At 35.0% G+C, this 134918-nt stretch overlaps 10 protein-coding genes, 1 long non-coding RNA gene and 1 pseudogene across 47 annotated transcripts; 7 read left to right on the plus strand and 5 right to left on the minus strand.

Annotated features, from left to right (window-relative positions):
• Positions 1 to 28121: 28121 nt before the first annotated feature.
• LOC137743699 (methyl-CpG-binding domain-containing protein 5) lies at positions 28122 to 31433 on the plus strand. The gene is made up of 3 exons (XM_068483631.2): positions 28122 to 28580; positions 30580 to 30696; positions 30793 to 31433. Exons 1-3 carry the CDS (start codon positions 28215 to 28217, stop codon positions 31009 to 31011), a joined length of 702 nt encoding a protein of 233 aa, XP_068339732.2. The 5' UTR covers positions 28122 to 28214; the 3' UTR covers positions 31012 to 31433.
• A 4375-nt stretch (positions 31434 to 35808) lies between these two features.
• LOC137743344 (Glycosyl hydrolase superfamily protein) lies at positions 35809 to 37992 on the plus strand. Its single transcript, XM_068483222.2, has 3 exons — positions 35809 to 37017; positions 37230 to 37590; positions 37703 to 37992. Exons 1-3 carry the CDS (start codon positions 35971 to 35973, stop codon positions 37834 to 37836), a joined length of 1542 nt encoding a protein of 513 aa, XP_068339323.2. The 5' UTR covers positions 35809 to 35970; the 3' UTR covers positions 37837 to 37992.
• A 9082-nt stretch (positions 37993 to 47074) lies between these two features.
• Positions 47075 to 48994, plus strand: LOC137742044 (CAX-interacting protein 4). 2 transcript variants are annotated; one of them, XM_068481782.2, is made up of 2 exons: positions 47075 to 47232; positions 47630 to 48994. In XM_068481782.2, exon 2 carries the CDS (start codon positions 47652 to 47654, stop codon positions 48615 to 48617), a length of 966 nt encoding a protein of 321 aa, XP_068337883.2. In that variant the 5' UTR covers positions 47075 to 47232; positions 47630 to 47651; the 3' UTR covers positions 48618 to 48994. The 2 variants fall into 2 exon arrangements, with proteins under 2 accessions (XP_068337883.2, XP_088536074.1); XM_088679948.1 differs by having other exon boundaries at positions 47163 to 47232; positions 47617 to 48994.
• Positions 48995 to 49156: 162 nt separating this feature from the next.
• Positions 49157 to 51805, minus strand: LOC137742045 (mitochondrial import inner membrane translocase subunit Tim9). Its single transcript, XM_068481783.2, has 2 exons — positions 51560 to 51805; positions 49157 to 49693 (listed from the first exon to the last, which is right to left on the minus strand). The coding sequence occupies exons 1-2, from the start codon at positions 51652 to 51654 to the stop codon at positions 49507 to 49509; spliced, it is 282 nt and encodes a 93-aa protein (XP_068337884.1). The 5' UTR covers positions 51655 to 51805; the 3' UTR covers positions 49157 to 49506.
• A 2290-nt stretch (positions 51806 to 54095) lies between these two features.
• Positions 54096 to 56012, plus strand: LOC137742774 (outer envelope pore protein 16, chloroplastic). Its single transcript, XM_068482722.2, has 6 exons — positions 54096 to 54317; positions 54483 to 54534; positions 54745 to 54776; positions 55205 to 55238; positions 55377 to 55444; positions 55704 to 56012. The coding sequence occupies exons 1-6, from the start codon at positions 54204 to 54206 to the stop codon at positions 55842 to 55844; spliced, it is 441 nt and encodes a 146-aa protein (XP_068338823.2). The 5' UTR covers positions 54096 to 54203; the 3' UTR covers positions 55845 to 56012.
• A 9912-nt stretch (positions 56013 to 65924) lies between these two features.
• On the plus strand, positions 65925 to 67975 carry LOC148692815 (uncharacterized). Its single transcript, XR_015953106.1, has 2 exons — positions 65925 to 67355; positions 67529 to 67975. It is a non-coding gene; the product is annotated as an uncharacterized LOC148692815 (long non-coding RNA).
• A 5884-nt stretch (positions 67976 to 73859) lies between these two features.
• LOC137738051 (uncharacterized) lies at positions 73860 to 87394 on the minus strand. Of its 36 annotated transcripts, none has more exons than XR_015953254.1 (12): positions 87200 to 87394; positions 85572 to 85687; positions 85060 to 85171; positions 84150 to 84275; positions 83959 to 83996; positions 83264 to 83753; positions 81769 to 81909; positions 81628 to 81657; positions 77916 to 77962; positions 76908 to 76994; positions 75522 to 75634; positions 73860 to 74354 (listed from the first exon to the last, which is right to left on the minus strand). XR_015953254.1 is itself a non-coding variant. In XM_088679495.1 (11 exons), the coding sequence occupies exons 6-10, from the start codon at positions 83700 to 83702 to the stop codon at positions 76926 to 76928; spliced, it is 726 nt and encodes a 241-aa protein (XP_088535621.1). In that variant the 5' UTR covers positions 83703 to 83753; positions 83959 to 83996; positions 84150 to 84275; positions 85060 to 85171; positions 85572 to 85687; positions 87200 to 87394; the 3' UTR covers positions 75385 to 75634; positions 76908 to 76925. The 36 variants fall into 36 exon arrangements, 7 of the variants coding, with proteins under 7 accessions (XP_088535621.1, XP_068333756.2, XP_088535623.1 ...); XR_015953258.1 differs by having other exon boundaries at positions 76908 to 76990; positions 77913 to 77962; XR_015953255.1 differs by lacking the exon at positions 76908 to 76994 and having other exon boundaries at positions 75522 to 75643.
• Positions 87395 to 87518: 124 nt separating this feature from the next.
• On the plus strand, positions 87519 to 89759 carry LOC148692816 (uncharacterized; annotated as a pseudogene).
• A 7395-nt stretch (positions 89760 to 97154) lies between these two features.
• LOC137742773 (outer envelope pore protein 16, chloroplastic) lies at positions 97155 to 100932 on the plus strand. The gene is made up of 7 exons (XM_068482721.2): positions 97155 to 98297; positions 98370 to 99245; positions 99421 to 99472; positions 99658 to 99689; positions 100055 to 100088; positions 100227 to 100294; positions 100621 to 100932. Exons 2-7 carry the CDS (start codon positions 98883 to 98885, stop codon positions 100759 to 100761), a joined length of 690 nt encoding a protein of 229 aa, XP_068338822.2. The 5' UTR covers positions 97155 to 98297; positions 98370 to 98882; the 3' UTR covers positions 100762 to 100932.
• A 15310-nt stretch (positions 100933 to 116242) lies between these two features.
• LOC137743116 (Tetratricopeptide repeat (TPR)-like superfamily protein) lies at positions 116243 to 118334 on the minus strand. The gene is made up of 2 exons (XM_068483021.2): positions 117967 to 118334; positions 116243 to 117646 (listed from the first exon to the last, which is right to left on the minus strand). The coding sequence occupies exons 1-2, from the start codon at positions 118300 to 118302 to the stop codon at positions 116396 to 116398; spliced, it is 1587 nt and encodes a 528-aa protein (XP_068339122.2). The 5' UTR covers positions 118303 to 118334; the 3' UTR covers positions 116243 to 116395.
• A 5424-nt stretch (positions 118335 to 123758) lies between these two features.
• LOC137743568 (metallothionein-like protein 1) lies at positions 123759 to 124560 on the minus strand. Its single transcript, XM_068483487.2, has 3 exons — positions 124398 to 124560; positions 124184 to 124261; positions 123759 to 124086 (listed from the first exon to the last, which is right to left on the minus strand). Exons 1-3 carry the CDS (start codon positions 124460 to 124462, stop codon positions 123993 to 123995), a joined length of 237 nt encoding a protein of 78 aa, XP_068339588.2. The 5' UTR covers positions 124463 to 124560; the 3' UTR covers positions 123759 to 123992.
• Positions 124561 to 129910: 5350 nt separating this feature from the next.
• LOC137741560 (metallothionein-like protein type 2) lies at positions 129911 to 130856 on the minus strand. The gene is made up of 3 exons (XM_068481256.2): positions 130719 to 130856; positions 130504 to 130584; positions 129911 to 130319 (listed from the first exon to the last, which is right to left on the minus strand). The coding sequence occupies exons 1-3, from the start codon at positions 130769 to 130771 to the stop codon at positions 130226 to 130228; spliced, it is 228 nt and encodes a 75-aa protein (XP_068337357.1). The 5' UTR covers positions 130772 to 130856; the 3' UTR covers positions 129911 to 130225.
• Between the last annotated feature and the right edge of the window lie 4062 nt (positions 130857 to 134918).

The raw sequence follows: 134918 nt of genomic DNA on the forward strand, positions 1-134918 counted from the left end.
GCGAACAAACAAACACATTAAATTAAGGTTTGGGCAGGCTTGATGTGATTCATCATGATTTCGTTGTGGAGGAAATTAAAAAGAAATCTCTTTTTAATATTTGGGTTATAGTTTACAGTAATCTACTAAAAAAAAAAATGATTTTCCCCAGTTCTATATAATGTATGATGGTCTTTATGATATTTATATACGAAAGATAATTAAACATGGGTGATTTAAGAAAACAAGGGGCGCCACTTCAAATATGGTTTTCGAGGTTTTTGGTAAATCTATTATGGTACAGATTTTTTTCCAGCATGACTTTTTTCGGCCGTTACTTAACACTTTGGGATTTAACTCTTTCTTGTCTGATGTCGGTTTCCTCCACCAATAGCTACTTTTGATATTATCTATCACTGTGTGCTTTTTTCTTATTTTTATACAATGACAATGTCATTTTTGGCTTCTTTGTTGTGGATACTAATTTCATCCAAATGCCTTATAAAGTTTTTCTTAATGCTCACAGAAATATTTATGAAAATAATATATTTTTAATTTTAACAAACAAATAGATGTTCGAGAGAATGAGGCGAAACCGAGTTTATGGAAAACGAGACAAGCTCCGTGCACGTAAAACGAAGCAGCTTCGTAAACAGAAGACGGGTCGGGCTTCTGGCATGCAAACAATGCAGGCTTGCCACACAAAAAAAAAAGGTGGGCTCTACACATGAAAATGAGGCGGGATCTGTCGTGCAACCCGAGGCCGACCCCAATGCATGAAAAATGACACGATTTTCGCACACAGAAAACAAGGCGGGCTTCTGGCACAAAAAATAAGGTTGGCTCTGCGCATGCAAAATAAGGCATGTAAAACGAGGCAAAATCATTCGAAAACAAGGATATAAATATAAATCTAAAGGTATTTTAATCTAAATAAAATAAGGTAGGCAGAAAAAAATTCAATAGAAAAAGGAAAAAAAAATGAAAATGATATGATCAGTTATTCACTAGTCCACGAACACCGTCCCTAACAAGGTAGCAACTTCACCTCATACAAGTCTTTGCATCGTATTGATCCCCCTTTTCAAATTTTTTTTGTTTTGTTTTTTTAAATTCTTGTTCATTTTTCTTTTATTTCTCTTATCATAACAATAAACTATCATATTCATGTTTTTCAAAATATATTTTTACGTGCAAAATTTATTATAATTCAAGCTTAAAAAGTTGTAGTCAACGATTTAAAACCTAAATTTAAAGATATTTGAATTTAATAGTGGTTACTCAAATAAAGTAAATAAATTGGAATAGGGAAAGATTGGTACCACGCTACCAATTCTCACCCAGTCATACTTAAATCATTGTTCAATCTATTTATTTTCACCTTCGCCGCACCATGAAGTTTTGAAAATTAAGGTAAGACTTTCCGGTGAGATTCTTAAGGGTAGAGCCCTATTTGACAATGTTTTGGACCTCACTACTATATTTTTCACTTGTCTTTTTTAGTTTCGGCTTAAATATTCTACTAAATATACATTTGTTGCTCAATAAATCATAAAACTGCTTCCAAATGCCTTACAAAGTTTTCCTTAATGCTCACGGGAAATATTTCACAAAAAATAAAAAATTTGCATTTTTCACAAAAAACGTGGGTAACTCACGGTTTTTAGTCGGTTTTAAAAATTCGTACTTAAACCATTGATCAATATATTATTTTCTCCTTCGCCTCACCGTGAAGTTTTGAAAATTAATGTAAGACTTTCCATTGATATTCTTGAGTGTGGAACCCCATTTTGACATTGTTTTAGGCCTTACTACTATATTTTTTGACTTATTTTATTTAGTTTTCGGCTTAAATATTCTACTATAAATATTTATTGCTCAATAAACCATAAAATCGCTTCCAAATGTTCTCCTTAATGCTCATGGAAAATATTCGAGAAAACAAAAAAATTTCATTTTTCTCAAAAACCGTGGGTTAACATTCAAGGTTTTAATCGGTTTTGTAAATTCGTATATAAATCATCGTTCAATCTATTTATTTTCACATTCGCGTCACCGTGAAGTTTTAAAAATTAAAGTGAGACTTTCCGTTGATAGTCTTGAGGGTGGAACCATATTTTAACAATGTTGTGGGCCTCACTACTATATTTTTCACTTATTTTTTTTTTTAGTTTTCAGCTTCAATACACTACTAAATATACATTTAGGGGGCGTTTGTTGCGCCGGACTATCTCGGACTGGACTAGTTTTAAGGAGTAAGCTGGAATAACTTAGTAAAGCGTTTGATGCAGTGTTGGACTAAGAAGCTGGATAATAACTAATTCTAATATTATATTATTTAATATATAAATTATTAATATTTTATTATGATCTTATCTTTTTCTCCATCTTTTCCTACCATTTGCATCCCACTATCTCCCTTTTCTCTCAATTCTTCGTCCCACCTTCTCTCTCTTTTTTTCCTCCCAGACCTCTCGATTCCTATCTCTCTCTCATTCCCGGTCAAACTCCTTATCGATTCCAGTCTCTATTTCTCTGTCCTCACTCCCTCTCTAGCTATGCGCTATTTGAACGGAACCTCACGGCTCCATTTTTTCCGACGAGTTGCAGGTTTCCTGATGTGTTTTCCGGCCAACCCTCGTTGAATTGGATGAAGTTAGCACCGCCAAAAAAATTCCTCATCATCCCTGGACCGAGATCTTAGCTTTGCATGATCGAATCTGTCATGGATTCGAAGAAGCCCAAATAGGCCTAGGCTTCTAGGCCATTTTCCAACTATATTCGACCACCTTTTGGCCTCGATTCAGGTAGAATCGTAATCTTGTCACTCCAAGCTTCAATTTGGTATATTGTATATGAAAGTTGGTTGTGAAATGAATCTGAAAAAGAGTCGGAAAGTTAATGATTGACCTAGATGACCGGAGATGACGAGGAGTCTGTCGAGAATGGTCGTTGAGCATGACGAGGACGAGAAAGAGAAGATAGTCTTAGCTAGTCCCATGGTTATTAGGGGGTCTCGCTAAGACCTCTTAGTGAAGGGTTTTGTCCATGTGAGTTCCCTTTAGTCTTATTAATGTTAGTCCCAGTATGGAACAAACACGGTATTGGACTAACAGCTAATCCAGTCCAATCCAGTCCGACTTAGTGAGGGCAAACAAACGCCCCCTTATTGCTTAGTAAACCGTAAAACCGCTTCCAAATGCCTTAAAAAGTTTTCCTTAATGCATATGAAAAACGAGGCGGCTCTGTGCATGCAAAACAAAGCGGGGTTGCAAACAGAAGATGGGGCAAGCTTTCGACAAGCAAAACGAGGCAAGCTCCCTACACAAAAAACGGGGTGGGATCTGCACATGAAAAACAAGGCGTCGAAAACAAGGCAAGATTCGTTGCGCAACTCGAGGCCAGCCCCGACGCACGACAAACAAGGTAATTTCTAAGCATAAAAACAGGGCGGACTTCTAGCATGCAAACAAGGCTGGTTGGATGTATGAAAAATAAGGCACACACAACGAGGAAAAAATACTCGAAAACAAGGATATAAATATAAATCTAAAGGTAATTGAATCTAAATAAAGTAAAGCAGGAAGAGAAAAAATAGAAAATGATACGATCGGTATTTCATTACTGATTATGCACATAAACCGTTGCTACCTAGCTAGAGACATTAAGTCGTATAAGTCGCTACCATCATACTGAACCTTCTTTTTAAATTTTTATTTTTATTTGTTTGGTTAATTTTTCTTTTATTTCTTTTACTATAACAACAAACTATCATATTCATGTTCTTCAAAATATATTTTTCTATGCCAAATCTATTATATTTGATATTTAAACAATTGTAATCAACGATTTAAAACCTAATATAAAATATTTGAATTTAATAGTGGTTACTCAAATAAGGTAAATAAATTGGAATAGGGAAATATCAGTACCACGCTACCGATCATCGTCCAGTTGTACTTAAATCATTGTTCAATCTATTTATTTCCACCTTCGGCTCACCGTGAAATTTTGAAAATTAGGGTAAGACTTGTCGTTGAGATTCCTCAAGGTAGAACCCCATTTGACAATGTTTTGGGCCACTACTATATTTTTCAATTATTTTTATTTATTTATTTATTTATTTTTGCAATTTTCAGCTTAAATATTTTACTAAATATACATTTGTTGCTCAATAAATTGTAAAACCACTTCCAAATGCCTTATTATTGTAGATATTATATTAAAGTGTGATTACACAATCCTATATAGATTTGATTACTAGTTATAATTTCCATACTAGGGTTGTATTTCCTTGGAGGACAAGGATTCTCCTTCTTCTTATTACTATAAATAAAGGCACTATGTAAGGGGACTAACACACCCTCAGAATATCACATATTTCTCCACTCACTTTCTGCCATGCCCCCTCGACAACACATACTTATAAAGTTTTCCTTAATACTCACGGAAAATATTTCGCAAAACTAAAAAAGTTGCATTTTTTCACCAGAAACGTGAGCTAACCTCTGGCATTGAATGAGATTCAACTCATTCATTTCTTTCGAAATGTGATCAGTCAAAACAACCATCTCTCCTCGCATTTTCTTCTGAAACCATGAGGATTAGTGTTACTAAGGGTAATTAAGACATTTTACTTGAGGTTTTTGTTAGAATTATCAGAAGTTTGAAAGTTTGGCTAAAGATCAATCTATGCCTCTAAAATTTACTATTTTTCAACATTTCCTCAATTACAAAGCTAATCCTTTTAACAACATTATAACAACGTACATAACAACCTATCTTATCTATTGACAAATGTCAAATAATTGGGCCATTGATTTATTCTTCACTTGGATATTGATCTTCTTCACTTGGACTCTTGACTTCATCATTTTTAAACAAACAAACAACTCACTGATAGAGCTAGCCATACAAAAACCAACCATGGTTGGATCTTTTTTTATTTTATTTTGATCAATCATTATTATCTATACTAAGGGGAATGGGTTAATCTTAGCCTCATAATGGGCTAGCAATAATGTGGTTCAAATTCTCATTTGGCGAGAATCGAACCTAAAACCTCTCACTTACCAGTGAAGAGGAATATCACTAGACGGTAGTATTAAGCACTAGTTTGGGTTTGTTGTGCTGTGAAAAAAAAAGTGTTGTTTTCAGAAGTAGGGGTATAGCTGTTTCTGCTATTTTGGATCCATAATTTTGACAAAAAGCACTTTATTTTTTCATTTACCAAACACAATTTTAGCCATCAGTTTTTTTTTAAAAGCTGCTTTTAAAATAATTTCAGCAATACCAAACCATTTCTACATAGCTGGTTAGATCTATTTTAAAGACAAGAATAATTTATCCGTAACTTTTACTTTATTTTATTCGAATTTTAAATTTTGAAAACAGAAATGCGCTCTGCGCACTTTGATATTTTTCTTCTTTTCTTTACTACCACCAATCAACACAAGACCCGTTCGCTCACCTATATAACTCCACTCCTCCCACTCCAGAAGTTAGACCAACTCCAATAGTGGGCTAAAAGCCAAATTACCCCCCAAACCCAATCCAACCCAAGGGGAAAATTTGGGCTAAATCCTAAATGCTAATCCAAGGCCAAATTCCCCCCAAAATTTAGCCCAGAAATCGAAGTGGACTTCCAATATTTATCGGAATTTAAATTTTTTTAGATTAAAATGTTCATAAAATTAATTTACTATAATCTACATTTTAAAAAAAAAATTTAATTTAACAAAAAAAAAAGCCTAAGTTCATTCTTCAATAATGACAGGCTAAAATTTTAGGCTAGAACGATTGGAGCAAAAAAGCTATTTCTGAACTAAAAGCTAAATTTTTCGGGCTAAAATATTTAGCTTTTAGCCTAACCATTGGAGATGGTCTTAGAGAATTTTAGTCTCGCAAACATGCCACGAAACAGAGTTTTTCGTCTTGCAAACAAAAACATATTTTAGCCTAAATGAAGACCTGATATTGGTGATTTAAGATACTGCATCGCCTACAATAATCTACAAAAAAAAAAAAAAAAAATTGATTTTCCCCAGTTCTATATAATGTATGATGGTCTTTATGATATCATAACAATAAACTATCATATTCATGTTTTTCAAAATATATTTTTACGTGCAAAATTTATTATAATTCAAGCTCAAAAAGTTGTAGTCAACAATTTAAAACCTAAATTTAAAGATATTTGAATTTAATAGTGGTTACTCAAATAAAGTAAATAAATTGGAATAGGGAAAGATTGGTACCACGCTACCAATTCTCACCCAGTCATACTTAAATCATCGTTCAATCAATTTATTTTCACCTTCTCCGCACCATGAAGTTTCAAAAATTAAGGTAAGACTTTCCGGTGAGATTCTTAAGGGTAGAGCCCTATTTGACAATGTTTTGGACCTCACTACTATATTTTTCACTTGTTTTTTTTAGTTTCGGCTTAAATATTCTACTAAATATGCATTTGTTACTCAATAAATCATAAAACTGCTTCCAAATGCCTTACAAACTTTTCCTTAATGCTCACGGGAAATATTTCACGAAAATAAAAAATTTGCATTTTTCACAAAAAACGTTGGTAACTCACGGTTTTTAGTCGGTTTAAAAAATTCGTACTTAAACCATTGATCAATATATTATTTTCTCCTTCGCCTCACCGTGAAGTTTTGAAAATTAATGTAAGACTTTCCATTGATATTCTTGAGTGTGGAATCCCATTTTGACATTGTTTTAGGCCTTACTACTATATTTTTTGACTTATTTTATTTAGTTTTCGGCTTAAATATTCTACTATAAATATTTATTGCTCAATAAACCATAAAATCGCTTCCAAATGTTCTCCTTAATGCTCATGGAAAATATTTGAGAAAACAAAAAAATTTCATTTTTCTCAAAAAACGTGGGTTAACATTCAAGGTTTCAATCGGTTTTGCAAATTCGTACATAAATCATCCTTCAATCTATTTATTTTCACATTCGCGGTGAAGTTTTAAAAATTAAAGTGAGACTATTCGTTGATAGTCTTGAGGGTGGAACCATATTTTAACAATGTTGTGGGCCTCACTACTATATTTTTCACTTATTTTTTTTTTAGTTTTCAGCTTAAATACACTACTAAATATACATTTAGGGGGCGTTTGTTGCGCCGGACTATCTCAGACTGGACTAGTTATAAGGACTAAGCTGGACTAACTTAGTGAAACGTTTGATGCAGTGTTGGACTAAGAAGCTAGATAATAACAAATTCTAATATTATATTATTTAATATATAAATTATTAATATTTTATTATGATCTTATCTTTTTCTCCATCTTTTCCTACCATTTTCATCCCACTATCTCCATTTTCTGTCAATTCTTCGTCCCACCTTCTCCCTCTTTTTTTCCTCCCAGACCTCTCGATTCCTATCTCTCTCTCATTCCCGCTCAAACTCCTTATCGATTCCAGTCTCTATTTCTCTGTCCTCACTCCCTCTCTAGCTATGCGCTATTTGAACGGAACCTCACGGCTCCATTTTTTCCGACGAGTTGCAGGTTTCCCGATGTGTTTTCCTGCCAAACCTCGTTGAATTGGATGAAGTTAGCACCGCCAAAAAATTCCTCACCATCCCTGGACCGAGATCTTAGATTTGCATGATCGAATCTGTCATGGATTCGAAGAAGCCCAAACAGGCCGAGGCTTCCAGGCCATTTTCCAACCATATTCGACCACCTTTTGGCCTCGATTCAGGTAGAATCGTAATCTTGTCACTCCGAGCTTCAATTTGGTATATTGTATATGAAAGTTGGTTGTGAAATGGATCTGAAAGAGAGTCGGAAAGTTAATGATTGATCTAGATGACCGAAGATGACGAGGAGTATGTCGGGAGTGGTCGTTGAGCATGACGAAGACGAAAAAGAGAGGATAGTCTTAGCTAGTCCCATGGTTATTGGGGGGTCTCACTAAGACCTCTTAGTGAAGGGTTTTGTCCATGCGAGTCCCCTTTAGTCTTATTAATGTTAGTCCCAGTATGGAACAAACACTGTATTGGACTAACAGCTAATCCAGTCCAATCCAGTCCGACTTAGTGAGGGCAAACAAACGCCCCCTTATTGCTTAGTAAACCGTAAAACCGCTTCCAAATGCCTTAAAAAGTTTTCCTTAATGCATATGAAAAACGAGGCGGCTCTGTGCATGCAAAACAAAGCGGGTTTGCAAACAGAAGATGGGGCAAGCTTTCGATAAGCAAAACGAGGCAAGCTCCTTGCACAAAAAACAGGGTGGGATCTGCACATGAAAAACAAGGCGTGGAAAACAGGGCAAGATTCGTAGCGTAACCCAAGGCCAACCTCGACGCATGAAATACAAGGTAATTTATAAGCACAAAAACAGGGCGGACTTCTAGCATGCAAACAAGGCTGGTTGGATGTATGAAAAATAAGGGAAAAATACTCGAAAACAAGGATATAAATATAAATCTAAAGGTAATTGAATCTAAATAAAGTAAAGCAGGAAGAGAAAAAATAGAAAATGATACGATCGGTATTTCAGTACTGATTATGCACATAAACCGTTGCTACCTAGCTAGCGACATTAAGTCGTATAAGTCGCTACCATCATACCGAACCCTCTTTTTAAATTTTTTTTTTATTTGTTTGGTTAATTTTTCTTTTATTTCTTTTACTATAACAACAAACTATCATATTCATGTTCTTCAAAATATATTTTTCTATGCCAAATCTATTATATTTGATATTTAAACAATTGTAATCAACGATTTAAAACCTAATATAAAATATTGGAATTTAATAGTGGTTACTCAAATAAGGTAAATAAATTGGAATAGGGAAATATCAGTACCACGCTACCGATCATCGTCCAGTTGTACTTAAATCATTGTTCAATCTATTTATTTCCACCTTCGGCTCACCGTGAAATTTTGAAAATTAGGGTAAGACTTTTCGTTGAGATTCCTCAAGGTAGAACCCCATTTGACAATGTTTTGGGCCACTACTATATTTTTCAATTATTTTTATTTATTTATTTATTTATTTTTGCAGTTTTTAGCTTAAATATTTTACTAAACATACATTTTTTGCTCAATAAATCGTAAAACCACTTCCAAATGCCTTATTATTGTGGATATTATATTAAAGTGTGATTACACAATCCTATATAGATTTGATTACTAGTTATTCTTTCCATACTAGAGTTGTATTTCCTTGGAGGACAAGGATTCTCCTTCTTCTTATTACTATAAATAAAGGCACTATGTAAGGGGACTAACACACCCTCAGAATATCACATATTTCTCCACTCACTTTCTGCCATGCCCCCTCGACAACACATACTTATAAAGTTTTCCTTAATACTCACGGAAAATATTTCGCAAAACTAAAAAAGTTGCATTTTTTCACCAGAAACGTGAGCTAACCTCTGGCATTGAATGAGATTCAACTCATTCATTTCTTTTGAAATGTGATCAGTCAAAACAACCATCTCTCCTCGCATTTTCTTCTGAAAGCATGAGGATTAGTGTTACTAAGGGTAATTAAGACATTTTACTGGAGGTTTTTGTTAGAATTATCAGAAGTTTGAAAGTTTGGCTAAAGATCAATCTATGCCTCTAAAATTTACTATTTTTCAACATTTCCCCAATTACAAAGCTAATCCTTTTAACAACATTATAACAACGTACATAACAACCTATCTTATCTATTGACAAGTGTCAAATAATGGGGGCATTGCTTTATTCTTCACTTGGATATTGATCTTCTTCACTTGGACTCTTGACTTCATCATTTTTAAACAAACAAACAACTCACTAATAGAGCTAGCCATACAAAAACCAACCACGGTTGGATCTTTTTTTATTTTATTTTGATCAATCATTATTATCTATAGTAAGGGGAAGGGGTTAATCTTAGCCTCATAATGGGCTAGCAATAATGTGGTTCAAATTCTCCTTTGGCGAGAATCGAACCTAAAACCTTTCACTTACCAGTGAAGAGGAATATCACTAGACGGTAGTATTAAGCACTAGTTTGGGTTTGTTGTGCTGTGAAAAAAAAAAAGTGTTGTTTTCAGAAGTAGGGGTATAGCTGTTTCTGCTATTTTGGATCCAAAATTTTGACAAAAAGCACTTTATTTTTTCATTTACCAAACACAATTTTAGCCCTCAATTTTTTTTTAAAAGCTGCTTTTAAAATAATTTCAGCAATACCAAACCATTTCTACATAGCTGGTTAGATCTATTTTAAAGACAAGAATAATTTATCTGTAACTTTTACTTTATTTTATTCGAATTTTAAATTTTGAAAACAGAAATGCGCTCTGCGCACTTTGATATTTTTCTTCTTTTCTTTACTACCACCAATCAACACAAGACCCGTTCGCTCACCTATATAACTCCACTCCTCCCACTCCAGAAGTTAGACCAACTCCAATAGTGGGCAAAAAGCCAAATTACCCCCCAAACCCAATCCAACCCAAGGGGAAAATTTGGGCTAAATCCTAAATGCTAAACCAAGGCCAAATTCCCCCCAAAATTTAGCCCAGAAATCGGAGTGGACTTCCAATATTTATCGGAATTTAAAAAATTTAATTTACGATAATCTACATTTTAAAAAAAAATTTAATTTAACAAAAAAAATAGCCTAAGTTCATTCTTCAATAATGCCAGGCTAAAATTTTTGGCTAGAACGATTGGAGCAAAAAAGCTATATCTGAACTAAAAGCTAAATTTTTTGGGCTAAAATATTTAGCTTTTAGCCTAACCATTGGAGATGGTCTTAGAGAATTTTAGTCTCGCAAACATGCCACGAAACAGAGTTTTTCGTCTTGCAAACAAAAACATATTTTAGCCTAAATGAAGACCTGATATTGGTGATTTAAGATACTGCATCGCCTACAATAATCTACAAAAAAAAAAAAAAAATTGATTTTCCCCAGTTCTATATAATGTATGATGGTCTTTATGATATCATAACAATAAACTATCATATTCATGTTTTTCAAAATATATTTTTACGTGCAAAATTTATTATAATTCAAGCTCAAAAAGTTGTTGTCAACAATTTAAAACCTAAATTTAAAGATATTTGAATTTAATAGTGGTTACTCAAATAAAGTAAATAAATTGGAATAGGGAAAGATTGGTACCACGCTACCAATTCTCACCCAGTCATACTTAAATCATCGTTCAATCTATTTATTTTCACATTCGCCGCACCATGAAGTTTCGAAAATTAAGGTAAGACTTTCCGGTGAGATTCTTAAGGGTAGAGCCCTATTTGACAATGTTTTGGACCTCACTACTATATTTTTCACTTGTTTTTTTTAGTTTCGGCTTAAATATTCTACTAAATATGCATTTGTTGCACAATAAATCATAAAACTGCTTCCAAATGCCTTACAAAGTTTTCCTTAATGCTTACGGGAAATATTTCACGAAAATAAAAAATTTGCATTTTTCACAAAAAACGTGGGTAACTCACGGTTTTTAGTCGGTTTTAAAAATTCGTACTTAAACCATTGATCAATATATTATTTTCTCCTTCGCCTCACCGTGAAGTTTTGAAAATTAATGTAAGACTTTCCATTGATATTCTTGAGTGTGGAATCCCATTTTGACATTGTTTTAGGCCTTACTACTATATTTTTTGACTTATTTTATTTAGTTTTCGGCTTAAATATTCTACTATAAATATTTATTGCTCAATAAACCATAACATCGCTTCCAAATGTTCTCCTTAATGCTCATAGGTTAACATTCAAGGTTTCAATCGGTTTTGCAAATTCGTACATAAATCATCGTTCATTCTATTTATTTTCACATTCGCGTCACCGTGAAGTTTTAAAAATTAAAGTGAGACTTTTCGTTGATAGTCTTGAGGGTGGAACCATATTTTAATAATGTTGTGGGCCTCACTACTATATTTTTCACTTATTTTTTTTTAAGTTTTCAGCTTAAATACACTACTAAATATACATTTAGGGGGGCGTTTGTTGCGCCGGACTATCTCGGACTGGACTAGTTTTAAGGACTAAGCTGGACTAACTTAGTGAAGCGTTTGATGCAGTGTTGGACTAAGAAGCTGGATAATAACAAATTCTAATATTATATTATTTAATATATAAATTATTAATATTTTATTATGATCTTATCTTTTTCTCCATCTTTTCCTACCATTTTCGTCCCACTATCTCCATTTTCTCTCAATTCTTCGTCCCACCTTCTCCCTCTTTTTTTCCTCCCAGACCTCTCGATTCCTATCTCTCTCTCATTCCCGCTCAAACTCCTGATCGATTCTAGTCTCTATTTCTCTGTCCTCACTCCCTCTCTAGCTATGCGCTATTTGAACGGAACCTCACAGCTCCATTTTTTCCGACGAGTTGCAGGTTTCCCAATGTGTTTTCCTGCCAACCCTCGTTGAATTGGATGAAGTTAGCACCGCCAAAAAATTCCTCACCATCCCTGGACCGAGATCTTAGCTTTGCATGATCGAATCTGTCATGGATTCGAAGAAGCCCAAACAGGCCGAGCCTTCCAGGCCATTTTTCAACCATATTCGACCACCTTTTGGCCTCGATTCAGGTAGAATCGTAATCTTGTCACTCCGAGCTTCAATTTGGTATATTGTATATGAAAGTTGGTTGTGAAATGGATTTGAAAGAGAGTCGGAAAGTTAATGATTGATCTAGATGACCGGAGATGACGAGGAGTATGTCGGGAGTGGTCGTTGAGCATGACGAGGACGAGAAAGAGAGGATAGTCTTAGCTAGTCCCATGGTTATTGGGGGGTCTCGCTAAGACCTCTTAGTGAAGGGTTTTGTCCATGCGAGTCCCCTTTAGTCTTATTAATGTTAGTCCCAGTATGGAACAAACACGGTATTGAACTAACAGCTAATCCAGTCCAATCTAGTCCGACTTAGTGAGGGCAAACAAACGCCCCCTTATTGCTTAGTAAACCGTAAAACCGCTTCCAAATGCCTTAAAAAGTTTTCCTTAATGCATATGAAAAACGAGGCGGCTCTGTGCATGCAAAACAAAGCGGGTTTGCAAACAGAAGATTGGGGAAGCTTTCGACAAGCAAAACGAGGCAAGCTCCTTGCACAAAAAATGGGGTGGGATCTGCACATGAAAAACAAGGCGTGGAAAACAGGGCAAGATTCGTTGCGTAACCCGAGGCCAGCCTCGACGCACGAAAAACAAGGTAATTTATAAGCACAAAAACGGGCAGACTTCTAGCATGCAAACAAGGCTGGTTGGATGTATGAAAAATAAGGGAAAAATACTCGAAAACAAGGATATAAATATAAATCTAAGGGTAATTGAATCTAAATAAAGTAAAGCAGGAAGAGAAAAAATAGAAAATGATACGATCGGTATTTCATTACTGATTATGCAGACGAACCGTTGCTACGAAGCTAGCGATCGTAACCATTAACAGTCGCTAATATCATACCGAACCCTCTTCTTAATTTTTTTTTAAATTTTTTGTTTAATTTTTCTTTTATTTCTCTTACTATAACAACAAACTATCATATTCATATTCTTCAAAATATAATTTTCTCTGCCAAATCTATTATATTTGATATTTAAACAATTGTAATCAATGATTTAAAACCTAATATAAAATATTTGAATTTAATAGTGGTTACTCAAATAAGGTAAATAAATTGGAATAGGGAAAGATCGGTACCACGCTACCGATCATCGTCCAGTTGTACTTAAATCATTGTTCAATCTATTTATTTTCACCTTCGCCTCACCGTGAAATTTTGAAAATTAGGGTAAGACTTTTCGTTGAGATTCTTCAAGGTAGAACCCCATTTGACAATGTTTTGGGCCACTACTATATTTTTCAATTATTTTTATTTATTTATTTTTGCAGTTTTCAGCTTAAATATTTTACTAAATATACATTTGTTGCTCAATAAATCGTAAAACCACTTCCAAATGCCTTATTATTGTAGATATTATATTAAAGTGTGATTACACAATCCTATATAGATTTGATTACTAGTTATTCTTTCGATACTAGGGTTGTATTTCCTTGGAGGACAAGGATTCTCCTTCTTCTTATTACTATAAATAAATGCACTATGTAGGGGGACTAACACACCCTCAGAATATCACATATTTCTCCACTCACTTTCTGCCATGCCCCCTCGACAACACATACTTATAAAGTTTTCCTTAATACTCACGGAAAATATTCACGGAAAATATTTCGCAAAACTAAAAAAGTTGCATTTTTTCACCAAAAACGTGAGCTAACCTCTGGCATTGAATGAGATTCAACTCATTCATTTCTTTTGAAATGTGATCAGTCAAAACAACCATCTCTCCTCGCATTTTCTTCTGAAACCATGAGGATTAGTGTTACTAAGGGTAATTAAGACATTTTACTTGAGGTTTTTGTTAGAATTATCAGAAGTTTGAAAGTTTGGCTAAAGATCAATCTATGCCTCTAAAATTTACTATTTTTCAACATTTCCCCAATTACAAAGCTAATCCTTTTAACAACATTATAACAACGTACATAACAACCTACTTATTTATTGACAAGTGTCAAATAATTGGGCCATTGATTTATTCTTCACTTGGATATTGATCTTCTTCACTTGGACTCTTGACTTCATCATTTTTAAACAAACAAACAACTCACTGATAGAGCTAGCCATACAAAAACCAACCATGGTTGGATCTTTTTTTATTTTATTTTGATCAATCGTTATTATCTATACTAAGGGGAAGGGGTTAATCTTAGCCTCATAATGGGCTAGCAATAATGTGGTTCAAATTCTCCTTTGGCGAGAATCGAACCTAAAACCTCTCACTTACCAGTGAAGAGGAATATCACTAGATGGTAGTACTAAGCACTAGTTTGGGTTTGTTGTGCTGGGAAAAAAAAAGTGTTGTTTTCAGAAGTAGGGGTATATCTGTTTCTGCTATTTTGGATCCATAATTTTGACAAAAAGCACTTTGTTTTTTCATTTACCAAACAAAATTTTAGCCCTCAAATTTTTTTTTAAAGTTGCTTTTAAAATAATTTCAGCAATGCCAAACCAGTTCTACATAGCTGGTTAGATCTATTTTAAAGACAAGAATAATTTATCCGTAACTTTTACTTTATTTTATTCGAATTTTAAATTTTGAAAATAGAAACACGCTCTGCGCAGTATGATATTTTTCTTCTTTTCTTTACTACCACCAATCAACACAAGACCCGTTTGCTCACCTATATAACTCCACTCCTCCCACCCCAGAAGTTAGATGAACTCCAATAGTTGGCTAAAAGCCAAATTACCCCCCAAACCCAATCCAACCCAAGGAAAAAATTTGGGCTAAATGCTAAATGCTAAACCAAGGCCAAATTCCCCCCAAAATTTAGCCCAGAAATCGGAGTGGACTTCCAATATTTATTGGAATTTAAATTTTTTTGGATTAAAATGTTCATAAAATTAATTTACGATAATCTACATATTTTTTTTTTAAATTTAATTTAACAAAAAAAAAAAACCTAAGTTCATTCTTTAATAATGTTAGGCTAAAACGGTTGAAGCAAAAAAGCTATTTCTGAACTAAAAGCTAAATATTTCAGGCTAAAATATTTAACTTTTAGACCGACCATTAGAGATGGTCTTAGAGAATTTTAGTCTCGCAAACATGCCACGAAATTGAGTTTTTCGTCTTCCAAACAAAAATATATTCCTCACATACCACCAGTGTTCTCTTTCGAAGGAAGAAGCACTTTCCCAACTTAAATCCCTATTCACAACGCGACCACCCTCATACATACGAGTGTCCTCTGAACTGCACGAGGATGGCCAACCTTATCTCCGCTATCTACTTCAATTTCCCTACCGTTTCGAAACACAAGATCAAAGATTCTTCGACTTGGTGTCCAGAACCAGGTCAACACACTTCCATCAATACATCTCCAAACACAATTTTAGCCTCAACTTTTTAAAAAAGCTGCTTTTAAAATAATTTTGGCAATACCAAACTAGTCCTAAGTAGCTGGTTGGATCTATTTTAAAGACAAAAAAAATTTTGTCCGTATACTTTTACTTCATTTAAATTTTAAATTTTGAAAACAAAAACGCGCTCCGTGCACTTTGATATTTTCTTCTTTTCTTTACTACCACCAATCAACGTATACTTTTACTTTATCTGAATTTTAAATTTTGAAAACACAAACGGGCTTCGCACACTTTGATATTTTCATTCACCAAACACACTTTGATATTTTTATTTTGACAAAAAACACTTTTTCTTTTCATTACCAAACACAATTTTAGCCTCAGTTTTTTTTTAAAAACTGATTTTAAAATAATTTCAGTAATACCAAACCAGTCCTAAGGAGCTGGTTGGATCTATTTTAAAGACAAGAATTATTTATCTGTATATTTTTACTTTATTTGAAATTTTGAAAACAAAAACGTACTCGGCGCACTTTGATATTTTTCTTTTTTTTTCTTTACTATCGACAATCAACGGATACTGTCACATCCCGACCCGGGGCAGATCACTTCCCGGGCCCGCTCCACCACCGTAGCACGATATTGTCCGCTTTGGGCTTACCATTCCCTCACAGTTTTGTTTTTGGGAACTCACGAGCAACTTCCCAGTGGGTCACCCATCATGGGATTGCTCAAGCCTCATTCTCGCTTAACTTCGGAGTTCCTACGGAACCCAAAGCCAGTGAGCTCCCAAAAGGCCTCGTGCTAGGTAAGGATAGGAATATACATTTAAGGATCGCTCCCCTGGGCGATGTGGGATGTCACAATCCACCCCCCTTAGGGGTCCGACGTCCTCGTCAGCACACCACGACCAGGGTTAGGCTCTGATACCAATTTGTCACATCCCGGCCCGAGTGGCACCACTTCCCGGGCCCACTCCACCACCGTAGCACGATATTGTCCGCTTTGGGCTTAACATTCCCTCACGGTTTTGTTTTTGGGAACTCACGAGCAACTTCCCAGTGGGTCACCCATCATAGGATTGCTCAAGCCTCATTCTCGCTTAACTTCGGAGTTCCTACGGAACCCAAAGCCAGTGAGCTCCCAAAAGGCCTCGTGCTAGGTAAGGATGAGAATATACATTTAAGGATCGCTCCCCTGGGCGATGTGGGATGTCACAGATACTTTTACTTTATTCGAATTTTAATTTTTGAACACAGAAATGCGCTTCACACACTTTGATATTTTCATTTACCAAACACACCCTGATATTTAATTTTGACAAAAAGCACTTTTTCTTTTCATTTACTAAACACAATTTTAGCCTCAGAGAAGAAATCAAAACTCAGAGAATGGACATTAGTGAATGCGGAGTTCTTCTTACAAGACACCATTTACTAAAAATTGAGTGTTTTTTACCTGCTATTTCTCCTCATCTATTATATTACTCTTATAGAGCTCCGGTGTTTCCACAGGCTTCATCTTGGTATTGGACGGATCGAGAAACACTGTGGTGGCGGTTGTACAGTTGATTTTTTTTATTTTTGTTGTTTTGTTTTTTGGGCCTCAACTATTGGTAGGCCCCTTTTATGGTTTGTTTGTTTTGGCCCATTTTTGCTTGTTTATATGTTAGGTTTGGGCTTTTGGTTTGTTTGTATGTTTTTCGTTTGTAACAAAAAATAACTTTTTATCCAAAAAGAAAAACGGTAAATATCGTAAAAATTTAGTGACAAATCCCTAGAGTACCATATTTAATCAATTTCCTCTTGTGTGTTTTTCTTTTCATTTCTTACCATATATTATGTTTATCCTTTTATATTAATCCTGTTATGTTAATTTTGTTTTTAACATGGTAAATGCAAAGAAGCAAATCACATACACTTTATTTTGCTTCAATTTCTTTCATATTTTTGCATAAAAAAAATCCTTATACATCAGATTTGTTTCTTAAATTTATATTATTCCATATAATTAGCAAAACAGAAAAAATTGCCATTTTTATCAAGTGTATGGAGTATGGACCATTATGTGAATTGATGTATTTTCTAAGGCTATATTGAGTTTTTTTTTTTTTTTTTTTGAACAAACAACATTATCTATACTAAGGGGAACGGGGAGGTGGGTCAAGCCTAACATTGGACATCCATAATAATGTTGTTCAAATTCGTCTTTGGTGAGAATCTCAAATTCGCCTTTGGTGCATAAAACCTCTCACTTATAAGTAAAGAGAAATATCACTAGTTCATATTATTAAGTGACAAAGTTATATTGGGTTATCGTAATGAAGGAAAAATGAAAATTGGGCAAGGCTTTTTAGAAAGAAAAAAAAAAAAATCATATTCAGAATATTAAAAAGAAATGTTATATTCTTTGTTAATTCATAACCATAGTTGCCGATGCCTAACTCATGGTAATCCATCCCACAATTTTAAGGGCTTAATTATGAGAAAATAGTACAAAAACACATAAGTTTGTCACAGCATATATATTTAATTTCCTCTGTGCTCGATCGGCGCTGAGACGCTAGTGAATTTGGGCTTCCTTGGTCTTTTTTTTAACTCACATTTTGTTGTACACCCACCATTATGCTTAAATAATGAACTTTTATTATTACTAATTTCAATCATGTTTAACATATAATAAAATTTGAAAGGGGCAATTACTACTAAGGTTTAATAGTATTCATGTTCACTTGTAAGTGAGATGTTTTAGGTTTGATTTTCGTCAAATGCGAATTTGAACTATATTATTTTGCTAGGCCATTTGGTAACCTGCCACCACATATGTAGAAAAAGAGGGGGCAGGGAAGGAGGAACAACCGTTTGACTTTGGCACATGTTGTGAGGCTTACCCCATCCTCTTCCCCTTAATGTAGATAATATCATTTATTCAAAATATAAATAAAAAAATTTGAAAGGTACTTAAGGTACACTTGTTCATTTTTGTTGTAACCGACCATTATGCTTGCCCTTAACGAACTGCTTGACAGACTTTCTGGATGAATGCGGTGTTCCGAGCTAGTCTTTGACAGACTTTTCGGACCGATACGTTGTTCCTTCCGGCCTTTTATAATACTACACAAAAACATGAAGAAATGAGTTAGTTTTTACAAAAAAGTAGTTATATATTCAATAATTGCATATGTGAACAATATAACATCCAATAAAATGTATAATCGAAAAAGTAATTGTTGGCACAAAATTGACTCACTTTGTAATATTGATTGGAAAAACCTACAATTTTTATACGTAACTTATTTGTATTAAAGAGATTCCTATCTCTCTCTCATTCCCTCTTTTTTTCCTCCCAGACCTCTCGATTCCTATCTCTCTCTCATTCCCGGTCAAACTCCTTATCGATTCCAGTCTCTATTTCTTTGTCCTCACTCCCTCTCTAGCTATGCGCTATTTGAACGGAACCTCACGGCTCCATTTTTTCCTACGAGTTGCAGGTTTCCCGATGTGTTTTCCGGCCAACCCTCGTTGAATTGGATGAAGTTAGCACCGCCAAAAAATTCCTCACCATCCTTGGACCGAGATCTTAGCTTTGCATGATCGAATCTGTCATGGATTCGAAGAAGCCCAAACAGGCCGAGGCTTCCAGGCCATTTTCCAACCATATTCGACCACCTTTTGGCTCGATTGAGGTAGAATCGTAATCTTGTCACTCCGAGCTTCAATTTGGTATATTGTATATGAAAGTTGGTTGTCAAATGGATCTGAAAGAGAGTTGGAAAGTTAATGATTGATCTAGATGACCGAAGATGACGAGGAGTATGTCGGGAGTGGTCATTGAGCATGACGAGGACGAGAAAGAGAGGATAGTCTTAGCTAGTCCTATGGTTATTAGGGGGTCTCGCTAAGACCTCTTAGTGAAGGTTTTGTCCATGCGAGTCCCCTTTAGTCTTATTAATGTTAGTCCCAGTATGGAACAACACACGGTATTGGACTAACAGCTAATCCAGTCCAATCCAGTCCGACTTAGTGAGGGCAAACAAACGCCCCCTTATTGCTTAGTAAACCGTAAAACCGCTTCCAAATGCCTTAAAAAGTTTTCCTTAATGCATACGAAAAACGAGGCGGCTCTGTGCATGCAAAACAAAGCGGGTTTGCAAATAGAATATAGGGCAAGCTTTCGACAAGCAAAACGAGGCAAGCTCCCTGCACAAAAAACGGGGTGGGATCTGCACATGAAAAACAAGGCGTGGAAAACAGGGCAAGATTCGTTGCGCAACCCGAGGCCAGCCTCGACGCACGAAAGACAAGGTAATTTCTAAGCACAAAAACGGGGTGGACTTCTAGCATGCAAACAAGGCTGGTTGGATGTATGAAAAATAAGGAAAAAATACTTGAAAACAAGGATATAAATATAAATATAAAGGTAATTGAATCTAGATAAAGTAAAGTAGGAAGAGAAAAAATAGAAAATGATATGATCGGTATTTAATTACTGATTATGAAGAAGAACCGTTGCTACCGAGCTAGCGACATTAACTCAAACCAGTCGCTATCATCATACCGAACCCTCTTCTTAAATTTTTTTCTTTATTTTTTTGGTTAACTTTTCTTTTATTTCTCTTACTATAACAATAAACTATCATATTCATGTTCTTCAAAACATATTTTTCTATGCCAAATCTATTATATTTGATATTTAAACAATTGTAATCAACAATTTAAAACCTAATATAAAATATTTGAATTTAATAGTGGTTACTCAAATAAGGTAAATAAATTGGAATAGGGAAAGATCGGTAGCACGCTACCGATCGTCGTCCAGTTGTACTTAAATCATTGTTCAATCTATTTATTTTCACCTTCGCCTCACCGTGAAATTTTGAAAATTAGGGTAAGACTTTTCGTTGAGATTCTTCAAGGTAGAACCCCATTTGACAATGTTTTGGGCCACTACTATATTTTTCAATTATTTTTATTTATTTATTTTTGCAGTTTTCAACTTAAATATTTTACTAAATATACATTTGTTACTCAATAAATCGTAAAACCACTTCCAAATGCCTTATTATTGTAGATATTAATTATATTAAAGTGTGATTACACAATCCTATATAGATTTGATTACTAGTTATTCTTTCCATACTAGGGTTGTATTTCCTTGGAGGACAAGGATTCTCCTTCTTCGTATTACTATAAATAAAGGCACTATGTAGGTAGACAAATAAATGAAGTGTGCGTTACTAATTCTTATGAGGCTACATACAACGTTTGTAATGTGGCAATTATTTATTCAAAAATAAATATTGGAACGACAAAAGAATAAAAACAACATAAGAATTATTTTAGTTCTGAAAAATACACATAAAATTTCGACAGAAAAAAAAAATTACCTTCGTTTGAAAGTAGGATTGATGATAGATTCCCAAATTAATTTCCCTTTTGTACCAGTTTACTGTGTACAGACCGAATTATGATCGAAAATTAAAAAAATAAATAAAAACTTTATTCTTGACTACAATGTTTAGAATAATTTAGAGGTTAGGTAAACTAGATTTGCAAAAGTATTGTGATTATAAAATCAACACCACGAGCATTTGGTAAATGTTTATGTAAAGAGGTTGTGAATGTGTATAATGACCAAACAAGACATGGTTCTAATTAAGATACAAAGTTTGGGTTGTTACTAATTATACCTCTGGTAAATCAACGATTCGATGATTAGTTTGAACAATAAGTTATGCATTTCAGTTGTAGAATCATCTTATTCTTCATCGGGGTTTTCAGAAGCCTTTCGTGCCTTCACCATACTCTTTCTTTACGAAAGCCAAAACTTTATCAGTAGAAACAACATGTTTGTGCACATAGCAACTCATGAGTATTTGGGTGTTTATATAGATGAGGTTGAGGATTCTTTAAAGGATGGGTTTGAAATTTGATACTATGGTAAAGGTAGAATTTCAAAATCCGCAGCATGCCATTTTTTGCAAGCTTGACTTTGTTTATTTCCTGATTTTTTTCCTACCATATTAGATTACATACATGTTTTTTTTTTTTTTTTTTTTTTTTTATATATTTATCCTACTGATCTTAGAAAATTTTGAATATCGTAAATGCAAATAAGCAAAATCTTATATACTTTAGTTTTTTTGCTTCAATTTCTTTCATATTTATGCAGAAAATTTCCTCTATATCAGATTTGTATTCATAATTTTATAACTATGCAAAGAAAACCACAAACATGGTAAGACTAGAATTGCAAAATCCCTAGTATTGCATTTTTGTGCAATTTCTTTTTGTGAATTTTCCATTTTTCATTTCCTAGCATATCAAGTTTTATATTATTTTATAATCTTATTATTATGTTAGTGAATTTCAAATATGGTAAAAGCAAAGAAGAAAAATCTCTTATGCTTTATTTTTTGCTTCAATATCTTTATGTCCGTGCAGAAATGTTCCTTATATATCAGATTGGTTTCTTAAATTTACAATTGTGTATATAATTACCAAAACATAAAAATTGCTATGTTTATCAAATGTATGAGGTAAAGTATGGACCATTACGTGCATTGATGTATATTCTAAGGCATAATGTTCAAAGTAACAACACTCACATATTTTAAATAGCTCTGTAACTTGTAGAATAACAAGCTAGTTAAGATGTAGTCTCTTGAGCTTTTTAAAGCACAAAGGTCATTGCACATACTTTAAACGGTAGTATCAAGTCGCACAACAACCAATTTGCTTAAATGATTACAAATATCTATTTTTTTTTTATTACATATTACAAATTGATGCTGTTATAGACAGGTGTACCGAAGGCCATTAGAGAGAAAAAAAACCCACAAATATTGTAAACATTTAACTGCAAAATCCCTAGTATACCACATTTGAGAAATTTCCTTTTCTGTATTTTCCTTTATTCGATTCTTACCAAATATTTTATATATCTTTTTATACCAATCCTGTTATGTTAATTTTTTTATTATTATGATAAATGCAAAGAAGCAAAATCTCATATAATTTATTTTTTGCTTCAGTTTCTTTCATATTTATGGATAAAGAATCCTTCTATATCAGATTTGTTTCTTGAATTTACAATTATTCCATGTAATTACCAAAACAAAACAATTGCTATGTTTATAAAATGTATGGAGTATGGACCATTATGTATGTTGATGTATTATTCTAAGGTTGTATACAATGTACGAAGAAAAACATTCCCATGTATTCCTAAATACTTCATTGAGTTATCGAAATAAAGGAAAAAAGAACATTGGTATGAGGCTTTTAAGAAAAGAAAAAAAATATCATATTCAGAAAATTAAAAAGAAATGTTATTATTCAAGAAAATTAAAAAGAAATATTACATTTTTTGTTCCTTCATAGCCATAGTTGCCGATGCCTAACTCATGGTAGTCCATCCCACAATTTTAAAGGGCTTAATTATGAGAACATTATATGCAAGCACATAAGTTTGTCACAAACAAATTTCAAGGTACTTCAAGGTACCATTGTTCATTTTTGTTGTAACTGATCAATGTTCTTGCCCTTAACGTGCCTCTTCACAGACTTTCTAGAATTATACGGCATTCCAAGGTATTCTTTGACAGACTTTTCGGAACGATACATATTTTCTTCCGGGCTTATATAATACTGCACAAAAATGTTAAGGCATAAATTAGTTTTTACGAAAAAGCAATTACACATATTCAACAATTTCCTATGTGAATTGACAAAATTGACATGCTCTCTTTATTATTGTAGAGGTGTACAATTGTATACGGGTCTCACTTGTATTAGAGAGTTATGAACAACTGTCACTGTTTGTGCTCACAAAACATATATATTTACTAGTACACTTTAAAATAAAGGAGGACCTACTGTTGCATATAAGCTCTATTTGTATTAGAGAGTGAGTCATTTTTATGTGTCAAATAGCTTGACCAATACAATAAAAGTGTATTAGTACTTGTTTTATACCTTGTCAACACGACCAAATGTCTTTCTATCTGGGTTGCTGCGGGTTACTGTGTAGTAAACCCACGTGGAAAGCAACCAATTTGGTCGTGTATCTTCCACCACGGACGGTTGCATCATGTTCGGTATTTGATTATTTTTGTCGTCATAGACAATCTCAACATGCGATTTGGATGATTCAACTGGCAATGTATTCAGGTCAAAGGCATCGTTGGGTGATATGTCAATTAAAACTGTTATGCAAAAAGTGAAAACACATCAGAGTCAATAAGGATCATTAAAGTGCTCTTACAATGACTATGAACATTAATTTTGTCATTATACGTGAGAGAAAGTGCTAAATTTTTAATTAAGATTGCTAGGTGTGATTCATGTGACGTAAAATGGTTCGCTTTCATGAGTTTTGTACCTTCTACGTAGACCATTATGCTTTGTTGGCACAACTAAATGTCAGTGTACGGTACTCATTCTTACCAGGCTACAGACAGTGTGTGTAATGTAGCAGTTACTTATTCATATATAAATATTGAAAGAACAAAAAACAAATAAAAGAATAAAAACAACATAGAAAACTGTTTCAGTTCTAAAAGTTAAACATAAATTTAGGAAAGTATTCTCCATTAATATTATTGTTTTTTTCTTATTTCTTTACGAAAAATGAAATTACCTTCGTTTTATACTTTCTTTTCCAGTTTCATTATTAACTCTTTGATTAATCTAAACTACCTATTAGCACCCTCTTTGTCAATTAAAAAAAAGGGTGAAAGAGCTCAATTAGCCTTACCAACAAAACTAAAAAGATAACCAAAATAAAAGTTATGGGTAATATAATAAATTAAAAACAATAAAATTTACTTTTTTTTTTCTTTCAAAGCCTCACAACTAGATAACCATGTAAGTTGCCCCATTTTCTCTTCTACGTTTTTCTCTCAAATAAAATAAGCTTTTAGTGAATAAATAGTTATCCAGAAAGAGTAGTTAAAGATATGAACAGCATATTCAGTGACAAAAAATAATTTGAAAGTTGTCATTAAAAAATTTTAGCGACCATTTTATATTTTCTCTCTTTGTAAATTTTATTTTTAAAATTATGATAAGCACATTTATAATGTGTATGATTGTTCGTAATAATAATAATCGTAATTCATATTCGTAGAAAAGAGAAATTGCTACGCTTTAGGAAACAAAAAATAAATATAATATATATATATATCATAAAATTTTAAAACAAACAAAAAAAATATTAAGATTAGATTTGGATATCTCTTCGATTTAGAAAAGATGCAAAGAAAGCAAGCTCGAAACGATTGATCATGTTTCAACATGGACGAAGTTAAAACAAAACCTCTGAATTAAATTAGATATATGAGCTCGAAATTAAGTAATCAAAAGAACGATTAAAAGATGATTAAATGTTAGGGTTATAGTTCATTATACCTCTGTTCAAATTTTGGCGTCCAGATGTGATGGATGATGGTGTCATTCTCTTCAACAAAATCAAAGACCTAATTAGTGATTCGAAATACTGTATAACCTATAGTAATCTGCAAAAGAATGATTTTTCCTAGTTCTACGTACATATATGATTGTCTTCAAGTTATTTATATACGATATTATTAATTAATAATGGGCGATTTATAAAAGAAAAAAAAAAAAACAAGGGGCGGTACTCCGAATCTGGTTTTGGAGGCTTTTGGTAAATCTATTATGGTACAGATTTTTTTCCAGCCTTTTGACCATTACTTGTCACTTTGGACATTGACTTTCATCTGATGTCGGTTTCTTCCAGCAAGAGCTACTTTCGACATTACCTACAAATATGTGGTTTTTTCTTCTTCATATATAAAGATTATTGATCATGATTTAAAACTTTTAAGTGTAATTAATTTTGAAATTATAATTTTGAACCAAATATTTACGTAAATGTAGGGAGGCTGACCACCTACTCGAAAGTGGCCTTATGGGTGCCAATGGTATCTCTGGCGTCGGGTCACTTTGACCCAAACCAGAGACAAGATGGCGATCACTGGTGATCAATCACGATGACATATGTAGAAAAAAACACAATAATTTCTAAAATTCCTTCAAATTCTAATGTATAGAATTCCTACAAATTTCCCTCATTTTCTAAACAATAATTAATAAACCAAGAAAAAGTAATTAAATTTCTTAAGTGTTATACGTACAAAATAAATATATATACAATTGAACTTGATGGGATACGCATTCTACAAAGCTAATTTCAACGATCCAATTGTCAAGCTTGTTTGTATATACGTCGAGATCGCATATGCCAAAAATTGCCCGGGACAAACTTTTTCAACGGTTATAAACGAAAAATCACGATTTAACTATAGTTTTAACTCCGATTTTGATGATTTTTTTTATAGCTACACTCCTTGACCGTATATGAATACAATGAATGAATTCGATCTCCAATTTAAAATATTTACACTAGTGGATATCACAAAATCTTTCTGTTATACTTAATGAAAGTATAAATAAATTTGAAGTGTTAGTGAATCTATCATTTTGATGGGATACGTATTTCACGAAGCTAATTTCAACGATCCAACCATCAAATTTGTTTGTATATACGTCGAGATTGCATACGCCAAAAATCGCAAAAAAAAAAAAAAAAAAAAAAAAACATTCAGAGATCAACTAACGGGACAAACATTTTCGACGGTTATAAACGAAAAGGCACGATTTAATGGTTATTTTAACTCCGATTTTGATGAATTTTTTTACAGCTACACTTCTTGACCCTATATGAATGCAATGAACTAATTCGATCTTCAATTTAAAATATTTACACTAGTGGATACCACCAAATCTTTATGTTATACTTAATGAAAGTATAAATAAGTTCTAAGTGTTAGTGAATCTATCGTTTTGATGGGATACGCATTCTACGAAACTAATTTCAACGATCCAACCATCAAATTTGTTTGTATATATGTCAAGATTGTATACGCCAAAAATCGTATAAAACAAACATTCAGAGATCAAGTAACAGGATAAACCTTTTCGACGGTTATAAACGAAAAATCATGATTTAACGGTTATTTTAAGTCCGATTTTGATGATTTTTTACAGCTACACTCCTTGACCCTATATGAATACAATGAACCAATTCGATCTTCAATTTAAAATATTTACACTAGTGAATATTGCAAAAGAATGCAATTAAAACTTAGCATACTTACACTATACTACTACACGGAAGAGAAATAATGGACAATACCACTATCAGTATGATAAATAATAATATGTAGATCATAATCTGAACAACGGAAATATGTGACAACATAGAAGCTTAACCGACTGATCACGTGCTTTTGGTTTCATGGCCCGGTTTGTCTTAGCTAAGAAGTTTGTTTGAAAAAGGGCTTTTAAACTAATACACTTCTAACTATCTTTGACAAAAAAAAGTTAAAATGAATTCGAAAATAACACTTCCAGCGCTTTATAAAAGACATGCTATGTGCTTCTAATAGAAACATACTTCCAGAAAGGGCTTTTGAAAAATGCATTTTAAAGGCTTCCCAAATGCCCATAGTATTGCTTCTCCCTTTTTTGGCTTGGCCCCTAAATGCGCCCAAAAAAAAAGAAGTAATATCCTGTATAATACTAGTAAAACACCACTTTAATAAAGAAAAATTATATGAACAGGAAAATATAAATGTCACAAGAGTTGTTTTTGCAAAATCTCTACCAGCATATTGTGCAATATCCTATATAAATGTCGTTGACTTTGTGCGACGAAGACTGGCGTCACACAAAACTATTTTGTACTCGCTTTTAGGCTTTATGGTAAATTTTAGGTGGGTTTTTCATTTGACAATATTCACTCTAGACGTTACCACTTTTGATCAATTTTTATGGACTCGAATTTTCTTTGAATCTTTTAGTCTGCATCCAACGGACCAATTGGTTTTGGCCTTTGATATAGGTCGTGTGGCCAAATATTTTTTATTTTTTAACTTTAACTCTTTCTTTCCCTTTCACCCCATCTTCATTCCATCTTGTTGCCCGCTCTCTCCGACAGATGAAAAACTGAAGCAACAGAAAAATTGGTACGACTATACCAGGAGACCAGGTGAAGACTGGTTGCGGGCTACGCTCAAGTTCGGTGTCGAACTAGAAACACAAATCTACCCCATATGGTTCGGCTCCATGCTAGCCGTCTTCCCAAAAACAAAAAATAATATTGGGTTGAAAAGCCTCAACGCACACTTGACCCGGCCCAGCCCAACATCACATACCCCTGTCTCGTGAAACAAATACAATCAGTGAAACCGGTCCTATTCAGTTCTCAGCCCAGCACACAGACAGACCTCCCAAATGTCATTCCCCGAAGCGTCGGGTCGAAATCTGCACGGGGATCGACGCTCGAACTTTTCTGACCACCGCGCCGGAACCCTACACTCCGATTTACCCCCTGATCCTCTCCTCCGATCGGGCTCCTTCATTGACGCTACCACCACCACCTCCAATGGCCGAACCCCAAACCAAACCAAAAAGCCCCACAAGGCGTCTCAGCAGTCGAACCGTTCGGATCCCGGGACGGGCCCGGATAGCACGGAGGGAGGGGCTGGGCGGGTCAAGCGAAAAGCGTTTACGGATTCTATGGAGAGCTGGTTGCCACAGGGCTGGTCCGTGCAGGAGAAAGTTCGGAGCTCTGGTGCAACAGCCGGAAGTACAGATAGGGTAAGTTTCTTGGTTTAAAAAATGCCTGTTATCTATTCAATGAGCTCAAAATTTGGAAATTTTGATTTGTAATATTTTAAGTTAATTATGTGTTGGTTTGATGTTGATTAATGCTGGTTTGATGACTCTGTGAAAAGAAAATGGAGAAAGATTTTCGATTAGATTCTCTGTTTATTATTTTGAATGGAAATTAGATTCTGTGTTTAAACCCATTAAAAATGAAGCATTTAATACTTGGTGTTTTTATTTTTTTTTTAACAAACGATAGCCTCACAATGGGTAGCAATACTGTGGTTTCGCTTTGACAAGGATTGAACCTAAGAAAATAAATAAGTAAAAGGGCTTCAGTTTTGGGTGAAATGTTTGGTATTTATGGTTGAGATATTGTGTTTTTATAGGAGTTGGTATTTAAGTTTTGTATTACGTTACTAATTAGCTTTGATTTCATCCTATCTTGCTGCCCCGGATGTTATACAGTTACAATTAAAAAGTGTCTGTTTGTCGAATCTGCTTCAGCATTCACACGTGTATTTTGCTTCTTTAATTGGCGTTGGGGAGGAAAATGTGTCTGTTTGTCAAATGTACTTCAGCGTATACACGTGTATTTCGCATCTTTAATTGGTGTTAGGGAGGAAAATTTTCGTATTGGTGTCATTCTCTAAAGTCAGAGGTTGTATTATCTTATGTTTGGTATGATTATGTGACATTTTGCACTTTGCATTGCCAAGAATGTGCTTTCTGGGTACTCCATTTCTGGGTTGCATAAATGACATTCTGGGTTATCGCAAAAGAAGTTTTGTTCTCTGTTATTATGTGATGTTTGCACTTTGCACGGCCAAGAATGTGCTTTCTGGATAGTCACGAGGACCTATTGGTTCAAGCTATGTTTAGCATTTGTGGCACATTTACAACTTTCACAATGCGATTGTCAGTCTGTTCGCATGGCCTTGTTTCGATCAGTTCCCGTGGCTTTGTATGGTAATGTAATGAATGAACAAAAAAAAATGATACAGTGCTGTATAGAAGGGCCCGTACATTCTATTGAATGCATTGTTTTACTAGTTAATTACTCTTTCTATATAGTTTGGTATGAATCTTTTTTGTGTATCATAAGGATCAGGTCTTAGTCATTAATGAGCTGACATTATCAATCGAATAGTGTTTTTTACCCAACGTGTTATGTTGCCATTTAGTCATTGATAAGTTATTCCAGTAACCACTACCCAGAAAAGCCACATCATTTTTTACCCTTCTGAGATTTGTATATCTAAGAAGTGGCTTACAGTTCCTTCCAGAAACAAATGTATAGTAAAAGGAAGGAAGATAATACGACGCTAGTGTAACAGAAAAAGTTTTACACCACTTATTAACTGTTTTAGGATTTTTTTTTTTTTTTTGCAATGGCATAAGAACTTGCACTTACTTGCAGATGGCATAAGATGCTTGTCTTTGTTGCAGTGTTTTAAAAAACTAGTTTTAAGACTCGCCTAGGCGGTTTGGCTGTAAAGAAAACGCCTCTAGCCAATGGGAATGGGCTATAGACTAGCCTAAATGCCTAGGCTATCGCCTCATGTGCATAGGCTATCGCTTCATGCGCGTTAGCCTCGGGCACCTAGGCGACCTGGCCGTTTGAATTAAAAAAAAAATAGCCCAAACCCAAAACGACGTGGTTTTTATGAAATTCATGCTAATTTTCTGTTTCTAACTTTAGTTTCTATTAGTTTATTTAGACTTTATGATGTCAGTTAGAGAAGAAATAATAATAATAATAATAATAATAATCAAATATTTGATTACTTGGGGCTATTGCCTAGGCGAGGCTATCCAAACACCTTGGCTTCGCCTTCGCCTTTTAAAACATTGCTTTGTTGTTGCTTGCTGTTCTTTTATTCCTTTGGTAGTTCCATTTTAGACAAATTAAATGTTGGAGAAATATAAAAATATCAGAGATTGCTTTCCAGAAATCAAGTCTGAGCAAGATTTAAATCATCTGTTGCAGTATTACATTGATCCAGTCTCAGGTCGCCGGTTTCGGTCGAAGATAGAAGTTCTTCGCTTTCTGGAAACGGGAACGATTAAAAAGGCAAAAACAGAGAATGCTAGCGTTGACAAAACAGTGAGTCAGAATTGATTTTGCTGAAAGCGGTAACCTTTCTCGGTTTTATTTTTCTTAACCCTAATTTCCAATTTCCGGCTACCTTATTTTTGGCAGTCTGTTGAGGGTTCTGGAAGCCAAAAAAAGAAGTCTAGCGCAAAACCGAAAACTTCTGCGTTGAACTTTGATTATGACAATGTGCCGGAGAAGGTGGAATGGGTTCTTACAGCCTCTTCCGGAGAGTCCTGGACACCCTTTATTGATAACAAAAAGGTCCCTGAATCTACCTCAAAAGAATGGGCTGCTGCATTCGCATTAGTTCCATCCAAAAAATAGTGTCCACCCTCGTCGGAAACATTTTGAACCCTCCTGCTGTATCACATAGGTTGCACTGCAGAAAACGGTCACTCTTTTTGCCAACAAACCTACACTGACCAAAATTAGATCCTCTTTCTCCGTATTCCCTCCCTATTGATCTTTTTTTGGTATCTTTTGGATCGAAAGAATTCATATCGCAGGACAGCAGAGCTCATCGACATTGTTTTTTGGCATTTGGATTTTTTGGGTACAGGGATATTAAAAAACCGTCTTATATTTTCCTTTGTTGTAGTTTTTTGTTTCGAAGAGATGCTATTGGCACTCCAAAACTAACAGTAAGCTTGTTGTGCTCGTGTTCGAGTGTATGTTAGTGTAATCGTATTTTGGAGTACATATAACAGTTGTCTCCTAAACGTACATGTAAGTCATGTCTAGTTTCATCTGTTTCCTTCTGTTAAGACGGTTTATTTAGTAGGGATATGTGAGTTTTATGTTTTAGAAGAGGGGAAATATAAAAACAAAAGAATGATTTTCCAACAATCTGATTAACATTAACTGTTGGTCTAATCCAATGGTTATTGTTAAGTTTTGGATTGTCAATTGTTCATACAGCATTTTATTTATTTATTTTTGGAATATTTTGTTTTCTCAAAACATTTATTTTATTAAAGGTGTGTGATTCAAGCATTCTATTTTTTTTTATTAATTTATTCAATTAAACGGTTAGAAAGAAAAATAAGAGATCACTACCTCTTTTAAATGTTTGTTTCCTAAATATCACATTATAGACAGGAAAACCCTGGCCAGTTTTGAAACTTGTTGCCCAAGGAATCTCTTTTTATTTTTTATTTTTTATTTTTGAATTGGATATCAATTTGGAATCTTTGCCTCTCACATCAGTCCAGTACTATGCACCAACTTGGAAGAGTGTTGGCGTGAGCTGTTTCCTAATTTGAAGTTAATATTTTAGGAAAATTAATGAAAATGACTTGAAAATTTTGAGTTTTAATGATAAGAATAAAATAAAGGGTAAAATGAATAGTACCATGATTGACTTTTTAGTGTAAAAATGTGGTTTTTCGTTAAAGTGAATAGTAACGTAGGCTTTTCGTTAAAACTCCCTAATATTTTATTACCTTTTACAGTCTCAGTGAAACTATATTTCCTCTTGTAAATCTCTAGATGCATATTGCTCAGTGTTTCAACCACATTGTAAAAAAAATTTCTAAACGAGAACTAATATAGTAGTTGAATTTTTTTTTTTTTTTTTTTTATGAAGAAGATTACGATATTTTATTCATTGATAAAAGGGCATTACAAATACATATCATGAATTTGGCCCAAAAGGGTCCTTGCAAACTAGATCTAAAAATATGCCAATAAAGCATCACTAATTGCAAAGTAATGAGTCGACTTCAATCACTCAACCGAGCTTATTGGAATCCGCACGATTACACAGATCAATAAAACTGTTAAACATCGTGTTACAGGAGATCATGTGAGAACAAAACCTCAAACCATAAATTGAGATAGGGTGTACGATGCCCATGGATCAATCACATCACTTAATGAAAGCCACGATCCCAGACCACCAAATGAAGTAGTTCTAGCAAATCAAATAGCTCCACCCTTCCCACATAGATCCAAAAGAGGCAACACCCCAAAACGAAAATTAAAATCATGCACTCTCCTAAAGAGAGAAATCAAACTAGTAAACTCTCCTACATAGAGAAATCAAACCAAACTCCAAGACAATTCCTGGAAATTATTAAACAAACAAAATAAAAGGATAAAATCATGTTGTCACTCCGCATCATTCGGACATCTGCATGGCATATCACTACACTGGCTAAACCCAAAGTGTCGTACTTATTAAACTCAATCGCAATGCAATTCGACATCTTTCATGACTTCCCACTTCAATCTTATATCGAAGGTGATAATTAGATCCAAAACCTTGTGTTAACTATGTGTGTGGGTCAAAAGATAACGACTATCATGGTGACTACAACGCTCACAGCGACAGTTCAACTTCAAATAAAGTAAACGGAAGTGAGAGAGATGAAATGAAAAATAATTTTTAAGAAGATTGCTGTTGACCCCAAAGCCAAAGACAGGAGCGGCAAAGAATTTTTCCTTTGATTTTTCTCTTGATTGCAGATAGCAGTCGAACTTGTTGCCTTAGGAAAATAGAAGTTAACCTCCCTCCGAATGGAATTAAAGTGCTGTATTTATTCTTCTTATTAAATAACTAGGGCTAACAAAAGCCCTTCAATTCTTTGCCCACTCTCTTTCTCTTATAGACTTGGAGAATGAGAAAATAAGAAAGCAATTGAGATCGTGTCTTATTTCCTACTTAACTTTAGGAGAAAATAATATCTAGGTTTATTGTCAAAAATAAGTTTGCTTGTTCAATTATGTATTTCCTGTTTTGAGTTCGTTTATATCTCGTTTCTATAAATACCTTCTTATTGAGAAGAATAAAGAACTACAGGTGCATGTGAAAGTTTATGTGAAAGCTCAAATACTTTGTTTAACTATCATGAATTCCTCTTCTTCACGTCCTCCTTCTATGCCTACTCATGCTTCACCACCATCACCTTCTAATCATGACAAAGCTCCCTAATGTTGGAGCATGGGTTTATCCTTAGTATGCAGTATGAGGCATGAGGACGAAGTTTTCGGAATGCAGTATGAGCCTTGGTTGTAGGATTTGGAAGGGCAAGGGAAAGGGCTTGTGTTGAGGGTTTGGAGAGAGGGAACGTGATGTGCAATTGGTTGGAAGTGACCGAATTTTTGGAATTCTAACCAGGGAAAAAAAAATCGTGAAGGGAGGCTTTGGTGGTCAGTGGAGGTTATTTATTATTCTGAAAAATTAAAAAGAAATTAGATATATATATATATATATAATAGTTAATAGTTTATTTTAGAAATAATAGCATGTGGGAAAATAACATTTTGCTTTTTTTTTTTTTAAACTTTTTATTGTGGGTGAGGTTATATGTAAGTGGGGAAATAAAATATTGGGATTGTTTACCGCCTTCAAAATTTAGTAAGGGTAAGGTCATCTTCAACCGAGGGGTCCAGAGGGCCGAAAATAGCCCGAAAACCGTCTTGAACTGAGGGCTAGGCCAGAGGGCTCGTGGAATCTGAAGGGCCCAACGAAATCTGAAAGGGCCAAAGGGCTGGAGGGTTGGCCAGAAAATAGAGCAATCATGTTGATTATAACTGACATGAATATATTTATATTAAAAATTAAATATATTCCTGTCTGTTATAACCGACAGGATTGCTTAAAAAAATTTTGACTAGCCGTTGTATTCAATTTTATTTTTTTGGGCCAATTTTTTTTTTTTTAATTCTTAAAAATTCTAATTTTTTTTCCTATAAATACCTAAACCATTCATTAAATTTAAGTTCTAATTTTTTTGGTTTTTTGGGCCAGTTACCATTGTAGTTTTTAAATTTAGGTTGTAGTTTTTAAATTTAATTATTGTTGGATTTGAATTTAAGTTGTTGTAGTTTTTAAATTTAAATAATAAATTATGTTTGACCCTATGACCCTTTGGCCCTCAGTTGGAGATGGTTTTTTGTGACAGGGCTAAAACGAGCCCTATAACATCTTGTACTATTCATTAAAATATTAATATCTTGGAGGGCCAGAAGGCTAAAATGAGCCATCTGACCAACCCTCGGTTGGAGATGGCCTAATGGTATGTTAAAAATTTGTAATAAATAATGAGATGAAAGCTACTTTCTTGTGCAATGATGGTGGATTTTTCTTAGCAATATGCTTGTGCAGTTTTATGTAACAAGAAGCCTATTTTAACTCATTTATAGTAACTCAATGACAAATTCCAAAGATGTACTTTTAAATTGATAAAAATTTGTAATGTCCATGTGAAATTAAGCACTTATCTGTCATGTGCAGGCTACCTATAAGAGCATATACAGAATAATCTTTAAGTCATTGTTTAGTGTAATAAGCATGAGCGATTATGTAGATCTATTTTCAAAAGACGCAAAAACTACAACACGTTATTTATATAGAAATATTTAACCATTGATGTATTTTTTTTCTACCGTAAGACATCATCGAATCAACTACAATAATGAGAGATCAAATCTTAATAAATTAATTAATCAATTATGATCGTTTCGCCCTAAAATGATATGCAAAATTTTCTAGCGTTACATACTAAATTCCTTTATCGTTTAACTTCTATTTGCGTTTTTAATTGTCTATTATTATTTTCGTTCGTGTGATACGTCAGAACGCAGTAGAATTTTTGTGAACTCCAAGTGGAAAACAGACGGAACTTACCATAACACAGTTCACTTGGCACTGTCGCACTATCACTGTCACCGAGAATTAATATATATTAACTGCTAAAATGCCAAAATAACCCAATACACCAGAAGCAATTAACCCATCACGCCACGTCTCTCCAGTCTCCACTCATCAACTCCCCCTTTTTGACTGAACTGGATCCGAGCGTAGGAGGTTCAACCTTATGAGCAAATTTATAGTTGATATTTGATTTAAGTGCTGCAATTATTATAATTTTTAGAAGAATTTTTTATTTATAATTGTTGAATTAAATTTTAACGGTTCGGATTTTGTGCTTAAGAGGGAATTCGATTCCCTTTTTTACCAATAAACCAAAAATGTGCACGAAACGTCTCATTCAAAAGATTTTTCATTGTGATTAGAACACAAAATTATACCTCACATGTTATTATAAAAATAGTAAAATGTATATATTAAAAAGTTAGTAACTTAAACAAATACAACTTTACGCTACAAACACCCGTGTTCCGAACAAAACAAACACGTCAAAGACGGCAAAGTCGACAAACACGAAACGTCCCCTTCATCAAAGGAGGCTCCACACCCTCCCCATTCATCGAGTCATAAACTTTCAAGTTTCCACAAACGTCTGCTGCTAGCCGAGAAATCTCCAATTCCTTTCAGACATGGAGCCACCACTCAAGCTCTCCCTCCTCCCCCTCCTCCTCTTCTCCTCCTGTCATGTCATCCTCCTCACCACCGCTTACTCCATCGGCGTCAACTACGGCACCATAGCGGACAGCCTCCCGCCGCCCTCCAAAGTCGCCACGTTTCTCAAGACCAAGACCACCATCGACCGCGTCAAGATCTTTGACGCCAACCCCGACATCCTCCGCTCCTTCGTCGGCACCAACATCGCTGTAACCGTCACTGTCGGAAACGGCGACGTTCCCGCCCTTGCCAAGCTCTCCGCGGCGCAGTCATGGGTGGCCGACAACATCCTGCCGTTCCACCCGCGCACGACCATCAACCGAATCGCCGTGGGCAACGAAATCCTCGCCACGTCGGACAAGGACCTCATCGCGCACCTGCTGCCGGCTATGAAGTCACTCCACTCGGCGCTCGAGCTCGCGAACATCTCCTCCATTCAGGTGGGGACACCTAACTCTCTGGGAATTCTCGCCCCCAACACGGGCCCACCGAGTGAAGGCCGATTCCGAACGGGTTACGACCGAGTGGTTTTCGCTCCGATGCTCGATTTCCACCGCCAGACCAAGTCCCCGTTTCTAATCAACCCGTACCCGTTTTTCGGATCCGTTCCCGAGACTCTAAACTACGCGCTGTTCAAGCCAAACGGCGGCGTTTTCGACAACGCCACGGGGATGAACTACACGAACATGTTCGACGCCCAGATGGACGCGGTTTATACGGCGATGAAGAAGGTCGGTTACGAGGACGTGGACATCGTGGTGGCCGAAACGGGTTGGCCCTCCGTAGGTGACCCGACCCAGTCCGATGCGACCGTCGACAATGCGGCATCGTATAACGGAAACCTCATCAAGCACGTGAGCTCAGGCAAAGGCACGCCGCTGATGCCGAACCGGACGTTCGAGACCTACATCTTCGCGTTGTTCAACGAGAATCTGAAGCCGTCAAAGTCGGAGCAGAATTACGGGTTGTTCAAACCCGACTTCAACCCGGTTTACGATGTGGGCATTTTGCGCAACCAACAGGTAACTTCGTAATTTCAGTGACTTTGGGTGGTAAATAATTTAGAGTTGTCTCTTCCTTCATGTGCTATTTGTTATTCTTTGACACGTGTCCGAGCTCACAGCTCATTTCCCGCGTTTATGCCCCTGAGCTCTGACACCTCCTACGACAGAAGCCCGCCCGTCGTTGTTGTTTTCGTATAATAACTGTTTGTTAAATTAATTATGTTATTTAGGCAGCGGCTCCCAAGTCGAGCGTGGCGGCTGGTCCCAAGTCGGGCGTGGCCGCCGGACCAAAGTCTGGAGTGGCGGAGGGGCCCGCGTCCGGTGGAGCACAAGCACCGTCGCCGTCGGCGGGGAAGACGTGGTGCGTGCCGAGATCGGACGCTTCGGATGCGGCGCTGCAGAAGAACATAGATTTCGTGTGCAGCAGTGGAGTGGATTGCAAGCCCATACAGGAAGGTGGGCCCTGTTTTCAGCCCAATACGGTGAAGTCACACGCTGCTTACATCATGAACGCATATTACCAGGCGAATGGTCCGCAGGATTCCAACTGTGACTTCAAGCACACCGGAGTGGTCACCACCACCGATCCCAGTAAGCTTTTCATTTAATTTTATCCCCAATAATTTTTAATTTTTTTTAATTATGCAAATATTGTGGGTGTTTTTGTAAGAAAAAGAAAATTGAGGGGCAAATTGGTTGGCAGGTTACGATGCGTGCACGTACCCGTACAAGGCGGAGAAGTCGGAAAAGACGGTGGCGGGGGGTTCAATTAAAATGAAATGTGACATAATGGCAGGGGTATTTATGATATTAGCCTCTTGTATAATGCTAATTTAAAAGAAAAAATTAATGATGTTTGATTGTTAATTTAGGAAAGCTAGCTAATTAAGCTATTAATTATTATTGGATAGCCATTTTTTGGGTTCCAAATTCCAACGGCTAGTTTTTTAAGCTGCTCAGATGAAGTTAATATATTGAAAAGATTATGGATTATGATGCTTGGGTATTTCAGTAATTTTCTGAATTTTGTTGTTGTTTGAGTAATGTCACATGTACAAATATATTATATTAAATTATTATAGAATCTAGGGTAAAGTACAAAAAATTACCTCAACTATTGGTGTCACAACATTTTCATACCTCATCTTTTAAAATTGATAATGTCATACCTCATCTTACGAATTTGTGTCAATGTCAGTCATTCGTCAGTTTTTCTGTTAAATGTTGACATGGTCAGAGACGAGACCCATTTTTTTTAAAAAAATTAATTAAATATTTTTAAAAAATTTATTAAATATTAAAAATTAAAAAAAACAAAAACAAAAAAAAAACCCGTCAACCTGTGTCCCCCCTCCCTAAAAGCCCGGATCCCCTTATCTGAGTTCTCTCCCACCCAACTCTTTCTCTCCTCTCTCTCTCGCCTTTCTCTTCTCTCTCCCTGCAACCTGCATCCCTAAAATCCCAAAACCCAGAAATCCTTCCCACTTGTCCCCCTCCCCCAACCTTCCTCTCCGATCCCACCGACGACAACCCTACCTCTGTCGTTGACTCTAGCGATGACAGCCACGCTCCCTAATCGCCCCCAAACCTTAACTCTAGCCACAACCTCGACCCCAGAGTTAGCCTCTCCAACGATTTGCGAGAGAAAAAAAAAACAATAACAACAACAACAATCCCAATAGAAAAACTCTCCGTTTTTCCCAGAAAATTCCGAGATTTTCCGAGAAAATTAGAAGAGGCGTGAGAAACACAGATAGAGAGAGTTGTGATCTGAGAGTGGCTTTCTTTGGTCTAAGTTTCCGATAAATGGTGTATATAGGCGGATTGGATGCATAGGAGAGAGTGGAGGTGAAGTCCATGGCGATGGGTTCTGAGAGGGCGAAGCCTCTGCACAATTTCAACTTACCGTGGTATTTGAAGTGGGGGAACCAGAAGCACATGTGGGCTGTGGTGCCAGAAGGAGAGCTTCGACGCCATCAGGAGTGGCGGGGAAGGGTCTGGGGTTAATCGGTGATCGTCGGCTCAGAGGATTGAGAGCTCGTCGGCGGTTATGACTCGAGTGTGAATGGTTTCTGGGTTTTGGGATGCAGTTTGCAGGGAGAGAGAAAATAGAGAGAGGGTTGGGTAGGGGAGAACGCAAAGAAGGGGATTTGGGTTTTTGGGGAGGGGGACAGGGGTTAATGGGTTTTTTTTGGTTTATTGTTTATTGTTTTTTTTCTTTAATTTTTTAATATTTAATTATTTTTTAATAAAAATGGGTCCCGTTTTTTACCACATCAACATTTAACAGAAAAAGTAACAGAATAACTAACGGAGGTCTGACATTAGCACAAATTCATAAGATGAGGTATGACATTATCAATTTTAAAAGATGAGGTATGAAAGTGTCGTGACACCAATAATTGAGGTAGTTTTTTATATTTTAACCTAGAATCTAATTCTTGAGCTTTCTAAAAGAGTGCGTCTTGGATCTGAGAATGGGGAAAGATGAGAGTTTGGAAGAAATCTAGGTTCTATAGCAATTTCTTTACTGCAAAGCAAGGATAAATTTGTGATTGTCATGGGAATACTGGTGATACACCACGTGTTCTTATGTAAGTGGTGAGAAATTTTATTTTTTAAGTTATTAACTTTTTAACACACATATTCCAATATTTGCATAATGACATATGGTGTACTACCTCGTGTGCCGGTTACATTGAAAAATCCCTACAAAGCAAGATATGTGGGGGGAGGGGAGGGGAGATTTAAATTAGGACACCTAATTGTACGTAGGCTTTTTAATATAAAATTTCACACATGAGGTACTTTGCCTTTGATACCATTCAAAATGTTGGGCCTACCGAGTGGCGAAGGCACATAGGCGCAAGAGGTGCGGCTGCACCTTTGGTTGTCATAAACCGATCCTAACAGCAAGAATCCGTCCTTTTGGTTTCTCTGAACCTAGACGGAAACTTGCAATTCCGTTTGATGTTGCTTTCAAAACATCCAGGCAAACGATGTTGTTTTGAACCTAGGAAAAAAAAGGGCGTCGTTTTTAATAAGTAGATGATATTTTATACCAATTTTGTTAGCAAACCAAGCTTGGATTTCACATTGCAGAACTTTGATTCCAAACCCTGCTAATGAACGGAGCCAGCCGGATCAAAGTACATCAAACACACCCACTTTAATCAATTCATAAGACAAAAACATATGAATTGCAAGAATAGAACTGGACAAAGACCAGCAATTCAGATTCTAACCAGACCACGTTGATGACAACTCAAAAATTAGATAATTAAACGTTCAAACTTCTCAAAATTCAAAGTTGAAGATTTCAAAAAACCCAGTGGAACACATTCAATGGAGAAAACTACACTTCAAAAAATTGAAAATTCTCAACAAAAAAAATATTGGAAACTAAGACCCAATTCAAAATTCTATATAAAAGTCAAATTATGTTAGTCAAAATTCTATATAAAAGTCAAATTCATAACATAATTCAAACCCCCCCCCCCCCAAAAAAAAAAAAACCCCAAAACAATAAAAACATTGTCAACAAAAACAACAAGAATATCACAATATTAGCAACAAAAATAATAAATTAACAGTAAAAGTAGTGATTCAGAAATTACTCAGAAAAGCAGAAGATTCATTGGAAATAAAGATGCTAAAAATAGAAAGAAATTATTGTTGCTCATTGTGGAGCTAAACCCACCCCATCTCCTTAGTGTAAATAAATTAGTTTAAAAAAAAATAGAAAGAAATTTTATGAACGACATTAATATTGTTTATTATCTAAATGGATTTGATTGTCTATATTTTTTGTATCTTTTACCCCTTTTAAACTTCTCCTATATCTTTTGACAATTTCTGACTTTGCTACCGCTATGAAGTTAAGTATGAGATAAGATCAGTGAACAGCTGACTTAGTAATGGCCTGATCATGATGATTACAAATATGATGGAGATGACTATTAGTATTACATTTCATATTGTAATAACCCTAACTGTCTGGTATTCGTTATTAACTTCTTGTCGGTTTCAATGAAGGCGGTGGTGAAAGAGGAAGAGTCAAAAGCCGTGATGCCATGGCGGAGGTACGTATGTATTTAGATAGTATACAAGTGGTTGTAGGAGGAGGAAGAGTCAAAGTCACCTGAAATATTTACTTCAGGAAAACCTAGATCCCAAAAAGGACTTGGGAAAAGTAAAAAGGTTTGTAACTTAGTTTTGAAGTTATATACAGTCATCACATTTGAAGATCTCAATTCAGCGAGTTTTTATATATTGAGATACATTGAATATTTTTATTTTGCCCATCATTTAGGGACTATACTGTTGAAGCCTTTTTTGTCCCTATATTTAGGGATTATACTGTTGTCGAGACTATTTAGGGGTTCCCATTAGAGATGCTTTAAGGTAGGAGTGAAATATACTAAATCACCAACAAAAAAAAAAAAAAAAAAAGACTAAATCCCTGAAATTTTAAATTTTTTTTACCTTACACTAGCATCATGTGATAGTGTGACAATCACACTGAAAAACCTCTTATGTTGTTTTAATACAATACATATTAGACAATTGTATTTAGTTTAAATATTTAAGTTGTTATAGGGACTAAACCATAAGGGTAAGTTTGTTGCACCGGACTATCTCGGTCTGGACTAGCTTCAGGGACTAAGCTGGACTAGCTTAGATTAGACTAAGCTAAACTAACTTAGTGAAGCGTTTGATGCAGTGTTGGACTAAAAAGCTGGACAATAATAAATATATTTTTAATTCATATATTTATTAATATTTTATATTATTTAATACACATTTAGTAATATTTTATTACTACCATTATCATTTTTTTTCATTCTAGAAACCACCCATCCTCATTCCTGATTCTTTTCTGCTAATCTCCCCATTTCTTTTCAAGTTTGCTCCGTCCTTCTCCCTTTGTTTCTTCCTCTTTCTTCTTCGCCCGTCTCTCTCTCTCTCTCTTCATCTCCATCTTTTTCTTCCTATTTCTCTCTGCTCATCTCCCTCTTTTCTTCCTAATTTTGTTGGGACCCAATTGGCAAATCAGAACCTATTCAGAGTCTGGGTCATCTGGGTATTCATAGGTCTGCTTCTCCAGCGTCAATAGCAAAGGTCTGCGATCAGGGAGTATGGACTAGGTGCAGTGTGAGCATAGCTGCTGAGTGTTTTAGACGCACATCGATTTTGTATTTTGTATTTTTTTTCGCTATTTGGTTCTGAATTTTGGATTTGGATATAGTTTTGAAAATGGAAATATTGCAGAAATTTTTGCCTTTTGTTTCTAATTTTGTGGGATTTGGGTTTGAAAATGGTAGATGATAGGGACGACGATGAAGGAGCAGGGCAAGGACGACGATGAGGGAAGATGCAGAGATGAGGACGAGTAGGACGAGCAACCTTGGGGGGTTCTTGGATGAGTGACTCTCTTGCGGTTTTCTCTCTATCAGAAGGGCTTACGAGTCCTCCCGAAATTGGGGATCCTCGTTAAGAACTCATAAGGAGGTGTATAGTCCGAGCGAGTTCGACCTAAGGTCATTAAACCTAATCCTAGTGTAGACCAAACAAGGGACTATAGTCCAGTCCAGTCCAATCCTCCCTAATCCGGTCAAACAAACGGGCCCTAAGTATGCATTGTCTCCCTATTTTCTTCTTGGTCATGAAATAGGATCCTCTCCTGAGCAAATGCTCGAGATCCTCATGACCAACCAACACGGGCCGTTGAATTTTGATCCAACGGCTACAAACAGGGGGCCCCTCTAAAAATTATAATAATTGTAGCCGTTGGATCAAAATCCAACTGCCCGTGTTGGTTGGTCATGAGGATCCCGAGCATTTGTTCAGGAGAGGATCCTATTCCCTTGGTCATATAAACGAAATGCATTAAGAAAAAACTCTGACTTAAACAGTAAGCATATCAAGCTAATAAGTTTACATATCAAGTATGTACACACACACACACAAATAATCACATATTTCCACGTAAAAATTCTATTTTTCCTTGACAAAATAAGATGTAATTTTTCCACTATAATAAAAGGAAATTGTGGACAAAAAAGTAACATAATTAAACAAAATTCTCGAGCAATTAACTTTGGAACTACAAAATATCATCAACAAAGAACAGAATTACAACAAAGGGGACATTTGCTGGCCGTAGCTAGCCACTTCTCTATGCATTCTTGGTGAAACGTATGCTTACACTTCAGAACCCGGCACTTGTCTCCTTCGTCAAACTCCTCCATGCAAATTACACAGTCGTCGCCGCAAATTCCTATTTTTTTGTCCAATCGGAAAAAGAAAGGTATACTGAAACACATTCGCTGCAACGGCCTAATTCGGACTCTTCTTCTTCCTCCTGGGTTAAGTGCTTGAGTTAATACTCCAGACTCGATATCGTGCGTTTGATTAGCTCTTTGGTCGGCATTCGTCTTGACTATAAAAAATAAGAGTATGGCGACTAATGGAATGAGTATGGCGAGTAGGAGCAGTGGTTGGAATTCTGTTGCTGGTGGCGGTAAAGGAGATGGAGAAGGAGGAAGAGTCGGAGCTGCCGATACCATGACGGGGTTAAGTGAGTGAAAGAATATGGTTGGTTTGTGTACCTTTCAAGTTAGAAGTCGTTGCTGTTTTGCGTACAAGTATAAGGATCGCAACAAAGTATATAGTACGTACTTTGGGAAATCATAAATCCTAAAGGAAAAAGGAAAAGAATTGAAAGGAAAAAGGGAAAGTTTATAATGTAGGATGTTGAAGCCACTAACTTCACCGTTGGAGGTTTGAATGTGGAGTAAGTCAACATATTAACAATATCCGAATTACGTAAGGACAACGTATATGTGATGGGAAATTATTTATGTATGTTCTTTTTCCTCTTTTGCACCCCTTTATAAATTAATGATAACATATTAATTTGCGTACTAACTAGTATGGTAAGGAACCAATTGTTCATGTAAAACTACATCAGTAATTATGGTTTCATTGCAATTCGTTTGTGGTTTTCTGCACAGAGTTTCTATTGTACCTGTTACTATCTGTATCTTTTATAGCGGGTTTATTAATCTATAATCAAATTGAGAGGAATTGAATTAAGGAGGAATTAGATTGAAGAGGAATTGAAATTAGGTGGAATCAGAATCAGATTCCTGTTGAAGTTGTTTACTAAAACTGTCCGGAATCAGAATACAATTCCATAAAGCTGTTTACTAATTCAGCAGAATTGGAATATAAACCAGTATGATTACTAAAATGTCCTTGTCTCAAATAAAATATTTTATGTATTTTTTTTTAATAAAATTTGATATAGTATATAATAGTAAGAAAAAATTAAATTGCTTTTTCATTTCATAGACATACTAAAATGATTTTGTTTTTTTTTTTTATAAATTTAAGTATTGACTTTAATATCTAAATTTTCTCGCTCAAGTTGTAGTTTTTTCTCTTTGGCATAGGTATGGAGTTGTGCATAATGTGAATGAGCATAGAATTATGCTTAATGAGCTAGAAGGATATGAAAATAAATTGTTAGGAGCATTTTCAGAAAGCTAAGTCTAGGGTTAAAAGGATAATGTTGGAAATAATGAAAGTAAGTGAGGGCATAAGGGGAAAAAAATTATCATTCCGATTGCTTGGGCAATCCAGAATCCAAATACCTTGTATATGTTGGAAATCCAAATCCTCCAATTTCAGGAATTGGACTCCATTTTTTGTGTGGGCCCCACACATTTTTGATTCCTCCCAATTTTAGTAAACACATGCATAATCCGTAGTCGGAATCGAATTCCTTATTCTCATTCCGATTACGGGTAAGTAAGCGCTCTATTAAAGTTCTAATAAGGAATCGGCATTGTTTGTATGCAAATAGTGTTTTCTTACCAGTTGTGATGGTAATATTGAGTGCAAAGTCTCTCATATGGTGGGTTATAGAGTGATGAATTTCTAATTATTGGAATTGAAGTTCATTTGACTTTGGAATGTGTTCTTGTGCTTGTCACGCTAGATCTGCCAATATAGTGGCTATTAGATTGGCCAATTTGTTCTTTTTTCTTAAGATTATAATAAAACTGCTATCAGGAAAAGTAAAAAAAAAATCACAAAAGCAAACATATATATTTAACAAAACGTAAAATTGGCAAGAAATCAGCACTTTCTCCTTCCTTAAATTCCACCATGCAAATCATACACTGGTCTATGCAAATTCCTATTTCTTTCTCCACTCGATGCATGTACATTCCACCATAAGACAATCGTCGTGATGGTCTTCTTGTTCGACGTTAACTTTTCATTTTTGGTTCACCGAATTCGATGTCGGGAAGATTTGAATCACATGCAACGATCGATTCTACAAAACCTTGCCCCAATGAATAGTATGTATCATGGTGCCGTTGATAATGAAGGACTATGTCGTGATGGTAAACTTAAACATGTCGCCGTTGGTGGTGGTGAAAGTGGTGGCAAAGCGAAGACGGAGAAGCCGCCCATACCATGGCGAGGGAGAGGGAGAGAGAGAGATGGATGCTTTTATATCTTTCAACAATAACACAACTGTAATTTGACTTACCAAAACAAAAATGTAATATTAATGTAATTTACCAAAATTTAGAAAATCAATTAAGACTAATTAACATTATTGCACAAAACCCTTTAAGAAACTACGAAACTAATTAATACCATACTTTGTTGTGCGTCTCTTTGATTCTTTGGATATGACTAGCCACAATTCCGCGTACGCACACCACGAACAGAAGCACGACAAAGGGGACAGTGCCTGTTCCTTGGCAGCCATTTCTCGATGCATTTCTGGTGATACATGTGGTTACACGTTGTCAGCAGCATACGTCCCCATCCTTAAACTCGTCGAAGCAAATTGAACACTCCTGATCATGGTCATTACAGGTACAGCTTTCACTTCTTCGGCAACTCTTCCTTGTGTATGCGAAAACCGTCGAGGTTTGTTCCGGTGTTTGTGCTTCAAGATCTTGGGTTTGTTCATCAGTTGGGTTATTTTGCCTTTTGCTGCAGTACAGTAGAAAGACATAGATGATGGTTAAGGGCAAGATTACTTGCAAAATTATTGTACTAATTCTGATGCTATTGGTGATGGCAGAGGAGAAGGAGAGGAAGGAGGAGGAGCAAGAAAAGGAAGAAGAGGAGGAGGAGGAGGAGGAGGAGGAAACGGAGGAGGAGCCACGGCTAACATGGGTAGCTACTCATCTACCAGAGGATTTCTTTATGAAGCTTTCAAATGGGAGGCTAAAGTAAGAGGCAAGAAAATGATCAAAAAGGTAAAGCTTTAAAGTTGGGGGTTTCATTGTACATTGTGTGGACGTTTGAACAAACTAAGGAAGGTAGCAACAATGCATCACTATATCGATTATTTGGTTTACCCTTGCACAAATGCAATGAACAAACATTTACAGGCCAGGACGTTAGTTTAGATTTTGCTAAACATTTTGACGATTAAGTTAGTGGCTTAAATTCAAATATTACACTTGTTGCGAGAGATGATTTATATAGTAAAATGAAAAGCATACATTTGGAAGGTCTGTAAAAAAGTGCTAGTGTGCATTTTTTAGAACGATTGAAATTGAAAGAAAATGTTTTAGCATAAGGTAATGAGAAATTGACAGTTTCAATAACAAAAGTGTAAACTAAAAGAGTTTTTTTGGAACAAAAATAAAGAAAACGTTATCTTTTGGTAACTATTGTGCAACATATCAACAAAGCACTAGATATTTTAAATGACGAAGAATTAGATTAAGTCTTACAATGAATTAGTTGGAAACAACTATTTGATCGAATCTAAAACTTCTTGCTTACAAGTGAAAAAGAATATCAATTAACCATAACACTATGTGGTAAGATTTACTATAATTCTATACATGTGAGATTAAGAATGGGAATCAAACGCGGGACCTTTATTTCTAAATTTAATTCTCAACCCTATCTAAGTTACAAAAGCCTTGTGACAGCACCACTTGAAAATGGAGCTCCAAATCCAACCAAAACAACAGTCCCAATTCTGCATCATATTATACATTGCCACAAAACGCAACGTTTCATAACATACAAACAAAAGACGACTGGCAAATTGATGTCGGCCAATAAAATGGAAATAAAAAGGATATATATTTGATATATTCGGGCGGATTCAACCTTCCCGATCACGATATCCGTTTGCTCTTCGACAAGTTTCGTTTCGTTTCGCCTCGCCTCTCCGATTCAAAGGTAAAGATTCAATCTTTCCATCTCAATTTTCGCTCTCCTTTGATTTCTGTCAATTGCAACGTAGAACAAACCCTAGAATTTAAATCCCATCGCTCGGACAATTTTCGATTCTCTGTTTCGAAAAAGCTCGAAATTGCTGTGTCATTTTTTGTAATCGCAGGTCGATTCTATTGCATTAATTTCTGCTCGCTGATTGTAATTAGACATTTTATTAGGAGTTGTAAAAACGCCAGAATTTGAATTTCAAATTGTTGAGTTATCGAACCCCTTTTGGGTTTACTAGCACTAGGGTTTCGTATTGATCGCAAATTAGATTAGATTCTAGTAATTTTTGTTTTTTTTTTCCTTTTGTGGGTGTAGTAGTTTTTGAGAATTCTGATTGAGTTTGTCTCTTTAGGGTTTGATCTTCGAATTTCAAGATGCCTGCCACAGCGGGAAGGGTTCGCATGCCCGCGAACAATCGGGTACACAGTAGTGCTGCCCTTCAAACCCACGGTATATGGCAGAGTGCAATTGGGTATGACCCCTATGCACCCAACAAAGATGACACCAAGAGCTCTGCGCAGCCCGATGTGTCGAACGCTGATCCGGATGGTGAGAATGCATATGCGAGTTTCCAGGGCCTCCTTGCACTTGCCCGTATAACTGGGTCCAGCGCCGATGAGACTCGTGGGTCGTGCAGCAGGTGCGGCCGTGTTGGACATCTCAAGTTTCAGTGCAGGAACTTTCTGAGTGTTAAGGAAGATAAAGAGAGAGAGCCGGAAGGGATTCAGGGTGATGTTGCATCAGAGTTGGCTAGGTTGAAGAGGAAGATCGGTAGGAGCAGTGGGAAAAATGTGGATGAGAGTGAGGAGAGTGAGGATGAGGATGAAGACAGTGAGAGCGAGGATTCGGATTATGATTCAGAGATTGAGAAGATCATTGCTCAAAAAAATGGGATAAAGGTTAGTAAAAAGAAGTCGAAAAAGAAGAATGATGACATAGACGATGATGAGTCAGATTCAGATTCTGGGAAGAGGAAGAAGAGAGGAAGGTCGAAGAAGAGGAGGAGCAGCAAGAGGAAATATGATGATGATTCAGATGAGTCAGATGAAGGTAGGAAGAGAAAAAGGAAGGAGAAGCGGAGGAAGAGGGATGAGTCCTCAGATGAGGATGGCGAGCGTCGGCAGCGGCATAGGAAAAGTAGGAAGGAGAAGAGGAGGAGGAGAAGTCATCGGCATTCAGATGATTCTGACTCTGATTCGTCTGATGATTCTCGTAGACACCGTCGGAGGAGCAGGAAGGCAGCAACACCATCTGATTCTGATGATGATTCACGGGTAGGTAGGGGCAGGAAGCGATCTGAGAAGAAGAGCTCGAAACGCCATCACAGGGATGATGAGTAAATCTTCCTACGAATGGATTCGAACTGTGTACACCTGCAAGTCACTGAATATCTTATGTAGTTTGCAACCTTCGTATTGCTTCTGTTAATTTGCTTGGACAAGCTTCCGTTGCGTTTGGATCTTTTGCTTTGTGAGATGAAACTACTAGGCCGCTGATTCAGAAGTTTGAATCTCTGGTAATGTGTATTTAATCTTGTGTCTTTTTCTGTTAAGAATTTACATTTCATACCGTCAAGTGTGATGGTTTCGATGTGTTTGTTCCATGTTTCCGACAAACTTGTGGTTTGTACAGTATTCTAGCGTTGGGATTTGTTTTTAGCGCTCCAAAATTGTCATCTCAAACTCTTATAGCATCTCTCGAAAAATTAGTTTTGTTACGTTGCTTTGATATTTTGCATCATTTCATGTGGAGCTGTAAAATCCAAGCACGCAACGCTCTTCTGGCATTCATCACCTTAATTGAAGAGCGTCGAGATTAACATTTCTCCGGGAATTTCCGCTCCGATTTATACATTTTTATTTGAATTGAAAGGACAAAATTAAGTAAAGGTATGCCTCATTCATTAAAACAGAGCAATTTATTGATCACATTGAGGAATTCAAGGATTGCTATGCTGCTTGGATTAGTAACAGTAAAAACTCTAATCAGACAGCAACTTACGGATCCCTTGTATCTACATAATACAATTTTGCTGTTTTAGCTTGGATAAGAAAAGTGAAATCATGAAAAATGGGTACAACTACCATTTGTCCTTTTTATGTAAGAACCCCCGCGCGCGCGCGGGGGGCCGGGGGGGGGGGGGTGTGGTGGTGGTGGTATTCTCTAAGAAAGCAAGAAAACAACAGGGTAAGACGGGCATGACCGGGCGTGATCTTGCTGATTTGATGACTAATCTTGTGTTGCAGCTCCCTGGTTGAGCTCTGCAAACCTCATGCCAACACGCATGGAATGCTTTAGGAACTTCTCAGCACATCGCCTCACACAGGTTTCCTCTTGCTTCTGCAGCGATTTGTGCTTAAAGGTGTCAACACAATCATTGAAGCATCTCTCAACAAGTGAGTTGTACATTCTCAAACTGCAAGCAAACTCATATTGTTAGCAGGTTGTTTCCGTCCTTTACGGTGACAATGGCATCAGAAAAGCTCAATACAAGGACCTTCACAACATATCCTATACAGATACTAGGCCAAAATACTATCGCAAAATACGTAACAGATATTTTTCCTACAAATAAGTCCAACTTAGTAGCCAAGTACCACGAAACAATACCTTAATTATGATGTTCTGTACATGTTCTGAGTAGCATATGAAAACAGAAAAAACAAGCATAATGAAACAGAACAAGCTGTTCAAAGTCTCAAGGAATCACAAAATTTGAAGTAGAAATGCCTGGATGAAAAAACAGAGAAGCATAAGCTGTACAAGCTTACGACAGAAGGTGCAAGATAATTGCTTACGGTTGTAAGCAACAAGGTCCAGGCGATTAACCAGTATCTCATCTAATTACACTCAGGAATAAACACCATTTGCATTAACACAACTAATGTAGTTCCCAAAACGTCCAGAAGCACACATGTTGCACTGTTTTTAAGGAGAACATCTATATGGCTTCACAAAGAGTTTTCACAAAATTAAACCATGTGATGCACATCTTACAAATAGGAATTGTGAAGCAACAAATCTAAGTCAATCAAATTCCTTGATATTCCATGCTCTTCATAAAGATACTAAGGTCGTGTTTGGTGCCTAGGACTCGAATGGATTGGACAACTAACAAGATTCATCAGGTAATCAAATAGTGACTCGTCAAATTTTCTTTTTGTTAATTGGGTAAAAACTCATACACTCAGTAATAAACAACATTTGCATTAACGCATAACTAATGTAGTTCCCAAAACGTCCAGAAGCAACACACATATGTTGAACTGGTTTTAGGAGAACTTCCATATGGCTTCACAAAAAGAGTATTCACAAAATTAAACCAAGTGACCCGCATCATACAAAAAGGAATTGTCAAGTGACAAATCTTAGTCAATCAAATACCTTGATATTCCATGCTCTTCACAAAGATACCAAGGCCATGCTCGGTTCAAAGGACTCGAACGGATTGGACAACTCATAAGATTGAATTGTTAAACTATAAGTTAACTTCTTTACAATATTTTAATATTGAATTGTTAAAAATGCAGTACAAGAACACCACCAATAAACTAGACAAGCACTACAAAGCTACTACTAAAACACTACAAATGCACTACAAAAAGAATAAACAAAGGAATATCAAACGACACCTCTCATTTCAAAGTTCCTTCAAATGTATTGCATCTAGTTGTTTTCAAGTCTCTCTATCTAATTTTTGTAGTTCATTCTTAATAAATTTAGCCTAAGTTCCATGGAACTTTAAAGTCCTGCAGCGAAACACCTATCAACTTCAACAAAATGTATATGTTGGCATTCATTTCTTACTTCAACATACATTGAATTTTGTGAATTATCCAAACAATCCCAATCTTCAAGGGGTCCGGAAACATTATTTTTCCGTCTAAATACCCACTTCATCGAAGACAAAGTGATCAGTAGGAATCTAACTGCAAACGAAAACACGAGGTATTGCATTACATAACACAAATTGAAGCAGGACAAACTACCCAATATATAAGAAACGCAAAAACAAATTGGCTAACGAAATCTAAGACATCAAACATGTACTACCCAAAATTCTATCATATACCCACAATCTCTTGTCTCATAAATTAGAAAAAAAATTCAGACTTTTAGCCAAATTTCGAATTTCCTACCATAGTATCAAGCTGAAATTCACAAAAGTTAAGAGCTCACAAGACAGATGACGAAAATTTAAGAACTTTAAGTGCAAATTAAGGCAATGAACTAGATAGATAAATAGACAGAGAGAGTGAGAGAGAGAGAGAGAGAGAATGACCTGTCGCGGATCTGGAGCTGGTCGATCATGGTGGCCATTCTCATCTTATCTTCCTCTGGAAGCGAATCCAGATCTCCTATCATGCTCTTGTCCATACTGGGTTTTATCGAGTTTTTACGATTTCAGCTTAATTGCTCTCTATGGAAAACCAAGAAAGTTAGGTTAGGGTTTATGGAACAGGGCTCGCGCAGCAGATCTCTGCCTTTATGGCGAGGTAAACCCCTAGACTAGACGATCATCAGATCCGTGACAACGGCACCGTTTAGCTACTTTGTCTTCTTGATAGTAGCCGTTGGATTTTGAGTTCTCCACACCCCCTTTTTACTTCATATTCAATTCTTGACAGTGGAAATTTTGTGTAGGAAGTTAAAAAGAGTGTGCTATTAATTCAAAAATTGAATGCTTTACAATTTTGAGTAAAACGGTAGTTTTAATGGATTAACTAATTAGTTTGTTAAAAAAGAGAAAGTAACCAATAAAAATTAAATCTGCAAAAAAATATATAAACATAATTGTTTCCAAACTACTGAAGTAAAGCTTCATCTACAAATGCCTTACAATTTTTATTGTGTATCATGTGGATTTTGAATTTATTCTATGTAATTAACTATTTATGAAAAAAAAGGTGGGTATTGAACCAGAAAATGTGGCCGGTCCGGCTTTGGAAAAACAAAAAAAACCCATCTTTGATTAGACCCATTTGATTCCCTATTTTTTTCACTTAAAATATAGTCGGACCAGTTATATAGTTATTTTTTTGGGTAAATGATAAAAAACTACTTTAACTATTGGTATCACGACACTTTTATACCTCATCTTTTAAAATTGACAATGTCATATCTCATCTTACAAATTTGTGCCAACGTCAGACCTCCGTCAGTTTTTCTGTTAATTTCTTTGTTAAATGATGACGTGGGCAAAGGTAGGACCCACTCACTAATCCAACTGGATTAAAAAATAATTAAATATATTTTTAATAATTAAATATTTAAAAAATTATTTTTTATATAAAATTGTGGGATCCACCCTCTCTCTTTGGACACCTGCATCCCTAAAACCCTTCCCACCGGTCTCCCCTTCCCAACCTTCCCCCCTTTACCCTTTCTTCCCCTTGCTCCCCGTCTTCTCCAAACTCAAAACCAGAACCACCCAACCCAGATCCTACCCCACTTCTGTCTTCTCTGTCTTCCTCGAACGGTTTGGACCACACCCAGATCCGATAATCCGTCGATCCGGTGTACATCGTCCCGTCGTTTGACACCGCCAACGCATTCACGGCGTCCTCGTTCGACACAACAGAGATCCGAGTCCTGCCAAATCTTCAAGCTCTTGTCCCAAGAGACTGAGTAAATCAGGGCGTTGTTGACGGCGATGTCGATGACAGCGGCAGCGTGTTGGATCCAGAGGCATTTCTCGTGGCCCGATGCGACGTAGAAGAGGTTGTGGTTGATGGCGAGGCAGGTGATTGAGAGGGAGGGACGGCAGGGCGGGAGAGTGGCGAAGCAGAGGTGGGAGATGGAGAGGTCGAAGAGGTTTAGAAGGGAGAGTTTCTGGATGGAGATGACAGATGGCATCGTCTGGAGGGAGAGGTTGTGCAGAGAAGACGGGAGTAGGGGGAAGAAAGGATGAGGGGGACGAAGGTTGAAAGGGGACGGGTGGGAAGGGTTTTGGGGATGCAAATGTCCAAAGAGAAAGAAGAGAGATAGGTGAGAGAGAGAGGAGAGAGAGGGTGGATCCCATAATTTTATATAAAAAATAATTTAATTTTTAATTGTTTAATATTTAATTATTTTTTAATCCAGTTGGATTAGTGAGTGGATCCTGTCTCTGGCGACGTCAGCATTTAACAAATAAATTAACAGAAAAACTGATGGAGGTCTGACATTGACACAAATTAGTAAGATGAGGTATGATATTGTCAAGAAAGGGAAATGAGAATGAGAATGAGAATGAGATCAACTAGGTGAGTCGATTTTGGTCCTCTCTGCATTCTAAATCAAACATTGCAATGAGCAAGTGATGATCCAAGCAATTACAAAGTCCAAACCGTAACCTTCTCCCTAAGTTAAGCTCACACCCTCACACATTACATTAAGTAACAACTACAATTTTTATTCATTCATTTAATTCTTCTTTATGGGGAATGAAAAAGCAATTATAATTTCAAAAAGTGTGCCAATAACACAGGCTGATACACTAAATGTTACAATACGAATGGTTGAATACTTGAAATTTTTTTTTTTAACTGTTTGTATTATGACACTTAGTGTATCGAACCGTGTTCACGACACAATCGAAGAAAATATTATTAAAAAGAAATGAAAATTGTCACTTGCAATCAAAGCAAATACCAATTTTAGCATTGACACGTTCACGGTTCACATGCATACGACGCACCATTGCACTTGATCCACCGGCACCGCCTGATGCAATTGATGCTGCACTGCATGGCACCTTCCGATGGCATTCTCGTAAATGTCTCATCACTGATAAATATCGTATCACAAAACGCCCCCACCAATTTTGTCACCGTAGTGTAATTTTGTCACCATAGTGTTAGTCACACTACAAACACAGAGGAGGGAGAGAGAGAGAGAGAGAGAGAGAGAGAGTGAGGAGACAGAGAAAGAAGAAGAAGAAGAAGATGCCGAGAAGCAGTTTCTCAGGGGCGCTTACAGGGCCGCAAGTCGACGTGGTCATCGACTTGGGAAACCCCTTGCTCAACCACACCGTCGATGGCTTCTTGAAGATCGGAACCGTACGATTTTTCTACTTATTTTTTTCTTTTTAAAAAATTATCTTCAACATTTTTTTAAAATTTTTTTGTTGTTTTTCTCAGTTGAGTATTTTACTTCTGGGTTTTGATAGTTGCAATGGCAAGGTTTTGAATCAAACGGTGTCGTTTTTGTTGGTTTGGTTTCAGGTTGCTGCTACCAGAGCAGTTGCAGAGGATGCTTTCTCTGCGGCCAAGAAAGGTATTGTTGTTTATCATTGCAGTCCTACTGTTTGGTTCCCGAGAAACACTGAGAAAATGATGGTGGGAAAGTTTTAAATTTCATATGCCGATCATATTGTGCTGCGATTGATGATGATGGTTGTATTTATTGTGGTTTCTGAATGAGATTTTTGGTTTTTCTTTAAATTTTTTTTTTATATTTACTAATAATTTGAGGTGGTTTTTGCAGGGGGCATTTCGACTAAAGACTTTGAGCACACTGTGAGTAACCAGACCAATCCCTTGTTTAATTAATTCGGTTTTTCGATTTTGCGATTCTTGTATGATCCAAGATTAGTAGCTACTCTTAACCTCGACATTGAGCTTGAAAGTACCGATTTTGATATCCCACTTCGATTGTTAGTGTTGTGCTCAATGATCTTGCTGGTTTACTTCATTCTGTTTGATTTGTGCTTGGCCTTTGGTCCCCTTGTTACCGAAAAAACATACTAGTAGCTCTGCGTTCGGTTTATTCAGCATCTTCAGTTGTTGCTCAACTGATTTTGTTTAGTGGGATCTATAGCTTTTTAGAGGTCTTATTTATACTGTGGTAATTTGTTGAATAGGTGATCGGTTGTTTATTCATAGGAGAAAATTGGGATGTAACACAATTTCCGAATCCTGCTAATTGACAGTGCTGCTTTTTGCAGTTGAAGAAGATGTGTAAAGAAGGTGCATATTGGGGTAAGTTGAGTCGTATTTCGTTGTGTGTTAGATGTATGTATGGATGAGATTATGCTCATCCTCCGGGAAAATTGCTTCAGCTTCCTCACTTTTGCGAATTGAGAACTGCATCAACAATTTCTTCTATTGCATTGACAGGAACTGTAGCTGGAGTGTACGTGGGAGCAGAGTATGGTATCGAGAGGGTCCGTGGACGCAGAGACTGGGTATATGTCTGTTCGAATTCTAGATAGCTAGTTGTTCAGTACTGTTGGCCGTAATTTTCATGCTCATTCGTCCTAGTTTGCACATGAAGCTTCTAGATTCAGGAAATTGTTTCAGATTGTCTACTTGCTAATTTAAAACTCTTAACCTCTATGTTCCCTATATCCTCCCGTTGCCATTTCAAGTTCGTTTTTATTTAATTTTCGGACTTCGATTGGAACTTCTGCATCTGCTCACCCTTTTTCTTTTGATATCCTGCAGAAGAATGCCACGCTCGGGGGTGCATTGACCGGGGCTCTAGTATCTGTAGCCAGCAAAGAGAACAAGGATAAAGTTCTGGTGGATGCAATTACAGGAGGTGCCATTGCGACCGCTGCGGAATTCATCAACTATCTCACCTGAACATGGACGTAATATTCTACCCGATCTCTCTGTAGATCCTGGAGAACTATGAGTAGGTTTCTCGTGTCATCTTCCTCATGAATTCGTAGAGCATTGTATAAAGAATGTTCAAGGATTCATCTAAACTACTGAAGGTTGATACAATGAATTATGAATCTTCTGATTTTATCGTTCTTGAGCAATATGTTCGATGCTTTTTTTTTTTTTTTTTGACAAACCATAACATTAATAGGTTAAATAGATAGTTGTTAGGAGGAAAATAATCGGTAGGGATCAAACATGCTCCATGGTGCAAGTGCATAACTGTTTTCCGCAATTGCGAGAAAGTGCGAATATGTGTAGATGCTTACTGATGCAAAGATTGCTATGAATTTGTTGCATTCGCCGAAGAAAAAACAACCGATGGCCCCTCCATCGTATTATCTTCTATTTACAAAGTTGGTATTCAAATACGCGAATCCACATCTATGAAATTTAGATTAGTTAGGTACAGACAGACTAAAACTTGTGTACAAAAACAATTATATTGTTATAAGAACTATATGGTATATGCCGCATCATTTACATATACAAATGTGAATAATAAGTCAAAGTGCTTAAAACCCAAATATTCTTTTAAAAGCAAAAGTAAAATGTGCTTAAAAAAGAAACTCTAATGTGCATAGAAAAATGTGCTTAAAAAAGAAACTCTAATGTGCATAGAAAAATGTATGACAGAGAACTTTGTCAACAAAAATAGGGATTTGGTTTATGGTGTCGCGTAAGTTGGAAATTTCAACTTTGTATTTTGGGGTATGGAGCTACCTCGCTTTACGGAGACCGTTCCTCTTTAATCTGCACTAGATCACTATATAATAAGTCTTGCATGGTTATTATTATTTGCATCAGCGCCTGAGATCTCTCTTATTATACACAAGCACACACATAGAAACACACAGATCAAGCACACCACTTACATATACACAGATTCAAATGGAGCGTTCAATGCATCTTGTTTCAGCCGCTTTCGTTTTTGTCTTGCTTTTGGCCGCTACCGGTAATTATACCTCTTTTATTTAATAATTAATTTTTTTATGATATTTCAAATAAAGCATCTTATTCAACAACAAAAATTTGATCTTTAGAGATGGGGCCAATGGGTGTTGAGGCAAGGACTGAGTCAAGCAAGGCAGTTGAGGGGAAGATCTGTGAGGTTCCGAGCACCCTGTTCAAAGGGTTGTGCTTTTCGTCTAACAACTGTAAACACACCTGTAGAAAGGAGCAATTCACCAGAGGCCATTGTAGTGTCTTGACCCGTGCTTGCGTGTGCACCAAAAAGTGCTAATTAATTAGTTAAAAAGAAATGTAATCTGTGTAGAAACCGTGCTTGTGTAATGTGATGGATTGATATGGCCCTGTATCCACATGGTTGCTTTTGCTAATAAATTGAATGACCCTGCATGGATCATTATTCATATGTATAGTGTAGTGTTTTTATCGCTCTTGACGTACTTTTAGTCGCCTATTATCCTATATGTTTTTCTTTAGGATTATTATTAACATTCTAGATAGTCACCACATACTCTTCTTTTGTTTATTGACTTTCAATTAAGAAAAAGTGCACGATAATTATCGTGAAATGCTAATAACAATAATTTTTTTTCCCTTTTGACAAGGCATTTTGTTGAAAAATTTCACTTAGTGTACTTGGATTCAACACATTACTTTAATTTGTGTTATAAAGATTATTTAAGTCACAATGTCGATTTCACATGTACTTTTTTATCCACACCTTCTGTTGTATTAAATTCTTTAGCCTTTTAAACCAGTAGTAATAAACGTAACATAAGGTGAGGTTGATGCACAAAAAAAAAAAAATTAGGAAAAGGTTCGAAATTGCTTAACCAACTTTTAAGCAAAGACTTAATTGTTTATTTTTATTTTTATTTATTTTAGAAGAAGTAGTCCTTAAAGATTAATATTTTCTTGATAACATTGTAAAAGACTCTTCCACATTTTGTTTCTTAAAACACTTTCATATTTTTCTCTCACTTTTCTGCATAGCATGTGTGGTATTACCAAGGACGGAGCCACATTGGACCCAAGGGGCAGATGCCCTAACTCATTTTTTGTGAAAAAATTGTACATATTGCATATAATAATTTCACATGATAAAAGCATTTTTGGCTATAAAATTTCTAAATGATCAATTGAGAAATCGTAAGAAAATTAATGGATGAATGATAATATGGTTATTTTTATAGGAAGAGATATTTGATGGTATTGGTAATGAAATTGTTATGTAACGCTTTCAAAACTTGAAAATGCGTCGTGAGATATTGTAATATGTTGTATGATATTAAAATTAGAATGCCCTACATCTTTTCTATAGTTGTTAGATTAAACATTCATCCATTTTAAAGATGTGATTAAGGTTTTTACCAAAAACAAAAAAGATTTGATTAAGGTGCTTCAATGAATTGCCACCTCAATAATTTTCTATTTATTTAATTTCCATGTCATTAATTTAAATGCATTTATATAGAGGCATAAGGTAGTTTAGCAACTAATTGCCTATAATATAGGAATTTAATTTCGTCAATCCCCTTCTATGCATTAAATGACATTTTTTAATAAAATAAAATAAAAAAATTAATTAACTAATTCCTCATTTAAAAAAAAAAAACTCTTTCTATTATAATTGTCTCAATAAAAAGTCTTCAATACATATTTTTTTTTTCCTATATAGATATATAAAAAATATACTTAAAACTTATGGTAAATTTGAGAACAAAAGTATCGACTTTTAGTACATTTAGATTTCAAATGTACCGAGAAACCAAATGTACCAAAAATTCAAATGTACCATAAAACCAAATGTACCCATTGTTATGTAACTTTTGATATGTTTAGATTTCAAATATACAGAGAAACCAAATGTACCAAAATTTCAAATGTATTATAAAACCAAATGTGCCCATTGTCAGGTAACCCTTTTGGTACGTTTAGATTCCTATTGTACCAAAAGACCAAATGAACAAAAAATCCCAAATGTATCACAAAACCAAATGTCTCTATCAGATAACCATTTTGGTACATTTACATTCCAAATGTACTGAGAAATACAAAAAATCAAATCCACTATAAAACTGAAAGTGTCCATATTATAAGTAACTAGACGTAGCTATATAATCAAACAAATCTTTATTATGTGTTGGGTCTTCTAAATAATAAAATTTGACAATTTTTTATTATAAATATTCTACTATATTCACAAAAAAAAAAAGTAAAAATTATAGCAAACAATAAAAAAATGCATAGAGATGGATAATAAATGCATAAATATAGGGATAATAGGAAAAGAAAGAAAAATGAAAACGAAATACCCAGGAGAAGTCGTGAAAAACTAAAATTCTAGAAAAATTGAACTTATGTGAAAAACTGAAATTAATAACCAAAATTTTAGGAAAATGTTTGATCAATTTTTCAAAAGGAGTGTATGTTTAGTCTAAAAAATTAAAAAACGAGGCGCCTATATCAAATCGCTCCTATATATAATGGATTAATGTATGTGCGTTGTTAGTAAATTCTTAAACTTTTTAATTAGTGACTTTATTTTTTAGGATGTATCGATTCATATTGATCTTAGACTTCGTCCATTATGTATTAATATGAATTTACAGGAACTTATATAATATATATATATATGTATATATATATATATATATGTATATATATAACCGATGCCCCGTCCATCGTATTATCTTCCATTTACAATTATATTAAAATATGAAAATGCATAGAGATGGATAATAAATGCATAAATATAGGGATAATAGGAAAAGAAAGAAAAATGAAAACGAAATACCCAGGAGAAGTCGTGAAAAACTAAAATTCTAGAAAAATTGAACTTATGTGAAAAACTGAAATTAATAACCAAAATTTTAGGAAAATGTTTGATCAATTTTTCAAAAGGAGTGTATGTTTAGTCTAAAAAATTAAAAAACGAGGCGCCTATATCAAATCGCTCCTATATATAATGGATTAATGTATGTGCGTTGTTAGTAAATTCTTAAACTTTTTAATTAGTGACTTTATTTTTTAGGATGTATCGATTCATATTGATCTTAGACTTCGTCCATTATGTATTAATATGAATTTACAGGAACTTATATAATATATATATATATATATATGTATATATATATATATATATGTATATATATAACCGATGCCCCGTCCATCGTATTATCTTCCATTTACAATTATATTAAAATATGCAAATCCACATCTATATAATTTAGATTAGTTTGGTACAGACAGACTAAAACTTGTGTAAAAAAATAATTATATTGTTATAAGAACTATATGGTATATGCCGCATCATTTACATATACAAATGTGAATAATAAGTCAAAGTGCTTAAAACCCAAATATTCTTTTAAAAGCAAAAGTAAAATGTGCTTTTAAAAGAAACTCTAATGTGCATAGAAAAATGTATGACAGAGAACTTAGTCAACAAAAATAGGGATTTGGTTTATGGTGTCGCGTAAGTTGGAAATTTCAACTTTGTATTTTGGGTATGAAGCTACCTCGTTTCACGGAGACCGTTCCTCTTTAATCTGCACTAGACCACTATATAATAAGTCTTGCATGGTTATTGTTCTTTGCATCAGCGCCTGAGATCTCTCTTATTATACACAAGCACACACATAGAAACACACAGATCAAGCACACACTTACATATACACAGATTCAAATGGAGCGTTCAATGCGTCTTGTTTCAACCGCCTTCGTTCTTGTCTTGCTTTTGGCTGCTATTGGTAATTATAACTCTTTTATTTAATAATTAATTTTTTATGATGTTTCGAATAAAGCATCTTATTCAACAACAAAAATTTGATCTTTAGAGATGGGGCCAATGGGTGTTGAGGCAAGGACTGAGTCAAGCAAGGCAGTTGAGGGGAAGATCTGTGAGGTTCCAAGCACCCTGTTCAAAGGGTTGTGCTTTTCGTCTAACAACTGTAAACACACCTGTAGAAAGGAGCAATTCACCAGAGGCCATTGTAGTGTCTTGACTCGTGCTTGCGTGTGCACCAAAAAGTGCTAATTAATTAGTTAAAAAGAAATGTACTCTGTGTAGAAACCGTGCTTGTGTAATGTGATGGATTGATATGGCCATGTATCCACATGGTTACTTTTGCTAATAAATTGAATGACCCTGCATGGATCATTATTCATATGTATAGTGTAGTGTTTTCATCGCTCCTGACATACTTTTAGTCGCCTATTATCCTATATGTTTTTTTTTTCCAGGATTATTATTAACATTCCAGATAGTCACCACATACACTTCTTTTGTTTATTGACTTTCAATTAAGAAAAAGTGAATGATAATTATCGTGAAATGCTAATAACAATATTTTTTTTCCCTTTTGACAAGGCATTTTGTTGAAAAATTTCACTTAGTGTCCTTGGATTCAACACATTACTTTAATTTGTGTCACAAAGATTATTTAAGTCACATTGTCGATTTCAGATGTACTTTTTTATCCACACCTTATGTTGTATTAAGTTCTTTAGCCTTTTAAACCAGTAGTAATAAACGTAACATAAGGTGAGGTTGATGCACAAGAAAAAAATTAGGACAAGGTTCGAAATTGCTTAACCAACTTTTAAGCAAAGACTTAATTGTTTATTTTTATTTTTATTTATTTTAGAAGAAGTAGTCCTTAAAGATTAATATTTTCTTGATAACATTGTAAAAGACTCTTCCACATTTTGTTTCTTAAAACACTTTCATATTTTTCTCTCACTTTTCTACATAGTATGTGTGGTATGACCAAGGACGGAGCCACGTTGGGCCCAACGGATAGATGCCCTAACTCATTTTTTTGTGAAAAAATTGTACATATTGCATATAATAATTTCACGTGATAAAAGCATTTTTGGCTATAAAATTTCTAAATGATCAATTGAGAAATCGTAAGAAAATTAATGGATGAATGATAACATGGTTATTTTTATAGGAAGAGATATTTGATGGTATTGGTAATGAAATTGTTATGCAACGCTTTCAAAACTTGAAAATGCGTCATGAGATATTGTAATATGTTGTATGATATTAAAATTAGAATGCCCTACATCTTTTCTATAGTTGTTGGATTAAACATTCATCCCTTTTAAAGATTTGATTAAGGTTTTTACCAAAAAAAAAGATTTGATCAAGGTGCTTCGATGAATTGCCACCTCAATAGTTTTCTATTTATTTAATTTCCCTGTCATTAATTTAAATGCATTTATATAGAGGCATAAGGTAGTTTAGCAACTAATTGCGTATAATATACGAATTTAATTTGATCAATCCCTTTCTATGCATTAAATGACATTTTGTTTGGGCCCAAAATAATATTGTTGGGCCGAGCAGCAGCTTGTGCTCGGCCCAAGGCTGTGTCAAATGCTATGGGCCGAGTGATAAATTCTGGGCCAGTTGGCAGGGTCGGTTGAGTCCTATCCTAAGAAGGAGTAGTCCAAATAAACAGAAAGGGTCGAGGAAGTCCTGGTGCGACCAGGATTCCCGGACCAGCAAAGAATAAAGCCTCGGAAGAGGGGAAAGTTCAAAGTCCTAGTGGGAGTAGGTTTGTTCAAAGTATAGTTGGAACGGGACAAGGACTCCTAATCCAGATAAGGGTGCAATTCGGTCTCAAGGAAAGGGGGGCTATAAATACAAGAAATCATGCAATATAGAAGACCTTCAATTCAACATACAATTGCCCCGCGCAAAGCCTCTCAAATACCTTGAGATTTTTTTCCTTTTCTTTTTCTGCCAACACACCTTCAGTTTGGATAAACAGCACTGTTGCCGCAGAATCAGCCGACCGAGAAACACTTTCAGTTTGGATAAACAGCACTGCGTCACGGCCGACTGGTTACCTATCTAAGTCTCGGCCGGGAAGGGTTTTCGAACCCTTGTTGGTAGAGGTCACCTTACTAGCCTTCTCGGCATAGTAAGGTGTTACGAATTACGTTATTCGGCGTACTGGACGCTGAGTGATTTTATGATTGGATACTCACAAGTGAGTTTCAGAGTTCGGCATTCCGACGGCTGAACCACATTCACCATCAAGACATACATCACATTTGAGTACCTGTGTCCATATAGTTTGGTGTCGATTCGACGTGCCTATACTTTTACGAATATAATCACAGTGACCGAATCGGGCGCCGACGATTTGTGAACTTCGCAGAATTAGTAGCCTTGTCTTCAGGCTCTAGAACTCAAAGACCGAGAGCGTTCCTTCCTCGGTCGCAATCGCATGATAAAGAAGTCAGCAACGCGCTCAACGCGACATTAACGAATTTTACTCCTCAGCCGAGCTCGGCCGACGAGTTGGCACGCCCTGCATTCAACCGAAGGACGTAGTTAGCTTATTAGTTACTCGGCCTGCGCGCCACGTAGGTTTTGAAATTTTTGGAGTCAACACATTTTTTAATAAAAAAAAAAATTAATTAACTAATTCCTCATTTAAAAAAAACTCTTTCTATTAAAATTGCCTCAATAAAAAGTCATCAATACATTTTTTTTTTCCTATATAGATATATAAAAATATACTTAAAACTTATGGTAAATTTGAGAACAAAAGTATCGACTTTTGGTACGTTTAGATTTCAAATGTACCAAGAAACCAAATGTATCAAAAATTCAAATGTACCATAAAACGAAATGTACCCATTGTTATGTAACTTTTGGTATGTTTAGATTTCAAATATACAGAGAAACCAAATGTACCAAAATTTCAAATGTATCATAAAACCAAATGTGCCCATTGTCAGATAACTCTTTTGGTACGTTTAGATTCCTATTGTACCAAAAGACCAAATGAACAAAAAATCCCAAATGTACCACAAAACCAAATGTCTCTATCAGATAACCATTTTGGTACATTTACATTCCAAATGTACTGAGAAATACAAAAAAATCAAATCCACTATAAAACTAAATGTGTCCATATTATAGGTAACTAGACGTAGCTATATAATGAAACAAATCTTTATTATGTGTTGGGTCTTCTAAATAATAAAATTTGACAAATTTTTATTATAAATATTCTACTATATTCACAAAAAAAAAAAAGTAAAAATTAGAGCAAACAATAAAAAAAATGCATAGAGATGGATAATAAATGCATAAATATAGGGATAATAGAAAAAGAAAGAAAAAAGAAAATGAAATGCCCAGGAGAAGTCATGAAAAACTAAAATTCTAGAACAATTGAACTTATGTGAAAAACTGAAATTAATAACCAAAATTTTAGGAAAATGTTTGATCAATTTTTCAAAAGGAGTATATGTTTAGTCTAAAAAAATTAAAAAACGAGACGCCTATATCAAAACGCCCCTATATATAATGGATTAATGTATGTGCGTTGTTAGTAAATTCTTAAACTTTTTAATTAGTGACTTTATTTTTTAGGATGTATCGATTCATATAGATCTCAGACTTCGCCCATTATGTATTAGTATGAATTTACAGGAGCTTATATAATATATATATATATATATATATATATATGTATGTGTGTGTGTGTGTATATATATATATATATGTATATATATATAACCGATGCCCCGTCCATCGTATTATCTTCCATTTACAATTATATTAAAATATGCAAATCCACATCTATATAATTTAGATTAGTTTGGTACAGACAGACTAAAACTTGTGTAAAAAAATAATTATATTATTATAAGAACTATATGGTATATGCCGCATCATTTACATATACAAATGTGAATAATAAGTCAAAGTGCTTAAAACCCAAGTATTCTTTTAAAAGCAAAAGTAAAATGTGCTTGAAAAAGAAACTCTAATGTGCATAGAAAAATGTATGACAGAGAACTTAGTCAACAAAAATAGGGATTTGGTTTATGGTGTCGCGTAAGTTGGAAATTTCAACTTTGTATTTTGGGTATGGAGCTACCTCGCTTTACGGAGACCGTTCCTCTTTAATCTGCACTAGATCACTATATAATAAGCCTTGCATGGTTATTGTTTTGTGCATCAGCGCCTGAGATCTCTCTTATTATACACAAGCACACACATAGAAACACACAGATCAAGCACACACTTACATATACACAGATTCAAATGGAGCGTTCAATGCGTCTTGTTTCAACCGCCTTCGTTCTTGTCTTGCTTTTGGCCGCTACCGGTAATTATACCTCTTTTATTTAATAAATAATTTTTTATGATGTTTCGAATAAAGCATCTTATTCAACAACAAAAATTTGATCTTTAGAGATGGGGCCAATGGGTGTTGCGGCAAGGACTGAGTCAAGCAAGGCAGTTGAGGGGAAGATCTGTGAGGTTCCAAGCACCCTGTTCAAAGGGTTGTGCTTTTCGTCTAACAACTGTAAACACACATGTAGAAAGGAGAAATTCACCAGAGGCCATTGTAGTGTCTTGACCCGTGCTTGTGTGTGCACCAAAAAGTGCTAATTAATTAGTTAAAAAGAAATGTAATATGTGTAGAAACCGTGCTTGTGTAATGTGATTGATTGATATGGCCCTGTATCCACATGGTTGCTTTTGCTAATAAATTGAATGACCCTGCATGGATCATTATTCATATGTATAGTGTAGTGTTTTCATCGCTCCTGACATACTTTTAGTCGCCTATTATCCTATATGTTTTTTTTTTCAGGATTATTATTAACATTCCAGATAGTCACCACATACTCTTCTTTTGTTTATTGACTTTCAATTAAGAAAGAGTGTATGATAATTATCGTGAAATGCTAATAACAATATTTTTTTTTCCCTTTTGACAAGGCATTTTGTTGAAAAATTTCACTTAGTGTACTTGGATTCAACACATTACTTTAATTTGTGTCACAAAGATTATTTAAGTCACATTGTCGATTTTGAAGAGCAAGTTACTGTTGTAAAAGAATCTAGTAAAAGTAAAAGTTAGCTTTAGTAAAAGTTGGTTACTTGTTAGAATAGTTACCACTGTAACTATTTTCTTTACCTGTGTAAATCTAGTTTATATAAATACCCCAGTGTAACCAATTATAATTCAATGAATGAAATGAAATTATTTATCAGTATGGTATCTCTTGCCTAAGTCAATCGATTTCGATCCTCTTTAGCTATTTTCTTGCTTATTTTTCTACCTACCAAACACCATATCTTTCGTCTGCAAACCTTCAATCTTGTTCATCAATGGCAACAAATTCTTCTAATTCTTCCTCTTCAGTGGCCGCACATGCTGCTTCTTCTCCGGCGATCGCAAATCTTTCTTCTTTGCTGCCTCCCAATCTCGATTCTTCTCCGATGAACACAAACCCTAACTCCTCCTTTCAAGCTTCAATCAACTCCATCACGGTCCAAAACATTGAGAGCATGATTCAAACAAAACTTAAGCGTCATAATTACCTTGTTTGGCGTTCTCTGTTCGAGCCGATCTTTCGCTGCTACAAGTTCATTGACATTGTTGATGGATCTGAATCGCCACCGCCTCAATTTCTTGCTAATGTTTCTGGAAATTTGTCCTCGATTTCGAATCCAACCTTTGAGATTTGGTATGAAAAGGATCAAAACATCATTATTTAGATCAATTCCACTCTCTTTGAGGATTTAATTCCCTTTACTGTTGGTGTTCTATTAGCGCGTGAACTTTGGCAAAATCTTAAGAAGCGATTTGATGGAGTCTCTCGTTCTCACATTCATTAGTTGAGATCGAATTTTGCAATCGATGTCAAAAGGAACTTCCACAATCTCTAAATAATTGCAATGCATTAAAGAAATTTCCGATGCTCTTGCTGCTGCCGGTGTACCAGTTGATGATTCAGATCTCATTCACCTTATTCTTAATGGCTTGCCTGATGAATATGATTCCTTCGTGGATTCAATTCAATTTCGTCTTGCTGATACTACTATTGATGATCTACATGAATTTTTTCTCAGTAAAGAAATGGCTCTTGCTTGCCGAAAGCAAACTCAAGGTTCCTTTGAACTATATCAGGCATTTACCTCTATTCCAGCAACTTCAAATGCTCTTCTTTTGCTTCCTACACCTCAACGGCTTCAAGCGTACAATGCTCAGTCTAATGCATCTCAGAATTTTTACAACAACAATGATCGAGGTAATTTTCAGAGGAACAACTCTCAAAGGAGCTACAACAACCGTAATTGTTACAATCGGTTCAATAATACCTCAACCAATCGTGGTGGACATCGAGGTGGAAATCGTGGCTTCAGATCTTTCAACTTTGCATTCACTCCATGTCAAATTTGTGAGGACATTGGACATCTTGCTATTAATTGTTCCAATTGCATGAATCCAAATTTTGAAGGACGTGTTCCGCCAGCTAAACTTGCAAAGTATGCATCTTCTACCACTTCTTCTCCTTCACCATGGCTACTTGATTCCGGAGCAAGCTCTCACATGACCAACAATATTCAAAATCTTCAGAATCCGTAGCCCAATACTGGTCTAGATAAAGTCTATATTGGAGATGGCCAAGGTTTGCCAATTCGCCATTTTGGTTCTACTTTACTTAAAACACCTTCTGCAAATTTTCAATTAAAGAATGTGTTACATGTTCCATAATTGAAGCATGATCTTCTTTCTGCCAATATGTTTTTGCGTGATAATTGGTGTTCATTAACACTCAATCCTTTTGACTTCAATGTCAAGGATCTTACTACGGGGAATATGCTTTTTAGAGCTCTTGTCAGCTGTGGTCTCTATCCATTTTATGCTTCTTCTTCTACTGCAACGAATGTTCATGCTCATTCTGCAATAAGGACCTTCTCTCATGTTTGGCATCAACGTTTGGGCCATCCAATGTTCAATACTTTTCGATCACTGCTATCAAAGTCTACACTGCCTATTTCTAATACTGTTCACCAATTTTTCTGCTCAAATTGTGTTTTAGGAAAATGTACCAAGTTACCATTTAAAGAATCTCTCTGTACTACTTCTCGGTCTCTAGAATTAGTTCATGCGGACGTTTGGGGCCCAGCTCCAGTATGCTCTGTTAGTGGCTATAGATTTTATGTCATATTTGTAGATGATTTTACCAAATATACTAGGCTGTATCCTCTCAAACATAAATAAAAAGTATTTCACATTTTTGTGCAATTCCAAGCTCTTGTTGAAAATCTTTCTGGACACAAGATTGGCACTTTAAGATCAGACTCAGAGGGTGAGTTTATCAGCTCTCAATTCAAGCATCATCTATCTTTACATGGCATTCAACAGCAATTAAGTTGTCCTTACACTCCTCAACAAAACGGTTGTGCTGAAAGAAAGCACATACATATTGTTGAGATTGCTCGAACTCTTCTCATTGCATCACAGGTTCCTCATAAATTCTGGGTTGAAGCTTTTCTTATTGCAGTGTATCTTATCAATCGCCTACCTCCAGTTAACAAGTCTTCTCATTGGGAACAATTTTTCAAAAAAGTTCAAGATTACAATTCCCTTCGGGTCTTTGGATATCAATGCTTTCCCTGGCTAAAACTATACACCAACTCCAAATTAGAACCTAAGAGCAAGATGTGTGTTTTCATTGGCTACAATTTAGCTTACAAGGGGTATAAATGTCTAGATCCCTTCACTAATCGGGTTTATCTATCTAGACATGTCTATTTTGATGAACAAACTTTTCCCTTTCATGATCCACATCTTCTTAAATCCTCCACTCCAAATACCACAGAAATTTACTCACCTTTTTCCTTTACATTCCCCAATCTTTATTCTCCTAATCCTACCAATCCCCTTGTTCCAACACCTATACCTTCCTCACTTACTCAACCTGAACCAGTTTTTACTCTTGCATCTTGTACTGGACATACTCAACCTTCTTCACCTCACTCTTCTCCTATACAAGTCATTCATTTTCTAAACCCTGAACCACATCATATACCTCCTGTTTCATCTGTTCACTCGATGCAAACATGCTCCAAGTCAGGGATATACAAACCTAAAGCATTTACTGCCACAAAACATCTTGTGCCATCTCATTTTAGAGAGTGAGTTTATTCCTGCTACATATCTCCAGGCTTCAAAACATCCTCAGTGGAGGGTTGCAATGCAGGATGAATTTAATGCTTTACAAAATACAGGCACTAGGCAGCTTGTTCCTTTTACCTCCACTCATAATTTGGTTGGTTGTAAATGGGTTTTCCGGATTAAGAGGAAACCAGATGGCTATGTGGATCGATACAAGGCTCGGCTAGTTGTTAAAGGTTACAATCAATAAGAGGGCATTGATTATAATGATACTTTTAGCCTAGTTGCTAAACTTATGACTATAAGAATAATTCTCACTCTTGTAGTACAATCAAACTGGTTTCAACACCAGTTGGATGTAAGTAATGCATTTCTACATGGTTATTTGAAAGAGAATGTATATATGGCTCAGCCACCCGGGTTCATTGATCAAGAGAATCCCACTCATGTCTGTCACTTGAAGAACTCCTTATATGGCTTAAAGCAAGCACCTCGTGCTTGGTATGAAAAACTTCAAAATGCACTTTTCTTTATCGGATTTAAAGTTTCACACTCTGATCATGGTCTTTTTGTGCTGCACAAACCTACTTTGGTTTTGGTTCTTGTTTATGTGGATGATATCATAGTGACTAGACATTCTTCTAGTGTTTGCAACAACATCATTTCTTAGTTGAGCACTTAATTTCCAGTCAAGGATCTAGGAGATCTTCATTACTTTCTTGGTCTGGAAGTTCAGAAATCAACCTCAGGAGCTTTCATTCATCAATCCAAATACATACTAAACCTTCTCAAGCGAACCAAAATGGATGGGGCAAAGCCATGTGCAACTCCACTTAGTTTAGCCAAGCTTGATCACACAAGTTCTTTGTTATCAAATCCAGAGGACTATCGATCCATTGTTGGAGCCCTCCAATACCTTACATGGACTCGACCTGATTTGTTTTTTGCTGTTAACTTGGTGTGCCAATTCATGCACTATCCCAGAGTACCTCATCTTCAAGTAGTGAAACGCATACTCAGGTATCTAAAAGGGACACTTGGTTATGGATTATGGTTTCCCAAAACTACATCTCCCCTACTTCTCAAAGCCTTTTCAGATGTTGATTGGGTAGACTGTTCTTGGGATAGACGATCCACTAATGGTTTTTGCATTTTTCTTGGTCCTTGCATTGTTAGTTGAAGTGCAAAGAAACAACACACAGTTGCAAGACCCTCTACTGAAGCTGAGTACCAATCACTCGCACATACCGCTGCTGAAATTACTTGGATCTGTCAACTCTTTACTGATATTGGATTCAAATTGTCATCCTTGCCACAAATTTGGTGTAACAATGTTTCTGCTATTGCCTTAGCTTCAAATCCGGTTTTTCATGCTCGAACAAAGCATGTTGAAATTGATTATCATTACATCCGATAGCTTGTTTTGGCTAAGCTTCTTACTGTTCAATTTGTATGTAGTGTGGATCAACTAGCGGACATTCACACTAAATCTCTGCCAAGACCAAGATTTCTCCAACTTAGATCCAAGCTTTCACTTCAACCGTCTCCGTTCAGCTTGAGGGGGTGTGAAGAGCAAGTTACTGTTGTAAAAGAATCTAGTAAAAGTAAAAGTTAGCTTTAGTAAAAGTTGGTTAGTTGTTAGAATAGTTACCACTGTAACTATTTTCTTTACCTGTGTAAATCTAGTTTATATAAATTCCCCAGTGTAACTAATTATAATTCAATGAATGAAATGAAATCATTTCTCAATAGATTTCAAATGTACTTTTTTATCCACACCTTCTGTTGTATTAAGTTCTTTAGCCTTTTTAACCAGTAGTAATAAACGTAACACAAGGTGAGGTTGATGCACAAGCAAAAATTTAGGAAAAGGTTTGAAATTGCTTAACCAACTTTTAAGCAAAGACTTAATTGTTTATTTTAATTTTAATTTATTTTAGAAGAAGTAGTCCTTAAAGATTAATATTTTCTTGATAACATTTTAAAAGACTCTTCCACATTTTGTTTCTTAAAACACTTTCATATTTTTCTCTCACTTTTATGCATAGTATGTGTGGTATTACCAAGGACAGAGCCACCTTGGGCCCAAGAGGCGGATGCCCTAACTCATTTTTTGTGAAAAATTGTACATATTGCATATAATAATTTCACGTGATAAAGCATTTTTGGCTATAAAATTTCTAAATGATCAATTGAGAAATCGTGAGAAAATTAATGGATGAATGATAACATGGTTATTTTTATAGGAAGAGATATTTGATGGTATTGGTAATGAAATTGTTATGCAACGCTTTCAAAACTTGAAAATGCGTCGTGAGATATTGTAATATGTTGTATGATATATTTTATGAATTAATGTATGTGCATTGTTAGTAAATTCTTAAACTTTTTAATTAGTGACTTTAGTTTTTAGGATGTACCGATTCATATAGATCTCAGACTTCGTCCATTATGTATTAGTATGAATTTACAGGAGCTTACATAATATATATATATAACCGATGCCCCGTCCATCGTATTATCTTCCATTTACAATTATATTAAAATATATATATATATATATATATATATATATATATTTAACCGATGCCCAGTCCATCGTATTATCTTCCATTTACAATTATATTAAAATATGCAAATCCACATCTATATAATTTAGATTAGTTTGGTACAGACAGACTAAAACTTGTGTAAAAAAACGATTATATTGTTATAAGAACTATGGTATATGCAGCATCATTTACATATAAAAATGTGAATAATGAGTCAAAGTGCTTAAAACCCAAATATTCTTTTAAAAGCAAAAGTAAAATGTGCTTGAAAAAGAAACTCTAATGTGCATAGAAAAATGTATGACAGAGAACATCGTCAACAAAAATAGGGATTTGGTTTATGGTGCCTCGTAAGTTGGAAATTTCAACTTTGTATTTTGGGTATGGAGCTATCTCGCTTTACGGAGATCGTTCCTCTTTAATCTGCACTAGATCACTATATAATAAGCCTTACATGGTTATTGTTCTTTGCATTAGCGTCTGAAATCTCTCTTATTATACACAAGCACACACATAGAAACACACAAATCAAGCACACACTTACATACACACAGATTCAAATGGAGCGTTCAATGCGTATTGTTTCAACCGCCTTCGTTCTTGTCTTGCTTTTGGCCGCTACCGGTAATTATACCTCTTTTATTTAATAATTAATTTTTTATGATGTTTCTAATAAAGCATCTTATTCAACAAAAAAAATTGATCTTTAGAGATGGGGCCAATGGGTGTTGAGGCAAGAATTGAGTCAAGCAAGGCAGTTGAGGGGAAGATTTGTGAGGTTCCGAGCACCCTATTCAAAGGGTTGTGCTTTTCATCTAACAATTGTAAACACACCTGCAGAAAGGAGCAATTCACCAGAGGCCATTGTAGTGTCTTGACCCGTGCTTGCGTGTGCACCAAGAAGTGCTAATTAATTAGTTAAAAAAAATGTAATCTGTGTAGAAACCGTGCTTGTGTAATGTAATGGATTGATATGGCCATGTATCCACATGGTTGCTTTTGCTAATAAATTGAATGACCCTGCATGGATCATTATTCATATGTATAGTGTAATGTTTTCATCGCACCTGACATACTTCGCCTATTATCTTGTATGTTTTTCTTCAGGATTATTATTAACATTCCAAATAGTCGCCACATACTCTTCTTTTGTTTATTGACTTTCAATTAAGAAACAGTGCACGATAATTATCGTGAAATGCTAATAACAATATTTTTTTTTCCCTTTTGACGAGGCATTTTGTTGAAAAATTTCAGTTAGTGTACTTGGATTCAACACATTACTTTAATTTGTGTCACAAAGATTATTTAAGTCACATTGTCTATTTTAGATGTACTTTTTTATCCACACCTTCTGTTGTATTAAGTTCTTTTTCTTTTTAAACCAGTAGTAATAAATGTAACACAAGGTGAGGTTGATGCCCTAGAAAAAAATTAGGAAAAGGTTCGAAATTGCTTAACCAACTTTTAAGCAAAGACTTAATTGTTTATTTTTATTTATTTTAGAAGAAATAGTCCATAAAGATTAATATTTTCTTGATAACATTTTAAAAGACGCTTCCACATTTTTATTTCTTAAAACACTTTCATATTTTTCTATCACTTTTTTGCATAGTATGTTAGGTATTGCCAAGGACGGAACCACCTTGGGCCTAAGGGGCGGAGCCACCTTTTGCCTGAGTATCGTTAATAGGCCATAATATAACTCAAACCAAGTAAGAAGGGTAGTCTGCCCTCGTGGATCGATTTCAGAGTCATAAGTTAATGTTTCCTTCTCAGTTGCTGATGAATGGGACCCTTCAACAAGCCTAGTGGTTACTGCCTTGAGCCGATATATTCCCAGTCTAAGCATTAGAGAAAGTGTGGGGATAAGGCCGACTTCGTTCCTCTCCATTCATGAGATTCTACGGTTTAGGGAGTTCGCTGCTTGTGATTGACCGGAAAGGATCCGCTCCTAAATTCCTCACGCTAGTTTACGATTACATGGGTCAACTTAACAACAAAACCCATAGAGGCAGAAGAATGGCTTCCAATAGCTGTTATGATCAATAAAAAAAAAGGAAAATTAGGATGCCTAATCCAGATCCATTCGCCTAAGAAAGATCAAACATGAAGATCCAGAGGTATCGAAGTTGTTGTTGTTGTTAGGCTAGAATCTACAGGTTCCGGTGCAGATAATAATTTCACGTGATAAAGCATTTTCGAATATGAAATTTCTAAATGATCAATTGAGAAATCGTAAGAAAATTAATGGATGAATGATAACATGATTATTTTTATAGGAAGAGATATTTCATGGTATTGGTAATGAAATTGTTATGCAACGCTTTCAAAACTTGAAAATGTGTTGTGAGATTTTGTAATATGTTGTATAATATATTTTATGGATTAGTGTATGTGCATTGTTAGTAAATTCTTAAGCTTTTTAATTAGTGACTTTATTTTTTAGGATGTCCCGATTCATATAGATCTCAGACTTCTTCCATGATGTATTAGTATGAATTTACAAGAGCTTATATAATACATATATATATATATATATGTGTGTGTGTGTGTGTGTGTGTATGTCAATTGTATGATTCTAAGTTACCCTAATTAAGTTTGAAATCTGAAGTGTAAACTTGTTACAAATACATAAAAAACATTCCATGCGTTTTCTCCCAACTATATGCTTCTTCCTGTTGCTTTTGGCGGCCACCGGTAGTATTTCTTCTTGCTCGATCTTGTTAACTAACTTCATGGTTAATATATATATTATTATGATTATAAGCATGCATAGTAACCATATTTTGTTTGGAATAATTGTTTATTAGGACGACAGTTGCTGAGGGTAGGACATGCGAGTCTCAGAGTAACTGCTTCAATTGAACTTGCGTGAGTAAGAGTAACTGTGCAGTTGTTTGCCAAACTAAGGGCTTCCTCGGTGGCTGGTGCTTGGGTTTACGCTGCAGATGCTTTTGCACAAAAAACTGTTAATTAGCTAATTAATTAAGCTAGTGATGAGCTGATCACTTATCACATACTTATTAGTGGGTGCATGGACGCACGTACTTTGGTACTAGCGTGGAACTAGCTGGAATGATTCACGGTTAGGTTGTTAATTAATATCGTATCTATGTTATAGTTTTTAATGTTCTTCTTTGTTATGCATCATCGTCATGAGTTACTTTGTACAGTATGTCGTACTGCGTAACTTCTTTATGGGTTAATCTCAGTTTACTACCCTGAAGTTTCTTGGTTTTCAACATTACATACATCAAGTTTTTTTCGTCCCAGTATGGTACTTAAAGTGATAATTAATTTTGAGACACTATCATACATCTTCCTCGTGAATTCGTAGAGCACTGTATAAAGAATGTTCAAGGGTGCTTCATCTAAACTACTGAAGGTTGATACAATGGATTATGAATCTTCTAATTTTATCATTCTTGAGCAATATGTTAGATGCTTTTTCTTTCTGACAAAGGATAACGTTAGTGGGTTAAATAGATAGTTGTTAGGAGGGAAGAGATTCGGCAGGGATCGAACTTGCACCATGATGTGTAGACATGATTGCTTTTTAGTACTGCAGTAAAACGTCATCTACCAGTATTTTAGATGCTTACTGATGAAATGATTGCTGTAAATTTGTTGTATTAGCCGAAGAAAAGACAAACGATGCCCCGTCCATCGTATTATCTTCCATTTACATATAAGTCATTCTCTTGTTACTAAACATTTTACACAAATTTTAGAACCGGTTGCACATAACCCAACCTGATAGTGCTATATGTTGCCGTTTAATTGTATTAGTAATAATTGTTAAAGTTAAACTTAATACCCTTTACTTATAAATAGAGTCGAACCATTTAATTGTATTAGTAATAATCATTTGGCCTAGTTTTTTTTAAAAAAAAAAAAATAAAATCATTTGGCCTTTAGATACAACTAGTAATAGTGCCCGCGCGTTGCTGCGGGTCTTAAAACTATTGGACATAAAAGAAGAAAACAGTCAATGCAAACTTGTAATGGATAGTTTGTAATTAACAGGTTTTTAGTATGTTCATGCTATTTAAACACAGAAAATATAATAAGAAAAAGAAGTAGAGTGTTGGCAGAAAGTGATGTAAGTTGCGGCATACCTGTAGTCAAGTCTGTGTAATTGATTTTAGTTGTGAACACCGGTAACATGTACAACTCAGAGAACAAAAAACAGCAGAAACTGAAGAAGAAAATGATGTGCACATAGAACATACTGCAGTAACTATAAATTAAGGTTAGAAGTGTTTTAATAGTGATATAAATTTGTGGTGAAGAATTATGTATAAGAGGATAACTGCTTTTATGAGTGTGAGTATATAACACGTCAAAACGATTATTAATAATTTACATTTGATGTTGAAATTCGAGATAATAAATGTAGCTGTAACTTATTAGAAGTGTTTAAATTGGCATTAACCGGTCGATAACAGTTTGTTCAATTATATTGAATATGATTAGACCATGTTACGATACGATGTTATAGGAAAACGAAGAAAAACTTATATAAGCTATTAGAAACAAAATATAATTGTAAATATAAAGTTGTGTCATTTGATTCTAAATAAGCATGTATATACTGACAGCAAAACGAAATCATTAGGGTTTTATCCAAATTAGGAAAAATCTAAAATAAAAATTGAAAGACAACCTTAGATGAAAAAAAAAAGACTAACACTGTGAATTCTTAGCCCCCCGACTATCCATTGCATGTGGTAATTTTTTAATTTATACAAATAAAGAGTAAGTGAAATTGGATGCATACCTGGGATGAGAATTTGAATAATGTTTCAGAAAATATAAGTTTGTTGCAATTTAGTACAACAAAAATGAAAATTGATGTCTTTTGCAATAAAATATATTTAGTGATAGTGTTATATAAGACTTAGAAAAGTATTGCAAATCATGCTATGATTAAATAGTAATTTATTTGGCAATAGTATAATTTTTAAAACAAAGTTAAATGTTGGCGATCTAAGACGGATCAGATTTACGTAAATTGGTAAACTTAGGTTTAATTATATGGAGTAAGAATCATCATTTCCGTCTTTTCTCTTCAGAGGAATTAACTATTACCAATTTATATAGATACTTTCTTCTTCTAACTTATTGTGAATACATGGTTAATTATTTGTTTGTCTAGCAAAAGGTTTAAGGCTAACATTTGGAAGTATAAACAGACATCCTTCCATTAAAGATAAATCCTGTCCATATTTTGTAAATCTGTGAAAGAACATATTAGATTAAAATATGTGGACATGGTATATCTCTAGTGAAAATGTCTACTTTTATACTTTTGGATGTTCAATTTAGCCTTTCAATATGCAAGCAAGTAATTTGTCATGTATTTAGATCATGTGAAAAGAAGATGGTTTGTATATATATTAGTAATAGCTAATTCCTCTGAAGAGAAAGCTTAGTAAAAATTGTAATTAAACGTAAAGCATTAACAAAACAAAATTAATAAAGTATTAATTAATTTTACATACCTTTGAATGTTTGCTTCTTCATTGTTTGAAAATGTATTTGTCAGCACTGTAAGCTCCTTGCTGAATTAGCAATTTTTTTTTTCCTTTCTAAAATTGTAAAATAAAGTGTTAAAAAAAAAGTTTTATGGCAATTAATTATAATATATAATAATTAGTTGACATCGATGGAAAAATGGTGTCATACGTAGGAAGAAAGTATAAAAACCAAATTTGAATGTAAGAAATAAAAAACAATTTGTAATTCATTATGATGCATTGTTATCTGTTTTATGGTAAACATAAAAGATGAAAGGTTTAAGGAACTTTAGACAATTCTTCTATTACAACATGGAAATATTCTCATGGAAAAAACATAATTGAACCATGGAACTAATTATCTCACAAATAATGATTGTATGGATACCTAAGACAAAACTGAACCAGATTTAAAGAATTGTACAGAGAGATGTTTTATAGCTTTCATACGATCATCAATTAAGTTTTGCATAATTATGTCCCATAATTTTTAGGAATGAAACAAACACATATAGCACTCATACTCTGAACTGAAAATATTCTTTAATTTCTTCAGTAATAACGTTGTTAAGGGAGAGAATGAAATTGGAATTTTATATTTTGGAGATTTTAGTGCACACATACATATCACATGTGCACGGAAAGCAGATTGAATTCAAATTGCAATTATATCGTCAATTGGCAATCTAAGATTTTACCATCTAAAAAAGTAGACTTTTACAAATTTATGCAGTTTATTGTTTTATGAACTGAAATTCCTGTCAAAAAAATGTAATGACGGATGAGGAATTACAATTTCATACCAACATGAGCCTTGAAATGTTACATCTATAAATTCTGAGTTGAAGGAACCCAAAAGTTGAATTCGTAGCTTTCAAAGAGATGCAAAATTTTTCCTAAACTATTAAAGGCCAGGCTCATGACACATAATCTCTAAGCAGCCAAAGAAGAAAAAAACTAAAAGCTAAGATATTGTAAGTACATTTCAACTACCTTAGGTAAAGCAATGACATAGGCCTGATGTTCCAATGATGCAAAACCTGTAAAGTTGGGCAATTAGAAAAATTAATTCTTTTGGTTATAAATATTCAATTAGATACATTTTAAATAAGAACCAGACAAAAAATGCGCATAAACGTGAGTTATGAAGATTGAGACAGCATAGAGGAAATGAAATAGACCTCATCAAGAGTAATACTACTGTAGTTTGTAGAAGGTGCCCAATCCTTAATGTCTTCAATTAGATTCATTTTAAATAGGATCAGCTGCTGCTATTTTTTCGATGTAGGACAATCGGTTCCTAAAGTTTCCCCAATAGAAAACTCTAACTCTAAAATATGATTATATATCAGAATTTATAAACAAAGTCAGAGGAAACATTATGATTATTGAGCTAGTATTGAATAATGGGTACAAAACTGAAACTTTTGGATGGTCAACCTTGTTTGCAGATGAAATTAAGCATCCCGAAAAACCAAAACAAATCAATTTAACATAAAAGTTTGTACTACTCACCTCAAATCGGCCGGAGAACTCATAATGGAATTTCTACCTCGCAATTTTTCCTTAACCTTTTCCATCTCAGTATTTCTAAATAGGACATGGATTCTATAACATTAGTTAAAGAAAAAATTTATCTATACTACACATATGTAGATCAATTCCCAATAAATTAAGATGAAATCAAGGTATGGAATATATTAATTTAGGGTTGGAAAATCACCTCGAAATTTCAGTCGACAGAGATTGAGCAAGAAAGCTGAGAGACGAAGACATTGGGAGAGATGGAAGAGAGAGAAGTGATTTGTGAGATGAGAAAGTGAGAGATGCAGAGTCTCTGAACTGGGTTAATTTTCTTGTAAATTTTGTAACACATCTTTAAAAACAATATTCAAAGTACAGTTTTTAACACTACTCTCTACATTTTCTATTAAAATTTTTAAACCTTCTCTTGATGTCACTCTTGATAATGCTACATATAATTGGCCATGTGTAAAAACAGGTTCTGGAAGATATAAACCAACTTGTTTAAGAGATTGTCCTTGACTTTTATTGATTGTCATTGCATAACATGCTCTAATTGGAAATTGATGTCTTTTGAAGATGAAAGGCCACTTATTTTCTGTAGCTGTAAGAGTGATTCTTGGTATAAAAACTTTATGACCAATATTAGTACCAGTAAGAATTTTAGCTTCAATAATTCTATCAAATAATTGAGTAACAACTAATCTAGTTCCATTACACAAACCTGAAGACTGATTTAAGTTTCGTAGTAGCATAATAGGCATTCCTATTTTTAATACCAAATTATGTGCAGGTAAACCATTGAATTCAAGCTTGTTTAAAAATTCTGTGGGGTACATTATTTCAAGATTTTCAACATTTGCATTTGAAGAACATAAAGAATCATAACTCAAAAATGTTTGTTGTTGTCCAGGTAATAAATTAATTATATAATTATTCACATCTGTAACAGTTGTATTTCGAGGTGTTATAATAGCTCTTTCCCTTAAATAAGCAAAATTGTCAAAAAAAGTTTCAAAACTCGGGTATGTTGCAGAAAAAATTGAATGGATAGCATTTGTAGAACAATCAATTATCAAATCTTGTGGTATTTGAATCAAAGATGAATCCCTATCAATTGAATTATTCACATTGTTTGCATCATTAATTTGTCCATCACCAATTTGTAGAATCCAATTTGCAAAAAAACTAATTTTATTTTTTTCTTCAATACTCAATCCATTTTTTGACAATCTCATATTTTCTTTCAAATGAAAAATTTTAAAATATGGCCATAAATAAGAACTATTCAATGAAGCATTTATTATATCCTCCTTAGTTCCTTGAGGAATAACATGCAATATTTGTCGAAAATCACCACCCAATAAAAGAGTTTTTCCACCAAATGGAACATTTTTATCGAAAGCTTGTGAATTTGACAAAATATCTGAAAATGATTTATCCAATACTTCAAAACAATATTTATGATTCATAGGTGCTTCATCCCATATAATTAAATCTGTTTTTTCAATTAATCCTGCAAGATGAGTTTTTTTCTTTATTGAACAAATTGAAGAATCAGTAATAATCAAAGGGATTTTAAATCTAGAATGGGATGTTCTACCACCTGGTAATAATAATGATGCTATTCCTGATGATGCAACAGCTAGAACAATTTTACCGTCTGATCTAAGCTTACTTGTAATTGTATCCCATAAAAATGTTTTTCCAGTGCCTCCATGACCATAAACAAAGAATAGACCTCCTTTTTTTGCATTCACAGCATTTAAAACACAATCATAAACATGTTTTTGACCTTGGTTAAGCTGTGATTTCAAAAGTGCATGTTTCTTATAAAGTTCTTCACAATCATAATTTAATTCTTCTCTCAAAAGCCTATTTTGAATTTCTAACATTTTTTCTGCATTAGGCATGGGAAGATGATATTTTTTCAAAGAGGTAGATGCATTATTAAAAAGTAATTCTAATTCAAATAGCACTGAATTTTTTAATTCATGTTCTGGCACAATCATATCTGGAATTGCAAAAGTTTTTCGCAATTTATATAAAATGTCATCATACATGTTTTGCCAATGACTATCAAAAAGATTTTGAGGATTTGCTACATCACAAAATAAAATTATTGTGACAAACAATTGTCTCAATTGAGCAGATGATGCAATATGTGCAGCACTTGATAAAGCCTCAATCCATTCTTTATCATCACCTAATAGTCCTAATGATTTGCATGCAGAATGGTAGGAAGAATGTACAACACCATTAATTGTTTTTAAATCCTCAAAACTAATGGCGCCTTTTTTTAAATTCAAAAGCATTCTCAAATAATATAATTCGCCAGATGCAGGATGTACATATGCTATTCTGCCAATTGATGCTTTATATTTTCTTGGCTTCCAAGTTTTTTTCTTTACATCATACAAAAATTTTGTGGGAATTTGTGCATAAGTTAGTTCACGTGCGTTAGGAAAATTTTTGTTCAATTCAAACCAACTTGTTAACATTGTGTTTTCAAAAGCTTTTTGATTAATGATTGACTGTAGTGATTGATCAGCTGTAAAAACAACATTTTGTTCTAATGGTAAATGAACTGGTAATCGCTCTACAGAAGGCTCTCTATGATGTATGAAATATTGAAATAGTCTCCAAACAGCCTCATAAGGTGATATATATCTACAATTGAGGTATGCTAAAATCTCATCATTCAAATTTTCTTGAAAAACTAAACGTGCTCTATCTGAACCTTTATTTACATATTTGAATAAATATTTTATAAGCATTGATTGACAACAGGATTCAACATTTATATGTGCATTATATTTTAGTAATAACTCTGCATTGTAAGGAACAACAAATCTATTATCAACTTTTATGCCGTTTTTAATCACAAATTTTTCTTCATCTTCACGACGTTTATAAACAGCAAAACCATTTGTGTCAAAAATTGTTTCGCTTTTATATGGCTTAGGAAAGTTTTTAGAACATTTATTTTCTTGCATGCAAGGTGATTTTGGATTAATACAACCACATGGACCATGAATCATAAACTGATTAACAGTTTCATAAAGTCGTGGATGCAAATTTTTATCAGGTAATTCAGCAGAAATAATTGAGTCTATATCTGATGCGCAAAAACATTTCACATTTGGTTTCAGCCATATTAACATATGAGAATGAGGTAAACCTCTTTTTTGAAACTCAACTGTGCAAACATCTGTTCATGAGGAAAAAATGAAAACAAAGAAAAGAATAAAAGTAAATTTTATAATAAATAAGAAAACTAAAAAGCTTGAAATAAGTGCTAGAATGAGTTTTAGTAACTTACTTGCTTGAATTTCTCCAAAAGGCTTCCTGAACTTGATGAAATCAATCATATGATCAAGCTTCATTTTGAAGATTCTAGAAATTATATCAGGTCTATCTTCAGGTTTGAATCCTGGCTTATTCTCAAACTCTCTTGTGATTTCTGGCCATTTAACATTACATGTAAATGTTATAAACAAATCAGGATGTCCGTATTCTCTACAAATAGCCATAGCATCTTGATAATTATTTATCACATATCTTGGACTTCCAGTATATGAAGCAGGTAATACAATTTTTTGTCCCAAATTATTTGCATCAGTATCACCTTTTAAGAATGCATCATATATTCCTTTATAAACTTCACTTCTCAAATTTTTTTGATTTTGTCTAATATAATCTAATCTATCTTCTTCAAGTGTTGCAAAAGAATCGACCAAATATTGTTGAAAAAGTCTTCCTCCTCTTAACAATGTACTTAATGGTGGTTCTCGTTCTTGAATTTGATAAGCAATGAAAGCTCTCATTGGTATTCTTTGTCTTTTAGTTTTTTTACCTTTATAATTTTCATTCCATTTTAAATCTGGTCTATAACCATCTTCACCATATGGAAAAAGAATTGGATATTGCAGAGACATAAATTTAGGATTTAACTTTGTTACACGTTTTAATTCGTGACTTTTAGACTCTATAATAATATCTCGATTAGAATCATACAATCCTATATCTCCAACTATCAAACCACCTATTTCATCAGTTGTAGGTTGCTCATATTGTTTGCTATCATTTAATTGCCTGCCTAGCAAAGTCATTTTTAATGAAGAAAGAGCATCGTTTTCAAATTTATCTCTTGCCATTCGAAAAAGTTTAACCAATTCATTTGATGCATCAAACATTTTGATTAACCCTTCTACAATTGTTGGATCTAGGCTTTGATTGTTTCCATTGGAATTAAAAACTTTAAGTCGATTTTCCACCTCATTATATGTATCATAGACATACAGTTGAGCAAATTTTGGAGACTCATTATCAACAGGCAAAAGAGATCCCATTAAATGACAAACTTGACAACTGATTTTGAAAATATAAGGGCTTGATCCATTGTTAATTGAGTTATCAACTTTGGCTCCCATTGAAATGAATGCAAACATTGAGTTATAAGTTCTAATATTTTGTCAAAATGATAAATTTTTTTGCCCTTTAGTTGGATCAAGCAAGTAATCTAAAAATGGTGGTGTTGGTTTTGGATTTGGAAACTTAATTTTTCCTTGTTGGCAACAAAGAGTGAAAACAGGTAGATCGTTTTTACACTTCGGTTTAAGAGACTCTTTTAGCCAAAAATAAGCACCACAATGAACACACTTATAACTTTTATCTCCTAAGTCCGCATATTCTTTAACAACTCCTACAAAAAAAGATACAAAAACAAAACAAAATGAGCGTAATATTATTTAGGCAATTAGAAAATTGAAATTCATGATATATCAAATTAATAGATGCATAAATTAAGAACTAACCTTTTCTATTCTTTTGAAAAAATGCTTGACCCTTGTTCATAAGATTATTATTCTGATCATCAAGGGTTTGTTGAGTATTTTTTGTAGATTGGTCTAATACATTGACAACCTTTTTTCCCTTTTTATCTCTTAAGAGAACATTTTTTTCAACAACAGTCATGCAATGTGATTCATTGATATTGGAAGAACTTATGTTTTCAACATCTTGTTGAACAGAAGATGTGCTAGTACCATCTTGGTAGTCAATGGCTGAGTTTTCCTGAATAATTGGACTACTCTTAGATAAGAAAACATCGACATAGTTTTGTATACAACTTATTCTACACACTCTTTTAAATTGTCTGTCATAGTCAGATACAGCATAGGATTGATTATTGACAAACTCTTTCTCGTGTTCTGTATCATTAATTGTTAAAGCATTTGCAAGTCTTTTTGACATGATGGAATCAAATTGTAATACAAATTTGAAAACAAATTAGTGCAAACCACGCTGAAAAAAAGACAAAAAAATGAAAAAAAGAAGTATCAACAAACACATAATGTGAAGATTAAACAAATATATACTATAATGATTAAAAAGAATAGATCACCCAAATTTTAAAATGCGACTGGAAAAAAAAAGTTATAAAAAAAAAAAAGAAGATTAAAAAAAGTAAAGTTTAAAACTAAATAATTTAAAATTTAAAATTGCTCACCTTTAACAATTGAAATTTTAGAAAATACAATAGCCAATCTGTTCAAAAAGGCAAACAACAAACAATTATTACAATGGACAATAGAATTTAGTTCAGCAACAAATGGCAAGACACAAAATATAAAACAAATAATAAATAGAACTTAAAAAAATTTAAAAATTAACAAAGTAATAAGATAACTACATTCTTACTTCTTATAGTTCAGTTGTGAAACTATGCACTAATGCACCATGTAACCACAGAGCAAAATTTATTTTGCAGATAAGTTTTCAATGGGAGTATTACTTCTTACTTGTCTTATCCACGCTGAGTGGAAACTGCAAAGATCAACAGTATTAACAATGTTTATTCTCAATGAAACACAAATTACAAAAAATAAAAAAAGCCAATTGATTTTTACTAATACATGAATTATATAAATTGATGGCTAGATTATCAAATATATCGTGAGAAAATGGGAGCCCTAAAACTTTTTTAAACAATGGGTGACACAGAATTAACAAATACACATGTTCAAAGAAATGTATATGTTAACTAAAACAAAAATTGTTATCACAATAGAAAATTGTAATATCACTCCGTGATATTGACAGTTGTTGCAAACATCTAACTTTTTTAATAACACAGTATATGACTATAAAAAAGCATTTTACATATAATTTATCTATGATATTCACAGTTTTACTAAAAACGATAACACAGTTAACTACAAAAATAAAAACTATCTATGGTTCCAAGAATCATGATTAACACAACGTGGAACCGATGGGTTTAAAATGTATAAGCTAAAATTAAAAGTAACTTCTCAGATAAAAAGGTAATATACAGAGTAAAGGAAAAAAAAAAACAAAAGGACTATACTGCATAGATAACATTGATAAAAAAAAAAAAAAACATTCTATTTTTATGATAATGTACTATCTAGTTATAAAATTATAACATAAAGTAGCTCAACATTATAACTTTAAGTAAAGAAATATTTGAAAAGAATGATTTGATATACAATTTAGAGCCACAGTATTAACTACAATCAGACAATTGTCAAACAAAAGGAAGAAATATAATCTTGAACACAATATTAACAAAGTGAAAAGCACTTACAAACACAATCAATTGTCTGTAAACTTGACAGCTGAAAGCTAACTTGGCAGTTAAAATTAGAATAGGAACTGAGATGCAGCAAAGATTTTTTTTTTTTTCAACCAAAATTAATCTGCAGATGATTGCAAACAAAGAAATAATTACTTCTCAAATAAATATAAAACGAATTTAAAATATTTCAAGGCTACTTTTAATAACAGCATAATAAAGATAAAGATTTTATCAACATGACTCTCAATTTTATGCAGGTTGGGATAATCCAATTTAAAAGAAAGGGATTTCTTCCCTAATTGTTGTGATAAGAATCACTTAAAGACAATAAGAACCACTCCAATTCATAATAGCAGAGTGTGCTCGTACATAAGAGATGCTTATGCAACCTCTGAACTTCTCAGAAGAAATGATGTTGATGCATTAGAGATTCATACAACTGGAAGGTACAGTTTCTTAATAATTGAAAAGTAAGCATACATGTTAACTACTATTAAGCTGATTGAGGGAAGAACTTTTACCACTTCTATGGATGTTCTATGCACTTTAATCTAATTGAGCTCAAAACTTCAACATTAATTCAAGCATAGGTAGTCACACTTTGCTAAGCCTTAATTTCTTCAAACACCAATATTTCCTGCAAGAAAAAACCGATTCACATTAGACAACGGCATTGAATACAGTAAAAAATCAACGAAACAGTCAATGCAATACAAAAAAACTTCAATATTACACCAACCAACCAATCGATCTACAAATTTTCTTCCTAATCAAAGAAAAAAGAAAAAGAATAAAATAGACAAACCACCTAAAACACCGCAATCAGCCAGAAAACCCACCTCTTCAGACGGCAGACGATCAACATGAACAGAGAAGCAAGGAAACACGAAGATCGAACATGGAAAAAAGCAGAGAAACAGAGAGCAGGCGAAAGCCAAAAGCAACGGAAGAAAATGAGAGAGGGTTCGAGCACCTTCCCATATGTAGACTCACTCTACCAAGGGGCAAAATCGCCAATTCATGTAGCATCTTTTAAAGGGCTGAAAACTGTGCGTTAGATCAGGAGCAAAACCGGATTGGCACTGTTAATGAACAGTGCCAATCCGCTGAGCTTTAGTATATATAGAACTTGCTCGCCGATTTCAAATCACTCTAATTCTCATGCCATTTAACGGGTTTTGAATTGCTACTAACTCAATTCTCAAATCACAAAATTCCAATAAGGGCATATGCCGAAACACAAAAAAAATCCATACAGTGATCATTTAAAGATTGACATACAAAAAAAATCCATAATTCAAACTTTAAAATGCAGAACAGACAAAGAAAACCCAAAAGTTAATCATGGCCATTTTTCTTCTTTTAAATTCCGGACAAAAATCAAACCACAGATAATTAGAACAACCAAACCCAAAAATTTCCCCAAAAAAAACCTGAACAACAATAAAATTAATTAGTCTAAACCTTAAACCGCAGCCATATCCTTCCTCAACAATTTTTAAATTTTAATTAAAACACAAAAAAAATGAAAAAAAGGTTAAAGATAGATTATATAACCGTAGCCATATCCATTCGTCGGCAATCTTTCAATTTTAGTTAAAACGCAAAAATAATTAAAAAAAAACATAACAGGCACAGATCACATAATCGAAAAGAAGTTTCGCAACTCATCCACAATAATCAACAGCTAAATTAAACCCAAAAATTAATCATGATCATCCATTTGTATAGCTGGAAATGTTTAGCCCTTAATTAAAACACCAAAATAAAAAATTCCTCACTCACAGTACAAAACCGAAACATACAAAGCAAAACCCAAAAATTAATCATCAGTATTCCTCTTTTTTTTTTCTTTTTTTTTTTTTAAGTTTGAGGGAAAAATCAAAGCACAAACAAAAAAAAAATAACACCAAAGAGATAAATTATATACCTGACCCAGAAAAAGCTAGGAAGAATAAAACCCTAAAACTTGAAGAAAAATGTTTCCTGCAACTGAAATGCAAAATCAGAGATACCAACCAGACGTAGAGCACGAAAAAACAAAGAAAACGCTGGGCAAAAAAGCCGAATAGCCCATATTCACAACAATCAATCATAAAATTTTCTTCCTAACCAAACAGAAAATAAACCAACACATGAATCAACATACCTGAACGGGAGCAATTCGTTTGTGCAAAACAGGGGAAAAAACGCCAAACACCTTCGAGAAGATCCGATCGGAACCGAAATCAAAAGACAGACGGGAAAACTAAAGAGAAACGGAACGACTGAGAGAAAAACGAAGAGGAAAAGAAAAAGTAGAAGATGCTTCTGGCATCTTTCCTATAAAACGCAACGTGGCCAAAGCTCAACCAAAAACACCAAAAGCACCTTTCAAACGGGAGCAACAGCTGCAAACAAAAATGAAAGAGGGGCAAAATAGACCATTTACTGCACAATCCCACCAAAGTACAAAAACCATGAATAAAATGAGGGTTAAAACCGGATGGGCACTGTTAATGAACAGTGCCAATCCACCGGCTTTTAGTATATATAGAATGTTTAGTGCTACTGATCGAGTTTTTATAGAACAGTTTGTTAAAGAAGTCCAAACAAACATTCCTATATCCAATCCGAGTAATGCTTGGGAGACTAAATTGGTAAACTAAATGACATGAAAGTTGATGAGTGAATTATTATTTAAACGTTAATAAACGTGCTCATTTTCTATTGGTGACACATCATTTAGTTTACAAATTTAGTCTCTCTAGCATTACTCTTACTGTGTAATGCTAGGGAGACCAAATTTTTTAAACTAAATTTGCAAACTAAATAATGTAATTGTAGATGATTGGATTATTAATTAAGTGTCGATTAACGTGCTTATTTTTTATTGATGACATATTATTTGGATTAAAAAATTTAGTCTCCCTTGCATTAGTCTTACTCTATCCAATCCTATAATCTCTGTGTGGGGTCCATCGTCTACCCGAGTAAGAAAAACCCCGCTTTAATGAATTCAACGATGTGGTACCTCAGCATAACACCTTCTTTAGTTAAACTTAACACCTTTTACTTATAAATAGAGTCAAACCGTTTAATTGTATTAGGAACTTTTGATACGATGTTTAGTGCTACTGATCGAGTTTTTATAGGACAGTTTGTTAAAGAAGTCCAAACAAACATTATCCAATCACTGTGTGGGGTTCTTCGTCTACCTGAGTAAGAGAAACCCCGCTTTAACCAATTCAACGACGTGGTACCTCAGCAGAACACCTTTTTTAGTTTCAAATGCCAAACCAAATGATCAAACCCTCATTCCTTTGCACAATTCCATCTTCGCATTTTCTGATTCTGGCCTTTTCGATGAAATTTGCATTGTTGAAATCCGAAAAAATCCCCTCATTGATCATAAAAACAACAAGAAGCAAGCGGAGACATCATATTCATTTCCATCATGGGAATGGTTTGCCTACCAATTAATGCACTCAACGCAATTCCATTCCGTGGTAGTCCCTCGGGCTCTATCCGAATTGGGGTACAGAATCCAAGTGTTCGTAGTCTTTTCGAAACAATTCTTATGTGCCAAGCTTGCGGAGTGTCCTGATCAGCCTTATGCCAGTCTGTGTACCTATTCATGCAGTGACAATTTACTTCATGATGTCCCTAAAATGAACTGTGAGGATCAGAATCCATTCGGCGCTGCCTATGCCCTTCTTGATGGTACGTGGTTCTATGTTGCCCGAGGCTATAAGGGCAACCCTTCTAGTAAGCACTGCTATAATAAGATGCATCATTTCCTAATTTTATGAAATGGTTTAATGTGTATGTTTCAATATGTTTGGTGTTTTGTGTGTGGCTTGGTCATGGAAATATATCAAAATCAAATCTAAACTCGGAATATCAATTACCCAATTACGGTTTTTGATGTGTACTAGAACAAGCAATTTTCAATTTGAGCCATGATCAGTGAAATAACACAAATATGTAAAAGACTTTTAGGCCCTTTTTCTAGATTTAGAAATATAGCCACTCGAGCACTCAACTGAAAATGTGCACATTGGCACAATGATCGCTTTTCTTGTAGAACTAACTCGATGATCATATGCAGATATTGATCCTTCATCTTACTTAAACTCGGCTGAACGTCTGAACCTGAAGACATGGAAGTGGCAAGCACTGCAAAACATGCAAAATCCACCAGCCTTTGCATCAGGATTCACTCACAAAGGCAGGTTCTTCGTGGTCGGTGGCAGCAAAGCTCTCGAGTACTCAGCTGAAAATTACAACCCCAGCACCAACTCTTGGGTGTTTCTCAAGTCATTTGTGCCTAAGGAGGCAGAAGAGTGGTGATACTGACTTGGTCAGATCAGTTAGGTGTGAAGCTATGGCTGTGGACAGTACTGTCTAATAATCCAAATTCGATATGTAGATTCAGATTAATCGGTTTTTTACCAAACCAAATCATCGAGAGGTCACGGATAAAGGAGCATGGGGCGAGGATGGTTCCGGTTGGAGGGAAGGAGGCGTGGGTTTTTGTGGGAGAGAGGGAAAAATTTTGGCTTTAGGTTGATGGATCAAATGCATGGCCATTGTTTCCAGCACCAGCTTTTAGGCCTGGGAATGGGAATGAAATTGTGCAGAAAGGTCATATTTATGCCTTTTCTTTCAGTAGTGGGGTTAGAGTACTGAGTTGGAGAACAATCCCTATTTACTCAGTTTTTGAGTAATTTTTTCAAGTTTTCTGTTCTTTTCCCCCAAGAAGATTGTAGAACAATGATGATGTTGCATGTTTTCTACTAATGCATGCACAAAAGAGTTTATGCTATAAAGACAAAAAATTGGTGTCTGTGAGTTACGCAGAACTGCATAAACCCTAAACTTGTTAGAATCTGTATAAGTTTGGCAGTATTTGCAGCAATTCAAAACAGAGAGAAAGAACTTGGAGAGAAGAAAATGAGGAGATAGAAGGAGAGTGATCAAAATCTCAGAGTGAGCCAATGTGCTCTTCTGCGTGCATTTTCATTTTATCACAACTGAACAAAAAATATCGTTAGAGAAGGAGAGAATCTAGGACAGCCTATGAGCTCATCTAGCCTTTCATTACAAGAACCTATGAGATCTCTCCACTTGCTCACATCTGTGCCTAATACATTAAGAGCTAATCTCAACCCTTGATTTCTAACAACTCATTTCACAAAGACTAACATCTTAATAAAATAAAGAAAGTAACAGTTTAGACCTTGATCAACCAACACTCCCTTCTAAGGTCTTAACTGAAATTACTCCAAGCTTGTCTCTCAAGGCACATAACCTATCTTAAGCTAAAGCCTTGTTGAAAATATCGGCTAGTTGATCCTCACTCTTGCAGAATTGCAGATTAATTATTCCTTCTTGAATTGCATCTTTGATGAAGTGAAACTTCTTTTTAATGTGCTTAGACCTCTAGTGGAACACAGGGTTCTTTGACATGGCAATGGCAGATGTGTTGTCACACATCAAGGTAGTTGGCTCAATCTGTTCTTCATCAAAATCATGCAGCACAAATCTCAGCCATATGGCTTGAGTTGTAGCTTCAGAGGCACTCATTTATTCAGCTTCTGCTGTTGAGAGTGCAACACTTTGTTGCTTCACTGAGGCCCAAAAAAATGCACCACTGCCAAAGCTAAAAGAATAGCCAAAAATAGATTTCATGTCATTCTTATCTCCACTCCAGTCACTGTCATAGAAACCTATGAGCAAGGCTGTATTTCCCTTATTGTAGTTGATTCCATAATCTATAGTCCCCTGCACATATCTTAGAATCCTCTTAGCAGTGCTAAGATGCTTGGTGGAAGGGCAATGCATATATTTGGCAAGCACACAAGCTTAATACATGATGTCAGGTCTTGTTGCAGTCAAATATAAGAGGCTGCCAACAATTTTTCTATACAATTCTTCATCTGCAGGTTCACTGCCATCATCTTTCCTTAGCTTGTCAATGAGAGGTAAGCGAATAGAGACAAACTTGCAGCTTTTCAATCCAAACTTGTCAAGTAGACTCAATGCATATTTCTTTTGGTGGATGAAGATACTCCCTTCTTGTTGAATAACCCTAATTCCAGGAAAGTGATGTAACTGAACTAAATATGTCATCTCATACTTGCTCATCAGGTCACATTTGAAATCCTTAATCATCTGTGGACAACTCCATGTGTAAACAATGTCATCCACATATATGGAGACAATCAATGTTCCATGTCCTTCCTTATGCTTCACATATAGGGTAGCTTCACTAGGACTTTTTCCAAACCCACATTGCAACAAATAAGTGTGAATGTTGCTATACCAAGCTCCAGGAGCTTGCTTCAGCCCATACAAGGCTTTCTTCAGTTTGTACACCTTGTGTTCCTCTCCCTTGACAATGTAACTATCAGGTTGGTCAATGTACACCTCTTCTTCAAGAACCCCATTCAGAAAAGCAGACTTCACATCTAACTAAAACAATCTCCACCCTTTCTGAGCTGCCAATGCAATGAGAGTCCTTATAGTGTCCAATCTAGCCAGAGGTGCAAAAGTCTTATTAAAATTAACTCCAGGCTTTTAAGTGTACCCTTTGGCAACTAATCTTGCCTTGTGTTTCTGTATAGTGCTATACAGATTCAATTTAGTCTTGAAAATCCATTTTACTCCAATAATAGGTTTGTCACTTGGTCTATTAACCAATTCCCAAGTGCCATTCTTCTTAATCATAGAGATCTTATCCTCCATTGCTTTCTTCCAAGCTTGATCTTGAGAAGCTTCATTGTAGTTTCAGGATCAATGGCACTAAGTCTACACTGAGCAAACATCTCATTCAAATTCCTCCACTTCTTTGGTGTGTTATCATATGTCTCAGTGACTTGGATTTCACACTCTTCATTCACAATTCTAGAATAAACTATGTGTACATCAGTGGCATTATCAACACATGTGTTTGGAGATTTCAACTCAAAGGCATAGATGTTAGACCCCTCACAGGAACCATTTTCAATCTCAGTTATACTTACACCTTTATTTGCATTTAAGTAGGGCAAAGGGATATGAACTGTCTCCATGTTCTCCCAATTGAGCACATCACCTTCATCAAAGATAACATGTGACAACTCGTCCCGGGTTTTATTAACAAAAATGGCATCTTTGTAATTTCACCAAGTTGGGATACATTTGGTGTTCTTTTTTTTTCTAAATTGTTTTATGGGATTGGTTGGTGAGCCACGTAGGGCCCACCCTATTTTTGTGTTCCTTGGTTTCTCACATCTCTCATCTCTCACAATTATCTCTTTTCCCTCACACTCCCTTATCTCTCATTCTCGACAACTCTCTTAACCCTCTCTCCCCCGAGAAGCAAACACACACACACACACTTGGACACTCACCCTCCATTAGAACCTCCCCATGCCAGAAACCTGGAGTTGTCGACCTTTTCCTTACTGCACAATGGCGTTGCCACCATTCAAGAGTCATCGAGAGAATCCTCGCCTTCTTCGATTACGGTGAGTTTTGAAAACCTTTCCAAACTTCCTAGAGTTTTATTAGAGCTTGATTAGGATGATTTTAAGTGGTTTGAGTGCCGTGGAATGCAGCTATACTCGGGAAAATGAGTTTCCAGATTTCTGGTGAGAATGCCGTGACTTGCAGACATTTTTCGGCGAAACTCCGGTTGTGTCACGGCCTCCAATAGGTATATTATTCTTCCCCTCCTCCGTAGCTTCATTTTGGTATTGGGTTTTGGTGAGTTGTGGTTTGACTGGAGCTTGAAAGCTCCAGCTTTCTTCTTCAGCGGGACCAACGAGCCGATCGGCGCACCAAAACCCAGTCCAGCTAAACTCAAGCCCAAATTAGTATTAAGCCCAAGCCCATTTAACCCTTTCAAACCCAGGCCCTTGGGTTGTTTTGACTTGGGCCTTAGGATTTTTTGAACTTAGGCCAAACCGAGGGCCTCTAACCCTTTGGAACCCAACCCACTAGAATCATTGGGCCGAGCTACCAAGCCCAGAAGAAAACTCAGGCCCGGTTACCAACCCAGCCCAGAACCGGCCCTCGGTTAATTCGAAATTTACCCGGGACCTTTCGTTGGTTAATTCGATGTTCTGAATCCATTTTTTATGTCCGTTTTTCCAAATTCAATTGTTATAATATAGTTTTATTAATTGGACCCTTTATGTTCTTAGAGGCAATTATTTGTGACGTTTCCATCTTCGCTAGTTTGTGTGGCTCTTCGACGGTGAAGTATTTGTGAGTAGAAATGCATACATGAAAAGCATGATTTAATGGTTACGTTTTATAAGTAAATTAGATTTACACTTTATGATTATTATGCTTACTCAGAATATTTTGAATTACCCTATTTTATCAAACTCATGTTCTTTGTAGTATAGATGATGGATGACTTTATACTGCTTATGAACATGCTTTTACACACTTCTTTATAGTATAGATGATGGATGACTTTATACTATGAAGATGTTTTTGAGATATATGTACCTAGGTTTGGAAAGTCTATGTTCAATGGTTTTGTGCTTATCTAGTGGTCACTATACTGCCACAGACGAGGATTATGGTTGTTGGCTGTGGGCTGGGAGAAATAATCTCTAACTTCGGGCCGAGAGACACGGAGTTGGCATTGGGTCGGGAGAATTAATTTCTGGCTATGGGCGCAGAGACATAAAAGCTGGCATTGGGCTGGGAGATATTATTATTGGATACCACTATTTTATCACACTATATACGATATGTTTTATGAAAGGTTTTATGGCATGCTAGGTTTTCGGAAAACCTATTAAATATTATGCTATTAGTTTTCATAAAGCTTTGGGGGTTAGTATGTTGATAACTGTTTTATTATTATTATTATTATTATTATTATTATTATATGTCAACTTGGTCCACTCATGTTTGTTTTGTGCCCCTTATGACTTAGAATCAAGGTGTACAATCGTGGCGTTAAGGCACTTCCGCATCCGCATCTTCAAGTTCTCTCGGTGTAGGACCCACTTCTTGTTCATTCAATTTTATATCGTTTCTTTTCTAGTGTATATAATTAGTTGTATGCTCCGAACACGTACCTCATTTGCATATTAATTACATTTAGATTTATAAGTCTTATTTATTTTCTTGTTCTCATGCATCCTAATATGCCTTCGTCACCTTCGGGCGTCGGCTAGCTCGTAACTACCTTGGTGTTCGGAAAATTTCGGGTTCGGGCATGTCATAACACTTCTGGAAACAATGATTTTGTTGCTTTTCAGATCAAACACCATGTAACCCTTCTCTTTTGTCCCATATCCAACAAACATACATTTCTGGCCTGTTTCATCTAGTTTATGCCTTAGCTGAGTTGGAACATGAGTATAACATACAGAACCAAAGATTCTCAAATGTTTTACCCTTGGTTTTCTACCATTGAACTCTTCAAATGGAGTTTTGTTCTTTAACACCTTGGTAGGACATTTATTCAAAAGATAGACAACAGTGTGAATTGCTTCACCTTAGAATTTAAGAGATAGTTTCTTTTCATAAAGCATGGTTCTTGCCATCTTTACAATGGTACGGTTCTCCCTCTCAGCAATGCCATTTTGCTAGGGAGAATAAGCAACAGTTAGCTGTTTTTCAATACCAACATCTTCACAACATTTCTCAAATTGCAATGATGTGTACTCCCATTCTCTGTCAATTCTAAGTTTCTTCAACTTAAATCCAATTTGTAGTTCCACCATAGCCTTGAACATTTTGAAAATTATGAACACTTCAGACTTGCTCTTCAAGAAATAAACCCAGCACATTATGGACTTATCATCAATAAAAGTGAGGAAATACTTGCTGCCACCAAATGTCCCACACATGGGTCCATAAACATTTGAATGAACAAGCTCGAGTGGAAGAGATGCTTTCCATTTCTGTTCTTTGTCAAAAGCTTATATGTGAGCTTTCCCAGTAGCACAACCTTCACACACTTGATTGTGGTCTTTAAGATATGGTAAACCATACAACATGCTCTTTTCCTTCAACATCCTCAAGCTATCTTAATTCAAATGCCCAAATCTTCTACGCCATTTCCATGAGTTGTCTTTAGTAGATGCTCTATTTGCCATAATGTGATCCATAGATTCAAATATTAAAGGGAAGCATCTATTCCCCTTCATTTGCACAGTAGCAACATGATCTTGTAGCTCACTATCACCAAAGATACAAGCCATAAAGTCACCAAATAAAAGCCAGTATCCATGTTTAACCATTTGATCCACACTGAGAAGGTTCTCATCTAGACCAGGCACAATCATAACTTCTGGTATGAACCTTGTTTCTCTCTTAGACTCAACTACTAGAGTTCATTTGCCAATTGAATCAACCAAGTCTTCTGTGCCCATTTTTCACGTTGCATCTTGTACTTCTGTCAATATTGATAAGTAATGGTTCAGTACTAGTCATGTGGTTACTACAACCACTATCTAGGTACCAAACTCCATTATTACCTTGCACAAAGGCCTTATGGCAAGAATAAAACATCATTGCATTATCCTGGACATGGTTCAAATAGTTGGTAGCTTGAGTTTTCTTTGGTTGATGGCAATCCTTCACCATATGTCCAAACCTGTTACAATTGTGACCTTTGGGTTTCCCTTTGAACCAACACTCTCCATAGTGAGCCTTATCATAAATCTTGCATTTTTTTTTACTACCATTAGTAATCTCACCTTGTCTCTCAGGTTGATGACTTTTGTTTTTCCACTTCTTGGGTTTAGACTTTCAATTGTTTTTTCCTTTGCTGTGATTTCCCTGTACAAATGGTTTATTTTGTGTATTTGATGCAAAAATCATACTAGAGAAGGCATGCTCTAAGCTTGCAGTATCATTTTCATGTCTACTCAACCTAAGTTCATAGCTTTTAAGAAATCCAACCACCTCTTACACAGTCACAATATTCAAATCAGAAGTTCTTTCAATCACAACACAAATTGGATCATACTTATTAGATAGGCTAATCAAAACCTTTTGAACCTCTCTTTGGTGAGTGAGAATCTCACCATAAGATTTCATTTGATTAATTAATTCAAATAGTCTAGTAGGATAGGCAACTAATGATTCATTTTCTTTCATCCTCATATATTCAAACTCACGAAGCAAACTTTGAAGTTGTTAACCTTGCATGTTCATCACTACGAAATTCCTCTTGGAGTAGATCCCAGGCACCCTTGGATATCTCTTGATTCACGATCCGAGGGAAGATCTCTTTAGACACAGTGCTCTGAATGATTCCCAGTGCTTTAGTGTCTTTCATGAGTTGATCCTCCATGTAAGTATCAAACTTATTGTCGTCTTCTTCATCATCGTCCGATGAGGGTGAGTCTTCCTCCTTTGTTTTTCCTCTCTCCTTCTTCTTCTTCAATTATGGAGTAACAATTCCTTTATCTACCAGTTTCCATATCCCATATGATTTGAAAATGGTGACCATTCTCACTTTCTAGAATTCAAACTTCGTTCCTTAAAAAAACGAGAGCTCGTAAATCGCTACTTCCAGACCCAGCCATTGTAGCTTGAATCGGAATGAAATCAAGAGATTTTACGTTGGATTATCTCGCAAAATTTCACAGAAACCGATGCCCAGTCCGAAATTGAACCTAGGCTTTGGATACCATGTTAGAATCTGTAAAAGTTTGGTAGTATTTGTAGCAATTCAAAACAGAGAGAAGAAAATGAAGAGATAGAAGGAACGTGATCAAAATCTCAGAAAGAGCCAATGTGCTATTCTACGTGCATTTTCATTTTATCCAAACAAAAAGGGAGAAAATCTAGGAGAGCCTATGAGCTCATCCATCCCTTCATTACAAGAACCTATGAGATCTTGCCATTTGCTCACTTCTTAACCTAATACATTAAGAGCTATTCTCAACCCTTGATTTCTAACAGCTTATTTCACAAAGACTAACATCTTGATAAAATAAAGAAAATGACAGTTTAGACCTTAATCAACCAACAAAATTTTCATCTTTCTCAATCTTGTAGTGTCTTTCCTTCTTCGTTAGACTATTTATATTACGTGTTTGCTTAGTTGGAATAGGGGAGGTCACAAATTCGAGAAAGAAAAGAAGGAATGTGAATGAGATTTTTTTTCTTTTCTTTTTTTTTTTTTTTTTTGTGAAAATAAAATTTACAATAGGAACTCCGTCCTTAATAAGTTCATTTGCCACTAAGTTTGTGTCATTGAACACATGTCGAACTTGAACAACTTGTAACAATGACATAAACCCTTTCAATACTTTCAGAAGAGTAAAAGTTCTCAAGAAAGGGGAATGAGAATGAGATCAGCTAGGTGGGTCGATTTTAGTCCTCTCTGTAGTGTCAATCATGAATTTTAAGACCTTTTTGCTACGTTTTGGACACCGCCAATACAAGTTGGGTTGAGGTCTAAAGTTAAGCACGCAAATTCTAAATTAAACATTGTAACGAGCAAGTGATGATCTAAAGCAATTACAAGTCCAAACCTTAACCTTCTCCCTAAGTTTAGCTCCCACCCTCACACATTACATTACATTAAGCAACAATTACAACTTTTATTCATTCATTTAATTATTCTTTTTGGGGAATTAAAAAACAATTATAGTTTGAGAAAGTGTGCCAATAACACAGGTTGGTACACTAAATGTTACAATACGAATTGTTGAATACTTGGGAAAAAAATTTCTAACTGCTTGTCACATCCCAACCCGAGCCCCCACCACATCCCTAGCTCGATTCTACTATAGCACGATATTATCCGCTTTGGGCCCCTACCACGCCCTCACGGTTGTTTCTGGGAACTCACACGAGAACTTCCCAGTGGATCACCCATCTTAGGATTGCTCTCAGGCGCTACTCGCTTAACTTCGAAGTTTCGATGAACTCCGAAGCCACTAAGCTCCCAAAAGACCTCGTGCTAGGTAGAGATAGGAATATACATATAAGCCCGATGAACTCTGAAGCCAATAAGCTCCCAAAAGACCTCGTGCTAGGTAGAGATAGGAATATACATATAAGGCTTACAAGATCCACTTCCCTGGGCGATGTGGGATGTAACAATTCACCTCCCTTAAGGGTCCGACGTCCTTGTCGGCACACATCCGGCCAGGGATTGGATCTGATATCAAATTGTCACATCCTGGCCCGGGCCCTCACCGACCCACTTGGGATTGCTCTCAGGCGCTACTCGCTTAACTTCGAAGTTCCGATGAACTCCGAAGCCAGTGAGCTCCCAAAAGACCTCGTGCTAGGTAGAGATAGGAATATACATATAAGCCCGATGAACTCCGAAGCCAGTGAGCTCCCAAAAGACCTCGTGCTAGGTAGAGATAGGAATATACATATAAGGCTTTCAAGATCTACTTCCCTGGGCGATGTGGGATGTAACAATCCACCCCCCCCTTAAGGGTCTGATGTCCTTGTTGGCACACATCCGGCCAGGGATTGGATCTAATACCAAATTGTCACATCCTGGCCCGGGCCCCCACCACATTCCGAGCTCAACTCCACCGTAGCACGATATTGTCTGTTTTGGGCCCCGACCATGCCCTCACGGTTTTGTTTCTGGGAACTCACACGAGAACCTCTCAGTGGATCATCCATCCTAGGATTGTTCTCGCACGTTATTCGCTTAACTTCAGAGTTCCGATGAACTCCGAAGCCAGTGAGCTCCCAAAAGGTCTCGTGCTAGGTAGAGATGAGAATATACATATAAGACTAACAAGATCCACTCTCATGGACGATGTGGATGTAACACTGCTTGTATTATGACATTTGGTGTATTGAGCCATGTTCACGGCACAATCAAAGCAAATATTATTAAAAAGAAATGAAAAATGTCACTTGCAATCAAATCAAATACCAATTTTACACATGACGCACCATTGCACTTGATCCACCGGCACCGCCTGATGCAATTGATGCTGCACTGCATGGCATCTTTCGATGGCATTCTCGTAAATGTTTCATCACTGATAAATATCGTATCACAAAACACCCCCACCAATTTTGTCATCATAGTGTTCGTCTATCACAGAGGGGAGAGAGAGAGAGAGAGAGAGAGGAGACAGAGAAAGAAGAAGAAGATGCCGAGAAGCAGTTTCTCAGGGGCGCTTACAGGGCCGCAAGTCGACGTGATCATCGACTTGGGAAACCCATTGCTCAACCACACCGTCGATGGCTTCTTGAAGATCGGAACCGTACGATTTTTCTACTTTTTTTTTCATTTTTTTTTTAAATTATCTTCAACATTTTTTTAAAAAAATTTTTGTTGTTTTTTCAGTTTAGTATTTCACTCCTGGGTTTTGATAGTTCGCATAGTTGCAATGGTAAGGTTTTGAATCAAATGGTGTCGTTTTGTTGGTTTGGTTTCAGGTTGCTGCTACCAGAGCTGTTGCAGAGGATGCTTTCTCTGCGGTCAAGAAAGGTATTGTTATTTATCATTGCGCTCCAACTGTTGCAGTGGGAAAGTTTTAAATTTCATATGCTGATCATGTTGTGCTTGCAGTCTGGTGATGATGATTGTATTTATTTGGTTTTTGAATAAGATTTTTGGGTTTTATTTTAGTTTTTTTAATTACATTTACTAAAAATGTGAGGTGATTTTTGCAGGGAGCATTTCGACTAGCGACTTTAAGCACACTGTGAGTAACCAGCACAATCCCTTGTTTAATTAATTCGGTTTTTCGATTTTGTGCTTTCTTGTATGATCTGAGATAAGTAGCTACTCTTAACCTTGACATTGAGCTCAATGATCTTGCTGGTTTAGCTAGTTTAGTTTGTTTTGTTTCGTTTTGTTTTGTTTGATTTGTGATCGGCCTTTGGTTCCCTTGTAACCGAAAACAATATTAGTAGCTACTTTCAGTTAATTCAGCATCTTCAGTTGTTGCTCAATTGATTTTGTTTAGTGGGATCTATTGCCTTTTGGAGGTCTGTCTTATTCATAGAAGAAAGTTGGGATGTAACACAATTTCCAAATCCAGCTAATTGAGAGTACTGTTTCTTGCAGTTGAAGAAGATGTGTAAAGAAGGTGCATATTGGGGTAAGTTGAGTCCTATCTCATTGTTTGTTAGATGTATGTATGGATGAGATTATGCTCGTCCTCCGGGAAAATTGCTTCAGCTTCCTCACTTTTGCGAATTGAGAACAGCATCAACAATTTCTTCTATTGCATTGACAGGTACTGTAGCTGGAGTGTACGTGGGAGCAGAGTATGGTATCGAGAGGGTCAGTGGACAAAGAGACTGGGTATATGTCTGTTCGAATTCTAGATAGCTAGTTGTACAGTACCTGTTGGCCTTAATTTTCATGCTCATTCGTCCTAGTTTGCACATGAACCTTCTAGATTTGGGAAATTGTTTCAGATTGTCTACTTGCTAATTTAAAACTCTTAACCTCTATGTTCCCTATATCCTCCCGTTGCCATGATTTGTGTAATTGTTCGTTTTCAGTATGCGCTGGTAGCTTCTAAAATTACATTCAAGCATACCATTTCAAGTTCGTTTTTATTTAATTTTCGGACTTCCATTGGAACTTCTGCATCTGCTCACCCTTTTTCTTTTGATATCCTGCAGAAGAATGCCATGCTCGGGGGTGCATTGACAGGGGCTCTAGTATCTGCAGCCAGCAAAGAGAACAAGGATAAAGTTCTGGTGGATGCAATTACAGGAGGTGCCATTGCGACCGCTGTGGAATTCATCAACTATCTCACCTGAACATGGACGGAATATTCTACCCGATCTCTCTGTAGATCCTGGAGAACTATGAGTAGGTTTCTCGTGTCATCTTCCTCGTGAATTCATAGAACATTGTATAAAGAATGTTCAAGGGTTCATCTAAACTACTGAAGGTTGATACAATGAATTATGAATCTTCTGATTTTATCATTCTTGAGCAATATGTTCGCTGCTATTTTTTTTGGATAAACGATAACGTTAATGGGTTAAATAGGTAGTTGTTAAGAAGAAAAGAATCGGTAGGGATCAAACATGCTCCATGATGCAAATGCATAACAGTTTTCCGCTACTGCAAGAAAGTGATGCAAAGATTGCTATGAATTTGTTGCATTCACCGAAGAAAAAACAACCGATGCCCCGTCCGTCGTATTATCTTCTATTTACAAAATTGGTATTCAAATGTGCAAATCCACGTCTATATAATTTAGATTAGTTAGGTACAGACAGACTAAAACTTGTGCAAAAAAACAATTGTATTGTTATAAGAACTATGGTATATGCCGCATCATTTACATATAAAAATGTGAATAATAAGTCAAAGTGCTTAAAACCCAAATATTCTTTTAAAAACAAAAGTAAAATGTGCTTGAAAAAGAAACTCTAATGTGCATAGAAAATTGTATGACAGAGAACTTAGTCAACAAAAATAGGGATTTGGTTTATGGTGCCTCGTAAGTTGGAAATTTCAACTTTGTATTTTGGGTATGGAGCTACCTGGCTTTACGGAGACCGTTCCTCTTTAATCTGCACTAGATCACTATATAATAAGCCTTGCATGGTTATTGTTCTTTGCATCAGCATCTAAAATCTTTCTTATTATACACAAGCACACATAGAAACACACAGATCAAGCACACACTTACATACACACAGATTCAAATGGAGCGTTCAATGCATCTTGTTTCAGCTGTCTTCGTTCTTGTCTTACTTTTGGCTGCTACCGGTAATTATACCTCTTTTATTTAATAATTAATTTTTTATGATGTTTCTAATAAAGCATCTTATTCAACAAAAAAAAATTGATCTTTAGAGATGAGGCCAATGGGTGTTGAGGCAAGGACTGAGTCAAGCAAGACAGTTGAGGGGAAGATATGTGAGGGTCCAAGCACTCTATTCAAAGGGTTGTGCTTTTCGTCTAACAACTGTAAACACACCTGCAGAAAGGAGCAATTCACCAGAGGCCATTGTAGTGTCTTGACCCGTGCTTGCGTGTGCACCAAAAAGTGCTAATTAATTAGTTAAAAAGAAATGTAATCTGTGTTGAGATTGTGCTTGTGTAATGTGATGGATTAATGTGGCCCTGTATCCACATGGTTGCTTTTGCTAATAAAATGAATGACCCTGCATGGATCATTATTCATATGTCTAGTGTAGTGTTTTCATCGAGCCTAACGTACTTTTAGTCGCTCATTATCCTATATGTTTTTCTTTAGTATTATTATTAACATTCCAGATTGTCACCACAGACTATTCTTTTGTTTAATGACTTTCAATTAAGAAAGAGTGCATGATTGATAATTATTTTGAAACGCTAATAACAATTTTTTTTTCCGTTTTGACAAAGCATTTTGTTGAAAAAATTCACTTAGTTTACTTGGATTCAACACATTACTTTAATTTGTGTCACAAAGATTATTTAAGTCATATTATCGATTTCATATGTACTTTTTTGTCCATACTTTGTGTTGTATTAAGTTTTTTTTGCCTTTTAAACCAGTATTGATAAACGTAACACAAGGTGAGGTTGATGCACAAGAAAAAAATTAGGAAAAGGTTCGAAATTGCTTAACCAACTTTTAAGCAAAGACTTAATTATTTATTTTTATTTTAGAAGAAATAGTCCTTAAATATTAATATTTTCTTGATAACATTTTAAAAGACTCTTCCACATTTTTTTTCTTAAAACACTTTCATATTTTTCTATCACTTTTCTGCATAGTATGTGTGGTATTGCCAAGGACGGTGCCACCTTAGGCCTAAGGGGCAGATGCCCTGACTCATTTTTTTGTGAAAAAATTGTACATATTACATTTAATAATTTCACATGATAAAGCATTTTCAGTTGTGAAATTTCTAAATGATCAATTGAGAAATCGTAAGAAAATTAATTGATGAATGATAACATGGTTATTTTTTTAGGAAGAGATATTTGATGGTATTGGTAGTGAAATTGTTATGCAACGCTTTCAAAACTTGAAAATGCGTTGTGAGATATTGTAATATGTTGTATGATATATTTTATGGATTAGTGTATGTGCAATGTTAGTAAATTCTTAAGCTTTTTAATTTGTGACTTTATTTTTAGAATGTCCCAATTCATATAGATCTCAAACTTCGTCCCTGATGTATTAGTATGAATTTACAAGAGCTTATATATATATATATATATATATATCTTTATACATATAAGCTTGTTGCCTGAGATAGAATTGAATGAACTGTAAATTGAAGAATTGAAAATTTGATGTGGGGGATAACCAGAATTAAATATACCATGAAACCAACTGTTATAAATGAATAAGAATAATTGAACAAATGATTGATCGGTATTTATCTTGAACTGAAGGTACTCGATGAATTGACTGTGTGTAAGAATTTTATGCCATTCAAAATTAGTTGTTATGAAAATATTCATAAAGTAATGAATTCAAAATAATGATGCAATTATAATTTGAAAATAAGTTTTATTGCAAAACTTACACTGGGACTTACAATTAATTTACTGACGATTGGATCAGCAAATTAGAAATTGACTGGTGAAAAGGATATTGGTGCACGTAGGCATCCTTGACATTTGAAAATTAAAAGTGTTTACAATTTTTTATTTCTTTGGGTACAGTGTGAACTCAAAAAAACTTTTGATTAAGAAAATGTAAAATTGAGCTTGGTTTCTTCTTCCTCAGAGACATCTTCTTAAAGACTTGGAAAAGAGACTTGGATGATTGATTGCTTTACTGTGGAAGCACGAGATGGATGGTAACTTGCTTTTACTGTTGATGAATAGTGATCCTTGTTGGAATAATTGCTACTTTTATTTTGGAGTGTGCAGGTGACTGAGTGATTCCTTGCTTTGTCGGAATTATTGATTGAACTTTGTCAGAAAACTTCACATGGTGACTTTGGAAAGATGGCAATTGTCATGATAACTTGATTGATGACTTTAATTTTCACATAGTGATTAACTGTGTTCACATGGCTTTATGCAAAAAGGTATTGGGAGTCCTGGTAGTCGGCCCACTTGGTTGACTATGTTTTTTGGCTTGCTAAGTTGGCTGGTTGCTGTGAGGATGCATCTGAAGATTCAAAGTCTACGGCTTCTTCTTCTTCTTTTTCTTCTTTTTCTTCTTCTTCTTCTTCTTCTTCTTCTTCTTTTTCTTCTTCTTCTTCTTCTTCTTCTTCAGAAATGAGCATCGCTCATTCTGTAAGTAATTGTTGAGCTAGGTCTTTAAGTTGGGTGGCTTTTTCTTTGCTTTTTGAGCTTGTTGAGTTGGATGACTTTGATGTTCCTTTGAGTGATGATGATGGACTAATGTCCGATAATGACTATTCTGGGATGGCTTTCAGAAAGGAGCATCGCTCATTCTGTAAGTAATTGTTGAGCTAGGTCTTTAAGTTGGGTGGCTTTTTCTTTGCTTTTTGAGCTTGTTGAGTTGGATGACTTTGATGTTCCTTTGAGTGATGATGATGGACTAATGTCCGATAATGACTATTATGGGATGGCTGGCAAAGATGGTTGTGTTGGCTGTGTCATAATTACTGGAGATGGAGTAATGGGAAATTCTATAAGGACTTGACTAATGGTTTTTTTATGATTGGATTTATCCCACCATTTGACTAATTTGATTCTATTGACTTCATCGATTTCGACTTCATAATTCCACTTCATGATTAGCAAAGATGGTTTTCGAGATAATATCCTTTTGTAATTGCCTTAATTGACTCAAGTGCAGACTTGAATTGCATTCAAGAAGGTTTAATTCCCACCAAGTATTTCCGTAAATCAACAGAAATTCTTAGTGCAACAAACCAATCACCAGTGCAGTTAAAATATGAAATCCCAAAAGCCCATGTTTGTCAAAACAATGTTTGTTTTAAAACTTCATTTAATTGAGTTATTATCTTTTTAATCACTATATTTGTTCAACCTTCAGTTATCATTGACAGTTTATCTTATTTGTTAACCTTCTAAGTATGATTGTTTACTCTCAACCCAAACAGTAAGATGTGTTCCAAACAATAAGTCCATAGGATTGGCATGAGTGGATTGCATAAGCGAAGAGGGAGTTTAGCAAATATGTGAGGAAGGTAAAGCAAGAAAGATTTCTGTATATTGAAAACCTACATTTTGAGCAATATGAGTAGATTATTTAGATCTAATTCAACTGCCAGCACTAGCTCCAGATCCAGTTTAAGCAGAATTCCAGACATAGTACATGAAGAACAAAAATTAGAATTTCAAACAGAGGACAATGTCGACTTTGGAGATTAGAATATCTCCAAGGTTTCTAGTAAAAACATTTACAAAAAGAAATGGTCGGTAACCTTTTTTAGAATTGAACACCATGTCAAAACAGTTGAAAAAGCTTATGTTCTTAATAAAGAACATGAAACTTGTCAGTTATTTACATCAGAACAAATTAAAACTCATAGAAAAGATGGTTACAATTACATTCACATAGGTCTAGTCCAAATAGCAATCAAGCCCTTAACAAGAAGAGGCCTCAATACCTTTATTTTGTTATGTCTCTGAGATGCAAGATTCATTGACTTCAGTGATAGTATTCTTGGAATGATCAAGTCAAGTTTTTACAATGGACCAATTCATTTTGATTGTTTCCCAGATCTCATGATAAGTCTTTCAGATCCTCACATACTGAAAGCACTCACATAAACATCAAAACTTTAAGGTACCAAGTTCTTGAAGGAGTCCAACCATTAGCCTTAATCTTTAAAGTTTACTACAAAGTCACAGGAATAAACATGAATTTCCAAGCCTTAGTCAAAAATCCTAGAGACCATACACTCTTGATACAAACCAATCAAGAAAATACCAACATCAAAATACCCAAAACCATTAGGTGGTCAGATATCAGTTTACCTTCAGATTGGTGTTTGATTAATGAAAGTAAGCCAGTTAGTATCCAAAATAGTTTAGTCAACCTAGACAACATAGAATAATATTTTGATGGAACAGTTAAATTCAATTTTGACCATCCAGTCAGAAAATCAAGTGTCCACTTACACAAGTTAGCCCAATCACACAAATCTTTAGAACGAAGTAGGAATTCTTTTTCTGGATCCACATCAGTCGATATGGTGGGTCGAGATCAAGATTTAATCAATTCCTTAGTCAATAGAAAATTAAAGGCAGTAGAAACTAACTCAGTAGTCACCCAACAAGAATTAATCAATGACCTGATTAACATAAAACCAAAATCAATAGAAACAACCTCTCAGGTGACTTGCCCAAGATATTAGCCCAATACTTAGAACCAAGGAGAACAAACCTCTCCAACAGAATCTAACTTCAAAGCAAGTCAAATCAACCACCAATTACTTGTACTGAACAAACCATTCAAAATTCGATGGAAGAAATTCAATGTTGACATCGAAGCAACAGAGAATATTCCCAGAAGAAATAGTTTTCGAAGTAAATATACAAAAGAACAAAATTTGGACATTTACAATAAATGGACCAATTTCATGAAAAAGCACAAATTTGAAGTATTTTTATTCGATTCGTTGAAAAATATTATGAGTCTGAAAAGAAGTTAGAAGTCATCACCAAAGAAAATTGGGTCAAGGAAGACAAAACTATAGTCTCTTCTAGTCACCCTCCACAAGAAACAATTTTAATTACAACTGCAAAAACACAAGTACCAACCACTCTTTTCAAACTTCCAAAAGAAGATGTAGGAGTCAAGCCAGTCATCGAACAAAACAATTTCACAAACTAGAGTCCACACACCATAGGAAAACAATTAGACAAAATTGAAACCAAAATAGATAGACTTTCTCAACCAAAACCAACAATTAAGGAAAAACCCCTAGTCAACTTCCCAGAAGCCTCATCCAGCACGACAACTTTGAAAACAATCTTCACAAGTCAAAAAATAGATCAAATGTTACAAGAATTAAAACAAGAAAAAACAGTCAATGTTTTACAACGTCCAGATAAATCTCAACCAAAAACAACTTCTGCAATATGGGATTCAGAAGACGAAAGTGAAACAAATTCCATTAGAAAAATAGAAGAATCTTTTCAAAACCTTGAACTCAAACGAATCACAAATAAAAGAGTCAACCCAACAACTCTTTCCAAAAATTGGTATCCAAGGCCAACACCTCCGAATATTCAATTTTAGGAAAGAAACATCCAAAATCAATTCTCAGTCTCGGTTGATAAACTCTATAAATGGAACATAGATGGATTATCAGAATAAGAACTTTTGAACAAATTACAACACATCTCTATGATTGCGAACAGTTATATTACCAACCATAACCTCAATCAAACTCAAGTAGTCGACATTTTGGTTACTGGATTTACAGGAATGCTCCATTCCTGGTGGGAAAAAATCTCACTGAACAATCAAGAAATGAAATTAAAAATGCAGTCAAAAGTGACGAAGATGGAACACCCATCTTTGATGAGCATATAGGACGAGGAGTCCTAGATGCAGTCAACAGATTACTTTTCACCATTATAGAATATTTCATAGGGACACCCAATAATGTCACCTCTAGAATTCATGACCAACTTAGTAACTTAAGATGTCCAACCCTGAGTGATTTTAGATGGTACGAAGATATTTTTATATCTAGAGTCATACTTAGAGAGGATAGTAATCAACCATTTTGGAAAGAAAAATTCATTAATAGATTACCAAATCTATTTGCCCAAAAAATTAGAAATGTTTTAGTTAATGAAGAAAGTATCATACCATATCATATCCTTACTTATGGAAATATTATTAATATTATCTAGAAAGAAGGATTGAAAATGCGTATTGATATGAAAAATTACAAAACAAGTCAACAAAGACAAGTCAATGGCCAAATACGAATTAGGAATATTTTGTGAACAATATGGATTACCTCCTATTGCTTCATCCAACAAAAAGAAAAAAATCAGAAGCCTACAATAGGTACCCAAATAGATACTCCAGTAGGAGACATCCCAAATATAACAAATTCAAAAAGAAGAATTTTGAAATAAATAAATTTTACGAGAAACCCAAGTCCAGCAAATGGAAAAGGAAACCCTCAGGAAAATTCCACTCCAAAAACCAAGAACAAAAAGGAAATTGCTATAAGTGTGGCAAATTCAGTCATTAAGTAAATAAATGTAGAGTCAAGAAAACAATCAACCAGTTGAAAATCTTTGAAGAAGAGAAAACCTAATTAATCCAAGTCTTAGAACTCAGAGACACAGACCATAGTCAATCCGAAGATGATTTAGGTTCTAATTCGTCTTCTTCCAGTAATTCCTCAAGTAGCCTTTCATCCCCCGACATTAAAATAGGATGCACTGATACTTGTTGTAAAACGATTTCAGTCCTCAATAAACAAGAAGAACAAGAAGATCTTCTTATCAAGTTAATCAGCAAACTAGATGACCCTGAATTAAAGTCACTTTATTTAAAGAAACTTAAGAAGTTAGTCTCCCCTGAAGAAGCCAGTATTAGTCAACCCCAAGTGGCCCCAAAAATTTGTCTTAGCACAACCCTGGAAAGGTTTAATAAGGCTAAGAAAGAAATTACGGTCAAAGATCTACAAAGAGAAGTCAACAAAATTAAGGAAGAAATTAAGTCCTTAAAATTAGAAAACATAGAAATTCGCTCACATCTCAATAGTATCCAAACACAAGCACTCCTTAACAATAATGATGAAGAACATAATAGTTCTTCCTCAGACTAAGAATCAGAATTCAAGTCCATAGAAAATCCAACAGAAAACCTAGTTTTAGGGTTACTACAAAAAATTAGGATCCATAAATGGTATTCTAAAATAAAATAATAATTGAAGACTTCCAGTTAGAAACAATTGCTTTAATTGACTCAGGTGCAGACTTGAATTGTATTCAGGAAGGTTTAATTCCCACTAAGTATTTTCATAAAGCAACAGAAACGTTTAGTGTAGCAAACCAATCACCAATACAGTTAAAATATGAAATCCCAAAAGCCCATGTTTGTCAAAACAATCTTTGCTTTAAAACTCCATTTGTTTTGATCAAAAAAATAAAAAAATAAAAAATAAAAAATAAAAAATAAAATCATTTTAGACCCAATCATTTTAGGTTTCCCCTTCATAGCTCTCTTATATTCTTTTAAGGTACACCATAACCGTATAACCACCAAAATGTTAAGACAAAAAAACACATTTGAGTTCTGCATGGAAACAGATCTCAAAATATTAAGACAATTACAAAAATATAGCAACTCAAAAACCATCAATCTAGTCACCAAAAATTCACAACAAATTAATTTCTTAAAAAAAGAAATTAATTACAAAAGAATTGAAGAACAATTAACAAACAAATCTTTGGTACAAAGCATTAACAACTTTCAAAAGAAATTCCTCCGGATCTCCTGACCAAATTGTTCATTTCCATTTAGGAGTATGAAATCCAGCACAAAGTAATTATAGTACTATTAAGAAAGAAATATTATCTATAGTATTATGTATTAGTAAATTTCAAAATGATTTATTAAATCATAAGTTTTCAGCCAGAGTCGATTGCAAATCTGCAAAACATGTTTTACAACAAGATGTTCAAAACATTGCATCAAAACAGATTTTTGCACGATGGCAAACTATATTAAGTATTTTTTATTTTGAAATCGAATACATCAAGGGTAGTCAAAATGGCATCCTTGATTTCCTAACCAGAGAATTTCTGCAAGGAAAGAATGAAAGTAAGAAGACCTGATCAGAGGAGGCTTCCAGCTACTCTACCACCACCACCAGTAAAACAAGAATCAAACTCATATTCTTTGCAAGTAATTGTTCCGCCTAATTACCAATTTTGAATATAAGCTTGTTACAGATACATAAAAAACATTCCATGCGCTTTCTCCCAACTATATGATTATAAGCATGCATAGTAACCATATTTTGTTTGGAGTAATTGTTTATTAGGACGACAGTTGCTGAGGGTAAGACATGCTAGTCTCAGAGTAACCGCTTCAATGGAACTTGCGTGAGTACGAGTAACCGTGCAGTTGTTTGCCAAACTAAGGGCTTCCTCGGTGCTGGTGCTTGGATTTACGCTGCAGATGCTTTTGCACACAAAACTATTAATTAGCTAATTAATTAAGATAGTGCTGAGCTGATCACTTATCACTTACTTATTAGTGGGTGCATGGACGCACGTACTTTGGTACTAGTGTGGAACTAGCTGGAATAATTCACGGTTAGGTTGTTAATTAATATCGTATCTTTGTTATGGTTTTTAATGTTCTTGTTTGTACAGTATGTCGTACTGCGTAATTTTTTTATGGGTTAATCTCAGTTTACTATCCTGAAATTTTTTGGTTTTCAACATTACATACATCAAGTTTTTTTCGTCCTAATCAAGTACCTAAAGTGATAATTAATTTTGGAACACTGTCATACAACTTCCTCGTGAATTTGTAGAGCATTGTATAAGGAATGTTCAAGGGTTCTTCATCTAAACTACTGAAGGTTGATACAATGGATTATGAATCTTATAATTTTATCATTCTTGAGCAATATGTTAGATGTTTTTTTTTTTTTGACAAAGGATAACGTTGGTGGGTTAAATAAATAGTTGTTAAGGGGGAAGGAATTCGGCAGAGATCGAACTTGCACCATGATATGTAGGCATGATTGCTTTTCGGTACAGCAGTAAAACGTCATCCGCCAGTATGTTAGATGCTTACTAATGAACTGATTGCTGTAAATTTGTTGCATTCATCGAAGAAAAGACAACTGATGCCCCGTCCATCGTATTATCTTCCATTTACATATAAGTCATTCTCTTGTTACTAAACATTTTACACAAATTGTAGAACCGGTTGCACATAACCCAACCTGATAGTGCTACATGTTGCCGTTTAATTGTAATAGTAATAATTGTTAAAGTTAAACTTAATACCTTTCACATATAAATAGAGTCAAACCATTTAATTGTATTAGTAATAATCATTTGGCCTTTAGATACGATGTTTAGTGCTACTGATCGAGTTGTTATAGAATAGTTTGTTAAAAAAGTCCAAACAAACATTCCTATATCCAATCCGAGTAATGTTAGGGAGACTAAATTGGTAAACTAAATGACATGGAAGTTCTTGAGTTGATTATTACTTAAACGTTGATAAACGTGCTCATTTTCTATTGGTGACACATCATTTAGTTTACAAATTTAGCCTACAAATTTAGTCTCCTTAGCATTACTCTTACTGAGTAACATTAGGGAGACCAAATTTTTTAAACTAAATTTACAAACTAAATAATGTGATTGTAGATGATTCGATTATTAATTAAGTGTAAAGTGCTTGTTTCTTATTAATGACACATCATTTAGTTTAAAATTTTTAGTTTCCCTAGCATTAGTCTTACTCTATCCAATCCTATAATCTCTGTGTGGGGTCCATCGTCTACCTGAGTAAGAAACACCCCGCTTTAACCATTTCAACGATGTCGCACCTCAGCAGAACACCTTCTTTAGTTTCAAATGCCAAACCAACTGATCAAACCCTCATTCCTTTGCATAATTTCATCTTCGCATTTTCTGATTCTGGCCTTTTCGATGAAATTTGCATTGTTGAAATCCGAAAAAAATCCCCTCATTGATCATAAAAACAAAAACAAACAAGTGGAGACAACATATTCATTTCCATCATGGGAATGGTGTGCCTACCAATGCACTCCAACCCAATTCCATTCCGTGGTAGTCCTTCGGGCTCTATCCGAATTAGGGTACAGAATCCAAGTGATCGGAGTCCTTCCCGAACAATTCTTGTGTGCCAAGCTTGCTGAGTGTCCTGATCAGCCTTATGCCAGTCTGTGTACCTATTCATGCATTGACTATTTAATTCATGATGTCCCTAAAATGAACTGTGTGGTATTGCCAAGGACAGAGCCACCTTAGGCCCAAGGGACGGATGCCCTAACTCAGTTTTTTGGGAAAAAAAATTGTACATATTACATATAATAATTTCACGTGATAAAGCATTTTCAACTATGAAATTTCTAACTGATCAATTGAGAAATCATAAGAAAATTAATTGGTAAATGATAACATGGTTATTTTTGTAGGAAGAGATATTTGATGGTATTGGTAATGAAATTGTTATGCAATGCTTTCAAAACTTGAAAAATGCGTTGTGAGATATTATAATATGTTGTATGATATATTTTATGGATTAGTATATGTGCATTGTTAGTAAATTTTTAAGCTTTTTAATTTGTGACTTTATTTTTAGAATGTCCCGATTCATATAGATCTCAGACTTCGTCCTTGATGTATTAGTATGAATTTACAAGAGCTTATATATATAAGGGAGTTTTAACGAAAGCACATGGTACTGTTCACTTTAAACACTAAAAAGTCAATCCTGGTACTATTCATTTTACCCTTTATTTTGTCTTTATCATTAAAACTCAAAATTTTAAAGCTATTTTCATTAGTTTTCCTTATATATAAAGATACATATATATATATATATATATGTGTGTGTGTGTGTATAAATATATCCTGCAAATACATATACATATATATATATATGTGTGTGTGTGTGTGTGTGTGTGTGTGTGTATAAATATCTCCTGCAAAAGAATGCCATGCTCGGGGGTGCATTGACCGGGGCTCTAATATCTGCAGCCAGCAAAGAGAACAAGGATAAAGTTCTGGTGGATGCAATTACAGGAGGTGCCATTGCGACCGCTGAGGAATTCATCAACTATCTCAACTGAACATGGACGTAATATTCTACCCGATCTCTCTGTAGATCCTGGAGAGCTATGAGTAGGTTTCTCGTGTCATCTTCCTCATGAATTCGTAGAGCATTGTATAAAGAATGTTCAAGGGTTCATCTGAACTACTGAAGGTTGATACAATGAATTATGAATCTTCTGGTTTTATCATTCTTCAGCAATATGTTCGTTGCTTTTTTTTTGACAAACGATAATATTAATGGGTTAAATAGATAGTTGTTAGAATGAAAAGAATCGGTAGGGATCAAATATGCTCTATGGTGCAAATGCATAACTGTTTTCCGCTATTGCAAGAAAGTGCGAATATGTTAGATGCTTACTGATGCAAAGATTGCTATGAATTTGCTGCATTCGCCGAAGAAAAAACAACCGATGCCCCGTCCACCGTATTATCTTCTATTTTCAAAATTGGTATCCAAATATGCAAATCCACATCTATATAATTTAGATTAGTTTGGTAGACAGACTAAAACTTGTGTAAAAAAACAATTATATTGTTATAAGAACTATGGTTATGCCACATCATTTACATATACAAATGTGAATAATAAGTCAAAGTGCTTAAAACCCAAATATTCTATTAAAAGCAAAAGTACAATGTGCTTAAAAAAGAAACTCTAATGTGCATAGAAAAATGTATGACAGAGAACTTAGTCAACAAAAATAGGGATTTGGTTTATGGTGTCGCGTAAGTTGGAAATTTCAACTTTGTATTTTGGGTATGGAGCTACCTCGCTTTACGGAGACCGTTCCTCTTTAATCTGCACTAGATCACTATATAATAAGTCTTGCATGGTTATTATTATTTGCATCAGCGCCTGAGATCTCTCTTATTATACACAAGCACACACATAGAAACACACAGATCAAGCACACACTTACATATACACAGATTCAAATGGAGCGTTCAATGCGTCTTATTTCAGCCGCTTTCGTTCTTGTCTTGCTTTTGGCCGCTACCGGTAATTATACCTCTTTTATTTAATAATTAATTTTTTATGATGTTTCGAATAAAGCATCTTATTCAACAACAAAAATTTGATCTTTAGAGATGGGGCCAATGGGTATTGAGGCAAGGACTGAGTCAAGCAAGGCAGTTGAGGGGAAGATCTGTGAGGTTCCGAGCACCCTGTTCAAAGGGTTGTGCTTTTCGTCTAACAACTGTAAACACACCTGCAGAAAGGAGCAATTCACCAGAGGCCATTGTAGTGTCTTGACCCGTGCTTGCGTGTGCACCAAAAAGTGCTAATTAATTAGTTAAAAAGAAATGTAATCTGTGTAGAGACTGTGCTTGTGTAATGTGATGGATTGATATGGCCCTGTATCCACATGGTTGCTTTTGCTAATAAATTGAATGGCCCTGCATGGATCATTATTCATATGTCTAGTGTAGTGTTTTCATCGCTTTTGACGTATTTTTAGTCGCCTATTATCCTATATGTTTTTCTTCAGGATTATTATTAACATTCCAGATAGTCACCAAAGACTCTTCTCTTTGTTTATTGACTTTCAATTAAGAAAGAGTGCACGATAATTATCATGAAATGCTAATAACAATTTATTTTTTTCTGTTTTGACAAAGCATTTTGTTGAAAATTTTACGTAGTGTACTTGGATTCAACAGATTACTTTAATTTGTGTCACAAAGATTATTTAAATAACATTGTCGATTTCATATGTACTTTTTTGTCCACACCTTCTGTTGTATTAAGTTCTTTTGCCTTTTAAACCAGTAGTAATAAACGTAACACAAGGTGAGGTTGATGCACAAGAAGAAAAAAAATTGAGAAAAAGGTTCGAAATTGCTTAACCAACTTTTAAGCAATGACTTAATTATTTATTTTTATTTTATTTTATTTTATTGTAGAAGAAATAGTCCTTAAAGATTAATATTTTCTTGATAACATTTTAAATGACTCTTCAACATTTTTTTTCTTAAAACACCTTCATATTTTTATGTCACTTTTCTGCATAGTATGTGTGGTATTGCCAAGGACGGAGCCACCTTGTGCCTAAGGGACGGATGCCCTAACTCAGTTTTTTGTGAAAAAATTGTACATATTACATATAATAATTTCACGTGATAAAGCATTTTCAGCTATGAAATTTCTAAATGATTAATTGAGAAATCGTAAGAAAATTAATTGATGAATGATAACATGGTTATTTTTATAGGAAGAGATATTTGATGGTATTGGTAATGAATTTGTTATGCAACGCTTTCAAAACTTGAAAATGCATCGTGAGATATTGTAATATGTCGTATGATATATTTTATGGATTAGTGTATGTGCATTGTTAGTAAATTCTTAAGCTTTTTAATTTGTGACTTTATTTTTAGAATGTCCCGATTCATATAAATCTCAAACTTCGTCCCTGATGTATTAGTATGAATTTACTAGAGCTTGTATATATAAAGATACATACATACATACATACATACATACATACATACATATATATATATATATATATATATAAGCTTGTTACAGATGCATAAAAAACATTCCATGCGTTTTCTCCCAACTATGCTTCTTCCTGTTGCTTTTGGTGGCCACCGGTAGTATTTCTTCTTGCTCGATCTTGTTAACTAACTTCATGGTTAATATATATATTATTATGATTATAAGGATGCATAGTAACCATAATTTGTTTGGAATAATTGTTTACTTTCTAATATTAAAGATTAGGACGACAGTTGCTGAGGGTAGGACATGCGAGTCTCAAAGTAACCGCTTCAATGGAACTTGAGTAAGTAAGAGTAACCGTGCAGTTGTTTGCCAAACTACGGGCTTCCTTGGTGGCTGGTGCTTGGGTTTACACTGCAGATGCTTTTGCACACAAAACTGTTAATTAGCTAATTAATTAAGCTAGTGATGAGCTGATCACTTATCACTTACTTATTAGTGGGTGCATGGACGCACGTACTTTGGTACTAGTGTGGAACTAGCTGGAATAATTCACGGTTAGGTTGTTAATTAATATCGTATCTTTGTTATGGTTTTTAATGTTCTTGTTTGTTATGCATCATCGTTATGAGTTACTTTGTACAGTATGTCATACTGCGTAACTTCTTTATGGGTTAATCTCAATTTACTATCTCGAAATTTTTTTTATTTTTAACATTACATACATCAAGTTTTTTTCATCTCAGTATGGTACCTAAAGTAATAATTAATTTTATAACACTTTCATACATCTTTCCCGTGAATTCGTAGAGCATTGTATAAAGAATGTTCAAGGGTTCTTCATCTAAACTACTGAAGGTTGATACAATGGATTATGAATCTTCTAACTTTATCATTCTTGAGCAATATGTTAGATGCTTCTTTTTTTTTGACGAAGGATACCGTTAGTTGGTTAAATATAGATAGTTGTTAGGGGTAGGAAGGGATTCGGCAAGGATCGAACCTGTACCATGATGTGTAGGCATGATTGTTGTCCGCTACTACAGTAAAGCGTCATCCGCCAGTATGTTAGATGCTTACTGATGAAATGATTGCTGTAAATTCGTTGCATTGGCCGAAGAAAAAACAACCGATGCCCCGTCCATCGTATTATCTTCCATTTACAAAATTGGTAAAAATTGTGTAAGAATCAATATAAATGCATCAAACAATCTTACAAGTTACAACTATGTTACATCGCGGAATCAGGTTCGAAACTGCTCGGCAAGTTTCATCAGACTATAGGTTTCCGCATCCGGCCTTGCGCCACCAAGAATCATCCTCTTCAAAAGGTTTGAATCATAAACTTTGGCTTTTACATAAGCCTTAATCAAAGTGTTGTACACAAAAGTATGCCTTGCATACTTAGCTTTTGCAAGTTCATCAAACAACTTCTCAGCATTCCCTACATCGCCCTTCTTGGCGAAACCCTCGACTATCGAAAGAGTGGTCTCCAACCACGGGGTAGAATTCCTTACCACGTTGCTCATCGTCGAACTCATCCCCAACTCTAAAGTCTTAACAGCTTCCTCTACCAATCTTGCTTTTAAGCAGCCCAGAGCAAGATGCCGAAAAGTTATGGCATTTGGTTGGCACCCAACCGTCTTTATCTCCCGGAAAACCTTGGATGCTTTATCGATAAGGCCATGCTTGGAATAGACAGATATCATGGAATTGAACTGCCCAGTGGTTTTCATCCCTTTTACCGACTTCATCTCTAACCAAAGTTCTTCAGCTCGGTTGAGTTGTCCGATTCTACCAAACGCTTCAACTACCAGCACATAACTTTTAGACCTAACATGGGGGAGTTCCTTCACTATGCCCCAAGTTTTCTCCAATTGCTTCTCCTTCCCCAAATACCCATACAACATAATTAGAACATCTAACGTTGACCAGTTATTACCCGTAACTGACTTCTCCAAGGCTTCAACATACGCTTCAGCAGCCGTATACAACCTTGCCACTGCATGGGCAGTAGCTATGATGCAGTAAGATATTTCATTTGGCTCAACATTTGCTCGCTTCATATCAGAGTATACCTTCATCAATCCCTCAATATTGTAGTCGTTCGCTTCTATTTTCATGAGAATGTTGAATGTCGAGGCATGTGGGGGAACTTTATCGGCCCTCATTTGAGCGAGGATTTTCGCTATCAACTTTTTACGCCTTGAAGAGGAATGAAGAACAATGAGCCGATTGAATACCAAGTGCGAGATGGGATGGCCCAATTCCCTCATTTTCTTCATCAACTCGAGCGGAAGCCTTATTGCACCCTTATCCAAGCAGGCAATCACAAGATTGTTGTAAAGGAGATCGTTTTGAAACTCTGCTGGAACGCGCGTAAAGAGTTCTTTGCCTTGAGATATCCCATGAAACTTGGTTGTAAATTCCAGCAGGTAAGAGTAGTCTAGCTCCTTTGGCCTGTAGGGCCTTTCTCTGATCACCCATTCCATTACCTGTCAAAAGCAATAGCTTTAGTTGTAAAATCCATCCCCCCACTCTACCAAATTGGTTCAAAATTTAAAGGGTAGTGAGACTGATGGTTCTTATACATTGGCTAGAGCGGGTGTGCTCCTTTATGCACTCAAGTTCGAATACACCTCCCCGCAGTTGAGAATCCATTAAAACATAAAACACAAAGCTCAAAATGTTTCTAAAAAAGTTCACTTTCTTCTTTTCATCAATTTTCTCAGCAACTAAAAGACTCCCAATTTAAACAATACCAAATAAATCTACCCGTTAGAAAAATGAATGTAGGGGAGAGAGAGAGAGAGACCTCAAGAGCGCGTTTATTCTGCTTGAGCTTCCTGAGGCGGTTAATGGCGTGGAAGACCTCACCTCTATGAATGGGGAAGCCATCACCCATCCAGCTCTGGAAGGCAGACCCAACTGGTTCTCCACTCGGCAGCTTCTCAATCCTGTGAGATAAGCAGGGGCTCGGTTCTGCTCGTTCGGACTCGACGATTTTCTCGGGAAAATCATTTGGTGTTTGGGTGCAGAGAAAAAATTTGAAGCCGAACGAAATTTTCTGAGCAGAAAAATGTGGGACGTGAACTGTTCGACGATTTGCCTGAACGAGAGTGCGATGTATCACAAGGTACAGAGTTTGCATACTTCCTTTCAGAAAGCAAATGCATCAAGTGCCTGGTAAATGCTAAAATTTCCAACCCATTTACTTAAGCCCAAAATTCGAAATTGGGCCTCGCTCCCAAGCCCAAACGGATTTATACATCTCTGTTCAACCAAAAAGGGAGCTTCTGGCTTTCTAAATGCACCCTAAAATCTGCTCAACGCAGCTAAATTATGGCCCTCAAATATTAAGAAAAACCCACAAGTAATTGCATGTGAGAAATTTTATTTAAATTCATGTAACATATTTCTACATTTACTCTTTGCATCCATTTGATTTTTAACTAAACTATTAATATCTCTTTAAACCCTAATTTACTACCTAATATACCTACCCCCCATAAACCCAGTTCGATATGTGGATTTATTTTTACACCTATTTGATTTTTAACTCTATCTTTGCGCCGTCTAGAAATGGACACTGAGAATTGGGGTGTGAATTCAGCCATGGCTGACAACAAGACTGACACTTCTATAAATGTTGACAAAAATCATGTATCACCATCTCTCTCTATGTGGTCTCTGTTTCATGAGCATATGTGTTTGCTACCATACCTTTTCATAGGAATCTTTCTATAGGCTTCATGGAGTGCATGGAGCACTAGTAATCAAATTGGGTTTGTTCGAAAACATTATTGTTTGGTGATAGCTTGTGTATTGCGGCGAGGAAGGAAGATGTAAGAATAGTTGTAAGGCTGCTTGAGACAGGTGCGGCAATCAACTCTACATGGGTGGACTGCTCTCTATAGAGCCTATTTCAAAGGGAAGATAGAAGTCATTCGAACATTGCTTGAAAAAGGTGTGGATATGGATGCCAAAGATGAGGATGGATACATTGCGTTGCACTGTGCAGCGGAGCCGGGACATGCGGAGTAAAGAAAGAACTTGATGCTGAAGCTCGAACTAACAAAGGTGTGATTGCACTGCAGATTGCTGAGTCTTTGATCTACATTGGGATTACTAGGATACTTATTCATAGAGATGCAACAAAAGACAATAGTAATATGGCACATATCTTGACCCAAGCCTCAATTTCATTTGGGAAAAAATCTATGGGCTTAGAGGAGGAGATCATCAAGGGAGGAATGAAGAAGAAGAAACCGAGTCGAGCTAGAGCTTTTTGTGGGAGCTTCAATCGTTCGATGCCATTGGATGTTGTTTAGCTAGTAAAGCTGGAACTAATATTGGTGCATTGGTATTTTGAGCTCACAATGACGCTGCTTTTGACTAAAAGTATATGCGGAAGAAGTTGTTGACTCATTCGTACATAGTATGTTCATTCTAAAATAAAACACCTAAATACGTATATTTTGCTACTAAAACAAACTTGATGTGTATCACAATTCATTGTAATTCCTTATATATGCTAATAAGTGGATGTATTGTATTGTACATTTGTCACTTGATCTACAACATATGACATTGTAAGCAATGAGATATTCGTGAACGAAATTTTGCAGTTTATATTGCTTATTTGAATCGATAATACATATTATAATTGTTCGCCTACGAATCTTATAAACTGGCAATAAAATATCATCATTTTCCAGATTACAAGTGAAAGGATACTTAATCTCTTCTGGGAGAGAAGAGAGATTGTAGAGAAATTTTCAATAACATCTCCTTGTAAATGGATTATGATAACTATGCATGCAATCAAACTGCATTATAATTAATGTGTGAAATCGTAAATACTAGTTTAGTACATGAAATTTTAAGAATGTACATGTTAAATACTTGAAGCTTATTTTTGTCTTCCACTCGAGAATCATTCTCGTGGGGTCCTGAGCGGTAAGTTCATGCACTGATACACAAATTGAGGTTCATGGGTGTCAAGAAATGCTTCAATGTTTTAATCATCTTCAAGATCCACAATATCATTAGTGACTACATTTTCTAGCCCTTAAAGTTACTTAAATTGAACCACATACCCCTGGTATTTTGAGTACAAGTTTTTCACTCTAATATCACTGCTTGTTTGACTTTTTTTATGCCACATGGTAGAAACTAGTGACATTGGGTGACCTTCACACAAATGTACCTACAATACACAAAGTCATCAATCAATTTAGAGTTATCAAATAAGTATGTAAAAAGAAAAAACATATCTTATACCTTGATAAAATGATGATATTCAGTTAGATAACCAATGGCAACTTCACGTAGGTCAGTATCATTCAAGGTTCTAAAAGACGCTAGACGCTAGTCAGGCGGCAGGCTGAGACCTAGCGCCTAGGCAGACTAGACGGATTTAAGTAAATCTATTATATCGTGTAAATAAGTGTCTGTTTATACTTAAAATATATATAATTTCATCATAAACTACAAAATAAAATGACATATGTACTATGAAGTATTGGACATAATGAAAATATGGGGAACAAGCATATAATGTGTGTTCATTTAAGCATTCGCACCTAGTAAGTCGCAACCTAGTCGGTACCTAGGCGGGTATGAGTGAGCTAGTCTCTCGTGCACAAGGCAATTTATGAGTTTGGTGAATGGTGCAACCACAAGATACAACAGTCACTCTTTCTTTTTCCAACCTGTTATTAAAAGAAATACAATATAATTTAAGTTACCTTGAAATACAATATAATTTAAAAGGCTAAACAATAATAATGTAAATGCAAGGCAAACCCAAACTACCTTTTGGACTCACAGACAATTAAGTTCAAGGCATAGGTAGAAACAAAACCTACTAGTCGTTGCAACTCAGGTTTCTTGAATTTGTGTTGAACAAAACATCGACTTTTTTCAAAAGATGTTTTAACCTCTGTATGATGCAACTCCAACAAGGAGTGTATATATACCCATGATGTCTCAAAGTTAAGTTTACTGGAGCGAAGTTGTCGCTTCAACTTTGCATGTGCATTTTCTGCCCTGTTTATAACAATACATGAGTAAGCATAAACTATATATAGAACTGAAAAAGTAAGGAGAAATATACCTGTTTGAGGTTGTAGTACCAAGATGCATACAATTATCTATCCATGTGCCTATGAACTTATCCTTATATGGAATTAACCAATTGTTTCATATGTACTCAAGAGCATGATCATAATTATTGAACTTAGATTCCATTTCTTGCAAAGAACGTTGATAGTCCTCTTCTGTTTCTAACTCTCTATTAAATTTATTCCACTGCTTGTTTGACTCAAACTTTTTGTGCACTTTGACAACACTTTTTTTGTTAATATGCCATCTACACAATAAATGTTGCGCACTAGGAAATACAGACTTAATAGAATTCAAGAGTGCTAAATCTCGATCGGTGGCAATAACCCCAAGAAGATAATAGTCATGAAGCAATGTCTTTAATCTAGTCAGAGCCCAAGTGTAATTGTCTTCTTTCTCAGCCTCCATATACATAAAATCAACTGAGAATGTCATATTAGTGGATGTCACACCCACAATTTGTAAGAGCGGAAAAGCATGCAAGCATAAATGTGCCTGACATGGAATTCCTTTTATTTTCTCGGCTTAGTTTTACTAATGTTTTAAAGTCCTTGCAAAGTCTGCAAGTCTCCAAGTCCTTGCAATATTTTTACCAAGAGTAAAGTTATGTCTTTTGCTATATAGGAACAGAAATTACTTGACAGTAAAGTGATAGGTGGCACTTTATGAAATAGCTACATTGATGCCAGATGATTTTGGGGTGTAGTCAGACACCAATAGAGAAGAAAAATAAACATATAATATAAAAACAGAAGAAGCAAACATAATCCATGGTCCTTTCAATATCTGCAAGTCTTTTTAGTTTTTTGTGGTGCAGATGGACAGTGGGAAAGTGACTGCAGCAATTTGCTGTTGTAGAAAGATAAACAAACTATGCGGGATTGATTAAAAAAAAAAATTAAAACCAAAATACTCATCTTCCAAATCTAAAAAATTGAATTCAAACGAACAAAAAATTCATAAATTGAGTCATACCTTGGTTGGAGGATTCAAAACTTCAAAATCACCATCCATCAATAAAAAATAAAAATAAAACTTGTTTTTCTCTATAAGAGCTATTAGGGTTTTAGCCGGAATGAACGTAGGATAAACAAAGAGTGATCGTAGGGTTTAATTATAGTGTTTGGGTTTATTGATGAATTTGAGTTTTATTATTAATTTCATTTTGTACTTAATAATAATTATGCAATAGGGTAAAATAGACAATTAATATTTAAAATTTAAGTTGGATGTAAAAAGAGATTACATGGGTTTAAATAAAATTTCTCATTCCATATTCTTGGTTCATTTGCATATTTTAAACTTTATTAAGACCAAGAAATCCATATTACTCTACATAAGTTTCATTTTCTATCACATAAAATATATAAAATTTGACATGTCATCAAACTTCAAAATTCAGTATAATTACTGTACATATTCCCCCTTAAGAGGATGTGCTTATTCATCCACTTACAAATAATGTATATTCGACGTTGAAATTTCATAATCGGAACCGTTCAATCTCTTAATCTTTATTAGAAGATCTTCTGTGACATCCCACATCGCCCAGGGGAGTGATCCTTATATGTATATTCTCATCCCTATCTAGCACGAGGCCTTTTGGGAGCTCACTGGCTTCGGGTTCCATAGGAACTCCGAAGTTAAGCGAGAAGGGGGCTAGAGCAATCCCATGATGGGTGACCCACTGGGAAGTTGCTCGTGAGTTCCCAGAAACAAAACCGTGAGGGAATGGTAAGCCCAAAGCGGACAATATCGTGCTACGGTGGTGGAGCGGGCCCGGGAAGTGATCCGCCCCGGGCCGGGATGTGACATCTTCCCTACAAAATATCATTTGAATCGGTGATCGTTTAGTCATCCAAATGTATCAAATAAAGCAATAATAAATCATTGGTTCGTCATGAGTATGTTATTTGGTACTTACATTATTGTTGGTTTATTTGATACATTTGGATAATTAAATTATCACCGATTCAAAAAACCTTTGTCAAGGGGGTTTTCAAATGAAATTTAAGAGATTGAACAGTTCCAATTATAAAACTTTTACGTTGAAAATACCTTATTTACAAGTGAGAGATTGAGCTCATTTCTAAAAAAAAAAATCCATCCAAATATCAAGAGGTTGAAGGCTCCACCAAACTTCAAATTCGATATCCTTATCTAGTTATCAGCCAATAAGACTACTACACTTGTAAAACAAATGATAAAAAAGTATCCGATTTGGTTATAGACCGTTTGATTGTCTGCTGTTCAAAATAAAGGGTTTTGATCCTGAGTGCAGCATATAGTTGGGCCCGATATATATTTAATCAGTTGTTCATCCGATACCAATACGCAACCCAAATTAAGTATTTGTTACCTAATCAAATTTCCTAATAAATAAATGGACAAATTTGGTCAACTAACACCATTTTTTAATTGTTCATATTCAGTACAAATCCATCTCTCATTCCAAACTCAAACATGCATCCAATTCCAATCTAAAAGAAAGCACAACAACACACACATATATTTAAGAAGGATTGTAACATACAAAGGCAGCCACAACTCACAAGCCACAAAGCAAATCAGAAACCCTAGCTAGCTAGCTCTCCCTAGCTAGAAGATCATGGATTTGCAGATCAAATGGCAATCTTATTATTTTACAATAACCTAACACTTCAGCTTTTACAGTCTTTTCTTATTTATAGAGACCCCATGCATGGCGGCTTTTGATCATTTTTGCCAGCCGCATGAACTGTAGCGGCAGTTTGCTCCGTATTTGCAGCCATTCTCTGCTCCATAGTTCCTCTCAGACCCCTCATAGAACCTGCAATAATATTCCATTTTCAAACTAATTAACCAATTATATTTCCAGCATATATATCATGCAAAAACAGATTTTTGAAGAAGTCACGAAAACTTACATCTTCACTGGTGCAACCCCAGTAATGATGGTCTCAGTAGAAGCAGTCTCTAAGTAACCCAAATCAGGGTACGCACAGCTAAATATATACACATAACAGAAAAAATATATTAAGAAAAACATAAAAGAAATTCATTCATGTATAAAAGAAGGAATTTAAGGCCACAAATTGATATATTTATAATCATTGGTAAGAATATAGAACAGCAAATTACTTGCAGCCTTTGCCACAGGAGCAGTTGGAGCCACAGCTACAGTTCGGATTATCGCAACCAGACATTTTTTTGGGAAAAATTTGCGAGTGATAAGAGAAGATTAATCTAATGCTGGTAGCTGAATTTCACTCCACCAAAGATGGGTTCTCTGGTGAGGGCCTTCACTGGTATTTATACTGCAGTTCAAGATGAAGTGGTGAAGATCCACCGTGGCTGAAAATTAGATACATCATCAAGCATTATCTTGTACTGATAAAAAAAAAAATGATTTTAGAACTTGTACTATCATGGTAAAACTTAATTCATTAAAATTTTGGAATATGCCAACTTAAAACTACAATTTAGTGGTATTTTTCTTCTAAGTGAGATCTAGGTTGAAATTTTGTGGATATCAAGTTAAAAACTAATTTATTTCTCCACTTCTTATTGTAAATATATCGTTTGTATAAATAGAAAAAATTGAAAGTATGAGAGTTTAGAGTTTACAATAAATGAGATATCAATTCTTTCTTACTAATATTATAACACACAGATGATTAATACTAACATAACGGTGTAAATATGACACTAAAAAGATTTCTGCACACTCTGAAATATGGAGTGCTTGCTGGTTAGAGATAAGGGAAAACCTTTCATAGGTTATAAATTACATTACTTTATGTTTAGATTTCTTACAGTTATTGGTATTATTTTGCATAGAATTTTTTTTTTTAATTACGGAAATAAACATCATGTATATTGTAAACCAAGTACGATCGACAAATATTCTTGTACTGCGTTTGAGGAAAGAAAAAGATTATCTGTACTACACATTTTATGTAGAGTTGTCATTGGGCTTATGCAAAAGATGGTGAATGAGACCCTTATTAACACAATCGTGAAAATAAAATATTTATAATTTCTGAAAATTAACTTCTAATCAGTTATTAAAGTAGGAAAATTTTATTTGAACCCTTATAACCTCTTTTTACAACCAACTTACTCTCCACACTCATATTATTTTTAACTAAAATACTAATATTTCTTTAAACCCAAGTTTACTACCTAATCTACCGTCACAAACTCAATTCAACATGTAAATTTTTTTTACACCCATTTAGAAAATAAAATTCCAATTGAATAATTTTTATTAATGAACTAATATCTATTTAATCAAATTCCATAAGCATAAAGTCGTATGGCCTGCTTTCGTTAATGTAATACAGTATTACGTCGTAATTGATGTAGTACAACATTATTCTGTGTAGAAATTAATAGAATTTCTTAAGATGATGTGCCCCATTGCTGGAGCTGCAGCGTACATCACTATGGCTCCCATGGCTATTGTTGCTAGCTAATTTGTTTGTATTTTGATGTCTCTTTGTTGTGGTACCTGCTGCCTCCTAGTCAGCCAATTTTCAATTATTCCATGATCTAAGGTAAGTGGTAGCAAACAACATGCTCATTTACTTTCGCAAGTTCTAGCAAACCCTTATTTCTTTAGGTTAGCCCTAGATTTTCAACCACGCTAATGGAGTGGATTTGAGGAAACCAAATGGTTTCGCCACCATTTACACTACGAAACACAATAACTCATCTTTTCAACTTTCAGCGTTTGACCAAAAAAACAAAAAAAAAACTTTCAGCGTTGATGGTTGTGAATTGAAACTTAAAAATCGATCTTCTCAACTCCAAAAAAAATTGAAATCAAACGAAAAAAAATTGCATAAATCAATTTATACCTAAGTTGAAGGATTTAAAACTTCAAAATCACCATCCAATGATTAAAAAAAAAAATTTAAATAAAAGCTTGTTTTCTCTATAAAAGCTCTTAGGATTTTAGCCGGAATGAACATAGGATAAATATTGCGTGAAACTAGGACTTAATTATTGCATGTGGGTTTATTGATAAATTTTAGTTTTATTGTTGATCTTATTGTGTACTTGATGCTAATAATGCAATAGGATAAGAAAGACAATTCACATTTAAAGTTTAAGTTAGATGTAGAAAAAAATTATATGGATTCAAATAAAATTTCTTTTTAGAGTATCTCTGATAGGACTTTATTTTGAGGTCTCCACTACCACTCGACTCTTGAGAACTCTTTTAAGGGCTTCAAAGGAATATCCGGTTCCTGTAAGAATTAATATTAACTCCAAGGGAGGGTCCTTGTAGTATGAATCTTAAACTTAGGGACTAAAAGATCAAGAAAACCATTGTTAGCAAAACAATCGTTGATCTAAATAGTGTAGTTATATGTATTGTTGGCTTAAAACAAAAAAATAATAATTGCAGGACTCGCGCCTAATGCTGCATTAGTAGTTGTCTGGAGATTGTGAGTTGTTTGCGCGTGTATGAGCCACGGGTCGTGTAACTCCACATTGTGGGGACCATTCCCACTCAAAAAGCAATCTTGGTCCCACTCCTTTTAGTCCCTACATAGTCCTTAATTGTGGAAAATTTTTGGAGCTCTCATCAGTCTCTCTACCATAAGGACCAGACCTCGGCCCAATTAGAAGCCACCAAGTTTTTAAACTTAACACTATGCGGTGGTAGGGACAATGTTAGGGCACCACTGAAGATGCTCTTAAAACATCTCCAATACTACTAACTACAAATTTGTTAACTTAGCAGAAATTCTTTTCATAATGCTAGAAAAGGTCATAGTTAGAATCTACCTTCCTAAATTGAGAAGGAAAAAAAAACTATAGAAAATTATTGGCATCTTAAAATTTATTGAACACTCTTCATTTAATCACATACTAAAAACGATTCACATTTACTTTTAAATTAAGGAATTATCTTAAGACACTCGACTTTTTTTTTAACAAATGAAATTATTTACATTAAAGGGAAAGGGTGGTAGACTTAGCCTCACACTGAACTAGCAATAATATGGTTCAAATTTGTCTTTGGCGATAATCAAACATAAAACCTATGACTTACAAATGAAGAAAAATACCACTAAAATATAGTACTAAGTGGCAAGACGCTTTACATAGTCAAACTTTCACACCAACACTCTTGACATAACACCGTTTAGTGGGAATCAACTAAAAATTTGAACCATCAGCAGTTGTACTCTGCAATATTGTAACATGTTGACATACAATGATTACATATACCTTGTATTTTCAATAAAAATTACTAAATTAATTTCAAATGTTTAGTTGTTATGGACTGAAACTATAGATATACGGCAGTAGAGTTCAGCCAAATATCTAGACGTGACATATATTTTGTATTTTTAGTAAGGACTATTGAAACTATAGACATATTTTTGGTACATCTCCGCCGAAATATATTTATGTTTTCGGTTGATGGCTACCGAAAAACTTGTCGTGGTATACAGTTTGACCCATAATATGACATCGTTAAAATTGGTGCAAAATGAAGGGGGGGAAAAAAAAATTAGGGCCTAAATAGTCATTTGCATTATAAATATAACATATAATCAAAACAGTCTTTAAAATTTCTTTGATATCGTGGATATTTATGTGGAAATATCTAAAAATATATCAAAAGATGGTGAAGTCTAAACTTCACCTCATACCGGAGAAACTCTTTAAGTTTAGGCTAAAATCGATATATTTTGTCGATATTTCCGACATATTGTTTAAATATCGAAGAAACTTTTATATGTCGTCCAAATCAATGTTTGACATTCCCTAAATTTTTGAATTTCCATCAAAATCAACCGATATCAATAACGATATTCTATCTGTCAATTTTTTCCCAAATTTGTATATTAATATTTTTACGCATATCGATATTTTAAAAACTGCATACAAGTCATTCACTATTAAAATTTTATATCAAGCCTGTTCAACAAATTGTGGAGTATAAAACAACGGATTTGGATCCTCTCCTGAGCCCAAGGATAGGATCCTCCTGATCAAGTAGTGTGGGCTGTTGGATTTTTATCCAACAACTACAAACAGGGGATCCCCTTAAAGTTATATTAATTATAGCCGTTGAATGAAAATTCAACGGCCCACACTGCTTGATCAGGAGGATCATCTCCTTGAGCTCAGAAGAGGATCCAAATCCTAAAACAACCTAAAGAAACTATTAAATTTAAACCCATATGCAAAGTATTGACCACAATAAAATGGATCAAGAAGAGAGATGGGCCAAAGCCCATTAAAGCCCAAGGATGTAAGGGTTCTGATGCCATTCGCCGGTGCGTGTTTTCTTTCCACTTTGGTTTGGCCCAAGTAGTCTTTTTATCTCCCTTACATCACTTGCAAAAGTAGCATACGTCCCCCTTTTTAAGTTCTGGCTTTGGTTGCCGGCCGATCACTCTTCATTTTCGATGTCTAAGTTAGAACTTTATCTCAAGTGATGATAAAAATGGATTCAATACAAGAGTTTTAGCCAAATGGTGGATTTTCCAAGTGAATAAATACATCCCTAATACGCCCCTTGTCATTTCCATCTCAACATGTTTGTGGATCACACACTCGATATCACTATAGTTGTTGATAGCTAGCAAGGGGATGCCTAAATAGACAGATCGATCCTTCTAGTGTTTTGGTTGTCACCAAAATGTTTTTACAATTGGTACTACTAGACGGTGTCTCTGTTGTTTTACACCTGCTACCCATTTAAATAATTACTCTCTTAAACAAATCTTGAGATTGCCTACGAAACATGTTTGTAAGATAGTCCAAAACGTAGTTATAATTTTAGCCACTAGGTTAGCCTAATTAAGTTCAAGGTTCGAAGTCTTCTAATATTATAAAAAAATAATAGTTATTTTTTTGTTTTGATTAAACGATAGATTTATTACATTAGATGTTATATTAGAGAGTCGAGGGAGTTCGAACCCGTACAGTGGCGCAAGGGCAACACACATCTTCATTACTGTGATGGATGGCCACTTGCATAAAATATAATAATAATTATAACGTATAAAATTATGCAAAGAAAGAATTCAAGCTTCTAATTAGTCAGTTATATGAGTTGAATTAATCAATTGTGTGATTCGAATTAATCAATTAAATGGTAAAATATTTTGTGAATCCAATTCTGATCACATCAGGAAAAAGTAAGAAGATAGGAACATGACCATACTACGGTCATGCATAGAGGCAGATTGTCTGCTCTCCTAATATGGTGCTCTCTCAATGTCCTCCTATTTTGTTCGGTTACGGTTAAACCACGTCAATATAAAACTTAATATGGTGCCCTCCCCATGCCTTGCTATTCTATGCGGTCACGGTTAAGCCAAGTCAATATTTTTATATTGACGTGGTTTAATCATGACCGCACAAAATAGGTGAGCATAAAGAAGACACCATATTAGGAGGGCAAACAATCTGCCACCGTCATGCATACTGCCTAATAGTATTAGTGGCTTATCAATTAACAGATCAAAGGTCAACTTAAAGGAGCTTTAATTGTTGATAGGGAAATGTTTTTTATTCCCATTATTTTGCTTCTTTAATTTGTATTATATTATTTATTTTTATCTGTTGATTTTTATTTTGTTTTATTCGATGTAAATACCCAAAATAAATAAGAACGTGTATAAAGAGATAAACGGTCATTTTCCTTATTCATCCTACTGCAATTTTATCAAGCATTTTCAAACCCAAACGAAACACCCATCAAACTGAAATCACCAGAAAGTAGAACAAACACGGAAATATGAAGAAGAAGGATACAAAGGTAGACACAAGCCACAAAGCAAATCCCAAATCCTTGCTAGCTTACTAGGAGATTCATGGGTTTCCAAATCCCATGAACAATCTTATTTTACAATATTCCAACTCTTATACTCTTTTTCTTATTTATATAGACCATCACAGCTTTTTCTTTGAGTCTTGACTTCGGCTTGCTTCGATCATTTGTGGCACCCGCATGAGGTGCAGCTGCAGTTTGAGCCACACTTGCAGTCGTTCTCTGCTCCATAGTTCATCTCAGACCCCTCGTAGAACCTGCAAAGTATTTCATGAAATTAAAACAAGATTTTTTGATACACCAATATTGGGAGTTAGGCTAAGTTACACAATATTCTTATAAATCGTACTTAAAGGTCTCTCGCGTACAAGTGAGCAGAAATACTAATAGATCATAGTGCTACTTGCGAAACGGAGATCTTAAGAGTTTATATAAGCTTACATCTTCGCTGGTGCAACCCCAGCAATGATAGTCTCAGTGGAAGTGGTCTCTGAGTAACTCAAGTCAGGGTACATGCCACATCTACACATATATACAAAGAGAAATCAATATTTTTAGGAAACAATGAACAAAGTAATTAACTCCTAATTAAGAATATAATTAGATGTTATGGAGAATCATGATAGCATAAATGGCTATTGGAATGGAAGAATTACTTGCAGCCACTGCCGCACTTGCAGTCGCTACCACAGCTACAATTGCAAGACATTTTTTTCAAAAGTTAGCAAGACTACTAAAAGAACAAGGAGAAGAAGGTGTATTGTTGGGAATTGAATTCACTCAAAGCCTGGGATGGGTTTTATTGTGAGGGTCTCAACTGCTATTTATAGTGGAGTTGAAGGTTAAAGTCGTTGAGATCCACCGTACACGTGGATCAATCCTAGGCATCTATCAGAATTATTAGAATTAATAGAGATTAAATGCCCTGGTTAACAATCCATGTATTCAAATTAGAAATTCTTTTGGGTGTAACTGGCTAAAACGTTGACATGTGATGTGATGTTACTAAATAGGCTTGTAATAAGGGTAGAAACCTAATGGATTTGCCCAAGATCATACCTATTTTTTGGGTTATGGTTGACTCGACTTAGCCTTAAGGCTAGTTTGGTATTGTTGTGCTTTGAAGAAAAAAAAACTGTTTCTGCTATGCTGTGAGAATAAGCTCATTTTTGTTGCTTCACGTTTTCAGCTTTTTTTCACCCAAAACTGTAAAAATAAGTTGTTTTTAAGTGTTTACCAAACACCTTTTTGAGCTCAGCTTTTTTTTTATACTCACTTTTTATAAAAGCACTCAGTACCAAACCAGTACTAAGCTCATTTTCGCTGCTTTACGTTTTCAGCTTTTTTTTGACCCAAAACTATGAAAATAAGCTGTTTTTAAGTATTTACCAAACACCTTTTTGAGATCAGCTTTTTTTTTTATACCCACTTTTTATAAAAGCACCTCAGTACTAAATCAATACTTAGGCCATCCCTAATGAAGATAGCTATAAGGTCATAGACCATTTTTTTGTCTGTGTTGGTAAAAAACTAAACTTCAATGGAAGATAGACAAAAATGTGTGGAAACCACCAGGCCATATAATGGCCTTTTGGCTATCGGGCTGGCTACTTCCAACTACCATCTAAGCCCATTGGTTGGAATAAGAATTTTCTTCGGATCCTCTTTGTAAGGATTTCAATGATCTGTGTATTATGTTTGTTTATCGTAAATCGTGCGGTTAGAAACCATTTTAAATTATTTTAAATTGTGAGGGTCTCAATTGCTATTTATAATGGAGTTGAAAGTTAAGGTCGTTGAGATCCACCGTACACGTGGATCAATCCTAGACATCTATCAAACCTATTAAAGTTAATAGAGATTACGTGCCCTGGTTTACAATCCATATATTCATATTGGAAATTCTTTAGGGTGTGACTGGCTAGAGCGGTGACATGTAATGTTACTAAATAGGCTTGTAAAAAGAGCAGAAACCTAATGGATTCGCTCGAGTTCAAACCTATTTTTCGGGTTATGGTTGGCTCGACTTGGCCTTAAGCCATCTCCAATGGAGATGGTTAAAAGGTCATAGACCATTTTTAAGCATGTTCTGGTAAAAAACCAAACACTAATTGAAGGCTAGGCCAAAAATGTGTGGAACACATCAGGTTAAATTATGACCTTTTGGCTATCTGGCTAGCTACTTCCGACCAACCTTTTTTTTTTTTTTTTTTTTTTTTTCAGATGAAACTAAAAAAAAAAAAAATATATATATATATATATATATATAATTTTTTCCTATAAATACCTATAGCATTTCTACACCATTTCTCACTTTTTTTTTCACCCTTACATACTATCTTACCTCATTTTTTTTCTAGTTTTTCACATTCTATTCACTTCAAACATTCTTTTCATACACACTGCTATCTTAATCTCTAGTTGTTAGCATGCAAGTAATATTAAAATATTTAATAAAATATGCAACAATACCAGCATGAAACTTAAACAATATGTAACAATACCAACATGTTGTACTAATAAGTTAAAGAACAAACTTAAAAATAATAAATTAATATGGGGCTATGTTTAGCCCCTTTCGTTTGAGATGATATATAAATATAGTCTAACACTGTTCATTTAAAAATAATATTTTGTAGGGTTACAATTTTGGACTGAGTTATACTTAGCCCCTTCGGTTAGAATTGGCCTTAGGATCGAGCTTTATCTGCCTAGGCCCGATTTTTAGGCCCGACACAATATGACTTGATGTAATTTAAATACTTATGAACTTTCTTTAATATAATTAACTTGTTTTTCCAATACTAATATAATTTTTTTTAACAAATAATATTTTTTTTTAACAAATGATATTATCTACACCAAAGGAGATAAGGTGGGCATAGACTCACAATAGGCTAGCAATAATATGGTTCAAATTCATCTTCAACAATAATTGAACCTAAGACCTCTCACTTACAAGTGAAGAAGAATATCACTAGACCATAGTACTAAGGGCTGGTTTGGTATTGCTGTGCTTTGAAAAAAAGGTGCTTCTGCTGTGCTGTGAGAATAAGTAGTTGTGAAATAAAACAGCAGAATGTTTGGTAAACTTTTTGTAAAAGTGCTTTTGAAAAAAAAAAACAGTATTATAGTGTTTGGTCTACTTTTATGTAAAACAGATGTGAAAAAAAACTGGTTTTTCAAAGATGGGTTTTGCAGCTTCTTGTTTTTGGCTTTTTTCCACCCAAAACTGTGAAAAAAAACTGAAGCGGAATGTTTACCAAACACAAAAACAGCTCCCAGTTTTTTTCAGAATCATCTCAGTACCAAACCAGGCCTAAGTGGCATGATATAATTTAATTGACTATATTAACCAAACAAATACCTAAATTGAAATGGTAATTGACAACTAATAAAAATAAAAGGTCTCAGGTTCAATTCTCAATATTTCACCCATTATATGTGATGATCCATCCTGAATTATTATATATTTTTATCTCCGAGTATGTAAAGTGACGATAATGTCCTTGTGGTCTTGTGATGTGGATGTACATATGCAGTTTTAAATTAATTTTCTCACTGACATAATTAAATTGTACTCGACGTCACGAGCGTGTTGACGAGAGTTAGGGTTGAACCGGTTCCTCAACGAAAATGTTACGACGATTTAAGAGCGAGATTGGATGGAATTATATTTTTGGGTTGTTTTAGTTCCTTTGGACCAATTATTTAGGCCCTAAATCCCATAGCCCAATCAGGGCTCGTGACCCTTTTATTTTGGCCAACTCGTGACCACACACGCACACACATGCACACGTATACATGTTTCCCTTCTCTCTCTCACCTTTTCTTGATTCTTCTCCCCGTCCATACAACCCGTAAATCACCCACGCAGAAACCCATCAAAACCTCATAGATCAAGCATGAGGATAACACCCTCGTGCTCATCTCGACTTCACAAACCCGGTGGTGTCCCTTGCTCGAAGAAAGGACGTGTAGAACTCGAGAAACCCGAGCTCCGGCGAGGGGTCCAATTTCCTCCGACATGATCGCGAAAGATTTATTTGGTTTTGAGATTCAAGAAGGTACTCATCTAATTTCCCTAGTATTTTGGAACAATTTTGGAGTGGTTTGAACGTCAGAACACTTAGGGTCGTGAAGTTGCAGCTTTAGCCGATTTTTCCAAGCTTTATCCCGACCATTTTGCATCGTTTTTAGGACCTCAAATAGGTATGGTTGTGTTCTATTCTTTAAGAGCTTCAAATCCATATAAAATTCATGGATTTTGGTTGAAAAATGAAGAAGATATTGAAGTTTGAAATTTTTCCAAAATCTGGCATAACATATGGCAGATGGAGGCGGCTCTGGCAGAGCCAACTAGAGAAGGAGGAGAATATTCTGTCAACTTTGACAGAATATACTGACGGAGTCAGGTAACTCCGTTAGTTTTAAAACAAAATATTCCCTAACGCCGTTAGGGATTCCGTCAGTGTGCCAGGCACGTGCCTGCGCGTGGCCGGCGCATGTGGCCATACCTTGGCCTCCACGTGAGGGCGCGTGTGACATCCAAAATTTTTTCTAAAAATATAGGGGTATTTGTGTTGTTGAGTAGATTACGTTGGTATATTCAAGCACCTCATTTAAGCAACATATGAGGAATTAAACCTAAGTTTGTTAATGTGCTATCGAATTAACGTTAAATTAGTTATTTCGCATATAGTTGAGACATACCATGTACAGCTGAATCTATAGCTCATCAAGTATGCCTGCACACGAGTCGGAACCACTTATTATGGTTTGTACGACAAGGCATAGTCCTTCACGTAATGTTCACCTCCCGCACCGCACGCTCACCTTGGATCCAAGTTTGGTGC

The sequence above is a fragment of the Pyrus communis genome, chromosome 11 (assembly GCF_041283825.1).
Source record: "Pyrus communis isolate YQ-2024b chromosome 11, ASM4128382v1, whole genome shotgun sequence".
NCBI classification, from domain to species: Eukaryota; Viridiplantae; Streptophyta; class Magnoliopsida; order Rosales; family Rosaceae; genus Pyrus; species Pyrus communis.

Bases quoted from the DNA above. Each gene is read 5' to 3' on its own strand.
- LOC137743699 (XM_068483631.2), top strand. From the start codon at position 28,215: ATGTCATTCCCCGAAGCGTCGGGTCGAAATCTGCACGGGGATCGACGC. The intron at 28,581-30,579 runs GTAAGTTTCTTG...CATCTGTTGCAG, and splicing joins CAGCCGGAAGTACAGATAGG to TATTACATTGATCCAGTCTC. The intron at 30,697-30,792 runs GTGAGTCAGAAT...TATTTTTGGCAG, and splicing joins ATGCTAGCGTTGACAAAACA to TCTGTTGAGGGTTCTGGAAG.
- LOC137743344 (XM_068483222.2), top strand. From the start codon at position 35,971: ATGGAGCCACCACTCAAGCTCTCCCTCCTCCCCCTCCTCCTCTTCTCC. The intron at 37,018-37,229 runs GTAACTTCGTAA...TATGTTATTTAG, and splicing joins GCATTTTGCGCAACCAACAG to GCAGCGGCTCCCAAGTCGAG. The intron at 37,591-37,702 runs GTAAGCTTTTCA...ATTGGTTGGCAG, and splicing joins GGTCACCACCACCGATCCCA to GTTACGATGCGTGCACGTAC.
- LOC137742044 (XM_068481782.2), top strand. From the start codon at position 47,652: ATGCCTGCCACAGCGGGAAGGGTTCGCATGCCCGCGAACAATCGGGTA.
- LOC137742045 (XM_068481783.2), bottom strand. From the start codon at position 51,654: ATGGACAAGAGCATGATAGGAGATCTGGATTCGCTTCCAGAGGAAGAT. The intron at 49,694-51,559 runs GTCATTCTCTCT...GTTTGCTTGCAG, and splicing joins CAGCTCCAGATCCGCGACAG to TTTGAGAATGTACAACTCAC.
- LOC137742774 (XM_068482722.2), top strand. From the start codon at position 54,204: ATGCCGAGAAGCAGTTTCTCAGGGGCGCTTACAGGGCCGCAAGTCGAC. The intron at 54,318-54,482 runs GTACGATTTTTC...GTTTGGTTTCAG, and splicing joins GCTTCTTGAAGATCGGAACC to GTTGCTGCTACCAGAGCAGT. The intron at 55,445-55,703 runs GTATATGTCTGT...GATATCCTGCAG, and splicing joins TCCGTGGACGCAGAGACTGG to AAGAATGCCACGCTCGGGGG.
- LOC137738051 (XM_088679493.1), bottom strand. From the start codon at position 83,702: ATGTCAAAAAGACTTGCAAATGCTTTAACAATTAATGATACAGAACAC. The intron at 81,910-83,263 runs GTTAGTTCTTAA...TTAAATGGCCAG, and splicing joins TTTTCAAAAGAATAGAAAAG to AAATCACAAGAGAGTTTGAG. The intron at 81,658-81,768 runs GTAAGTTACTAA...CCTCATGAACAG, and splicing joins TTTTGGAGAAATTCAAGCAA to ATGTTTGCACAGTTGAGTTT.
- LOC137742773 (XM_068482721.2), top strand. From the start codon at position 98,883: ATGTCACTTGCAATCAAATCAAATACCAATTTTACACATGACGCACCA. The intron at 99,690-100,054 runs GTGAGTAACCAG...TGTTTCTTGCAG, and splicing joins CTAGCGACTTTAAGCACACT to TTGAAGAAGATGTGTAAAGA. The intron at 100,089-100,226 runs GTAAGTTGAGTC...TTGCATTGACAG, and splicing joins TAAAGAAGGTGCATATTGGG to GTACTGTAGCTGGAGTGTAC.
- LOC137743116 (XM_068483021.2), bottom strand. From the start codon at position 118,302: ATGCAAACTCTGTACCTTGTGATACATCGCACTCTCGTTCAGGCAAAT. The intron at 117,647-117,966 runs GTCTCTCTCTCT...TGCTTTTGACAG, and splicing joins AGAATAAACGCGCTCTTGAG to GTAATGGAATGGGTGATCAG.
- LOC137743568 (XM_068483487.2), bottom strand. From the start codon at position 124,462: ATGTCTGGTTGCGATAATCCGAACTGTAGCTGTGGCTCCAACTGCTCC. The intron at 124,262-124,397 runs GTAATTTGCTGT...GTATATATTTAG, and splicing joins TCCTGTGGCAAAGGCTGCAA to CTGTGCGTACCCTGATTTGG. The intron at 124,087-124,183 runs GTAAGTTTTCGT...ATATTATTGCAG, and splicing joins GGGGTTGCACCAGTGAAGAT to GTTCTATGAGGGGTCTGAGA.
- LOC137741560 (XM_068481256.2), bottom strand. From the start codon at position 130,771: ATGTCTTGCAATTGTAGCTGTGGTAGCGACTGCAAGTGCGGCAGTGGC. The intron at 130,585-130,718 runs GTAATTCTTCCA...ATATATGTGTAG, and splicing joins AAGTGCGGCAGTGGCTGCAA to ATGTGGCATGTACCCTGACT. The intron at 130,320-130,503 runs GTAAGCTTATAT...AATACTTTGCAG, and splicing joins GGGGTTGCACCAGCGAAGAT to GTTCTACGAGGGGTCTGAGA.